General features: G+C 40.3%; 5 protein-coding genes across 10 annotated transcripts in view; 3 read left to right on the forward strand and 2 right to left on the reverse strand.

The window, feature by feature from the left end:
• The window catches only part of magl (MAX dimerization protein MGA-like), a 16,284-nt gene extending 6,763 nt beyond the window's left edge, over positions 1-9,521 (forward strand). The window contains exons 8-22 of one of the 2 annotated variants that reach the window (XM_040124847.1): positions 83-506; positions 1,139-1,346; positions 1,583-1,820; positions 2,071-2,246; positions 2,488-2,707; positions 2,937-3,166; positions 3,506-3,748; positions 3,928-4,162; positions 4,722-5,377; positions 5,577-5,674; positions 5,803-5,848; positions 6,052-6,216; positions 7,451-7,562; positions 7,719-8,309; positions 8,422-9,521. In XM_040124847.1, the coding sequence (XP_039980781.1) occupies positions 83-506; positions 1,139-1,346; positions 1,583-1,820; positions 2,071-2,246; positions 2,488-2,707; positions 2,937-3,166; positions 3,506-3,748; positions 3,928-4,162; positions 4,722-5,377; positions 5,577-5,674; positions 5,803-5,848; positions 6,052-6,216; positions 7,451-7,562; positions 7,719-8,309; positions 8,422-9,362 (4,583 nt within the window). In that variant the 3' untranslated portion in view covers positions 9,363-9,521. The remainder of the gene's footprint in view (positions 1-82; positions 507-1,138; positions 1,347-1,582; positions 1,821-2,070; positions 2,247-2,487; positions 2,708-2,936; positions 3,167-3,505; positions 3,749-3,927; positions 4,163-4,721; positions 5,378-5,576; positions 5,675-5,802; positions 5,849-6,051; positions 6,217-7,450; positions 7,563-7,718; positions 8,310-8,421) is intronic. The other variant, XM_040124848.1, reaches the window with a different exon arrangement.
• A 2,723-nt stretch (positions 9,522-12,244) lies between these two features.
• On the forward strand, positions 12,245-32,908 carry LOC120789068 (mitogen-activated protein kinase-binding protein 1-like). The gene is made up of 33 exons (XM_040125534.1): positions 12,245-12,346; positions 13,763-13,854; positions 15,764-15,826; positions 15,936-15,993; positions 17,225-17,395; positions 17,487-17,624; positions 18,375-18,557; positions 19,589-19,749; positions 19,953-20,142; positions 20,576-20,719; positions 20,838-21,025; positions 21,204-21,295; positions 21,409-21,534; positions 22,018-22,088; positions 23,125-23,246; positions 23,355-23,430; positions 23,520-23,631; positions 23,788-23,851; positions 24,198-24,308; positions 24,472-24,629; positions 24,864-24,901; positions 25,149-25,349; positions 25,465-25,604; positions 25,730-25,869; positions 26,727-26,918; positions 27,108-27,174; positions 28,325-28,453; positions 28,970-29,139; positions 29,335-29,961; positions 30,067-30,154; positions 30,447-30,535; positions 31,708-31,793; positions 32,597-32,908. Exons 1-33 carry the CDS (start codon positions 12,245-12,247, stop codon positions 32,834-32,836), a joined length of 4,629 nt encoding a protein of 1,542 aa, XP_039981468.1. The 3' UTR covers positions 32,837-32,908.
• Positions 32,909-34,535: 1,627 nt separating this feature from the next.
• Positions 34,536-36,746, reverse strand: LOC120789142 (galectin-3-like). The gene is made up of 4 exons (XM_040125672.1): positions 36,042-36,746; positions 35,854-35,942; positions 35,461-35,632; positions 34,536-34,694 (listed from the first exon to the last, which is right to left on the reverse strand). The coding sequence occupies exons 1-4, from the start codon at positions 36,744-36,746 to the stop codon at positions 34,536-34,538; spliced, it is 1,125 nt and encodes a 374-aa protein (XP_039981606.1).
• Positions 36,747-46,395: 9,649 nt separating this feature from the next.
• On the forward strand, positions 46,396-114,079 carry pak5 (p21 protein (Cdc42/Rac)-activated kinase 5). 5 transcript variants are annotated; one of them, XM_040125666.1, is made up of 11 exons: positions 46,396-46,557; positions 78,315-78,538; positions 98,722-99,561; positions 103,528-103,746; positions 104,408-104,549; positions 104,649-104,803; positions 106,606-106,739; positions 110,896-111,022; positions 111,596-111,721; positions 111,916-112,050; positions 112,198-114,079. In XM_040125666.1, the coding sequence occupies exons 2-11, from the start codon at positions 78,335-78,337 to the stop codon at positions 112,351-112,353; spliced, it is 2,238 nt and encodes a 745-aa protein (XP_039981600.1). In that variant the 5' UTR covers positions 46,396-46,557; positions 78,315-78,334; the 3' UTR covers positions 112,354-114,079. The 5 variants fall into 5 exon arrangements, with proteins under 5 accessions (XP_039981600.1, XP_039981601.1, XP_039981603.1 ...); XM_040125667.1 differs by lacking the exons at positions 46,396-46,557; positions 78,315-78,538 and adding an exon at positions 85,810-86,030; XM_040125669.1 differs by lacking the exons at positions 46,396-46,557; positions 78,315-78,538 and adding an exon at positions 85,846-86,037.
• Positions 114,080-117,191: 3,112 nt separating this feature from the next.
• Positions 117,192-121,564, reverse strand: lamp5 (lysosomal associated membrane protein family member 5). Its single transcript, XM_040125899.1, has 6 exons — positions 121,504-121,564; positions 120,687-120,865; positions 119,980-120,111; positions 119,630-119,726; positions 118,788-118,976; positions 117,192-117,367 (listed from the first exon to the last, which is right to left on the reverse strand). Exons 1-6 carry the CDS (start codon positions 121,562-121,564, stop codon positions 117,192-117,194), a joined length of 834 nt encoding a protein of 277 aa, XP_039981833.1.
• Positions 121,565-121,896: the final 332 nt, after the last annotated feature.

Below are 121,896 nucleotides of genomic sequence, written 5' to 3' on the forward strand. Positions count from 1 at the left end.
TGAAACCATTTGAATATATTTGTGTCTGATTCCATATTCCCCACCGATACATTAAAGTCTCTTTATTCTTCCTCTCCAAAAGGATTACAAAAGAACCTATCTGCCTTCTGCAGCAACATGTTGGATGAGTACTTGGAAAGTGAAGCTCAGCAAATCAGTGAGCGGGCAGCTGCCTTCTCCACAAACCCAGAGGGCTCAGTGGCCTATCAGCTGCCTGTTAAAAGCTCCAGCTACGTAAAGACCCTGGACAGCGTACTCAAGCATCGAAACGGTGCTTCCAGATTCCCAGTGGGGGCCAACAGACCCTGTCCCCTTTCCCACAAACCCCTCCTCTACTCGGCCCTGACGTCACCAGCTCCTCCTCTGGCCAGCCCTGCAACCCGTATTCAAGCAGAAGCACAGGCCATACAGCACTCAACATCTTCAAATACGCAGCCAGGAGCTTTGCTGACAGTTGGTGCAAATGCTGCTTCTGGGTCCAGTTACACTAGTGCTGTTTCACAGAGGTAAACAAGGACATGTTTGTAATTTGTATTAATTTTTAGATTCTTCACTTTTTTTTTTTTTTTACCTCAGAGTTACCTTTGTTCTTGTAATGATCATTTACAGTTTCACAGCTTTTACCAGATGTGGTTGCCTTTTGTCGTTTTTAGAGGCCCAATCTGTAATTCTGGGAAATGGTGACACTTGAGCTAATGTCTTGCCTTGATCACTTGTGTCTTCATTTTATGTGGACTTTTTTTAAGGACAATTTTGAACATGCTAACTTTGAGGAGATTTACACAGCACAGATGTTAAGAGCCCTACTTCTCTCAAGTAGCATGTCTTTATATACTATGAAATCTTTCGATGTAAACTTCCCTTCTTCATTCTTCCAAAGTCTTATAACCGTTGTTTTCCCACTAAACTCCAACCCACACTTCTCAACAAAACACAAAATTGATTTGGCATGTTTGGGCATAGATTGCTTTGTGTTAAGTATATGCTTCGGACATTAACTTTGGTTCTTTAATAAAAGCAGCTATAATATAGCAGAGTAACATGAGCTTTTTGGTTGAAGAAGTACATGATACAAACAGTTTTTTTGGTAAATAGAAATGAACAACACTAATCTGGTCATTTCTTCCTCTCTCTTCAGATCATCTACATACCACCCAGGGGTCAGCCAGAGATCAGCGATGAGCTTTGGGCAGAACCAAGGGTTGGCACACAGATCTTCAGGCCTCACTAAGGTCCAGCTCAAACTGTTGCAGATGGAGATTGGAGCCCTGAACGAGGGTCTGAGCAGAACAGAGCTGACTCCAGACAGGGTGTCAGTGGCTCTGTCTGCAATCCTGACGAAACAGGTATGCAACATACTGTGCAAGTGAACTCTGTCTGGCAGGGTGTGTGTGTGTATGATGTACAGTGTCATTTGATATTAGTGATGGGCTGTGTCCGTTATAATATCTTTTCTTTTTTTTCCCCCCACATTTTTCCATTTGAAAAAAACTTTTAAAAAAAGTCATTCTTGCTTTTATAATTTAAAATTTAAATTGGTAAGTTAGAGTTGTTGTCTGTCCTCTCCCTTCCTTTTAATCAGATGCTACCCAGTCAGGTCTTGAAAGTGGCTAGGTATCCAAAGTATAAAGCTGGGGGACCTGAATGTGGTCAGGACTTCTGCAGACTGGGCTGTGTGTGTTCCAGTCTCCAGCATCTGAACAGAGGTCCTCTTCACTGCCGGCGGCCTGAATGCATGTTCGGCTGTGCCTGCTTCAAACGAAAGATCACCAAGCAGATTTCTGCGGGGGAGGGTGAACAACAGGTCCAACCTGTTTACTGTAAGATCAAGTTATTTTTTATCATTTATGTATGTTTTTCCTTTTATTCTGACTGCTATATCTCTACATGGTGGTTTCAAAATGTATGGCTGTGGATTGATTACGTCTTTGACAGGGACTAAATTTTCAATACAATTTTAAGCATTTGGATATCAGCTTTGTTTTCTGTTTTCAGCTTCTGTTGCCTGCTCAGTTTCATCACAACCTTCAGTAACTCAAGTGTTAATGAGATGTGTCTATCCCTCCCCAGCTATGACTAATATGGAACATGCGGTCCAACCTCACCCGGGCTCCCACGCTAATAAACTGTGGAACCGCAAACTTCATGATGTGGATCCAGAGCCGCTCTTCGCCCCCACAAGTCCTCCCCATTTGGTCCCCTCAAAGGCGATAAAACGTAGCAGTGTACCTCGTCCAACGCAACCGGTAAAATAAACTCTTTCTCTTACTGGATTTTTCCAAATCTTAGTACTAAATATTTTTGATTGTCATTACACTCTTATAAATATTGCTTATTATTTACTAGAGTGTAAGATATGAGAGCGTTAACTTTTATTTGTATTCTTTAATATTTTTTTAAGGGTAAAATTCTTTGCTTATCTTTTTTTCACTACCTTTTGCTCCTTTTTATTTTAAATGTAAAACTTAATTAAATTGATCATTTCAGATACGAGAGGAGGACAAGGATCCAGTGTATAAATACTTGGAGAGCATGATGACATGTGCACGTGTTAGAGAGTTCAACAGCAAGCCTCCTCCTGAAGTTACCATAGAGCCGAAGATCCCTGATACTTGTACAGCAAACACTATAACCAAACTGCAGAAGACGGCAACGGGCAACCGGCCAAGACACTACTACAGACCTATAAAGACTCTTAAAAAAGCAGGTAAACAAATGAACAAGATACAATTAATACATAATGTAATCTTGTTTGTGCTTTTGAAGTTTCACAAGCCACTGAAAATTAGGCAACGGTTTGTTAAATCCTTGTAGTTGTTTTTGTGGTTTCTTCCTATTTGAAAAGGTTTTGCCCTTTGTGTTGGCTTTATATACTTGACTATATGATATTGATGGTATCTGTTGCTATACATACCATATTTGCTCATGTCCCTCAGCAGAGAAGACCTGTCAGGAATCCACAGCCAGTGAAACAGAAGCAAGGAAGCAAATACAGATTCAGTCAGCGTGTCAATGGGACAAGGACCACAAAATGGTCCTGGAAGCTTTATGTCGACGCATGAATCAGAATAGGTTGTCTAAGCGTTTCTGCATAGGACCTTATCGCATCTGCCCAGTTGCCAAGATCTTCATGCGGAAGCCCAGCGGCTCCATTGTCACCTACAGGGTAGGTATCTGAAGAGTAGTACATATGTGTAGCATTGACGTGATCTACTGTATGCTGTGATAGTTGAACAGTTATAGTTGTTCCAGAAAATGCTGTGTATTGTCAGTATTAACAGTTGTCCTGACCTTCTTAATAGTTAAGGAATGTTTCACTTTAACTTACTGGCTTATTGCCTTGCCTTCTTAGCTATTTACGTGACCAGTTAAAAAGAACAACTGGTCCAAAATAGACCAGCTTGTGAATATTATAAGCTCTCAGTGATTGTTCTTAAGTAGTGTTTGCCCTTGTTTCATAACTTGAATTTTAAAAAATCTCCTGCTGTACTCCACGTTCTTCTAGGTACACATCAGTAAACCTTCAAAAGCCAGTGATAATGAAAAGGATGAATTTGATGACTGTGATGAGGAAAAGCTTGCCAATAAAAGCTTCGATGGGGACATCAATGCAGATGAGGAAGATGGCCAAACCGAAGAGTCAGAGATGCGGCTTGGAGTCATGCCCTTCCTGGGTGGAGTCTTGCGTGCCGGCAGACTGAGAGCCAGGACCAAACCTGTTGGCTGCCAAGCATATGGACTTATACAGGTCAGGCTCACAGAAATGCCATTTTTCTTTAACACTTTTAATATGGTTTTACATGGGGTGGAACCATACCGGGTAATACATGACTGAAGGCTTTAATAATGTTTGGGGAAAAGGTATGTAGTTGGAAATGTAAACTTAAACATAATCGAGCAATACCTACATTTTTCTTCCATTTACAGGTAAATGGCAAATCCTACAATCAAGCCAGACTGTTGTTGGGGAGCATGGGATCTCTACATCCAGCTAACCGCCTCGCAGCATATGTCACAGGCCGACTGCATGCTCCCGGCAATGTTTTTCATAAAAAAAACAATACTACAGATACTCTGCACATAAAAGCTGCAGGCACGGTAGTGCCTCCAATTATCACTGCAAGGAGAACCACTGATCTCAAGACACCAACACAACCACCAGGTAAGATTGTCTCTTTTCCTGGACCATATCACAAGCACTTAGTTTTAAACTGATTGCCTCCTAAAGGAGCGAAAAGTAATCAGCTAGAGAACACGGACCTGTGGCTACTGCAGAATATTAAAATCATCCAAGGAAATAAAACCACCTAAATGTACTGCTTATAAATCTAGTTTCGGGCATCAAGCAGATGTCTCGGATAAAACTAAGTCGGTTTTGGCAAGACTCCTGTTAGGTGTAAGGATGAGATAAATGAGCACAAACTTGTGTCTTTGTTTTGTTTTTTTTGTTTTTTTCATTTTATACTTAATATATCAGTTACTGGTATAAACAGAAAGACTGAGGAAAAATCAGCAGTGCAGTTGTATCAACACTAAGTTAAATATTGCTAATAGCCCTAATTCACAATATTACAGATTCAAAGGAAACACATTCATGGTTTTCATTCTCTAGGATTTGGCTTTAAAGATTGACATTCTTTTGAGTCGAACTTTGTAATAATCAAGCAGGACAATTATTTATTTGTGTCACCATCCTGCCCTGCATTGTTTTGTTGCTTCAGTTCAGTTCCAGCCCGACTCAGGGAGAAAAAGATCCATCACCTTACCACAGCATTCACAGAACTCCTCCACCATTAACTCTGTCCAGAAGTTCGTCTCGAGCCAGCGCAGCTCGATCAGTACCTTCCAGAACAGCTCCACGTCCTCGCCTGTCTCTCTCACCGTCTCCCCCTCACTGAAAACCCCCAGCTTCCTGGGACAGAGTGGGACCTATTCATTCAGGATCTGCCCTCCAGCCAACCAGAGCACCAGAGGCCAGAACCCAACAGGAGTTTCCTTGCCTGGAGGCTTTACTCTCATTCAGCTCCCAAAGCCTGAAGCTGATGGAGATGCACAACTATCAGAAACTGTAAACACTGCAAACATGGCTGGTATGGATAAACCTCTGTCACAAAGAGATGCTTTGTTTAACTTTGGCCACTTAGCAGCTGGTTTGGATGCAGATTGGCTTGGTTTGGACACTCTTAAAGAAGGTAAAGACCTGTCAAGCAGCAGATCAGTAGAGCCTGGCTCCTCACCTGAGCTGATATGTGATGAGAAGATGCCTTCAGATGAGAGTGACGAAGCCAACAGCAGGCAGGTGGAATCAAACCTGGATATCGCTTCAGAAGGCTTAAGCTCTGACTCTTCAGACTACTGTGGAGAGGGTGACAAAGATGTAAGTTTAAGGAATAAAACGTTTTTGTTTTTGTTTTTTCAATTGAACATTTATATTGCTGAAATATAGTTTTAAATATACATTCTGAATAATATCGCATAAACAAAAAATCAACATCTGATCTTGTGAGTGTTGTAACTCCAGTCATTGTTAAATCTTTAAGAAAAAAAAACTGCACCCTGAATTTTGTTTTCTTCAGGAGGAGCCTGTGGACATAGAGACTGTAGAGGAAGTAAGACAAGGAATTGCCATCGCAAAAATGAAGGAAGCTGTTATCAAGGCATTACAGGAGTCACGGTAATACATGTGTTAATGTGTGTGCTTGTGAATCAAAGGATTTATAAGAATGTTATATGGTATGAAAGCATTAAAGTTTGAATTTGGCTCTAAAGTTTTGTATATGTTGTATTCTTCTCTACCTTTAGAGATTCCAGTGACGATTTTGGATCAGCGAGGGAACTCAACATGCAGGTACGACTTTTTTGTACTCACATCCATCCATTTTTAAAATAACTTTAACATAGCCAGTATTGACCTCATATTTAATTACTTTATCTCAATAAACTTGGAAAGGTTAATTGGTATTATGTTATTATACAGTATGTGTTTTTAAATAAAGGACAGTGTCGGTGTTGAATGCGTTGCTTATCATCTCCACTGTCTCTCCATACCAGGATCAAATGGACGATGAACATGATGTACCTAAGGACAAAAAGAGGCGAAAGAACCACACAGTGCTAGAAAGGCAAAGACGCTCTGAGCAGCGGAACCTGTTCGACAAACTTCAGACTGTCCTTCAGAGTGACCCCAGGGCCCCCAGGCTCCGCCTCCTCTCACTGGTCAGTTCTACATCATACTCTGGCAGTTTTATATTTTTTTTACGCCACAGACTTCTGGAAAACCTTTTCCTACTACGAAATACATGATGAGAAAAAAAAACATTTTATCTAAGCTGTATATCCCTACAAGTACCCAAATTTAAATATTTGCAGTGCTGTAAGTGGCTTTGGATCCAAAACCAGGACACCAAAAAGCCATAAATTGGCCACTGCAGATATTGTAATAGCAGGTGTAGGTACATTAAAGCCCTGAAAACATGGTTTCAAATGTTAAATATTTCTCTGTAAAATTAAATATTCAGGACTAAAGAAGGAAAAATCTAATTTTAAGTTTAGAAAAACACTGTTGGGTATTATTTATTAGGTTTAACAAATCTCAGGTAATCTGCTTCATCAGGGCTGTGTGGGTGTGATCTGATCAGATGTGATTGGCAGTGGTCTAGCAACACGAGCAAACAACCCCACAACTCATTATATTTTGAGTCAAATACTGCAAAATCATGATTGGTTCACTGACATTCATGACAACACCTGTTCCCAATGAGTCCCTCACACTTCAAACCAGTAAGAAAAGCACAGGAAAAACACAGAAAATCCCTCATCTGAAATCACCAAAAGTGTTAGGTGGAAAATGTATTTAATTATGACTGTAGTGAACAGTGCCAGAGAATTGAATTTGTGCTGCCGCAAGTTCATTTAATTTTTACATGCAAACAATTGCAAAGTAATTTTTCGGTAAATCTCAGAGATTGTTTGAGCCACATTTTATTTACCACTCGTAGTTTGACCTTCACATGCAAACTAGCTTACACGCATAAATATCTCTTGGTCTATTTTTTTTCAAAGGTGGAAATTTTTACAAATTTAAATCAGCTTTTAAAGACAGTTATTTAGGAGTGATTTACAGTCACATGTTTAACTCTCAAATTCAAGTTAGTTGTTGTGATTAGCCGTAGAAACAGGTTTATCAAAAGCCCTTCAACATATACGATTTTTTTAGAAACCAGTTACCTTAGAACAAGAATGAAGGATAATTGTTCACCACAAAGTTGATGCATTCCAAATATCTGTATGCATGCTGTACATCTGTGCATGGTTGCACCCACAAACTGTCTTGCCAATAAACTGTTTACCCACGTCAGTATTTATACCTGATCAAGATTGACAAGATAATCCATTCACAGGTGTGTCACCATCTTCACTCTGTCTTTTATGGGTTTTTCTGTGTTTGCAGGCTCTAAAGGAAATCCAAAACCTGGTTGAGACCTCCAAATGTCTGGAGGAGAAGAAGAAGAGGCTGACTCAGATGCAGTCTGCCTATGTCAAGGAGCTTTCCCTTTTGTCTGGTATGTACAGTTTCAGTTGCTGCATGTTGAGATGTTGAATTGAATAGATAAAATGCAGCTGCTCGTGTCTTGATGAACAGAATAAGTGATGTGAGTGCACAGGGTATGTAGCTTCCTTCACTGAAACTTGTTTCATGTGAAATGTCACTTTCTTAGGGAAATCAGAGAAGCTGATTAAGCACAAGCTGAGGGATATCTGCAAGAGGCAGAAAATGAGAGAGAAGACAATGAAATGGAGGCCTTTATTTTCCCATCTACTCCAGGCCAGAGCTGCTCTCCTGCAAGCCACCACTCCCCAGTCCAAGTTCAATCACACACCCCTGTTACAGCCTGACTTCTCCATGGCTCCATCTCAGGCTAGCCCACACGCAACTCTAGCCGAAAACAATGTACACGAGATGATGCCCCTGCTTCAGCCTAACCTACACAGCGCCCAATCCAGTGTACACACACCCATGCCCCTGCCCACACCACAGTCTCTTCCTCAGGCAGTGTCCTCTCTGACCCAGGCCGAGGTCATTGCAGCCCCATCGCGGGTAGAGAATCAGCCAGGTGAACCTGTGACCTCAGTCCAAGTGAGTCAACATCAGTCAAAGTTTGAGGACCAGCTGGAAGCACCTGGAGCCTCACCTGTATCCTCAACACCCAATTCCCAAAACCCCTCTGTTTGCCCTCCACAACCCTTTGCTCTTCCTCTGATTCGCTCTAAGACTGGCAGAATCATACTTCCCTCATCTCTGAAACCAAGTTAGTTGTTACATTATTTAAGACATCCTGTTCATACCCTGGGTCAAATTGTGTAATTTAAATGTCTTATTTTAATATTATTAAATACATTTCTTTTTTTATCTTCTCACAGCTGGTCAAGGCTTCTATACACTCATGGTAATGAAAGCCAAGCAGAATGGAGAAGAGGGTGAGGATAGCGTTTCAGCTAATATGCAGCCTGATGTGGACTCCAAGAATCAGGAGAAGAGCTTTTCTGCATCTGACCACCCTCCAGGCTCAGAAAGCAGCTGTATTTTGGAGGAGGACAAAACTACATCCTCAAATTCTGATCCAAAGCATTCAGGTATAACAACCCACCTGGCTGAGCTTGCTTTCCTTAACAAATCAATCTATGTGCCTTCGGAGGCTGTGCAAGCTGGGGAGAACAGCCCGGAGGGGGGCACAGTGGCGGGTTTAAACAAAACACTGGCATCTGCCTGCTTGAGTTTTAACCGTGTCCATCAGATTCCTACTTCGGTCGAGGCTGAGCTTGATCCTGACCCTGCTGTAGTCCGCCGTCCCAGGGGCAGGCCTCGAAAGAACCATGTTCCCCCTGTTAGTGGAAGTGAAAAATGTACCATGGTAAAAGAGACCAGGAAACGTGTCAGTGAAAGTGTAACACCTATTCTGGTTAAAAAAAGACCTAGTAAAAGAAAATCTTTCAAAGTGACCAAGAGACGAGCTGAGGACACCCAAGGAATGGTCAGTGACATAGCAAATAACCCTGAACAATCGAAACGAGGCAGAGGAAGGCCTCCGAAGAAGAAGTCAGCACGCCTGTGGAGTCCAGTTTCACAAGAAGGAAGAAGTCCGTCTAAATCCAACGAGGACAGCCCTGTCAGAGTTTCTTCCCGTTTTAAAAGCCCTGATACAAAACCCAAGGCAAGCCCTGCAGGAACCACCTTGCTTGGAGATGTAAACACAACACGGCCACTAACGCGGGGTGCTTTAGGAAAGGACTTCCCCAGTGCCAAGAAACGATCCTGGATAGATATAGAAAAGGAACTGGAACCAGAGCTTGAATATGAATAGTTCTCATATCTTCTTGTTCACTACAGAAGCCCATTCAAAGAGTCATTTAACCTCAGTTAGTCTCACACTGAAACCTCACACCTCTCTGAGGCAGCTGCATCTGTCCTAGCATTATCCTCCCATTGTTACTTATTTAGCGGAGTTTATCTCTCCTGCTCTTTTTTTTTTTTTTTTAAGTGTGAACAAGTTACATTGGTCATTGAAAGCCTCACCAAATGTGCCTGTGAGTTAATCCGAAGGACCAGAGACAACACTTGATGCTGCTCTTTTCTGTATATGTTAGCACACTACTCAGAGGACTTCTTTCATATTATAGAAACACAGGCTGTTTTATGGTATAAAGAATATAAGAGGAAGTATTAAGTGACCCGCTGAATGTATGAAATGTATGGTAACTCCAACAATGCATTTTGATGTTTTCTACGGTACATTTCTAATATAAATGTCACCTACATTTATGTTTATTTCTTGTCAGAAACGGGATATTAAGATTTATTCAAAATATGTTTTTGTTTGTCATTTATTATTAGACTGTCTTATGCAAATGAAAATAAAACTGTACAGATTACATAAATTGAATGTTAGTCCTTACAGTGTAAGTTAAATATCTGTATCCTGTAAAGGATCAGACAATTCACTGCTTCATTAACTCTTTAAAATGTAAATGTCAACATATGTCTTTTGCCATTTATTAAGAGCATGTTGATTAATATTTCCTCTTTAGAATTCTTTTTTGTCACTAACTCAGTGAACATTATCTGTAGTAGCACTTTATATATATATTTTTTTAGTATGTGGTTTGTATAGTAACAGTAATAATGTAGTTTGGGGAGTTAGTTCAATAATATGCATTAGCCTGATGTGTCACAAGCAATCAAGATAAAAGCTATTAGCCATTCATTGTATCTATAAAAAAGAACTTGTAAATATTGTATTTCTCTATTAATTGCAATATATTTTTCTCATGGATGGTTTTTGAAACTGGTTGTCCTTTTACTTCAATTAAGTTGAGAAGGTGAAAAATCATGTGGCCTTTAAAATCAGTTAAATCTACATGCATTTATTTAGTCAGTCAAAAACTCAGGCATTTCAGGTTTTTGGGACAGAATTGAGCCTTTTTATGTAAATGGAATCAAATGCCATTCCTCTAGAATGAACAATGCTGGTACCACTAAGAAAATTTAAAAATTGTTTTAAAAGATCTTTTTTTTTAAAATAACTGTATTTGACTTGTTTTGACACAATTGGTTTCTGTTCATTTCAATTAACTCTTCATACACACTTTACACTAGTTTCATCTTCAGTAATTGCTGTCTAAAGCGAACAAAGCCTTTTGTGTGGACAGAACGCACTGTTACGCTCAATAGACCATATCGGTACAGTCCATCGTGGCTTGGTTATCTTTCCCCCAAACCGACAGCAGTTGAATCCACTGTGATGAACTACTTAACTTTAACAAGTTTAAGGTATGTCGCTACATATGGAAATGTCTGTAAATTCTTGCCTGCCCGTAAGGTGGGAAAAGTCGAGGGGGAAAATGTGGATTCCAAGCACATTGGTACACCATGAAAAAATTTTGCAATAATGCACTATTTACCTTTGTATTACAGGTGCTAAAACACTGAGTTTGGAATGTGCTATTTCATTTGAGAAAAAACTCAGAATGGAACCTAAAATGTCGACCTCATTTAGTCTCACTCCATCGGTGCTGCAATTTTACATTCAAATGATAGACTTTTTTAAGTAGGCAATTTTAAGTCACAGTATGGCACACTGCTACTTTGTAACACATCATTTTGCCACCTGCAACCTTTGGCCATCCCATTTAACTGGTGGCATGAAAAAGTTGGACATACAGGCAGGGAGACACTTGATGAAGGGCCTGATGTCAGAGCCTCCGAAGCTAATACGGGCCTGTGTACAAAAAGCTGCAATATGCGTGCATCAGATCCCATGCGGTCTTGGTGACCAGCACCACAGAAATGTGATGAACATCAACCACAATGATGTATGTTACAGTAATTGGAGTTATTGCAGGGCTGGATTCAATAAAATTAGATTTAGCCCGCTGAAAATTGTCAACTCAGTATATGTTAAAATGAACAGCTAAGCACCCCAACCCTTTGATATGGGTTTAATGGCACTGTCTGGCTTGATTGCATGCGAATTAGAGGAAGTGCCTTGTTTACAGAGAACTTGAATTGTGTTGGGTTATTTTAAAGTTGATGCAAATATGCATCAACATAGCTCTACATCACAGCCACCAGTTTGCATTGTAGACTAAATGGGTATGTTACCTGAAAGAAAAAAGAGTAAAGAAAACAGAGAATTATTCACTTAAGCAAATATGCATAGAAAAGATAAGTTAACCGTTATCGCTCGATCAGCAGAGAAACAAAAAGCCGTGGTGCCCCACATCCGCCATTCAGTGCTGAGACTGCCCACGGTCTCTCTGTTTAATCCTATTAAATCAATTAGGTGCAACGGCAACAAAAGCAGTCATTGATGTAATCACGGGACCGGTGCAGGTGGAGATTAAACTAGTGATGTCATGCAGGCCAGCGGCCGAGCAGCGGCTTTTCTCTCCTCGTCACTGCAAGACGCAGCGCTGAGACAGAGACGGCGCCGGTCCCACACAAGTGGCGAGAAGCCGCGGAGGAGACGTGCGCGGCGTAAAGCGACAGGCGGCCACCCCCGCGGGTAGAAGAGGCCAGTTAAACCCCCTCAGAGGATTAGCGTCTACATGTCCAGGCGGCGGCGGCGGCGGAACTGTCCGGCTCAGTAAAGCTCCACGGTTGGTCTCGCGTGGTGGTGCGTTGCAGGCGCTCGTCCAGTCCCTCTCCAGCCTGCGTGCGCACGGGCAGCGGGGCGCTGCGAGCAAAATGCCAGGCGATGGATTCACGATTAAAAGTCGCATCAGGAATTTGCTGCGTTCGCCCTCGACCAAGCAAAGGAAGAACAGGAGAGAGAACCTCACCGGCAAGGTATGTATCCATCTGTCTCCCTTTAAAAGTGTAAGAGACTTAGTTTCTGGGGGAAATAGAGTATTAGGTATAGAAAATTCTGGGTGTAACAGTATACCTAAACAGCTGCACTGTAAATTGCTACTGTGGAGGAAAAGGTACCACTTTCTAATAAGGCCTCCGTAATAAAATTTCTAAGTTATAACTAATGGCCTTATTAATGGTTAAAAAATCCTCTAGTAATGCTTTATGCTATATAGTTATAAGCCATTAAACAGAACCACCTTTGTGTGGCCAGTTTGTGAAACATTTCTTTGTGTGATTGAACAGTTTGGACCAAAAATCTATTTATTTACAACTTTATCAAGCAATTATTAATGATTACTAACATTTCGAACTGCATTATTGCCAAACAGAATGTATAAACAGTAGCAAAAGGGATTTTTCACAAACCTGGCAACCCAAAATTTGCTCTTAGTAATGGCTTATAACTGATCTGTTATGACTGGTAAATGATTTATTATCCACTAAGAAATCCATCAGTTATGACTAATAAATCTTAATAAAAGGTGTCTTATTAGAAAGTGGTGCCCAGGAAAAAAAATGTAGCTTTATTAGATGAGACTACTGAGAAACTTTAAACTTACAATAGTTTGACTGTGGCTCTGATTGCTTGTCTGACATTGTCTGATTGTGCTTTTTATTGTTGGCTATTATTATCACATATGTGTTAGTAGGACACATTAGACTCGGGTACATTCATATGTTCCTCCAGACTCATCGGTGATCTTAACAGCTGCTTTATAAATCCCAAGACAGACAGCATTACTTGCCAAGCCAGCTATCATATCTTCTGTCTAATTGCATAGTTAAGCCTTTTACATCCTTTTTTTTGTTTGTTTTTACATCTCTTAACTACCCCAAAGAGAAATGAGAAAAAACATTTTTATATATTTTAGTTTCAAGCTGCAATCTGGAATCAAGGAGTTGCCCCCTGCTGCATGTGAATCTTGTCAGGGCAAGATATCTATTTGTTTATCATGGAGAAAAAAAAGTAGGTATTGAACAAATCCAAAGTTTTTAACAAATCAATGTTATTTTAGATCTGGCCACTATCACAAGTCAGAATCATCACATTCCAGGGAGATAATCAAGTGACAGGAAAGTCAGCGTTTCAGGGATAAAACCACTTTATGCTATTTGACTTAAAGAGGACACATTTAGCCTGTCGGCTTCACATGTTGTAACCACACAACAAAAATCTATTTCTGTCTTTGATTCACTGATGAGGGAGCTTAGTTACATCACTGCTGGTCTGAGTTCTGCATTTATCCCTCCGTCGACCAGCTCTACTTTTACTTGTAACTTGGATGAAATCCTCCAAAAAAAAAAGGAAATGGTTGAGCCAAGTGGCATCCCCGCTTTGTGTCTCTACAGGTGACTCTGGAGAAGGTTCTGGGCATCACAGCTTCAGGAAACAGTGGTCTGACCTGTGACCCCCGATCTGGACTCGTGGCCTACCCTGCTGGGTAAGAACAGAGAGAGAGAGACTATTTATGTATTGTTATCTAAACATCTGACCTTTGACTTATCAACGCTCCATGCATGCACAGCTTCCTTATCATATCTACCTCACACAGACATTTAGTGTGCAAATTTCTGTGTGTGTGTTATCTCTGTGCTATCTCAGAGGAACTGAGGAGGAGAGATCTGCGGGCTTTCTCGTCAGAGAAACTCCACAGCTTTTTACTATCCTATCCTCAGGGAGGCTTCCTTTGACTCTCGGTGATAAACTGATGTAGATAGCTCCGTGTAGTATTAATGTTTCTGTGCAAACAGTGAGATGGCTATGTTAAGTTGCTCAGTGCAGAATGAAAAGAGAGAGACGTGAGCTGCAGGTTGGATGATTTTCTGTAGATCTACAGTGGCCATGCTCGGGGCCCCCAGAGCTGCTGCACCCCCAGGTGCAAAAGCAGGGCCGAAGAAGTGCACTGAGCCCCTTTTTTGTTGCTCTCAAATCTTCCGAAAAAGTTGTATTAATACTAAGAAGGTCAATGGCTGAAAAAAGAGAAGAATTATAGTTGTTTACATTATTGTTGTGTCATGGAGAGTATGTTTGTGACTGTGCATCTGAGAGAGAGAAAGCATCATCTATGTGTGCAGACATGGCACTTATGGACATATGTGTGTTTTTCTGTGTGTTTGTGTGTGTGTGTGTGAGTGTGTGTGTGAGTCTGGTTCTGATTGTGATTTTGGCAAGCCTGATACTTCCCAGATTGCAGTCTGGCAATCCAACTGCCGTCTCAGTTTAAATCTGTACAAGCTGTGTTACCAGGAATGCACTTTCCCGGAGCTAAAGAACTAGTTTAGTGACAGGTGCTTGAGCAGCATGCAAAGAGGAAGTTTTGTTAACAGGAAAAAATTTAGTTATTTGAATACGGAAAAGAAAAAGTACATAAGAAGTGGAGGAATTACACAGGGTTGGCAAAATAATAAGAGCACTACTTGAAGCAGGACAGGACTTTCACTTTGAAGCATTCAAATCACGAGCGCAAACACTGATACAAAGGTGCGTAATGTCACATTTAGTGCAAATGAGAGATTTTTTCTCTTTGCCATGTTTTGTCACGATTTTTTTAGAATGTTAGTTTGACATTTTGGGAACGTGACTTGGACTTGGACTCCACTCTCATGCCTCTCTGTAAATTTGAAGCTACCGCCAGTGGCGAAATTGTATTTCATTGATTTCTAATGATGTGCCTGATGTTTGAGGCTAAGTTATCTCATGAGAATTTGCTTTAAAGTTCAGAAATGCTTGTAGGTGACATTTAACCTTGTATGGGCCACCTTTGTAGCAGTGTTGGTAATACTGGTTAACCTCAGCACACTTTATATGTAAGAAATATATCTTAAAATCTATCCCCAGAGGAGTAAATTCATGCATGCGTGCAGTGTTGTTGTATATCAAACCTTAATCCTCTGAAAAAAACTTAAACAGGTCACAGAATAAAGTGTAATTACAGAGGAACAGAGATTAGTAAAGTTAGGCGGATGTAAGATTAATGCTATATGGATTCCTGTGTTACATCAGAGTTTAAATGTTTTTAAGGTCATAGTGTATAATCAGTAAGCATTGGTGCTATAAACTATGCCACAAGTACGCACTGTGAAATTAGATTATTTGTTCATTATTTATTTGTTAACTTGAAAAACATGTTATTTTCCCACTCAGCTGTGGAAAGTGTTTGCATTTCTTGCAAACACCTTGACTAAATAAATATAAAAAAACTTGAACATTGGCAAATTAAAAATTTCCACTTAAACTAAACTCTTACCTCAGTACAAGGAATATATACATAGAGTCACATAGAGTTTTCGAGACCTGTTCCAATTCAAATATCAATGTGGATTATTATATTTTTGCCCTTCCTTATGTAGATGTGTGGTAGTCTTGCTGAACCCCAAAAAGAACAGACAGCACCACATCATCAACACTTCAAGGTGAGTGGTACACAAATACAGTCTGCATTTAAACAGGACAACATTAAACTGTTAAAACTCCCAGTCAACCAGAACATGAGTCATACTGAGCTGTCTGTCTCTGTCACAGAAAGACCATCACGGCTCTGTCTTTCTCCCCTGACGGCAAGTACTTGGTCACAGGAGAGGTGAGTCTTATTACTTGTCAATCAGCCTTGTTCTTTGGCTCTGTGGTTATTTTGCGCTCAGAGAAATTGAACATTTTGCCTCATTTCTCTTTGCATTTGGTCATAGCACTGTTCAAACTCTCACTTACTTCCATTCTTTTATTTTCCTTCATCAGGTTAATATTACTGTAGGATTAATGTTTACGATAGATTCGTACCACTTTACCACGCTATTTTAACTAATTAGATCCTTCCAAGCTGCAGTCATCCAACGTATAAGCAGGATGAAGGCCTTTTGCAATGTGGCAATTAGTTAATGGTGATAATGTAGTCTCCTGTGTTTACAGGCTATAATACCCTCACTGTTTTTCTCAAGTTGTCTCATGTCACAGAGTAATGTGTCTTGTCAGTCAAGCATCTTGACTTGCTGTGTTGTACTTACAGCATGTGTGGCAACACGAAACACTGTTTTAATCCCCTCCCAGCCAATCAAAGCTGATGAAAGACATCTCTGCATAAGTACATGAGCACGCAGTAGTTGCAATGACGGCAGAGAGCAAAGTTCAAAAGAACAAATACAACGAGGACAGGCTGCCTCCATTTAAAAGAAACCAAATGCCAAATTTTGTGGACTCACACCATAAGTATTCGAAGTCATGAAAATACACATTTACCAGTTAATTTCCAACGCAAATGTTCATATTATATTCATCTACCAGAATTATTGTGGTTCTCTTTCTAACTGCTTTGTTTGTGTGATCAAAGCTGCTAGCATCACAGCACTGTAAGAAGATTTCCTGTAAGCCTTGAAAGAGGAGCAAAGTTTCTGACAGCAGACATGTACTGTATATCTTCTTTCTGTCCGCCTCTTTTGGATGCTGCTCTGTCTTTAAGTGAATGTATTCCATTTTCACTTCTCACCTTTTAACCCTGACCTTTGAGAGGTCATGCCACTGTATTAAAAAAAAAAAGACACTACACAAATAGCCTGCTGACCTTTTGATCCCTGACGGGAGAATAATGTGAGCAGGTCGAGGGACAAGTAACTGTACACAGCGAGCAGAGGTCATAAGACTTAAGCGGATAATCTCTTAGAGAGCTGGGTAGACCGGAGTGACAGGTGACTACTGTTTGTAGCCTGCTCCAGTGGATTTAAAGAATAGATACCAAAAAATGAGCCCCTTCTTTAATGATAATCAACTATTAACTCTCACTTTCTCCTCCTCCACATCCCTCCTTCCTTTTTCACCAGAGCGGTCACCTACCAGCGGTGAGACTGTGGAACGTGGCAGAGCGAAGACAGGTGGCGGAGCTCCAGCAGCACAAATATGGCGTCTCATGTGTGGCTTTCTCCCCCAACAGCAAATACATTGTCAGCGTGGGAAACCAACATGACATGTTGGTCAACGTCTGGGCGTGGAAGGTACTTGTCCCTCTGGAGTTTTAGCCCACAGCCAGCTCCTCTTACCATGGCTATAATTTTTACATTTATAGTTGATTTTGTTCTCTTGCAGAAAGATGTTGTTGTAGCAGCCAACAAGGTATCCAGTAAGGTGACGGGTGTGTCTTTCTCCGAGGACAGCTCCTACTTTGTAACTGTGGGAAACAGACATGTCAAGTTCTGGTATCTGGATCACTGCAAGGCCAGCAAGGTATTGAAATAACATATCCATGTGGTCTTTTATAACCACTGTATTGGAGAAATGTCTCCCTTTGGGCTATATAATGCTGGTCTGGTTTTCTCCGTCCATAAAGCATCACGTTGGTGTTTTATGTGTGTGTTTATGCCTGTCGTGTGGTGTAGGTTGCAGCCTTTCCTTTGCTTTAGTACTGCTTCCAGTTGGAGTTGTTCTACTGCCTTCCGAAGAATCCTTTTTCTGCCAAATACTTTTTCACAGTGTGGAAACATTTCATTGCGTGGAAAATTAACCAAGCTAGAAAAATCATCACAGTAAACTGAGAGTTTGTTTTTGTCACAGTTCCTGTTTCATTGCTGCTTCATTGTTCCCGAGCTGAGTGTCTTCACAACTGTGACCTTCACACAGTTGTCTTCACAATTTCACAAATGCTGAGGGCGTAATCGCTGACATTCAAATAAAGAAATGGAAAATAATTTAATAATATAAATCACAAATTTAAATGTGAAAATGATGGCTTGTCATATGGCCTTTCTTTTTAAGTTTTAGACCTAATTTTCAAACCAAGAAATTGTAATTTTAAAAGTAACATAGAAAAAGGAAAATCTGACAGTTACACATGTGCACACATTTCAAAAAGATAGGGATGCAATGAGAACAGACAGAGAAATAACTGAGTTCTAAGTGTGAATATAACCAGTGTTCTGTTTTAACCACTACGGTGTGAGCTTTATCAGCTAACCCTCATCCCTCTGTGGTATTCAGGCCAGTGCTCCTGTCCCTCTGCTGGGCCGCTCGGGCCTGCTGGGAGAGCTGAGGAACAACTTTTTCTGTGATGTGGCCTGTGGGCGGGGTTCTAAGTCTGACTCCACTTTCTGCATAACCTCCTCTGGTCTGCTGTGTGAGTTTAACAGCAAGAGGATGCTGGACAAGTGGGTGGACCTACGGGTGAGTGACAGGGGATGTGTCCAACAGCAACAATGGGGTCATTTGTGCGGTTTGGCTATTACTGCTTTAAAGACCACGGCTTTGTCACTCATATTAAAGTTATGGAATGATATTGATTGTCCCTGCATCCATTAACTAAACTATTTTAGCTGATACACAACACTGGCCTGGTTGCGATGAATCGATGTGTTTCAGCATTTAAAAAATCACTATTTGGTATAATCCTCTGATGTAACTCTCTGCAACAAAAGAAAATAAGCGCACTTCCCAAATGTTGTTGATGTTTTTTTAAAAGAAAGTATGTAAAAATCATGTAGGATGCAACTTTCTCTTTGCTTTAGTACTACTTGTAGTTGGTTAAGTTTTTATCTTCAAAAAAACAAACAAAAAAACCAGTTGGCATTGAGGCTGCTGGTTTTCATGAAACATTGTGAAAGCATTGTGTTCTTTATTGTTTCAGTAGGTGTCTACATCATTAATTTCTCTCGTCTAATATACCTTTACCCGTATTAAATCTACAGTATAGTTATGTATCCACACTTTGGTTCTGAGCACTGTACAATCATTAATGCTTATAGTCGGTGTCCAGCTGTGGCGTTTAATCAAGAGGTGAAGATGAAGGTGTGTGGCTCCGGCTCCTGCCTTCTGTCCGAGGATCAAAGAGAGATTAGCAACAAGGACAAGTATGGGATGTGCTCCCCTGTAACCTTTATTATTGCCGCGGGCAGGACTCCCATGGAGTCACCTAAACTAAATTGTAATATGTTTTTTGTAGGGATCAAATTTGTCTTTTTGTTTGGGCTTAAATGAATATGAGTAGGATTTCTTGTGATATACATGGACATTTTTCCTGAAACTGCAATTTATTATTCCACACACTGCTTATTGTTACTGTAGGTCTCAGTTTACCCATGTTTGTGTTTACCATTTCATTATTATGGGCAGATTTCCCTGCTCCACAAGGGTTATCTTTAACTTACAGAGCTGTGGAATGAGCTGATGTGCCTGTTGTATATCGTACTGTATTGTAGACGAGCGTGGCCCAGTCTCTGTCTCTGTCGGAGGATATGATCTTCTGTGGCTGCGCTGATGGAATGGTGCGAGCCTTCAGTCCCGTCGACCTGCACTTTGTCTGCAGGCTGCCACGACCTCACCCCCTTGGCACTGACGTCTCGGACATTACTGAGGCCAGGTGAGGAATAGCTCAGGAGTAACACAGCCTTTCCCTGGCAGTGATCCACTGCCGGATCAAATGCTCTCTATTTATAGTGCTTCCTGTCTCTTTTTTTATTTGTCAGGAATCTAGAGTTAAAACGTATTACTATTTTTAAGAAAACATCTGTTGCTGTTATACCATGATCTTTTAAACATGTATTCCATCCTTTGTCCCATCAGCCACCTATTTTCCACCAAAGCAGATGACCGTTACCCAGCTGCCATTGCTGTTACCTATGACCCCATCAGCCACTGCCTCACCTGTGTGTATAATGACCACAGTCTGTATGTGTGGGATGTGAGAGATGTCAGCAGAGTGGGGAAGGTGCACTCTGCCCTATTCCATGCGGCTTGTGTCTGGGACCTGGAGGTAAACACACAGGAGGAAGTGAAAGACACAGCTCTTTCGGAACTGTGACACATGCGGTGTGTTTCAAACAGCCCCTGGCTCACTAGTTTGGATGTTGGCCAGTGATTAGATTACTGATTCAGGGGACACTGGGGGATTGATCATTACCCCACTGAACTCCCGACCAGTTTGGGACACAACAATGGATATTTTTAGTATATTTTGTTGTTTTGAATTTATTTGACAGTTTTAACTTGCTAATAATAGGCAATAAAAGGCAATGCATACTTTTTAGTAAAATTGCATTATTACAGTTCATGATAATGCTCCATTGTGAATGTAAATGTATATAACAGCACTGGAATTTTACAAGTCCTGTTAACTGTTTAGCCTCCTGTAATTTTTTTATTCTATGAATCCCCACCTATCCATCTTCTCTCTCGTACTTCCTCAGGTGTTCCCAGATGTTCCTGGGGAAATGGGCACGGGTTTGTCATCGGGCGCATTTCTCAGTTGCTCAGCTGATAATACCATCAGAGTGTGGCACATGGAGGACCGGTCTCAAACTCATGTTCATTTTCAGAATATCCTCAGCAGTGTAAGTTTGGCATCCACATATGTATGTCCTCATGTTGTACAAAAGAAAATGCTGACATTTTGTAATTAAAGTATTCTCCCTATGGTGAGTTACTTCTGTATCCATCATTGCTTTGCAGGACCTCTTGAATATAATCTACATAGACGGAAACACTGGTGCATTAGTGGATCCAGAATGTATGACAAATGTGAATGCTGATAAATCAGGGGATGGACAGACAACAGAAAGCAGGACAGGCATCAGGACCATCTGTGTCAGTCCAGACGGCAAACACCTGGCATCTGGAGATCGCAACGGGATGCTGAGGTAGGACATGAAGTCTCAAATTTAGACAGTGGACTATTCAGAGAGTTAGATTCATAGGACTGCCTGATAGTGACTGACAATTAACTTTCAAAATGATCTCAACTGTCAGTCATCTCAAAGCAAAAGTGCTTTAGCTGGCCTCCATCCCCAAAAAAATGTCTGTATGTGTCTTCTCCAGGGTTCATGACATCAGCAGCATGGAGGAGATCCTGAAAGTGGAGGCCCATGATGCTGAGATACTCTGCCTTGAGTACAGTAACCCAGAAACAGGTCAGTGTGTGCATATGTGACTGTGCTACTGAACATAGTTATGGCATGCTTGTAGAGTATTCTTGCATTGGCTGTGTATACGATATATGCTTGAATAATATTATTATTGTCAGGTCTGAAGCTGCTGGCCACAGCTAGCAGGGACCGTCTGATCCATGTGTTGGATGCTGAGGATGACTACGGTCTGGTACAGACACTCGACGAGCACTCTTCAGCCATAACAGCTGTCCGCTTTGCTGGTGAGCCACTTGAGACACTGTCAACATCTGACAGCTAATCATTTGTTAATCCTTGCTTTCATCTCCACTCAGTCCCACACAAAGTCCCTCTTTTATTTCACTTGCAGCTCTGCTTGTTTATATAATAGATGACAGCTGTACATGTGTAGCCAGGTGGAGCTTTGTTTGCTATGAGGAAAGCCCTTTTTGTTATGTACTTTTTTATTTTTTGCACTTTGTTTTGTCTCTCACAGGTAACATATGTCCATCAATTACTGCCTCTGATTTTCAATTTGGATCAATTTAGTCGATGATTTTTGAAGCCAATCTCCTATGTCGCTGGATTTTTCCTTGGATTGCACATTTTTAGTGATAGGGGTAGTGATAGGGGTCCGATGGAGGATAGCAGGATTTCTGTGATGCCTGGAGGCATAATGCAAGAATTTTAAAAAGAAAAACACGTTCAAAAAAGTAATCTGCAATAAATGTTTTTTTGTTTCTCAGCCAATGACAACAAGGTGAGGATGATCAGCTGTGGGGCAGACAAGAGCATATATTTCCGCACTGCACACAAGGTGAGACACATCTGAGCAAGATTCAGTCCGTCAGATCCCACCTTTTATCGGACATGTACCTTGTCACAGGTGGAATCTGTTGTAGAATCTGTTGTAGAATATCTGTGTAGGTGAGAATAAAAACATCAATGCACTAACTAAAAATCATCTCTCACATATCTAAACAAGAAATACTATATATACTGTATATACTAAATATTATGCTAAAATTTAAATACAAACACACACACACACACACACACACACACACACACACACACACACACACACACAAACATATATATATATATATATATATATATATAGCTTCTCTTGCACAGTGAGGAGCTAATCTTGGTTCAGCAATTTGCTGCTTCCTTGCTTTCGACTAAAAAGTCTACATTAACTCCTCCCACCGAGGACTCACTGTGCAGCAAAGTAGTACCTCAACCTACTTAGCTTCTGTTTGTGAATGCAACTCTACAGCATGTACCACAAAGGGAACATTTGGAGTACAAGTTGTATAACTAAAGCAATTAAGGAGACATCATTCTGCATTCTTTCCTCTAGATTTACTTCTGGGTTACTGGGGCAGTTTTCTGTTTGGCCCGACTTGCATAAGCTACAACGTTCTTCTTAAACTTAAGACACAATTCAGGCCACTACAGTGACTCAGAATATTAGGTTTTGTTGAGCACAATAAGGAGTTGCTTGTTAGTCTTGAGCACAGCTTCTCCTCAGCATCCAGACATTTATGGAGTATTCATTTTAGAAACTTGTTGTGACAGGTCTGTGCTCTCTGCAAAACGTAAATGAGCATCTTCTATGCTATTTTTTCACGCTTTCTCGTCATTTCAATTCAATTCCAATTCCTAATGAACCATAATAGTATAATAGTATTTTTATGTATTATGTCTGTATGATTGGATGCATAAACAATGATTATCTGGCTTAAACTTTAAAAAAAATATGACTTATTTTAACTCACACTGGGTCTTTGCCAAGCATTTTCATTCCACGAAGCACAGACCTGACAGTTCTTCTTTTTGTTCTGCAGACTGACAGAGGAACAGAGTTCAGGCGTTCTCACCACATGGTGAGGAAGACCACACTGTATGACATGGGTGTAGACCCCACTTGCAAGTATGCTGCTGTCGGCTGCCAAGACCGCTGCATCAGGTGCAGATGCCTCTAGATGCATTTACCATATATGTATTTTTGTAGGACAAGGAGATTAGCACCTGGATATGAATCTTTTTTTGAGGTTTTCTTTCCTTCTTACTGCAGGATTTTTAACATCAGCAGTGGCAAACAGAAGAAACTTTACAAAGGATCACTGAGTGAAGATGGAAGTCTGCTCAAGGTAAAGTTTTTTCATTTTTCAGACATTCTCTTCTTACTGTATGTATACAGTTCATAAAGAATAGAATGCTTTTGTATGTTCTCTGGCAGGTACAAATCGATCCTTCGGGTCAATATGTCGCCACAAGCTGTTCCGATAAAAACATCAGCATCTTTGACTTTTACACTGGGGAGTGTGTCGCCACAATGTTTGGACATTCTGGTAACAGAACACACAACTACACCTCACCTACACATACTTCATGTAGTCAACCTGAGCAGTGAGCACATGACACTTTTATAGCAGTAGGGAATATGATCTACCTCCTAACATTGTCAGGGATAATAATGTAACTAAGCAACCTTTTTTGGTTTACAGAGATTGTCACTGGGATGAAGTTTACCAACGACTGCAAGCATTTGATTTCTGTGTCAGGCGACAGGTGAGAGACATTTTTGTGTGTGTAGGTGTCCTAGAAAATCCAGCATTTAAATTATCATTATAATGTCATATTTCTGAAAAGAATAACAAGTATTTGTTTTATATCTAAAATTAAAGCTCTAAGAACAAATAGATATCCAAATATGAATAATTTCAGCGCTACGCCCCCAGCACTAAAATAGCATTTGTATCAAAACCAGGATGGGACTAGCACCCAAACTGAAATCATCTTCAGCCTCTGCTGCAAGAGGAAATGAGTGGGGAAATGTGTTTGCAGACAGTTTCCTCAATAGTAAAGCTGAAATGAAATGCTGAATTTTTAATGCCTGAATGCTTTCATCTCCTAGCTGTATCTTTGTCTGGCGACTGGCTCCAGAGCTGACAATTAGCATGAGAGAGAGGCTCTGCCAACTCCGACAAAACCCAAACACACCACCATGCAGGACCTCCAGTCTCAGGTGAGGAAACTTATCACCTTCAAGAGCTTTCATTGGTTACATTCATTCCATAAATTTAGTGCTGATCATAAATTAGCCGCCTGGAGAAAATGTCCCCACTTCACACTTAATGATTGCCAGAGCACTCAGTATTTTGTCTGACTCTCTGATTGTGTTACTTCAGACGGGAGGTGTACAGCGCCCCCACTCTGGGTGGTTTGTCCTCAGACAGTGACCACGAGCAGGAGGGAGAGGATGGAGCAGAGAACGCCGACCCCCACGACCTAGAAGACAGCAGAACCAATACTTCCTCTGACAGCAGCCATGGAGAGGAGGACACAGGTACTGTCTGATTTGAACCGAATGAGAGTACAAACACAGTGCTGACTCTAATCAGAGCAGAGGAATGTCCTCTAGCAACCATGTTTGTGAGCATCTGCCCTGCTGCAGTGACTTCGACTTTACCCTCTTTGTGGAGTGTAGCAGAATTTGAAAAATCCAATCCAGGAATAAATTGGTATCTGTATCTGTAATTCTTTTTATAACTTCTAATTATTGTGCTGTTTCATACAACAGGAGGCTCAGATGAAGGACAGGACTGGGAACTATCAAAGGTATGTGGTTATATTCAATGTAAAAAAGAGTGTTATCAGTTTAAATGAATTTCATTCTGAAATACACAGGAAAAGTTAGGGGACTAAAAAGTACATCACACAACCTCATTGGGAAATTGACACTTTTAATATTTGTCAATTGTAAATTCTAGAACTGCTGTATATTTTTCAGTCATATCTTTTAAAATAAAAAATCATGGTTTAGTGTTTCAATTTACAATTTACAATCTCCAACCCTCATTTACAGCACGGAGTCATCAGCCTGGTCACCCCTGACTCTGCTAAGCGTCCTCGGAGGCGCTGGTCTCATCGTATGGGCTCTCTGGAGCTGATGGTTAAATCCATGCTGGACCTGAGGCAGCTGGAGACGTTTGCTCACAAGAAAAACCAAAACTGCCCCCCTCATGATAGTAAGAGACAGAGCACGTCCAGCCTCCAGGAGCCCATGGTATGCATAGATGTACAGGATGTCTAAGAGAGAGAAAGAGGCAGAGATCCATATGGATCCATGTGTGTTTAATTGCAATGCTAGACCTAGTCACCTATGCTCATTTCCGCAGCAGTTGGAGGAGAGAGCCAAGAGGCATCGGCCCTGGCCACACACTGACTGGCTGTCCTCAAACCCATCCAAGGGCATCAAAGGGACTGATGGAGCTGTGCTATACCCCGAGGAGAATGAGGACGACACAAGTCTACAGGACAGGTAAATCCCTGTCTACTCCACACAGTTTTCATCACAGTGACTGCGAAAGAGAACAAAAGTGCCTTTCTATTCTTGGTTTAATGTTTCCCTCTCTGCCGCGCCCCTCATTGTTTTTCATACGTCAGTGATTACATGGTGAAGGAGCAGCACTGCAGGACGCAAGGACAAGGTATCCGCAGTGAGAGTCAGGACAGCCGCAGCCCAGACAGTGCTTGCTCCCTGGGCTACCACAGCAGGGAGTCCAGCCTTGATCATGTTCTGGATGGTGAGGGCAACAACAATAAGAGTCAAAATGGCAGGAAGACAGTTAAGGCAATGTACAGTTTAGACATATTCACTTTAATAATTTACCTTCGCTAGAATGAAAAACACAAAAAAAATACTTTAAAAAAATGAGGATTGGTAGTTAAAGCCACTTCTATATGCATACAGTTTGAAAATTTATGAGTTTAGCATCCCCCAGTGGCAGTATCAGAAAAGACACTGGCAGACAGCAGTGCATGCTGCTCCCCCTACCTGGATTGGACAAATTTCACTAGGACGCCACCATTTTTCTACAAACAGAAAAAAATCCCTCAAAATAACTTAAGGAATTTTGTACATGTATTCATTTAATATACCAAAATCATACAAGATTTCAACACATTGTGGCTTTCAGTGATGGATTTTCTTGCTACAGCTTGCAGGCAGAGCAATAGTAGAGTGAGCTTGATTAAAAAGACTAAGGAATTTTAAATAGATATCAAAGTCACATTTGTATGCTGTATTTCTTTATTTTTATGTGTCAACATTTCTGTCTCATCTTATACATGTCTTCTCAAAGTGTGTCAAGTGCAAGATTTAAAATGAAAGACTGAAAAGCACATGAAAGCCATGGTATCTCTACAACATACAGTAAAGCTTATACCTGCCGAGAGGGATTTGAGCAGAGAGAGGCCTGGACTTTTTTCCATTTCAGACCGGACAGAAATATGTCAGATAATACTACCACATAAGCTCCAGTGTTCTGACTGGTCATTTGTTAAGGATTATCTGGAACCTGTTCTATGCAGTAGATGTATCAAGGTCAAGAAGGTTTTTGAAGGTTTTTTTCCTCTCAGTTGTTCTTCCTTTTGCTTTCAGATTCTGCAGATGTGGAGTCCCTGAGCCAAGACAGCTCTGATGAGGAGAATGAAGAGAGGGAGGAAGAGGAGCAAAAGGCAGAAGTGACAAGTATGGATGAGGCTTTGAGGACAGTGACTGATACTGCTGACGGCAGTCAAGAAGATTTCCTCAAGCAGAACTTTGAGACGCTGGCAGAGAGCTGCAGCACAGGTACGACAGGGTAAACACACACATTCAAATACAGACACACACACAATATCGATTAGTTTAGTGGCTTCTCTTGTGCTTTCATTTTCTATTCTTTTTCTCTCCGCCACAGGGTGGTTTTCTTCTCTCTTTACTGCTGTCTCCATTTTCCTTTTTGTTTTTTTCTTTCTAATGCCTGATGTCTGTCCACAGCTGAGCAGAGCAGAGTCCCAAGGCTCAGTATGTCTTCACGCTTCCTGGCCAGAGGACATAATAACAGGTACTGCTGACCACTTCAGACCAGTGTGGAGTCAAAGCTATAATTACAAACCCATGTGGACTCACGCACACTTCTCTGCTAAACCATCTGTGTACCCTCTTGATCTAGCCAAGCTGTCAGTTTAAAATGACATTTTTAAGTTTCTTTGAGTAATATTTTTATGCGAGAACATTATTTTTTATCCTTGGATGCCCTGGAAACGTTTTACCTTTTTTTTTGTATTTCCAGTGCATGGTGAAAGACCACAGGGGTGACAACGAGTATGGAATTTGCAGCTAGACATTTAACTGTAAAATGCTGTTTAACTTAAGGCATAGTTCCACATTTTTTTGAAATTTTCTTATTCATATTCCTGCCGAGAGTTAGATGAGAAAACCACTCTCATGTCTGTGCAGTACTGTAAATGTGAAGTAACAGCCAGCAGCCAGTTTGCTTAGCTTGGCATAAAGACTGGAAACATGGACAAACAGCTAGCCTGGCTCTGTTCAAAGCTATCAAAATCCGCCTACTAGCCCTGAATGTCTGGCAACTGCTCCTGGCCAAAAAATTGTCCAATACATAAAACCCCGTAAAAAAGCCAATTTTTATTTTTACATTTTGGTTTTTGTACAATGTGGATCCAACTACATATTTAGCATACAGACGCAAGAATGGTATCAATCTCTTCATCTAACTCCTGGCCTGCTTCCTAACAGTCCAAGTATTCCTTCAATATGATTTATTTTCAGTAAATATAATATAATGCCACTCCTATGTCTGTACAGTAAACATGTAGTGCTTAGCTAAGCTTAGCACGAGGACTGGGAACAGCTAGCATGGCTCTGTCCAAAAGCTCACTTTAACATGTTATATTTTGCTTGTCTAAAAGACAACATGCTGTGGTTCACGGAGGTTAATGCGCTGGACTATTTCTTGGTCGAGCGCAGCAAGTAGCCAGACTAGCTATTTCCTGTTCCCAGTCTTTGTGCTACATTAAGCTGCTGGATGTAGCTTCATATTTAGCATACAGACATTAGGGGGGTATCGATCTTCTTATCACACTCACTGCTAGAAAGCAAATATGCGAATTTCCCAAACTGTCAAACTATTCCTTTAACATACTTTAGGGGATTACATTGTGTATTTTACTCATCTGCTTCTCTCTGTCTAGGGGTGTGCCTATATTTGCCGAAGTGCAAGGAAAAGAACAAGGCAGCCACTCTACTAAGCCCCCAGTGTCAAAAGTGAGGCCCTTGATGGAAGATGGCCGGAGCAGAAACATGAAAGACAAGACCCCCGTGTCCCCTGGCAGGATCGAAGGGCCAAAGTAAGAAGGAAATACAGAATAGGAGCTGCAATAGGTTTATTTTTAGACAAGTGCCTCTTTGGCAGACATGGATTAATGGATCATAAATGCAAAAGTTCAAAAAGCACAAAAGGTACTCTGTTTGTATAAATAAATGATTTTAAAACATTGGTAAGTTCACAGAGCAAGAATGCAGTGGACATTCCTGAGGTCACACAAGGCTATAATGTTTAAAAACTGTTTCCCACCAGTCCATTTTTCACAATCATGGTGTTACTTACAGACTGGATAGGGGTAAACAAAAGCAGGGAGAAACTGAACTCTCAACTACAACATTTATGCACATGCAAAAAAATTAGACTAAATGACTAAAATAAAGCACAGACACAAAAGAAAATGAAAGCATGAATTAACACAACATATATTTACTTTGACTTGTTTTTGCCATTTTGTGACTACTGGTAATTGAGTGTGAAGTGATCCTAAAGTTGAGGTGTTGCATCTCCGCAGGGCAGATGCTCCAGAGAGGGACTGTACTCCTACCCTTGGACCCCAAAAGAAGAAGACTTCAGGGTCCCAGCTGTGGAGGATGTCCAACCCTCCGTCCAAAGCTCCGCTGCTGTTGGACGGAACGACATGTTTAAAGAAATCACACTCTACCCAGAACCTGGCCTCGGACTGTACGTTTCATCATCATTTAGTTCATTTATTACTATATTTGCTATTGTTCCTGTAATAATGGGGTCAGTTTTTTTAAAGAAGTACATTAGATCCATTAGGAGCATGAGCATCTACTGTGAAATATGCAAAATAATTAATGTGCTTTTCTTTTTTCAAAACAAGTCACATTAATCTCCACTTCCTCCTCTCTTCAGCTCTTCGCTCCCCTGTGCCGTCTAGTGACCGAAAGGAGTTAAGTAAGAGACCACAGCAGCTTTTCTTGGATTGTGACATACCAAGGCTGTCCTTCCACTTTTCTTCACCATCCTCTGGCTCGCCACAGTCTCCCCAGTCCCCCCTGCCTTGGGAGAGCCCCAAACTCAAGCCCCAGTACTCCTACATGAACCCCACAGCCAGCTCCATGGCCAAAAGCAGCCGGTCCTCTTCTCTTGGGGACGGTATCCAGATGGGTACTCCAGATAGCTCCCCCTCCTTCTCCAAGGACAGGAGGTCATCTGGGGAGATGGAAGTCGAGCCCCCACTGCTCACCTCATCTCCAGTCACTGCGTTCCCATCTTCTGTCTCAACATCATCATCATCATCCATCTTATCGTGTTCTCTATCAAACAGTCCCTCCCCTGCTTCTCCCTATCTTACAGCTACAGTTTCACCCACTTCTTTTATCCAGAACATCCCACCCTCTCGCATACCGCTTCCGAAGCAACCTCTCAGCCCTCGACGCAGCCTCTGCCTGGAGGTAAAACCAAGCTCAAGTTGGTCTGGTGGCCTGGCGAGGGGTTCTACAGTAGACCCTGGATGTTATGTTCCAGGAAACAAACAAGGTTAGACAGCCAACCTTACACCGTAGATGTGCCATATACACACATACTTAAGAAACTAAATCCCTAATTATGTGTGTTGCTTTGTGTTTATCTTGTTATTTTTAGCACTAGGTAGACATCTGTCTTTAAGTTTGGATCTTTCTTTGCCAAGTTCATTACCAGTGAAGCAGAGGAGAGGCTCATTTTCTGAGAGGTACATTTTTACATCATTTTAACTAAACACTTAAATCCATGTTTTGGCAAGTTTTTAACAGTTACAAGCAGCTATAAAGATTTCTTGGCAACAGTTGTACTAAAATCACCTCCAAGAACAAGAAGTAGTAAGGTCAGCTAAGCTTTATTTAACTGCCTTATACATGAGAGTTTTGCAGATTTAAGCAAATTTCGTGGATTTTGCTTGTTGTTTCAATTCTACTTTTTTAATTTAACTTGTCAGATTTAGCATAATACAGTAACTGACACACTTTTCTGACATTCCTTCCCAGTGCCAAGGAGCCAGGAGAGGTGGTTATTGCTAAAGAGTGCCCTCTGGTGCCCGAACAGGCCCACACATCGAGTGCTGACCCCCAGCCAGGTCTGACTCCCAAGAACTCTTTTATTAACCTGTCCATCACAGACGCTCCTCCTCATCATCACTGCATCTCTTCACACTGCTCATCTTCTGCCTTCCGGCCTGTCTGTCAGTCTGCTTGTGTGTCTCATGTCCCTCCGTCTGTCTTGGTGCCCTCCTGCTGTCAGTACTGTGATTACAAGGGTGAGTCCACAGATGAGGGGAGACAATGATTTTTTTAATTATCCTCTCTTTCCGTTTGTTTTAATGTCATCTTGTTGTTCAGTCCAACTCTTTGGTCTTAAAGCATGTCATATTTTGCTTTAAGATTATATAGACATTATTGAGCAAGCATCGTGGTATGCTGCTCAAAACGTAACTTACTATTGAACAAAACACCAAGATTTCTTGCAACAGGCGTGAAACTTGATACTTTGAATATCAAAAAACTAAATGGCTGATTGCCATAAAATTTGATCAGTAAATTCATGCTTCCTAAAAGGATAGAACTTTGGAAAGGTTTGTAATCTTTGTGCACAGCATATTGTACCTCATAATCTAACAGAGAGAATGCAGAGGAATTTGCTCACATTAATGCTCCCCTTTGATGATAATACAGTAATTACCTATTATTTAACATTATGCTATGATATATAGAGCCTCAGTTAACTGGATATTTGCCCCACATTGCTCACTCAGTAAATAGAGGTATGTAGTAGAATTACAATGCTGAGGTGAATGATTAAAATAACTTCTTCATCCTGTTTTTCAGGCTTCTCTGCCTGCTGTTTTGCGAATAACTGCCTCACAAAGGCAACAGATTCCATTTAAACTTGAAAACACAGTAACCATAAAAGCCATTAAGTGACGCCCAATCTACATTTTTTCCTACAACTGTGTTTTACTGGAGGATATAAACTGTGAAATAATTTTTTCTCATTTTCACAGCTCACACTGCTGCTACTGTTCTCTGGCTTTGTAGAGCAGCCTCCTCGTGTGTTTTTTCTGCAGTTTCTTTTCTGCTGCAAAGATTTTCTTGTTTTTTTTTCTTTTAAAGCTCTTTAATCTTTTGCTCAGCATTTACTGTGCACCTGCTGCACTTTATCTATACTGTACTGTATGTGTGCACACTCTGATTTGCCACATATGGTGCTATACTTGAAAGAGTCATTCTCTCTCTCTCTTACTCTGTGCAGATCACTCTATCACCTTGGAAACTTGTAAGCAGGCTGTTACTGAGCTTCATAACACTCTGAGGAAAACCATCATGCTCTACACTACGGTCAGTGAGCGTGTGTCTATATGTCTATGTGGGTGTGAAAATTAGAACAAGAGGAGATGGGGAGGATAGGGAAAAGGGAATGCTTTTACTTCTGTGAATGCCGCTTTGCACATTTAGTCTCTGCAGACGCCTTTCGGTCCTGTGATGGACATCTTTAGGGCTGCATCTGACAGACATTTTCATGATCAATTTACTCATCCATTATTTCCTTGATTCATCAATGACCTTAGGAACTTTTTTTCCTAAGGTCCATTGTTTGTTACCTTAGGACAAAGTTCCTAAGTCCAAGGTAACGCCTTCAAATCACTCGTTTTGTCCCACCAACAATCCAAAACCCAAAGATATTCAAATTACAGTGATAGAAGACAGAGAAAAGCAGAAAATCCTCACAATTGAGAAACTACAGCCAGAAAATATTTAGAATTTTTTTGCTTGAAAAATTACCTTAATGATTATCAAAATAGTTTGAATTAATTTCTCTTGATCAATTAATCTACTAATCAGCTCAGCTTCAGAAATGTTTCACTATTTTATAGACAAAAAAATAATTTGATAAATCTAAAAAATAACTGGCAGATTAATTGATGTTAAAATAGTCATTAGTTGCAACCCTATCTGAGTGCTTTTACATTCTGTTTTTTCATAAACCTGCTTCAGTGGAACACATGGAGTTTTATCTACAATCTGATGAACAGATGAAAAAGACAAACACAATGGTAAACAGCCTGTATATCTGTCTACCTGTCTGTCTCACTCACTGCTTGGCTGACTGGTTTATACGTGTATGGGCTCATTTAAACCAGGTTCTACAGTGGGGCCAACAGCCCAGTGAAGATCAACAGCAGATGAGCAGGATCCTGTCCGAGGCCCTGTTCACAGTTAAGACTGAGCTGGACTCTCTGCCTCACCCCACCTCACAGTGTGAAGGGCCCCAATTGGACCATGGGGTCAAAGGTGAGGGAGAGAAGGCCCTTGCTCTGCTGGAGCAGTACGCTGAGCTGCTCCTGAAGTCTGTGGAGAGGAGACTAGATACCAAGCCCTGAGGAGATAGACTGATGTTTTCTGTGCACATATGCTAACAGGAGCCAGACACACGGACACATGAACACCCAGTAGCACTGTGAATTGCACACTTGTTATTTGCACAGAGATCTTTTGAAATTCTATTTACTGAACTTTATTGAATGGAAGCAGATGAGATGTCATTATATTTAGAGAAACTGAAAAAGTATTATGCACTGAAATAAGAATGACTAAAAAAGGTTGCCTTATTGTTCAAGATGCCATAGTTTGTCTTTATCTGTTTTCCACTTTTTTAAAATCGTAATGAATCACAAAATGTCATGAAAGGAGACACTAGAGGGACAACAATTATTAAGTCACATGAAGAGCACAGGTTCCATCTTAAAACTAGTGAAAAGCCATAGTTGAGTGATCACTGTATTTAGGCTACAAAAGTCATCCTGTGGTATTGGGCACTATTTAAGTGATTGCCTTATAGTGGCCGAGCCCCCACTATAACGTCATTGCATAGTGATTGCAGAACATTTTGGTAAAATAGCATCCGATATAGGCTGCAGGTTTCATTACTCCATTATCCTTACCAGTAGTAGGGCTCCTAGAATGAAAATCAAAAATGTCTCTTAAGGGTGGCATCACAGCACGTAACACTGGCATTAATATCCATACTAATTTTCAGTCTGATCATTTGCCTAGACATGTTGATCCAGACCAAAGTACTAACTTCAGGACAGGACAGTGCCATCCCCAGGCCCACTGCTAGTGGGACAGAAATGGTTGTGTTTACGTTTTAAAAAGAGAGGGTTTCAATGGAGAGAGCATGTGTAATTGGGAACTTGTAAGAAGTGAACTTAGGGTGTGAGGATAGAAATGGTTATATTGAGGTATGAGGTTAGAGGTAAGTATCAGACGAAGGACCTGGAAAGATGTTAACCACTGAGATTTAAGCTACCCCTGTAAGCCATGTAATTCATATTTTACTGCCATTAGTGTCTCCCTTGTCACAAAAGTAGCTATAACTTGCAGTTATTATTGCATAATGTATATTAGACAGTAATACCTTTTTGTTTTCGTAGTGCTGGTTTTAATGTTCTCCTGGGATTTGAGATTTCTGCGAAAGAGATTTTTCTTCTGTTACTGTCATACAGTTTCAAAGTACTGCACTGTCTTTTAATTTCTCTTACAAAAATAAACAGTGGAGATGTTGGTTTTGATTATTTATTTCTGACTGACAATTTTATCTAAGAATCATAACAGTTAACAGAAACCAAGAGAACTGAGCTATAGTAGATCCTCATTGTTTTCAGACTATATTGATACATGTATTATTCTCTGTTAGTAGCAATTTAATAATATAGGAAATATTGTACACAATAAATAGCAGAAGCATCTTTATAGAGAAAAGTTTTATGTATATTAAATGGTTAGCATATTTAGCAACTTGTTGCGGCACATTATAGAATGAGCTCAGCTCATGTGATTATTAATATTACATGACATACCAAAACCCTTATTCAATCTTTAAGCACCATGATATAAAAATGGAAATGCTTTAGTGCTTCTAAAACATAGTGTATAAATTGCCTGGGCATATGTATGTGTGTGGGCAAATTTCTATATGTGTCTTTTTATACATCTCTACTGCATTTACAACACACTCATGCATCACGCCTCTGTCCTTGATGTGTTGGTGCATGTACTGTATGAGTAACAATGTGTTTCCTATGGAAGTGTCTCCACATTGACATAGGTGAGGACGACATCATGCAGGATGTTGATTCTGTCAATCTGGTTGATCTCTCTGACACGGTGTCGGAACTCAAACAGCGGGATGTTGTTCACTGCCACCCTGAATGCCTCATGAGTGCACAGAATCTTCATCTGGAACAGAGCAGATCACCAACAATGTAGTACTCCCATCAAGACTGCGAGCTATGATACATGCAGTGCCAAATCTTTTAACTGGCATTCCACAAAGGGATAACAATGTACAATTAATCTGATTTCTATTTCTATGATGCAAAATCCAGGAAAACTTGAACTAAAAGTTAAGGTGCAATAGCAGAGAAACATATTGTAGTAGTTATGGTTGTCAGTAAACATGGACGCGAGGACTGTTGGACACAAAGACAGAATTAGCTCTTTGGATTAGTCACCTCTTGGTGTTGCCTGTAAAGCATAATTGTTATTGATGTTATTGAGCAACACGAGACCCCCACTGACCTCCAGGAGCCTCCCTGCAGTACAGTAGTTCCCTTATCTAGGACTCGCTTGCACAAACGACTTTCCAACCCTTTCCATCTTTTCCAAACGTTATCCTGACGTTAACCATGAGAAAGTGACCTGGAGTCAGTTAAAGGCACCATGTGTAGAATTTTGAAACATCAACATATTATAAAATTCTTACCACAAACAAATGGGACAATGGTTAAAGTTATTAGTAGCTTCTGTTTATGAAAATTAAATTGTTTATGAAAATTAAAATATCATTATGTGGAAAAGCAATAGCGGATTAGTAGCAGCAGACGCTGACACTTCCAGCAAATTAATGTGGTAATGCTTTATGATGTTCGAATGCTACACATAGTATCTTTAAGCCCAGTTCCTTAAGCCACCAAGTGATTAGATTCCTCTTTCTCAAACTCACCTCGAATGGGCTCCCAAGAGCGAAGGGGAAGGGTCCCTTCAAGTCCCTCTCTTCTGCACCCCAGCGCTCGCCCAATTTGTGGTTACGGACCACCACCTGTTTGCCCCCCTCACTGAAGCGAGGGTTGATGTGAAAGGCAATGTCATTGCCTCTCAGAAAGTTCACTGTGAACCTGTGAGAGACCAGAGCTGGTTGGACTTTCATTGACACTGTATTGTCTCTGTTGCATACAATTTGTCTGTCCTTCTCCTAAGATTTTGATATTTTGTATATATGTTGAATTTAACTGAAATGTAACAACATAAGGTAAGAGATCATGGAGAAAAATTAATATATTGGAAAGAGAATGGCATAGGAAGACACTGTAAGTACATATACAGTAAATAAGCTTACATTTTAGCATTGGGTTTCACATGGCCCAAGATGGTCATCATCATCTTGTCATACACCCCGCGGGCTAGGTTCAAGTTGTATGGCACACTCTAAATGGCACAACAGTGAGAGTGGGACCATTAAAACAACCTGACAACCGCCCAGCATTGTAAGATGCATGCAAGTGAGATTCTTTGCATATGACTTACTAGAGGTCCAGATGTGGGTGGAAGCCAGTGTGGAGGCATGATAGATGGATTCTGTCCAGGCCATCCTGACTGCCCTGGGTTATAAGGCCAGCCAGGGTGGGCAGGCCACCCTGGTACATTTGGACGGATGGTGGTAGCAGGAGAAGGAGCAGGCGCTGCGACTGGGACTGGAGTTAAAGCTGGGACTTGAGCAGGGACCTGAACTTGAATTGGAGCTGGTGGCTGTGGAAGCTGGTACTGGGTACCTGGCCAGCAAGGCTGGCAGGGCTGCCCTGGAGCTGGAGCTGGGACTATGGTTGTGGTTGGTGCAGGAGCTGGTGTTATGGCTTGTGCCGGGGCTGGAATTGCAATTGGTGCAGGGACAGAGACCTGAGCTGGCTGTGTCCCGGGCCAGCAAGGCGTGTTTGGCTGGCCAGTCCAGCATGGTGCAGGCTGGGTGGGCTGTCCTGGCCATGCAGGGAACCCAGCTCCAGATGGCTGCAGGCTGGGCCAAAGGCTGTTAGCCTGTGGGGCAGAGCCAGAGGACGGGCAGCTGCCACAGAGAGCATCAGAATGCTGAGAGGGAGGAGGAGAGGGGGAGGAAGGAGAGAGAGAAGGGTCAGGGGCAAGGATGGAGATACGTGGAAGAGAGAGGGTGGAAAGGATGGAGGACACCAACTTGCAGTTGCAAACATGGACATTTGAGATAAGCAAACATTTAAGCATTTATATTTAGATGGAAAAATGGGGAGAAAAGTAGTTGCAATGATTTATGTCATTCTTACCAGTGTAGAGAGCTGGGAATTTGATGAGGTACTTACTTCCATGCTGCCTGTCAAAACAACATCAAGGGCACTTTTATTTATTTTACAGCTTTTTTATCATAAGTAAGTCTCAGAGGATTTTACAGAGACAAAAAGATGATCTTAGTCAGAAATCACAAAGGAAAATGGAAATGCCATGGCGTACCAAACTAAGACGAAACTATAGTATTGAAACTTTAAAAAAATGTATTCACTTATTTTCTTTATTTTAATTTTATTTTTTTTACATCTTACAGAGCATGCTCTACATACATACTGTGCTTCTATGAGTTGTGGAGAGAAGAAATTGTTCTCCAGGTGACCACCAGAGGACTCTATAGCTTTTCAAGATGTCAAAGTGTCAGCAAACACATGCTGCACTGAGTGATTGTGTGTCTCCATACAGATATACATTGTTAACTAAAGCTTATTGGATGCCACGGAATGTACTAATAGAATGAATCAGCAGAAAACATCCAGAGTCACGCAGACACATAAGGGCGCATTGATTCTGGGTTATATGTGCAGTTAGAGAGGAATTTGAAATATCAATGATTCTTTGGTTTCCAGTCCATACCACTAATTTATAATTGTTCTTGTGACTGCAGATTCAATTACTGTTTCTAAGTTATTTAAGTAACTACCTAGACATGCCATTTCATGCTGCTTAATCTTTGCTATTAATAATAAATACAACCCAATGCAGATAATTATGGTTATTAATTATTTATTATAGGTGCTTTACTTGCAAAATAATATTTTGCCGTAAATGCATGTTAAGGAAAAAGTTCTAATGACATTTTAGAATTACTTATAGTGTATATTGATCAATTAATGTAGTTTAGGACTTATCAATAGCTTTGTTTTTGACCATGCCACCAACATCACCAACATCACCAACTAATGCACAGCAATCAAAATGATAAAATACATATGCACACATGAAAATGAACTGTATTATTATATTAGGATAACATTTTATCACCCATTTTTTTGGTGCACCACTGTTATGTACACTACAGCAGGACATAAGCTTAGGACCAAGGAATACAATCTTTTCCTGATACCACGAAAACCTTTAGCGTTAGATGTGAGGAACTTTTTTGGTTCAGATGCATAGAAATATAAACCATATTGCATAAACCCCCACAGATAAAATTAAGACTAGAAGTTACCTTTTCTTGTCTTTAGTCCTCAGATGCACACTGGAGCAGGCTGCAGGTTGTGGTAAAGTTTAGGTAAATCAGTCGGCCTGTAGCCAAACACAAAGCCACTCTCTTTTATAGCCCCAAACCCTCTCACCACTTGGTCACTCCTCACTTCATCACTCCACCATCAGAAAGAAATGCCACACCCTCACATGTCGCAACATATGTGTAAAAGTGGTATGGTGAGTATTATGCTAACTTTAAAATTTTAAATATGCAACTGATTTTTTTTTTGTAAATGTTATCTTTATTGCTTTTCCATCAGGAGACTGACTATCCAGACTTGTGTTGACAGTTAAACTTATTAGGGTCTTTGATAAATTAAAACTAAAGGTCAGGAAACATGAAGAGTTTAATAGTCAAATGCTAGGCTGGAAATAAAATCAAACCACTGAAATGTACAGACTAAATAAAATTATGTGTAATCTCCACCAGATGATATTCCCTTTATTTATTTATTTATTTTTATCTTAACTAGATCCACTGACAGCACAAAGACCTGATTTTGTGTTAATGTGGTTCATTTCACTGTTGAGCAGTCATGGGACTGTGTAACACTCATGCCATTTCTGTCTAGGCTACACATAGTAACATAATTACAGCAGATAGACAAAGAAGTCAGGACTCACTGCTGTTTTCTGTACGTGCCAGTGACTCAGCCATTGATAGCTGAAAGGTCAGACATTACTGCTTGGTTCATTCCCAGGTTAATTCACTGCATTGGGCTCGATCATCGATGTCATACTTCAGATTTCATATTTTTCTTCGGGTGTTTGATGAATGAGTTTACCTCTTCTAACATGTTAAAATATTGATTCTGATTTTTCTGATAAAGAGGAGAGATGTCAGGGTCAATCTCGAAATCTCCAGGACAACAACTTCATAATAAATAACACCGACATATGTGGACTCACACAATTGCACTGGTTGTCCACACTATTATTAGATTATCCATCAAGTGAGCTGAAAAATGTCAGAAATTGCAGAGGCGTCTTAGAATGCTGAGACTTAATCCTCAAAGAATCCAGCAGACATTTATCCAGCTGGGTCTTAAATTTTAAACTCTATCTGGAGACAGTGAATGAAGAGCATCTTTTATATAGTACATAGTGTATACAGTTTACTGTAACTCTTGCTGTCAAAGTTGACCTTTTCCTTTCAGGTACGTAGCCTGTTAGGGTTACGGTTAACTATTTTACCTACAAGTACAGCTTTGATTGCCAGTATTAAGTCAGTCCATAGAAAAAATGTTGAGAAAACCATTACATAGGAGTTTTTTTTTTTTTTTTGTACTCAAGTAAAAGTTGACTTTCATGCAAATGAATCCAAGCCACAATCCATTTTATTTATAACAAAGTGCTTTTTCGGTCGACTGCATGCAGGGCTAGTATACCATGTTAGAAATTTGCATATAATCTTTTTCCCTTTTGGTGTTGCTGTGTTCATAAACGTAACAGACAAAGTATAGATGCTCTGACATGTTCAATCTACAGTAAATCATGTGGCAAATATTCTGCTTAAGTGTGAAATCCTTGCTGTAGAGAGAGGTAAGATAAATCATAATTAGATATAAAACTAGAATATGACCCTACATTTCTGCCACCAGTAAACAAACACACTACACTAACAAGCTAGCTCCATATTATACTGTGTTATACCTTCATATACTATACAAAGTCACATGTGCACACACACTTCCACACACACACATACACACTTACACTTATTAATTCTTCATGAGTGTATGAGAACACGCTCTAGCCTCACCTCAGGAGCCCAGCTGTGGCTCTCAGTACCATACATTAGGCAAGAGGAGGGTGTGGCCACGTTGGACAGTTTGGGAAGTTGGAGCCTCTGGCTTTGTGTGTGTGCTTGTGTATTCGAATCTGTCTAATTGGGCACCTGGGATGATTAGATCATAATGTCTAATCATCTCCTACAAGTCGTTACAAGGGAAATTGTGTCGTTCTTTTGTTTTTAAAAAATGATTCTTGGGTGTTTCCAGAATTAAATGAAAATTGATTGTTATTTTCCTGTGCACAAAAGGGACTGTTGTGTATTAAAGCAAACTGTGAAATGTGTGGAAAATGTAACAGCAGTAATTATATCGTTGCCAGTATATTGACTGAATGATATACTGTATCTACTTTATATTTAGAGCAGTGTGGCCTTTTTCTCTGACTAAAACTTAAAACTGCACTAATCAATAATTTTATATAAACAATGGATTAAATGAATATGTGTAATGTGAAAGGGGTCACTTGTAGAGAGAAACCCACAGAGAATTATCTCTCTGCACCCTGCAGTTCTCCTCAGCTCTGCAGAGAGTAGAGAGAGCAACATTCGGGTCATTGTTTTGATTGCAGGGCTCAAAGCTTTTGATTCACTCTCACTGCTCTCATCAACCTCTTTCCAGCAGTAGCAGGCAGCAAAAAAACCCTGATAAACCCACTGTACACTACCTGCCTGGCACCAAATGGCAGACGAACAAAATTAGGGATTAGCTAGTGAACATAGTGGAGCATTTAGCATCAAAGAGTCAGCTATTTCTCTCATGAGTTGGCGGAGACCAAAACAGAGCTAAAATGGGACTGAATATTGGACTTACATTCATTAGGTGGACAGAAATACAACTCCAAACAAATGATAAGAATGTGCTTTGTCTGCTGAATGTGTAACTAGGCATGATTGCTAACATGTTCTTCATATCAACTTGATAAGTTGATAGATAATGTGTCATTGTTTTGCTGCCCCCAAGTGGCAAAAAAAATCTACTGCTTTAAAGGTAGACCTCACGGTTGATGTGCGCTGTCCCATACAGGGTCTGATATTGCCTGTTTGCATTCATATTGTAATTTACTGCCCTCTTCTGGCTGCAGTAGGTATTGTATCTGAAAGTTAGGTTGACTACCAGCCGTTAGATCCATCATTTCAAGGATTTTCCTTAGCGTGGCTGTGTCCTATTTACAACAGCTGGGGCTAGTCAAGCAGAGGGGGGAGCGCATGCGCATTGTGGATAATCCTGGGATTTTTGACGGGTTACTAGCTGTAGCCAGCTACAGACACGTGTGATTGCCAAGCTGCCATTGACTCAGCTTTCACTGTTCTGAGATCAGTTATGATATTGCACACAATATTATACACATGTGGAGATGCATGTGGAACCCTTACTAATGCATTAGACTTCAACAGTCTTTTTTCCCTAAACATTAAGAGGTAGCAGCAGCAAGTAAACAAGCAAATTACAGTGATTTATCATCTCAAATCAAAGTTATCTTACTAATCACCTTGGTTAGGATGTATTGTGGAGCTTTTAATTACTCTTTTTGCAAGGAAAGCTTTTACAGACATGCAGACATATTTAGTTGGGGATAGCTGGTTCTTCAGCTCTCTTTGCCTATCTGTAAAAGTCACCGCATGCCACTAACACTTTCCTGGAGAAATTTATATTTCTGCTTGCAAGGCACTTGATCAACCACAACAACCTTGGACGTCATAACGAAACAGTGTCTCAAGGACACTTTAGCAGTTTGAACATTCGTTATTAAAAGGAACTGAGCTGAAGCTCAAACTCAGGCCATGTGGTTGAAAGGCATGTCTAAAATTTACTCGCTACCTGCTGCTCTGTTGCACTAATGCAATACTTTCCCCCCCTATGTAACATTGTAAAAATCAGGCACAACCTGTCTCAAAAACATGAAGAAAAACTAGCATTTGTCATTTCTAGGCTACTGCAATTCCTTATTATCAGGATGCCCCAACAAGTCTCTAAAGACTCTTCACCTGATCCAGCATGCTGCTGCACGTGTCCTGACAAAAACTAGGAAAGGAGTTCATAAATCTCCCATATTAGCTTCTCTGCACTGGTTCCCTGTAAAATCCAGAATAGAATTTAAAATCCTTCTCACCTACAACGCCCTTAATGGTCAAACACCATCAAATCTGAAAGAGCTCATAGTACCCTATTACCCCACTCGAACACTGAGCTTCCAGAATGTCTCCAAAAGTAGAATGGGAGGCAGAGCCTTCAGCTATCAGGCTTCTCTCCTGTGGAACCGTCTTCCAGTTTGGGTCAGGGAGGCAGACACCCTCTCCACGTTTAAGAGGAGGTTTAAAACCTTGGTTTTTGATAAAGGTTATAGTTAGGGCTGGCTCGGGCTTGTCTTGAACCATCCCCTAGTTATGCTGCTATAGGCCTAGACTGCAGGCCTATTGTAGCCCCTCCCTCCCCATCTTTATGCATTCATTAATGCATGTTACTAATGAGGCATCTTCTCTCTCCCATAGTTTTGCACTTTCTCATCTTTGTCCTCTCTCCTCCTGTTGCTTTCTGCAGGTATTTCTGCCTCTGGAGCTGCAGAGTCTGTGATTGCAAACCAACTAATGCCCCATGATCCTGCTCAACACCCACTGCTACAACTATTATTATTATTATTATTATTAATAAACATTTCCATGTGGGACTTGCATTGTGCTATGTTCTCTTTCCTCCTACTCTCTCTCTCTCTAACTCTCTGTCTCTCAACCCAACTAGTCAAGGCAGATGGCCACCCACACAGAGCCCAATTCTGCTCAAGGTTTCTTCCCATTAAAAGGAAGTTTTTCCTTGCCACTGTCACCACGTGTCTGCTTGTGGGGGAATGCTGGGTCTCTCTAAATATAACTATAAAGAGTCTAGACCTGCTCCATATGAAAAGTGCCCTGAGATAACTTCTGTTCTTCTTCTCTGTGCTACATTGGAGAGTCAAGGCCTCACCTCTAATGGGACAGGCATGTATACTTGCACATTGCCACTGAATCCTTAAATCAACTTACTGTATTTACAAAATGACTCATTTATGGAGAGTCTAGAGGGGACAATCTGCCCACATTGTCATTTTCTCCAACACAGTGACCAGGCTTTGGAAGATGACAAAATTAAGCTTCCTGTGAGGATCGTGGGGAATTGTTTTGCTTAGGCTGCATATTGTCAGAGGGGATGTCTCGCCAAGAAACAATCCAGAACATTTGGTTCAAGGTTAGTCTCCTAGTTGGCCTGTCAGCCTGTCAAGAGCTGGAACTGGCAACACTTGTTTACACAACCCTGCTATGCACTCAACCCAATCTGTTCCTATTAAATAATGTCTTAAAGAGTTTCAATTCAATAGTCATGCATGTGTAACAAATACAGCTCAATTTGAATTTGAGAGCAAATGGAGGGCCTCATTTGAGTGAATGTTTACCATGTGGTCAAGACATATGCTGTCAGATGGGAGAGGGAGTAATGATGTCACTTGCAGGAGATCTCCTTTTTTAGTTTCAACCAATGAGAGAGCTGAGGAAAAAGGAGACAACCATGAGGCACGCTGCTGTTAGGCAGAAGAGAGCATTCTGGCAGGAGCAGGGTTTTCCAAAGCGACAACGGTGGCATTAGCCTCTGATAAGCTCTGGGCCATCTTCCAACACTCGTAAGCTGCAACCTCCTTATCTCCCTTCCTTCCCATTTTCCCTCCTCTTCACCACTTTTCCCTTATTAAAGTCAAAATATCTGGATGATTGAAATATAAAGAAACAGATCAACTAGGTAATCCCCACAATGGGTAACATTTCTGTGTTTACCTATAATCAAACAAGTTTTTTTTCTATAAGATAGTGTTTTTCAATAACCTGTGGCTGTGTGGCAGCTCTTACCAAGAAAAAAAGAGCTAAATATGCTTTTGTGCTTTAAAAAGAATGAGTGGAGGGATAAAATAAAAGAGAGTGTGTAAGAGTAAGGTTGATGGTTTCAAAGAAAACAGTATTTCTACAGTTGCCATGGGGATAGCAGCACGTTTTAGCAGGGGCCTAAGTGTCTTTATGTGTGTATTTCTGTGTGTGTGTGTGTGTGTGTGTGTGTGTGTGTGCGCGCGCGCGTGTGTGTGTATATGTGTGTGTGTGTGTGTGTGTCTGTCCGTGTGTCATCATCAAATCTGGACCACTATCAGATCATTTTACTGTCACAAAGGATTACAGAGATGCTTTGACTTTTGTTTCAGACATAACCAACAGCCACTAATACAACTTACTGTTGGATGCACTGCTGTAACCTGTATGCTCCCACAATCCACCACTAGATGGGGATGAACATTCTGTCAGGGGGGTTTGTAGTCATTTGGTAAATATTCCTTGTTTCAATAGGATTTTATGAGTCTGCAATCTATGCATGTATCTAATCAGCTCTACTCCTTCACAGACATCATATCAAAACATATTACACGACATGACCATGCCAAAAAGCAGCATATAGAATCTGATAAATCACTGTAACCAATAAAAGTGATATCACTCCCCAAATCTACCCTTTGAGTTCCTTAAAGATGTGGTCAAAGAATTCAAATAGTAATTCAAACAGTATTTCAAATAGTTCATATAGTTTTATGATCTTAAAACCACCCCTGAAGCATAACTCACTTCAACAGTCATTGCTGTATTCCAGACATGGCCAATTTCACAGGTTAAGTGTAAACTTTATCTTACCAAGAACTGCACTTTATTTGGCTCTCTATTTGGCATTGGTCTAATCTTCCAATTTTTTATTTAACATGCACAGGATGATTTGTTTATATTTTTTGGCTTAAGATGCTGCTATTTTTATTTATCATTTTTTATGTATACTGTACATTGTATGCTACTTTTTTTGTCCAGGACTATTGATTTTTGTGGCTGATTGTCATCAGTGTATTCCTGTGACCTGTGTGTTAATGCCTACCTGCAAACCAAAATTTCCTTTGGGATAATAATAAAGTTGAAGTTGAAGCTATCACTCTCCACAAAGCTTTGAAGAAACCATAAACTGTTACAACCACCTTCTGAGAATGCGACTAATTGATAACCAAGAGATTAATTTGGGTTAAAGTGTCACTTCTAAGCTCTTACTTGTGTGTATCTAGTGCCAGTGTTTCCCACAAAATTTGTAACATTCTTCCTTCTCTGAAGAGTAAAGAGGTACAAGGTGACAATAAAGTAAAGTTTTTTTTATGCAACACACGCTTAGTTATCTTGGGCCTTCCTTGTTCCATCCTAAACCCCATCGAGACACCACCTCTAACTCATGTGTTATGATTGAAAGGAGTATATTTACTAAACTGCATCACTAGGCTCCCCCACCTTTCCCCGATGTGGCGATATAAGAAGGATAGATTTGGCTGTCCATAAAGCCCATAAGTGTCGCTCAGCCTGGAATAGTCCTGAGCTCAAGGGGTATTCCCACGGCTTACAGTCTGGGCTTCCATTTCCCATGGGGCTTCATGTGTGGTAGGGAGGCCGCATTGGAGACAGAGGGGGTGAGGACAGTATCATCACAAGGGGACTAATCACAGCAGTAAGGAAGGAAGATCTAGCAGTGAGGAGGAGTGTGTCTATTTGCGCAGTGCATGCCCACTTTTGTGAGCATCTATCTATGGTGGTTATTCTACTGTAGTACATAGCGCATATGTTGAGAGCAGATATGCACTTCTTATTTATTCTGTAGGTAGGATGTGGTGAGCTTTCAAGTCTCCACCTGTAGGACCAGCTGCTAAAATAGAGAAGGGAAGATGTTTCCTGGTGAGATTTATCAGGCTGATGAGCCTAAGGGAGGAAGGGGGAAAAAAAAAAGAAGGACGTGGTAGCAGCTCCCTCATTCATCCCAGTGTTTAACAGCAACACAAAGAGTTAGACAATGGCATAATAATGGATTCTCTCTTCCTCCTCTCTCACTCTCTCCTTCAGTTAGCCAGTCAAACGTAAGGACTTTCCCGTCACAGCGGGAGAAACTGACTCGTGAGTAGCTAGTCTATCTCTTTAGACCACCTATCCATCAATTTGTTTACGAAACACTTTTAGGTAACTATTTAAACCATTTCTTACGTGTAGCTATGCATATTAGCTATTTATTTCAACCATTTTTCTGTCACTGTTATATCAGTTTCGACCGTTTCTGCTGCAATTTAGCTGTTTCCCCTTCTCTGCTCGCTTGCTAAGTAGTTTTCCCTCCCAATCGCAACACTTGTGTTCAGGTGTCGGTTACACAATAGACGTATATATATTTTAATTAAACTAGTTTTTTTTTTTTTTTTTAATTTGTTGAACTACTCCAAAATCTCTTCGCGTATCCTTTGGCAACAGCGACTCTGAGACGGAGACAGGGGGGGAAACACTCTCGGTTGGGAGCTCCCTGTGAAAACGTCTTTTTTTTCCTGTTTTTTTTTTTTTTTTTTTTTTGCAGGTGTAGGCGTGGATCTACCTAAGGCACAGTACGTCGATGTGACTGGAAGTTGTCCCTGCTCTGCTGCACAGGTGAACTACATATCCAGAGCGCTCTCCGCCCTCTCCGCCGCCACGAGCTGCGCTCATTCGCTCTCCTCAACAGCCCGGATGTAGCGCACAGGACCGCACAGTCCTCCACTCCGTGATAATAACATGGCGCTGGCAGACACATAACAGTGCCCACCGTAATAATAATATCCACGATAACAGACCAAAATAAGCGACGGGACATGTGAGCTCCTCGACCCCCAGCACAAGCAGGTAGGTCCGGAGCATTTTGTTCGAGAAATGTGCTTTGACGCCGCGATATAAATATTTGGCTACTGCTGCTTCTTGCAGGGGGCAAAAAAAAAAAAAAAACGCCGCTCTGGAAAGGCGAAATGCTTGTTTAAGGGTTTAGTTTTTACCTCTGTCTCTCTGTCTGCAGGTCTAATGCCTTCACACTGAAACAGCACTGTCATTCAGGACAGGTTTGTGTCGCTGCTTACGATGCATCCGCGCAGAAAGAAATCATCATTTTGTAGTGCAAGTGTTGTCATGGCTGTCAGGCTCTCCGTGCGTCGACCGCTGTCCTTGGTATTGAACTGGGTGGGCATCACACCTATGCATTTTGCAAATAGATTCTGAAGGCCTGTTCGTGCCAGGTTTCTCTGAATGCTGTATTTGTTGCCTAAACGAGGAGGAATTGATATCGATGGCTGGAGGTCGAGGGAAAAATCACTGTAATGCACTTAAAGGCTTATAATCTAGTAGGGGCTCACAGTGTTTGCATGGTGCTCAGTGCTGAGTTTATAGCCTTAATGGACTTGAAGCTCTGATGTTGCTTTTTATTTCTACTGTGAAAGCACCCCTTTTACTATAACACCGCTCCATATACCGCTCTACTGCATGGCAGTGATGATGACAGTGCAAGACAGTTATTTGCACTGCCTATGTTTTCTTTGCAGCCAGTTTTCTTTGCAGAGTTTGAGTGTGCTCAGGCTAATGTAGGCCAGGTAAGGGCAGGAACAGATGGTTTGTTTTCAAGTTAAATGTGGCTTGCAGATTAGAATGTGTAGACGAAAATTAAAAGTGGTGGCTAGGCCCTCTGAGCTGGGGTTCCCCTCCTAAGCTCATAATCGCCCTAACAGCATCGCCCTATTAATAGGGGTAATAATAACACGTAGCACAAAACCTCTAAAACCTCCTGTCAGGAGGCCTATGTTTTGTCCTAGAACATGGAACATAGACCAATAGTGCTCACTGGTGTTAGATCTAGGCTATGTGCCTAGGTGATAGTGGATGCAGTTCGCAGTACTATTCTGTTTAGAAGGGAAGTCAATATAAAGGGAGCCAACTATGACCTCAGGTCAGCAATCACCCTAATACAAACAAATAGGGCTGAAACAGTTAATGAAATTATTGATCCACAGAAAATTAATCAGCAACAATTTAGATAATGGATTAAGTATTTCAAGCCATTGTTTAAAAGAAAAAAGGCAAACATTTGCTAGTTTTTGCTCCTCAAGTGTGATGGTTCGCTGCTTTTCTTTGCCTTATGTGGTAGTAACTGAACATTCTTGGGGTTTGGGACTGTTAGTTAGACAAAACAAGACATTTGAGGATATCATCAATGTTTTTTTTGGATATTGTGATGGGAATTTTTCTTTTCCCACATTTTATAAGCAAACAATTAATTGATTATAGACTGGATAATGTGTCTGGGTTTTTTTTTTTTCAAAATTTGGCATTTATTTTGAATCAGTTAAAGGAGCAGTTGGCCATTTTGTTCTTTATGGCTAGCCCAGCCAAAACATATTTGGTATTTTATCTTCAGATTAATTAATTATGAAAATAATCATTAATTGCAGCCCTGACAACAACCAAAAAATGCCAATAACATAGTATATACTATGTTCATAGAAACAGTAATGCATTACTTTTTTCAAGACTCTATTGTCATACTATAACTTAAATCAGTTAACATTCAATAAATGTGTATCATAAAATCTTAAAATGTTATTAAACTCTATTCTGCGAAAAACTATGGTGGCTAAACTGACTTTAGGAGGTATTATCTTCCACAAAACCACTGCACTTTGGCATCTGTTCTTATAATAATGGTGCTGTGGTGATAGCTATAGTAAAAATAAAGCCCTTTGCAATCAATCACAAATTAAAGGGGCACTCCAGCAATTTAGGATTACAGAAGGGTACTTGTGAGAGACTGATTAAAAAATGAAGGGTAAAAATTGATGCCACGAGATGCCAAGACATTCTGACTTGTGTGGGTCAAGCTCCAAAAACATTGGATCCTACAAATCCCATATTGCATCTCAGTAGCAGCTTTCTTTATACTCTACCTGCCTTGTAATATCCACGTCTTTTAAACTTCATCCCTCCAGTGTTTATTGCAGGCTTTTTATAAATTTGTCCACAAAACCCTAGCTGAGATAACCATGATGTAATCATTATTTTCTTAAACTTGACACGGCTCCTCTAGAACCAACGTAGCTATTATATAACTGTTTTCACAGGATGACGAGTAGTCCCTGTGCCTAGTACACTGATCTTTATGTGTCTGATGCTGGCGTGCCCCTTTAAGTGCCATTGTTGCTTGCCAAATCTGCGTCCCCTTGTCCAGATCATGTGTCAAGGTGAGATTATAGGTGCTCTTTATTTGTTCTTTAGAGATGAAGGGATGTGTGTTATTGTAAAATTGGAAAAAACTTAGAAGCTGAGTCAATGTGTTGGTCTGTGTATGCTTGCTTGCACACTCCCTGGTTATCCACTCAGTAATGTATTCAGTGCCAGCACAGAGCACAACAGCTTTACATAATGATCAAAGCTTGAGGGATGCCATAGCATGGCTTCAGCCTGCAGTAATAATAATAATAACCTTTGAAGTTATCACAATCCCACAACCTCATTCCCTTCACACACCCCCCCACCTCTGTTTCTCATTCTCTCTCTCTCACATACAGACACACACACACACACACGCACAGACCCACTCGAAGGTCCACTTCTGTTTAATGGTTCTGAATATGGGGGGAGCAAAAATGAACACATGACTAACTATTTTAGTCCCTATGGCTCTGAACTATAGACTGCTCTCAGTGTCTATGAGGAGGCAGCCATCCTTGCTCACACAAATTATGTAAGAGTCCGAGGGAGTCATACATTGAATAATTTGACCAGAAGAAGAAAATCTAGCTCTCCTTTGCTATGCAACTCTTCTCTGTTGGTGCCACTTCCTCAGCCTTCAAGACTGACCTCGTGCCACTGGCCAACATATCTCTTTCGCTCACTTTGTGGTTAAATAGCGCTTGAAATGCAAGGGTGGGGATGTGTTATCTGTAACTGAAGCATCTGATCCAGCCTTCTATTTATACGGGAACGTCTCGAAAGACTCTTCGGTCATTTTAACCAAGTGTCTGGCAGACTTGCGCTGGTCAAGCTCGCTGATCAAGGAGCAGAGTTAGAGAGCATGCAGACAAGGTTCAGATAGAGGCGAGGAGAGGAGAGAGGAGAGATGAAGAGACAAGTACAGAGGGGGAGGAAGATGGCAGAATGAATGAGACATTAGAAGAAAGGATATGAAAGGAGGGTAGACAAGAGGAAGAGTGGGACAGGTGACCATAGGAGATGCGGATGAGGATTTAGAGATAAGCTGCCGCCTATATTTGGTGGTGGTTTAACAGGAGGTGAGGATGAAGGGAAAATACAGATGGGTAAAGTATTGGGATGAAAAAAAGGGGGGTTAAATGGTGGCGTGAAGAATGGTGATGAGGGGAGAAGAAGGGGGAGAATAAGAGGATCAGAAGGCCAGAAACTAGAAGAAAGAGAACAGCCAATGGAAGAGTTGATCTTATTAAAGGAGTGTCTGTCTATATGTCTGTCTGTTTAGGGGGGTTGCTTTCTCTCAGTCTGTTGCTTCCGTTCATTTCAGCTGCAATTGAGCAGTCTGTCTCAATGCCAGACTCATCTTCAGATGTCAGCACTTTTGTCACAGGTTATTGCATTTTGCTGTTTTGTCCCTGGATTAAAAAAAGCTTCCCTTGTGTTTTCTGGATGACTTGGTGTGTCAGTAACAAAACGAGGCGTGTGTACATTGTGTGGGTTTTTTGTCTATGTGTTTCTGTGTGAGAGCTAGGGGAAGACAGAGGGAGAGATTGAGCATATGAAAGACATATTATGACAGAGGAGGAGAATGAACATAAGCACTTTAGAAAGATATAGGAAGAAACAAAGTTTGTGTACATATAGGCTAGTGTCTTTCTAGGCTCTAGAGTGGATAAATTCCATTAAATGCTACCATTATTTGCATTGTTACATATACAGTAAATATAAATGGTACAGGAGTTACATCGTGTCTTTATAAGGTGATTTTTAAATCCACTTTGTGGTGAAATGACACCTAAACTTTACAAATTAGTAGATCTGCACAACATCTGGTGTCATCTGACATTCAGCAACCCATTCAAAATGCTGTTTGTCATGGATCTAAAATGTTGTGCTGACCATATTTGACCTGTGTCATAGCTCTGTCCTTTCCTAGCCTGAGAACACACACATAAACTCACACAGACACACAGACACACACACACACACACACACACACACACACACACACACACACACACACACACACACACACACACACACACACACACACAGAAAGAGTTAACATAGATACTATACTTCCCCAGAATCAGAATTAGTAGAAGAGAGACAGTCCACCATAGCTTACATACTCTTCAGTTTTCTCAGTCTGGCTTTGCTCAATGGGGCTTCTCTACTTCTTTCCTAATTCCCCTATTGTCCAAAGCTTGAAAGGTCTGACTGGCTTTGTACTGGAAGTGTGTGTGAGTGTGTGTGTGTGTGTGTGTGTGTGTTTGTGCTGCTGGTCATGAGGCTAAGGCATCAGAGGGCACTGATGAAAAGGCCCAGTGAAGCTTGAATACCCAGTGATGCCCTCCGGCTACTGAGTACTGCATCTGCCTCTGCTGCTGCCCAACACAGTGCTGGCCCTTACAGCTCTGTCACTCACCCTCCAGGCTGAGGGAGTTCTGCTATTTCTGTGAAAATGTGTGTGTGTGTGTGTGTGCGCATGGTAGTCAACGGCTTCCCTGTATGTTGGCAAAAAGGCAAGTGACTCTTACTGCATGGTTCTTTCTACAACAGGTGTGCAATATAGGCCTGAATCTGTTGCAAACCTGTGTAAGTACAAACATTTCCTGTGTCTCTGTGTGTGTGTTTACTAGTAAACTTCTGTAGTAACCAGTTGGAGCCTAATTCCAGTTTAATCCAGTTTAAAGCTATACCTGTTTAGAATGGGCAGCCGTAGAAAGCCAATTGCTGTGTCTGCACCCTTCCCCGAATGAGTTTGACAGTGAGTGTAGTAAAAGATACACATGTTATACAATCTGTAATATATATTAAAAAATAAACCTAAATTTAATATAGACCACAATGCCTCTGTTCATTTTCATTTATATATATTTATTTTTATTGAGATATATCTGTACATATTATAAACCACATAGGGCCACTGGTGTTTATTGATGATGTCACCGCGGATAGAAGTAGCAGGATGAATTTTGAAGTGTACAGGGCTACACTATCTGCTCAGATTCAGCCAAATGCTGCAAAACTAACAGGACAGGGCTTCATAGTACAGATGATAATGACCCAAAACATACTGCGAAAGCAAGGCTAGAACTTCTCACGGCAAAGAAATGTAACATTCCTCAATGGCCAAGTCAGTCACCTGACCTCAACCCAATTGAGCAGGATTTTCATTTACTGAAGACAAAACTGAGAGCAGAAAGACCCACAAACGAGCAGCAACTGAAGGAAGCTGCAGTAAAGGCGTTACAAAGCATCTCAAATGAGGAAACTCAGCATTTGGTGATGTCCAGACATGAGGCAGTCATTGACTGCAAAGGATTTTCATCCAAGTATAAAAATAATTGGTTATATTCATAATTATTTTGGTTTGTCTAATTACTTTTGAGCCTCTGAAGATGAGGGACTAGGTATAAAAATGGCTATAATTCCTAAACAATTAATGTGATACTTTTGCTAAACCCCTTTAATTAAAGCTGAAAGTCTACACTTATATCACATCTTGATGGCTCCATTTCAAATCCATTGTTGTGGTGTACAGGGGCAAAATTCCGAAAAATGTGTCACTGTCAAATACTTATGGACATATCTGTATATTTCAAAAAGCTACAGACAACGGATCCAGCAGTAAATTACCAAGGGGCTTGAGATACAACTTTTCTCCCCAGGACAATCACGTACATTGCCCAGCCGGTTATCTCAGGACTGCAAACTGGCCACATATGAAAAAAATATCAAACCTTAATAAAGGGTTAGGTTAGGTGCATTAAGTCTGATGGGCACGTGAAAGTGTCTGTGACGCCACTTCCCCTAGCATGCTGGAGCACTCCCGGTGTAGCCATTCTTGTTCAAGTTGGTGTTAAAGATTACTGTTACTAAAATGAGATTGAGAATTAATCTAAAATTAAGTTTTAAAGGTAATGTATGAATAAGGGCTGACACAAAAGCATCAATCTGGCACCTACCTAGTTTGTATACCTAATTTTCATCTTTGTATTTACTTAATCGACTCTTCTTTTGTTTGAACTCTGAGTGTAATCCTCACACAGACCTGGTTTTTACTGCAGCTTAAAAGGCAGTTTTACCGCAGTGTTACAAGTCCAGTTAAAAACCAAAAGTTGCTTACCAAACCATCATAAACACAACTCATAACCTGAAGCAGCAGCAGCAGCAGTTGGTCTTATGCACAGCTAAATGCCGTTGGCAGTCTATTGCAAACATTGTCTATGAGATCCTTCTCTATAATTACTTTCTTCTTTTGTTACACCTGGCAGTCTTTTCTACCTATCTTGAAAACTGCAGGCTTCCACATGGGCCCCAGACTTCAACAAAGCATTTACGTAGATAGTGCGACTGCACCTCATCTCAAATGAAGTGTAAAAAAGCCATTTTGCTCAACTCTATATCCTCATACAGCACATTGACAGTGATTTTGCAATGAATTTGAGATAAGTGAAACTGCAGCTAGTAATGTATTTAGTATTTTGGCTTTGTTAACAGGGTTATTTTTCTACAGTAAGCAGTTCAGTGCTTTTTATGATGTTTTAATGTGGTTGATGTATTTACAAAATGCACTGGTGAATGGACCAAGGCTAACATTGGGTAAATCACTTTTAAGAGCTCATAAATATTTTAATTTCTGCACATGTGCATATTTGTAACCAGGTCCCAGTACAGGAAAACAACAGTAAATTGTGTCTCATTTGTTTAAATTCTCCTCTCTGTGTATTCTACTATTGTAGATGCAAAAAGCTGTATTGTAGAGGCAATACAACTATCCAGGAGTGACATCAATGTGATAACTGAGGAAGTAGGAAGGAAGGGAAGGAGAAGCAAAGGGGAGAAGCAGTAAAGTATCCTGAAAGGATCCTTGAAGTCGATTAACGGTCTCCATCATATTGCCAGCCAGTATAGTTTTCATATCAGTTGTCAGCACGCTGTTGCTGTTTTGTTCTTTGATTTGAGATCAGTCAGGTGGAATTTCATCAAAGCAGACTTGAATAAGGACATTCATTATGGCTCATCTTGATTCATTACCAACCCACAGCTCCCACACCCACATGGGGAGACTTCAAAGAAAACAGAGAGGTTGAAAATGCAGGCTGCTATTGCACTGAATCTTACATTACAGTTTCCTCCATGTTAGAGGTAATTAGGAGATGACGCGCAACAGTGGCCCAAACCTGATTACTGTATATTTGAGCCGACTTAATCTGACCTTTGAACTTTATCACTCATACAGTACAAACATACAGTAGTTTCATATGAGTATAATTGATCATTCAATCATCAATAAAAAACCCCAACCCCTTGGTTACACTTGCACGCCTGTCAAGCTTTACATGTTTGGTCAGCACATATGCCATTGAATGATAATAGTGGCAGATTAACCACTCGAAATTCTTAGTCATTTTTGAAGCAAATTGCTCTTTATTTCAGACAGAGATAGAAGAAAGCAGCATTTTCTATTCTAGCCAGTCAGTGTCAAATTTGCGGGCTGTCACTATCAGATTTTATCCACTGTATCTACTTAGGTAGCTAGCTAATTAATCTAACATTAGCTCCATTAGTAGGTTGAAAATGCTATCTGTGGCTGACCTAATTTTAAAAAGATAATCTTGTAAAAGAGGTCTTAAATATAAAATTCATGGCTACATACATGATGTGCTAAAAGACTTAAACTAAAGCCAGTTGAATACATCTAAGCAACACATTAATTTAATGGAATAGACAGATGTGATTATTGTCAGATCTACATGTGCCCTAATGATGGGGCAGTGATATCATAAGCCTATTAACTTACACATTCACACAGTCAGTAATTTTTTGCCAGCTGTCCTCCCTGCACTTGGTAGCTGCAACTGTTGCTTCGAGCCAGGATTATGTGTTTAATTTATTCATATTTGTCTAATATTATAGTTTGCTCTTCCTTTGTAAAATGTGCTGCTTTGCTGCCAGTAGACTTGTCCATGTTTGAGACTGGTCATATGCTGCAAACACCACCCCTTTCATGTTAACGCACTCGGGGAAAAACCTGGGTGGACTCAGCAAGTTCATAACCCCTGTCGTGTGACCGCTTAGCGTGATTACGGTTGTTAGGCTTAGTGAAGCCAGATAATGAAAAGATATCCTGGTGATGTTGAACTTGCTTTGTAGTACAGGCCCCTGCTGTGCCTAGTTAACATTGCTAAACCATGACTGGACAACTGCTGTTCGGAGGAGGGATTTAACAAAAGATCAAAAGGACTAAAGCTCACAAATGTTAAATTCTGAATTAAATAAACATCACACAATAATTAGTCAAAGCCATTGAGCTAAAACTGGACAATTGTGTTCTTCCATTGACCAGCAAGTGCTTGGAATCCCATTTGTTCAGACCAAATGAGTGAAATTCATTCAATCAGCATTACAGAAGACAAATACCATCCTGTTGTTAAGCCAATTATACGGACTAGATGACTGTCTGATTGGACGCAGTCAGTTGACAATGATTAATATGAGCCAAGAGAATCTAATCCATCCTAACGTTTTGTTTGTGGAGCTATAGAAATTGACTCCTTTCAGTTCCCAGAGTTAGTTTGGCAATCAAGATTCCTGCCATGCTTTCAGGATGTGTTCACATGTCAGTTGTAAACACAGACAGACATGTTTACTGGACAACTGTGTCGAAAGAATATTAATACTGTTGTTCTGGGTAGAGGATGTTGTGGCTTTTGCAGAGCTCCACTCCTCTTCTCACCATCTCTCCTTCCTCCCTACTCTTTTGACTATGAAAAAATGTTGTTTCTCATCCCTCGTCAGTCAAAACCAGTGATACGACCTAAATTTAGCACTGCTTGGAAACTTGACCATCACATAGATTAGCGTCTGTGATGTGATGTCTTGAGGTGGCCTTCAGCTGAAAACCCAACACAACTTTAGGCATCAAAAAAGTCCCTCATTATCCTCTCATGTCATCTTATGTGTGTGTGTTTGTCTTTGCGTTTATTTAATTTTTAGCCTGAGTCCATGAGAGCACATACAGACATGTGAGGGCACATATGCACCCAGACTCATACATACTGTATGTGTGCATGACTGAATGCATATGCACTCATATGAATACTCAAATAACCCTAGCCAGCCACACATACACACACACACATTAAGGTGGACGGCTAATGACGTAGTGTAAGACAGAGCATAAAGATGCACTGGCTGAATATGAATAGATTAAAGCATTCATCCAATGACACAGCTGTGTTCTCTTTGATGCCTGGGCATGAAACTGCAGGAAATTACAACAAAATAGGGATGCAGAGACTTAGCTGATTTATAAGAGATCCACTCTGATGTTTATGGCATGTTAACGCTTTGTAACTTGTTAGAGCTGCAGCTGCAGGCTAATGCTCGTCTAGTGTGCCTATTAAATTGATTGATATACCTCTCTATTTGTAGAGTACTTCCAATGTTGTAAGACCAATATAAAATCTTTGTTATTACGTAATTGCTGACCAGCTCTTCACAATTTAACACTGCATTATGCACCTATAAAGTCACTGTTTGCGGTCAAATAGCATTTCAAAGCAAAATTGTGGAGATGAACTGATGTTCAAGAAGCAGCAGTCCACAGTCTCATTCTTTTAGATTTACTTGCTAATTCATAGTTGGGTTAAATGTAGCTATCTGTTAGTGTAAAGAGAGGCTAAATGCGCTGCATATAGGCTTGTTAACTGTCTGTACTCCATAGGGGTTTGCTGTGTGCCTGCTTGCTGGGTGTTTTTTTTTTGTTCTTTTTCCAGAGAGGCTCCAGCAGTCTTGCAGGATTCTGGTTGTGCAGCACTCACAGCACTGCCAATGTAGCGCTAATTAAGCTGGGCGCAGGTTTAAAAAAAAACAAAAAACGCCTCCCCCCATGTGTTTAAGGGAAAAAACCTCAGAGTCTGCCGTGAGATTCAGGAGGAAGAGGAAGAGCAGGAAGCCGCATGCTGCTGAAATATAAATGGGCTGCACATCTTTGTTTGTTGTGAGTTTTACTGCAACAGAGCAAACAAAATGGTGGACCCCTCTAATGCCAACCCCTATGCCAAGATTTCTAACTGGTTAACACAGTAATTCTAAATGATTATCTTTTAATTTATTTGGTTAGATTAGGCAATTGGCTTGTCACCCATGCATTCACATTTCTCATGTAACAACACATTCAGTAGTCAGTTGCTTCCATTTACATTATCTGGTTAAAAATAGCATGACCTCCTTCACCTAAACAGCCAACAGTAGAAACTAGGTCCTTCACCTCTTTCAGCCCTGTAAGCATCTGTCTCGTCTCTTTTGTAATGCTGCAGGAAAAAGGCAGTTCTCCTGATTGTGCAGTTATGCAGCATGCTACAATGCATTATGAATTATTTGGCTTTGTTTTCCCCCTGTCATTCTATTATCCTTCTAGCTAAGCCTCTTCATTTCCTCTGCCTGGGATGGCTGTGCCACTGTGCATTTCCCTCTCTGAAATTTATCCATCTGCAGAAAAGGACCATGCACACCGTGTGTGTGTGTGTGTGTGTGTGTGTGTGTGTGTGTGTGTGTGTGTGTGTGTGTGTGTGTGTGTGTGTGTGTGTGTGTGTGTGTGTGTGTGCTTGTGTGTGTGCGCTTGTGTTTGTGCACTGAGTAATAGGAAACGTTGTGTTTAAGAGTGATGATTGCTCTGGCCCTCGTGGTTTACAAGCAGACAAGGTAATGATGGCTGCTACTTTCTCAGCTACCTCTAGTGAGTTAGTGTGTGTGTGTGTGTGTGTGTGTGTGTGTGTGTTTATGTGTTGAGCAACAGGAAATGGATCTAAGAGCTGTCATGGCTTACAAATAGTGGCTCGGGGTAATGGTGGACATATTCATGAGCAAAATTGTTTTCACATTTCTTTTAAAATATATTATTTTTTTGACACAACAATCTCACCACAAGGCCCATTTAGTTGCCATTTAGAGCTTTCAACACATTTGCAGTTTACAGTGATAAAGATGGCAGCTTTATCAAAATTCATAGTAATATTATGTAACAATTGGTCCGTGATTTAAGACAAAGATACACAAAAAGCAGGCCTCTCATTTCTAGCTGATGACCATGGATTTTATCAGCTTGAAGACGCTGTTTTCAGCTGACTTTTTAATGTTTATGGGGACTTAAGCATGTTAATGTAACTTATAACCCACATAAAATAATTAGTTGTAACTAATGCTCAGTTACTGCTGTAGGTAGTAAGCTAGTTAGCTGAACATGCCAACAATTGCAGCTTCTTTTAGAGCAGATACTGTTTATCCATTCTTTACACTTTTCCTCTTGTGCTTTGTTTTTTATTTTTTTTTATTTCACTACTGTCCACGCTCTTCAAATGTGGAGTGATGCTCCTACAACAGCCTTATGCACACTTCTTCAGAATGTGGAGAAATCCGAAGCTTGACTGACCTGCTGTGCCCGGTTATCGCTAAGATTTTTTTTATTATCAGGGATTTTAAGAATCTTTTTTTAGTAGTGGGCATCAGTTAAGCAGGAAGATTTCCTATTTTGAGCAATTTCAGTCATTTGTGTTGATGGTTTGATATTGACATGAAAAATCAGTACATTGCTATCAGCTATCTTTTCTGACAGACTGTCCTTGAAAAAACGGACAAGACTGTGATGGCTGCTACATCTCATCTTGCTCATGCCAATCATTGTCTTTGTCAGTATATCTGTGTGATGTGTGTGGGGATGTGCTACTATCTATTTTTAGCCTTTATATTGAAATATGTGATGAGCATATTCATTTGTTATCTAGACACCTGTTTATGGAAAGCATGGATTTGTATTTACTGGTTGTAGTCAGATATTATAGAAAGACTCCAGAGCAGAACTTTTTCATCAAATTATACTTAAAATGCTATGAATGATTTGAACAGATAAGATATGGGAGAGTGAGACAATGAGATGATAGAGAGTGAAAGAAACACTAATGAAGAAAAGCTGATCAGGAAAAAATAAGTCTAATATAACTGTGTGATATCTGAGACTGAGAACACGCCCATTTTCACTCTGTATGGGCTGCACATCTGATCGTCACAGGCTCTGACAGTACTATCTGCTCTTACTACTTCTTCCTGGACACGATTAGTAAGGCAGGAGTAGGTAGAGAAAAATAGAGCCAAAGCAACCAGGGAAATACAGAAATACACTTCAGTGCCATTAAGAGAAGACACCATTTCTACACTTTGTAACAGAATTGGTGCATTAGAGAATTTGAAATATGTATTTCTGACCTACATCATTTTGCGTTTATCATGTGTTAGCACTAAGTTGTGATATAAATATACTTTTCATTTAGTTATTCATTTTTAGTTACTTTCCTTTATGATTTAAAACTTTAATTTAAAAAATATCTACTTGCAAACAATACCAAACAAAGCAAAAAGCTTTGAATTTAGGTCATTCTTTTTTTGGCCACTGGTAATCATCTTGTCACCCCTTTATCAGGTCCTGTCCCCCACATTGGGAACACTCACTGGAATCTGGTTGCATAGCTGCTGGTGGGTGCTACTGGTGGGAATCAGTGGCAATGAGGGGTGTGTATATCTGGCTTTTTTACGGATCTTAGACCTGAGCACTAAAACACACACACACACACACACACACACACACACACACACACACACACACACACACACACACACACACATACACATTCATGCACACACTCACATATGGACACACAGTGGCCCTAATCCCAGAACGTTATCGGTGAGCATCAGTGTGTGAAGTCATGTGGACTGGTATGAGTCTGTGACTGAGCCTCAAACGCCGTGCAACTGAGATCTGCTGATGAGAGCATCTCCACTGGATGTATGTCATCCTTTCACACCCCGACCCACCACTGCCTGGCAGCCCACATTAGCTCAAAAGCTGTTTGGTGTAGAGAGAAGACAGACTATATTTAGCATTTCATGTAGTCAGAAGACTCTGTAGTCAGGAGACCAGTCATAAGTCATATGTAGTCAAAATTCTCAGCTTTTACAGCACTACCCACTATAGTTTCTGAGGAAAAAAAAATCACATATGCTATTTCTTTTATTTCCCAGAATACAAAGAGACACTTTGTTTAGTGCTCTAGAGACTCTGGATAGTGAACAGATTTTGTTAATCCTCAAATGTTTGTTTCAGCTACTATTCAACTTCATTTCACTGAAGTAAACCAGAAAAAAGGCCTGTGTGTCTCTGTATTTATTCATCATTATCCCATCTATAGAGGGGTCGAGGATTTGTTCCACACTGTATTCAACTGCATCAGCTTACATGCTCAACATGGGACACAATGGATCAATCGGAAAACATTGTCTTTGTCATGTCAGTCTGTATTTGTTTAGTTTTCTGGAACATGAATCACTCTGTGTGGTCTACAAACTCTGTTGTTTTAGTACAGTTACCCTGTACATGCAGGGCTGTGGATAGCTTGCAGTTTGAGATGATTTTTTTGACCAGTGACCTCTCTATTTTGGTATTCTATAATGTGGATTTATATAACAAAATAGTGTGTCAAGTGCCTACACAAACTGAAACTGTGTTAACATAAAATTAAAGAGACAAGGAGCTGAAGCTCTTTTAGAGAAAAGCAAGGCTGCTGAAATGAAAGGGAATATTACAAAGACAAAAGTAAAGCATTACCTTTCCAAGAAGAAAGGGGGCTGAGGAGTGATGCAGATGTCTCTTATTGAGTGCTGCTGAATCAAGGGCTCATTTTTGGACTGGCTGAGTTTTGTACCAGTTGTTAATTGCAGCTTATATTGAGCAACTACTGTATATTGTTTTTGGGCCAGTGCCTAAATTGAATTATCGCTTGGTAGTTCAATAGAGCTGATACTTTTTAAGCACTGATTTTTTTCTCAGTGTCAATGTCAATGAATTTTTCTATGTTTATTTATACCATATCCCTGAAATATATTATATAGTACTTTATGTTTAATACACAGTATCTACTATTTATAATATAGATATTAAAGTCTCTGTAGACATAGTTTTATATTCCCTTACCTGCATTCTGAATCTTCACACTGTTTGCACTGTGCCAGCACTGGGGAAGTGTCTTGCCGAACCCAATATCATTCTGATATGGTTATGTCGGACAGCTGATAGAGCCTGTGGGGAACATTGGGGAACAAACTGAAACCAATAAGCATTGACTCTCTGGAAATAAATGGCAGTGGACCTTATTTTAACATAGTTCAGGGAGATAGTTTCCTCCCATCTGAAAGTCAGAGATGTAGTTCAACATTTTAAGGGTGCTGAGCAATACTCACAGCCTTAAAATGCTATTGTGGTGGAAAATATGTGAGGGAGCATGTGGATAACTTGTCTGACTAACTGTCTATTAACCCTCTATCAGGTCAGATGTAAACATCAGATCTGTAATAGCTACTCTTGACACTTTTTGTTGGCTGAATCTTGGATTCTTGTCTGTGAAAAAAATCTTGCAATTTGACATCTGCTGCGTAGTACTCGCACCTTGCTCCCCCTAAATTAATTCACTTCTTGTAGAAATAATCCTACCTAATAGTAAACCCACTGCTACTAGTATTTTAGCAATTTATAATACGGCTTTTCCTCTTTGCTTCATCATATTATTTGCTGGGGGGCATTTAATAGAGGTGCATGTAGCTAGTCAGCAAACATGCAGCATGTCATTTAAGATCGACATTTTTTAGAAAGTTTAATATCTTAAAAAAACACTCACACAGTTTTTCGCGGTGTTTTCTATGACAAACATCTCACTTCTTAGCTTGAAGAAGTGAGATGCTGTTTTATCTGACAGACATGTGGGACTTTGGAAACAGCACAGAAAAAAAGAAAGAACCAGAAAGCAGTAAGTGGCCAATTGGAGGCTTATCCCAATGGTCTTATTCTGTCTAGTCTGACTACCATAGACACATTACTTATGGGTAGCGCCTGCAGTTGTGCTCTTCCTTCATTTGTAGTTGCTTCTTGCCTCGAAGAAAAAAAAATCTTTTTATTTGTAGGGAAATTCTATTTTGTTGTCTCTTTCTTGTTGTCACCTGAGCAGGACTGTCTGCTTATTATCATACAGTATTTGCTTGATTAAACCCAGGTTAGTCCAGTCTAAAGAAGGAGAAAAGATGGCCCATCTCCTATTATATTACTGAGCTTTTAGTAGGATAGAAGCAGCTTCTTCTGTTCAGGCCTGGCAAGACAGTGGTAATGTAGGTCAACAGGTACAAGCTTCCATTTACCATCTGCAGCTAAAGACAAGCGGAGTGGAAGAGGAGGCCGCGGGATGCAAAAACCAAACAGAGTGAATGGATTGTAGACGGGGAGGAGACAAAGAGGAAATGATTGGTCCACAGACTGTAGTGGTGGTCTGATCAATGTTTTATAAGTATCACTACTCTGTTTGTAGTTTAGACTTATCTTTCCTCTCCCATGTGTGGGCTAATGGTAGAGCTGTCTGTCATACTCCCTGTATTGTGAGTATGTGTGTTTTTTGTCTGGTACAATTAACCAGCAATACAATTAAGCCACATTACTTTTAATTTAGAGAGCATGAATCCATTTAATTTGTGAAATTTGAGGCTGAGCAGCAATCTTGCCAGATTTCTTTACGTTGCTATGGTTGCAACTCTACTATTATGTAGAACAGATACAGATGTATTTACAGATGCCCTCCTGCTAAAATATTTTTTTATTACTTTAGCATCAGGTTGCAAAAGACTTAAGCTTATTTGTAAATTATTTTATAGTAACATTACACATCAATAGTTGTGTGATATTAGAGTAAGTGCAAGTAAGATACAGCACATGGAGTTGGTCACTGTTGCAAAATCAAGATCAAGATGTTCTGATTTACCCGCTTGCTTGCTGGACACTATCTCCTCATTATTACTTCCATTTACTCATATTCTTTATCTTTTCCTTTCTGTCTAAAGTGCGTGATCACATGACCTTTTGCTCTGTAAAAGGTCAGAACTGGTGCCTGCATGTGTGTGGCTTTCTGACAGTCATACTAGAAGTGGGTCGATAGTCCTCTGCTGTTATGGTGAAAATCCCAGGCTCCATCATCTGTCAAAGGTGACGTTTTGCTTGGTGACCTTGGCTGAAATATGAGGGATTGATATGCTGTCATATAAGTTATACAGCTCATAAACAGCAGGCCTTGGCACAGCTTTTGCAGAGGCATGACCCCTGGTATACCAGTCTCACACATAGAACCTGTCCTGCTGTTTCATAGGTTGCAGTTAGACAGAGACACCGTCAAATGACTGTTGAATGAAGAGAAGTCTTGCTTGTCAGTTGACCAAACCCCTCCCCCAAACAGTAATTATCCAATCCTAGCTTAGCAACCGTAACAATGCATGGCAGGTCGTTTAAGCTTTGGATTTCCCCATGCTGAAATAGTGTGCATGGGGTAGTAAGAACGATACTCAGCATCTAAGGTATCTTTTTTTTGCCTGTCAAAAAACAAAAACACATTTAGCACATTAGTTTAAGGAAGAATTTAAGGATTAAACTTTGTTTGTCAGCTCTAGATGAAGCTGCAAATGTTTGCATGTCTGGCTAACTAGCTTACCACCTACAGCAGTAACCTAGCATTGCTTCCGAAGACTGGAAAATTTCATTAGCTAACTACATTTTGTGGGGTTACAGGTTACATTAAAAAAAGCCCTGTTCAATAGCACATCTACTGTGTAGTATTTCCTCATTGTGAGGACGCTGATCCTGGACCCTACTTTAGCAGAGTGTAATGTCAATGGCTTTGTCATTTACGTACAACAGCCCCAGACCCAGACCAGATATTATACATTTTCAAACCACAAGCTTTTTCTCTTTTAATGTTAAAAGTGAAAACATACTGTTAGAAAAAAAAAACCCATAAATCATAAATCCAACAGGGCTATGTTAGAATGATCTTTTTTTTTTCTTTTTGTACTTCAGACTAACTAATCCTTTACAGGGTTCCTGTTTAAAGACAAGTAAGCTTGAAACATTAAAAAGTCGCCCTGAATAGGCATTTTCAACCCATGAAGCTAACATTAGCTTAATTAGTTTGCTAGCTACAGTTTATAAAGTATGATAGTGAAGGTTGTAATCCCAACAGACGAAACTGAGCGTTACTGGCTAGAAATGAGAAGTCTATTTTTGTCTACCTCTATCTGAAATCAAGCACCCATTGTTTCAAAAATGAAGAATTTTGAGTGGTCAATCTGCCACTGTTATCACAGTAAACTGCATATGTGCCGTTCGGAAACAGGAAGCTTGACAGATGTAGCAACATTTGCCGAATTTCCATCCACATTTAGTGCAAATTTTAACCAGATTTTGAGAAAATCGGCAAAACAAAATGTGAATTAATGTGCGTTTCCATCCACTACCATTATGTGAATATTATGAGTTGGTTCATCAAGGTAAATATCTGGTGCTGCTAATTCCAGTTGGTTGCCAATAAACTATTGCAGAAGAAGAGGGTACAACAAGATGATGTCAATAAAGAGCACCCGTCAAACATCATGTTTCATGTATTAATGTGAGGAAGGGCACAGTCTCCACATTGCTCCAAAGAAATCAGATTTATTTTGTTGCAACTTTTCATCTCTCCAGTGGACCATAAGCTTCCATGGCTTCCATTTATTTGCTGCGTCTGTTTGCACTTTATCACATTTTCTTTTTATCAATGCACCAACTTTATACACCTCAGCCAAGCATGAAAACTTATTTACCATATTCAAAGGTTGTTTTGTTTTGTTTTTTGACGCTTCTTCTCGGGGTTTTTAATGTGCAAAATGAAAATTTGCGTTAAAACAGGGGTATGGAAACCTACCTATTAACTGCACAGGGAGGGGATTAGCAAACAGTCTGTTCATATGAAAAAGACTCAAGTTCTTTTGGTTTCATTCTAGTTGCCTCCTGCTCTGAAAGCACATTAGCAACTGTTACACCACAGTAAAACGCACTTTCTTATCTGAACACTTACATACAGGAAACATGCTGGGTCATCCACTTAAATTCACACCTTGCCCCAGCAATTTTCTTGCTGGAGAACATTCATACATAACAATATGTCCCATACATAAACACAGCTCACGTCTCCTCCCAGCCAAAGGCTGCCATGATGTGCTGGCTCCACAAATCCTTAACCTACATCTTTTACATCTCAGCCTTAACCATTTTCCCATAACACTAGGAGGGAAGGCTCTTTGCCGAGCTATCAATAATAAACGATTAAGTTGAGGGCTTAACATCCTTGTGTAGATAATGGGGTGGAAAGGAGGAAGCTTTCAAAGAGCAGAGTGCTTTTAGCCAAGAAAACCACCAGCAGGAAGTACACACTTTTTAATGGTCAGAGGCTGTATGGGGCTGGGTTACTTTTCAAGTATAATTTGTTGCAGGTTGTTAATGATTGATTTCAAATTGTAATCATTAATGTTGATGGACAGTATTAATTTAATATAGTTAAATAAATGTGTTCCAATTAACATGTAATTAACATATAATAACCATTATTAATCATTAGTCAAAATGTTTTTTAACATGGCTAAAAGGATTGAATGTAAAGTGAGTCCAAATAATGATTATAATTTACAAATGATACACATTGATATCATTTACATAATACAAAATTAAGTAGCATTAATTGATTGTTTTTTTCCACTTGGGGGCAGCAGAACAAACTGTAAACACAACACTGACATATTATCACCTAAAGGGGCTGTGGCAAACTTGGCAAACAGTTGCCTATTTACAAAGCCAGCTGACATTGAGCAAAATTAGCACTGATTTGGGAATATGCCTCTGGTCCAATATTCACTCTTCTTTTGGCTTTTTCGGGTCTTCAACAGCTCCTGAGGAAAATATCTGGCTAGCATATCTAGCAGTTAATGTTCCACTACATTCACCTGCTAGTTGCTAACACTGTCTGCAGTTTGGAACTGGGTAGATAATGAATAGTAGGTTTATCAGCGTTTTTGCCGAAAACAGCTGCCTGCTGTGGCTGAAATGATGCTACGAGAGCTGCGAGAATAGTGGCCTTTAAAACCAAAACAGTGAGCTGAAAGACAATAAAAAGCTCAATAAAGCTGAGGTGAACTGCAGAGTTGAGGATAACTTCTCTCGAACTAATGTGTGATACACACCCAGCAAGTAAGATTTGATAATTACCTGGTGAAAAGACTTCAAAGTATCAAGGTTGAAACCAGGGTAAGACAAAGACTAAATTTAATTAAAAATTAGTTTTATCATAATTTTAGGTGGCATATAAGCATTGTTTCAGCATTATTTTAATGACATAATTTCAATGTGTCATTAGAAACCGGCTACACATTTAAGTGAAACAACAATTGTAGGTAACCTTAACATCTAAAAAAATCCCTTTGTATTTCAAACAAATTTATCCCAGTTTTACCCCAGACATCTTGACCTTCACATCGTCAAATCCTAAGTAACTGGTGACTGGAGGGTCTGGGTTAAATTTGTCAAATAGATGTAGCTGTCAGACAGTGAGTTAAGCAAAGTACTTAATCAGCAGTTCCAATGAAATGACCAAGAGATTGAGATTTACAGGTCATTCTGCAGGTATGAGTGCTTTAGAAGGTTTTTGAATCTTTTTCCCTGGAAGATGTTAGCCCATGCAATCAGCCTGACGGTTGAACTCAGGATTACTGTATCTCTAACTGTAGTTTATAGTTCTAAACATCATTTGAATACTTGATAACAATGTGCACTGGAGCAAATCAGCAATATTCATAAAACCTACCAAAGAGTGCTAGATACAGTACTTTGGCACTGTGAGTAAATATGTTCAATGCCAGCGGGTAATAAAAAGAAACGGTTCTATCATCATTAATACATATTGATAGAAAAAAAAAATTAAGATCTTATGGAAAAGAGGATAAAGTTGCTTTGCTTCACCAAATGCCATTATAATCACAGTCTATAATCACATATTTTCTGCCATAAGTTCATGTACACCGTCTTAAATGGTTGGACATTATAGAGATTCATCCACCAAGGCTGTTTCTCATTGGGCATCAGTAGTTGTCCATCACACAAATCCACATAGACATGCACTCACATAATACAGTACACACACATGCGCTCACCCAGATGCTAAAGTAAACAAATAGTCACAGAGTTCCCTGCAGCGTTGCCAGTCATTCTCTTTATGTCTGACTGCGTCTCATTGAAATGGCAAGTCCATGAGAAGACTCTTCTCAGTTTTGAAAAAGAAACATTTGTCTCTTCAGTCTGGATGTGGATGCTGTCTGCATACAGATGTTAGCCCTGGGGCACTGAAACTAATACCATATGGCCCTCTTCTTTTCACGTGCTCCATAGTGTTGATAGCAGGACTGAAAAACGGTTATTTCATCATTCTTTATCAGTGTATAGGTTCTGTTGTGCTGATAAGGAACATGTCTTTATCTACTTTCGCTTGTTGGGGCATACAGTATAGTGGACTTCTAGTGTAATATTTTATATATTGTATGTGAACATTTACCACTAAAAACAGTAACTCTCACGACAGGTGTCAAAGCAAGCAATACTACTCTACACACTGTGTACATATAGTTGCATAGATTTTTATTAGTCCTATTTTTCTTTCTCGTTTTATGTTTTCCTCTTCCTTTTTCTACGTACTGGATTCATTGTGGAGCCTATTGTTTCTCTTGCGTTGTTGTGTTATTATTCCACATCAAATTCTTTCTGAATGAATATGCTGGAAAGCTGCATTTTACAAAAGTCTGGACTCAAACTAGGAGGTGGGTTGCAGGGAAAAAATGCACCACGAGAGAATTGAAAAACGTTTCTCACTAACGGATGCCTTTACTTGTGTTATGTTTCAGTGTTGTGGCGACGGTAGAGATCACTGTCGGCAATAGGTAAATCACCAATTTGTTTTAAAGTATTAAAAACCTCAAAAAATCAATACTCCCCAGGTCTTCTGGAGTGTATGTAAAAGACACGCAGGACTGGATCTTAAGGGTCAGTTTCAGTCAGCAATTACTGAAACAATGTCAACACAAATCTATCTTTCCACAGGTTATGACTAATAAAGTAAATATTTCATTTTAGTTACAAAGCACAATAAGTGTCTATTCTGTAAACAGGCTCTCTTAACCAACTCTGGGGGCGGGGGAGAGTCAAAGGGAGGGGTGGAGGGAGGGACATGAGGCAAAGATACTGTGTCAGGTGAAAGAGATATGTACCTGCCAGTGTTCTAAAAACAACAGGAAGTAAGTAATTGCAGTCTGACCCAATGATTTAGTCTGCTTATCAACACGGTCAACAGTTGGAGCAGCAGCAGAGGCTGTGAAACACACACAAACTTACACTTTCGAAGGATACCGTTATCTCTGATGTCCATTGCAAATAAACATGAATCCACTTAGAAATCATAGAAAACAATGCTTCTTTTAACTCAATATCTTGTCTTAAAATCATCACATTTTTAAGTTTCCTTCAGTATCAAAGTAATCCAGTGATAGTGGTCTGTACATTCATTGTGACACTTCACACAGGAATTGGTAATAGCTAATTTGACATACAAAATGTAAATAAATGTAGGCTAAAAAAATACAAATATAAGACGCCGTTGTCTCGATTTTGTACAAGGGAGATCCGCAGGTTCTAACTTTGAAACCCTTACTCTCAACTGATCTGTTCTTTCCAGAATCCAAAATCATTTGTATGATCACTGACATTGAAGGAGGGTTTCAAAACCTAATGTTTATATAGTGCTGCTCCTTCATTTTAAAAGGAGACAGGGAGGCCTGTGATGGTAATTGACGCTCTACTAACTGGAAGCAGACCCAGAATATGTTGGATAATATATCCCATCTAGCTTGGGGAACGCCTCAGGAGGAGAGGGAGGATGTGGCTAGTTATAAGGGTGTTTGGGCTAATCTACTATGGGCCCAGGAGAAGACCTAGACCAGGATGAGTGGAAAATGGATGGATAACACTGATCAGTCAGTCCCAGTTTAATGAAATCTTGGTCTCTCAAATGGCATGTAAAAGCACTAGCCTCCCCCTTTGTAACTAGTTGACTCCATGGTTATTCATAAGGCAGAAATACTAAAATACTGAATTTTCCAGTGAGATTTCATCTTAGATCCACATAAAACTCATGAATAGAAGTGACACTAGGTCACCCTTTGTCTTGCCAAGACATACAGCTGCAAACATGCACACGGTCACGTATGTGCACACACTCTTTCTCAGACACTTACATACCCTCCTCTGTCCTCGGGACTGCAAAGATCTCATTTAGATAACTCTCCTGATCTCTCAGTAACTCCCAGAATCACCCTTTCCCTGCTATATTCATCCATTATGTTACCACATGAGGAGACCACAACTTTGCTGATCCTTTCCCTTGATAGTGAAAGATCAGTATGAGACTTGAGGACCCATCTGAACCAGATATCTCCCTTTCACAAATTCTGTGACTGTCTTTTGCAGTGATTTTGATGTTGCTAAACATTGAAACACCAAAGAAGCCTGCACTTTGCACTAAAATACTTTGCAGGAATTATCGTTTATCTCACTATCAAGGATTTGTCTCTTGACAGCTATGTAGCCACCGATTACCCGTGAGGAGGGTGCTGTATTGATGCTTTTAAAGTGTGGGGTACTTAACATAACCAAATCAGCCTTAGCTGCCATAATTCTAGTTAGCTCTTTCTCTATTTAGTCTGCATCCCCCCACCTCTAGAGCACTTATGTTACTCCTCTGCATGTGTGTTTGTGTTTGGCGGAGAGAGAGAGAGAGGGAGTGAGAGAGAGAGAGAGAGAGAGAGAGAGCCATTAGAGGGTGGCATTTGTATTTATATATAGTAGTACTTGTAGAGGGGTGTGTCTGCTGCACAAGGCTTTTAACCATCAAACACATTCTCTCTTCCCATAATGTTAAAGCAATGGGCTGATATCAAAACTCCGTAAGATGCCATATATCCAAAGTAGGCAACCTGTAGATGTAGATTTAAATTTGACATAATTTTTTGTTTTGTTCTCATAGCAAAGGCTGGCTCATTATTTGCTCTATAGAGTTGTTTTTTGTGTTAATCATATCACATGCAACATAAACATGGCTTGTATTATCAATGCCTTTTACTTCATGTTTGGAAACTGTTGTCTAATATGGCGACCCCTTAAGATTGCATTTATATACAACTAGTCTTTTTGTAAGATAAAGCAACATAACAAGGAAATGTTCATGTTGAACATATCTAACTGCTCACTGCCAACAAAATAATATTTTGAACATATCTTCCATATCAATGCTGAATTGAAGGAATATTTATCTAAAAAACATCTCTTTTCCCCTAAAACATCCTCTCTTTCTGTTTTTAGTAGCCTAAACATGTGGGACACACGACGTGAAACTCAGATGCTAAAGCCCTGCTTTGTACACCAACACATCCACCCCGATCTGCTCCCTTTGACTTCTGTGTATAAATATGTCACACTTGGTGGACTGGAAAACACGTTCTCAATGAATGCAATCTCTACTAAATCTTTACTTTTGAATCAAAACAAAGATGAAAAGGAAGAGGGAAGACTATCTCCCATCTGCACCTTCCAGGTGTTTAATTTTAAAATATATATCAGCCAAAACCTCTCAAAAAAAACTAAAATTCTGTTTACTGGAAGTCCATCAAATTTTCCTGTGTGGGTTTTAGTTTTCCATTGAATGTTTCATATGATATGATGAATAATACAGTGTAAGAGCTGCATAAACTCTATGATGCTAGGGAACTTGGTTACTGTACAAAAAAAAAACGCTCTTAACTTCAAAAAAAAAAAAAACTTGCTTCATAGTCAGCTTTCACTCAGAAAAACAGATAAAGACAGTTAAGTTAGCTCTTTGCTTTTATCCGTAGTTACCCAATTACCTTTTTTGGGCAGGCCATTGACTGTTCAATCAGAGTAGTCACACTGATTGGCTAGAAAGGTCAGAAGTTTTACTTCTTGTCAAAACATAGACAATGTCAGTGACTTAATTGGCAGACAACACTGTAAAGAGTATTAATTTCTTTAGTCTCTCAGAATATTCATGTTCAGTTAATTTACTATATTGTAATTTGGCCCACAGCCTTGCAGAAGTGCATTGTGTAATTTCCCATACCATGCCCATACCTACCTTACTCAAAAAATCTTTTTCTGTGAGGAAAATTACTGTACAATGTGATCCTGACAGCCTTGCACTTTTTGTGTGAGTGTGTGTTTTCCTCAGCACGGGCCCGTCCGTGGCTGCCACCGCTAAATTTCCCCTTAGTATGGCAAATGGCCAGACTCTGTCACAGCCGCTGACTGCAACAGCTGTTTCTTTCTCCTTCTTCCATCTTATCTCCTCTGCCACACTATCTGTCTTCCTCTGTGTGATTTGCCTTGTGAAAGAGGTAGTGATAGGGCGCCTGGTGGTGCAGCTCTTGACACCAAAGTTGATTTCCACACATCCTGGCATCAGTGGGAGACATTTTTGTGTGTGTGGGTTTGACAGGGAAAGCAGGGCACCAACACCATCCTGTGGATTGTGGGAACACAGAGGAGACTTGCGCTGTCTGTTGTTTTTGTAGTTCTGTCGACAGACCGGCAAGTGGGAGGAGGACAGTGAAGGTCAGAGGGTGCTCAGTTTTGGACACGGCCGGCCAGACCCAGTTAGACAAACAATGAGAGTGAAATGGGATGGGTCTGGGCTTAAGCTGTCTGGCCATGCCTTGGCCTGGGCTGCTGGCGTAGGCACTTTTTCGTGCCCTGTGCATCTCACATTGGGAGTTATCAGAGCGTGCAGGCAGGGAGAGTCATAGCAGCAGCAGGCTAACAGTAGTAGCAGTAGCTCACTGGGGGCTGCAGAGGGTCCTGGATCTGACCTGATTTGTCAATTCGATGACTTCACTGAAGTGTTGCTCCTCTAGGGAATCATTGGTTTATAATTCAGCAATAATGGCTCATGCAGGGAATTTGCTGTTTCAAGTTTTTGTTAATAGAAAATTGAGGTGCATAATGGATTAATCAGGAGTGCAATTTGACATCAAAGCATATCTGAAGAGGCTCTAAATATCCTGGACTGACTTGTCATGGCTTATCCAGAGCATTTTGATTGGTTGAAAGAAACCGTCAGTTTGTTTCCAGGTAAGAACAATGATTTAATGAGTTTGGGTTGAAATAAAAATTTTAAGAAGACTAGGATGAGGAATATTTATCGTCAGAGCTATACTTTAACATGCTGCAGCCTCCTGATCATCCCAAGTCTTCAAACATGATTTGAATGAGAGATGTTGCAAACTTCTCAGCATGTTGTAAGTAGTGTGCAAATGATAAAAAGCTTCTTCTTCAGCTGAAGTTGTTTACTGCTCTACAAATACATCTACAGGGAATGGAAGGTGAAATGCATGTCTGTGTTAACAGTTTTTGAGCCAATTAAATCATCTGAAGGAGCAAGGTCTGGAGAGAACATTTGAATGCAAATGGGACATAACTGAACAGCAGAAAACAGCAGGGCAGGAGAAAAGAGGCGAGCGATAACAAAACGTAGACACTTATGTTGAGAATGCAGAAACAAATTTGGTCTCACTTTGTGCCATTTCTGTCATTCAAACCAAGTGAAGCTGCACGGGGAGAAGGATAATAACTTTAACAAAATTGTACCATCAGGATTTGTTCTTTGGCTCTGAAACATTTGACCTTTTAATTAAATTAGGACTACCTCCTCTTCCCTCTAGTGGCAAGTGAAGAAGAGAACATTGCCCCTCCTTCGACTTGTTTATCAGAAGGAATTTGTGTCCTTTTCATGTTGCATTTTAAATTATGTATGAAATATATTTGCATACTTGTGCATGAGTGAATGCTTTGCATCTCAATACCAAATTATACTTCTAAATTACAATTGAAAGGATACAAAATTAATATGGTGTTTAAAAATAAAACACACCATCCTGCCACAGAGCGCTAATATGCGCTTAGGAAACAAAAAATAGACACAGTATACATACAAGACATAGTCAACACAAACATCAACACACACACATGCGCAGAGTCCCTGTTTTGCTGTAGCATGGGGCAGGTTTCAGTGAAAGTGTGAGGTGTTGGTGTACAAAAGGGGAAATGCCTGTGGAGGCTCAGATGGTGACAGATGGTTTTGAGACAAATCAGCCTGGGAGTCAGGATCTTTACCCTGGGACAAGTCACCTCTTTAAGTATGTTTGTGTGTATGTGTTGATATGCCTGTGTGTGTGTGGAGTGTGTGTGTTCTTGTGAACTGCTGTGTGCACATGTGAAGGTTAGTCTTCCAATATGTACGAATGTATTTGCGTATATCTATGCATGGTTGAGCATCCGTCTTTTTTTGCGTGTGCCGGATGTTAAATTCATGGTTTGTGTGTATGCACATGCGGTTATGTAATACTTCTAATAACATCACACTGAATGTGACAGGAACATGAAAAGATATTGCTTTCACATATTTAAAGGGCACATATTCATGTGGCATGTCATGTGACAATCTACATTTTTAGTCATTCCCTTAGAGCTGTGGTTTATGAGTGAAAAGTACAATACACTCACAGATAGACACACACACAGACATAGCTCACCCCAGTGTTACACACGTACTGTAGAATAATGAGTTACATAATCTCTGCCATATATTACCAGGTGCAATTTCTCATCAGAGTGACATTGTTACTCTTTGGCAGAATAACCTTGCAGGCATTAGTATGAAACTTCACAAAGTGCTTTACAATCTGCCCATAAATTACAGCTCAAGAGGTGCTTATGTGGCAGCCGGGAGAAATTGTGCAGTAAGTAGTTCCTCTGGCCTATGCATGGAGGCATTTCCCAGAGGCCTCTACACTTAAAGTACATCACAGTCCAAACCTGTTTCATATGTTGTGAGAGGGAAGCTGTTAAAAGCTTTAAAGGAGTAAGTTTAGACCTTGTGAGTGCATAAACATGCACCTCCATCTGCTGTCTTAGATGCATTCAGTGGTGCGTACGTGTGTGCAAATGTGTTGTTGTGTTTCTTAGCAGTTGAGCTTGGCCTAGACAACTTAAGCCCTACTAGCCTTTAATAATCTCATTCCCAAGATGTACCATCTAGGTCAGGGGCTTCCATCTTCTCTGTGGCTGCTTACAGACCTCAGAGAGGGTTAAAGATAGTGTTCCAAAGAAATTTTGTTGGTCATGAAATTAAAGTTTAATACAAAAATAGCCCTTATGTTGAGCCAACTGACTGTTCAGTAGACCTGCTTCCATTAGTTACTGTCAAGCTTTTCATGTTTTTTTTTTTTTTTTTGGAAAGACGTAAACAAGAGCAGGCTTCTCATTTCTACAAGAAAATGTCATTCTAACATAGCCCTTGGATTGTTTGGATGCCTATTATAGAAAATGATACTTGGCTAAGCTACACAGAGGTTAGATATATGCTTTAATGCATGCTTCACTTACGAGAGAAAAGGTTTGTCGAGTTGCTTGAATGTTAACGTCCCCAAACTAAATAAAGAGAAGGACAGAGCTGTTAACATTACTCTAAATTCTGACTTAGCTCCTGTAGATGTTCCAGTCCTGAGCAGGTATTTCTCTAACTTAATCTGTAACCTCACAAGCAGTTAGCTAATGACATACCCCCTGCCTTTGGAAATCGCACTAAGATTGCTACTGAACAATAAGATAGCTAGTTGGATACGCTAATGTTTGTAGCTTACATTACAGTAGACAAACACATGAATCAGTTTTTACACTTTACTCTTGTGTTTTTGTATTTGTAAAGGCTGCACGTACAGTACACACTGCTCCAATCATATACTGGCCTTACCACACACAGAATTTTAGACCCAGTCTGATTATCACTTCCACTATACTTCACATCTGGTTCATAGCTGGATCCAGCGTTGTGGGATGTGTCTTTGTTTTTGTTTGTATATTGCTCTAAGGTAACAAGGGTTCAGCTACTGCATGTGTCAGCTGATGATTCAGTGCAAGGCTGCGATCAAGCCCTATTTAGTCACTCTGTGTTCCACTTCGGTGACTGCAGAAAGCAACTTTACAGCTGATATTTATATAAACTGTAAAGATGATATAAATATCAATATGAACATTGAGCATTACCTTCTGTCCCTTTTCGTCTCCCAGGAGCTGTTTTTCAGCCTTATCCTTGATGTTGAATGAAAATTTAATTTCTAATGAACATAATATCTACATGTTAGTATTTCATTTTGTGTACGTTCTCAAAAAATACTGACAAGGTCAGTAACCTTGGGTCAATATTTGGAGGTTTAAGTGGACATCTGCCAAAAGTGGAGAGGGTTGCTGACATGTACGCATAGCATAAGAGATTTTAAGCTCAGCACAAAATGGAAAAGATGAGGGCTGTGGATTGCTAGGTGTTCCTTTGTGTTGGTTATCTAAAGGGATACCTGTGGAGATTATTTATGTCATGTTTTTTTGTGATGTGATGGACCAGGAGAAAGACAAGAGCAATCATACTTCTTCTCCAACCTTTTTTATTTCCCAAAATTGATGCAATACATTGAATCATTGCAGTGTAAACGTATAAGGTAGAGTTGTGTGAACATGTCTGTGGGACAAGGTTTCTATCGATGACTTAACACCTTTTTGATCCGGTATTGAGCTTTCTAAAGGCAGCAGTGTCCTGCATAATAATTTGTTGTGCTATGATTGGGCTGCACTGTATGGATCACAAAAGCCTTTAGCCTCCTCAGCTTCCTTCGTCACTCCATCACCCTTTTCATTTTTGTCTGTTTCTCTTTTTCTTCTTTCCTCTATCTGTTCCTTTCTAGATCTCTTCTTAATCTCCCCACCATGCTCCCTTTCTGCTCTCATTCCCCCCCAGCCTTTCTCCCATCAATCTATCTCTCCATCTTTCCTGTTTGAGGCCACTAATTTGGTCTGTCTGGCTCTCCTGCAGGGCAGCAAAGGAAATGATTGAGAACGATTTCCATAATTACATTCTTTTGCCTTGTCCGTTTTCTAAGTTACATTTAGAAATAAAGTCCTCAGTGACTTCTGCCATTGCATTTGTTCAGGCAGTACTGCCATGTCAAAAGAGTTAGTCATTTCACAACTAAAACTGATTTAGTGCACTGCTATGCAGACTTAATTGACACTTTTTAGCAACTAACCTGTATTTTTGTCATATCATAATCAGCAACTATCTGTTTCTAAATCTTGCATAAATTCTCCACATGTTGAAGTGGTGTGCATGGGGCTTAGGTTGATACTGTAGAATTTTGAGGGTGGTGTCTTGTGCAATCCCAAAAACACAGGAGTAAAAGTGTAAGGACTGGATTAAACAGTGTACTTACCTGCTTTTATGTGTGCTGTAAAGCTGGAACATGGGGCTAATTGTCATTCTCTGATGATATCATATATATGTAGCCCTCGTGCATATTAAAGATGTTTTTATTAGGTTCTCATTTAAAAAAAAAATCAGATGGAGACAGTCAGGAGGAGATACGGCCTTCGTCCAAATCAGCTTAATCGTTGGCATCCATTTACACTAGCTAGCTGCTGATAAAGCTGATAAAATTTGCTGACACAGTTTTCGTTTCAGGTGGAAATTAGAATTTTGTTTTCTTCCGTGTGAAATCGAAGACCCATTGTTTCAAAAATTATTAAGAATTTTGAGTGGTGAATTTTCCAGCATTATTATAAACTGCATATGTGACATGCAAGAATGGAAAGCTTGACAGCAGCAGTAAATAAGGGTGGTGGGGCGTACCAAAGACTCAGTTGCAAAGAGTTACATGGTGTGCTCTAAAGCACAATAACAGCCAGTGCAAATTGTGTATATATTTTCATATTAACATGGGCACCACCATATGCTTTGTTTCATGAAGATGATCCAGACATTGAATCCTCAAGTGGTTTGCCTAAGTAGAGGTTTCTGGCTTGTTTTGTGCATTATGCACAGGTACAATATACATATGTAAATGTAGGAATGATTGGTAATGGACTGACACAGCAAACATTATCCGTGCAAAAGCCATAACAGAGGGGGAGAGAGAAAATAAGAAATGTGTGGGGGGGGTCACTTTGTATTGTCTCTGAGGACAATGCCTCCTAGAAAGGAGCAACACAATAGACTCCATTCACAGCCACACCAACAACAGCATGACATTTTGTTCCTATGACTGGACATCATGCACCCACCCAAACCACCAATACCACAATGGGATTTCCAAATGGTTCCTCTTGTTAGTGGAGTTAAAGCACAGTTAGGATTAGTGCAGCTTCCATGCATGATGAGCTTCTGACAGTAGCTGCATACTGCATACCATATCTGCATACCATATAAACCACCATCAAACCTTACACAAATAACCCACAATCTTAATTTTGCATAATTTTTCCTCTTTTTCTCTTCGGTTCAGTGCATCAGCTAGTTTTTGTTTGCTGTTTATGTTATATAACCAAAGTGGACACTTGGTTTTTCTAGCATGTTTGGACTTTTTTTGCTTGTTCTTTGCTTGTTTGTATCCTGCAGCATTAGAGGGCTTAGCATGCTACAGAGCAGCAGAGTAAATAACAGCACAGCACGATATACCAAACATTCAGTACAAAACTGGCACTTACAGCCACTAAGTATGACTGATCTGGGATGCTTCAACCATGCAGCTTGCAGGCATGGTTAGCAAAGCTTAACTGACTGCTGACTTTTTAATAACCAGAATGACTATTAGCTCAGTTATCTTTTTATTATTACCTGACTTTATATTTTGTGTTGTATAAAAGTGTTAAAACCTTTGTAGATATTCCTCACCATATGGTGCACCACAGTCTGCTTGCTATCTGTGAGGCTCAGTATTAGACTGAAAGATAAGTGAGAGATTGTTGGTGAAATATTTAAAGATCCTGAGGCATGAACTATTTAATGCTGCACACCAAATCTCTACAAATGATTTTTTTTACCTTCATGAGATAAGTTTTATGGAGCTTTTTAAGGTTTGCTCGTTAAGTTGAGCAGGATGGAACAGCCTCTTTTTAATGGCATTTTAACCAACTCAATCAGCTGCACCATTAAAAACTCTTTACATGGAAGGATAATTAATTCAAAGTCTGAACACCATATTCGGTGCACATTTGATAATGCTGTGATGCAAACTAGATTAATAACACATTGGTCTGTGTCCACTCAACCTGATGTTGTGTCACTGTTCCCATATACAGTTAAATATAAATGAATGCATTTAAGGTCATGGTTCTAAACAGGCGGAAGGGAAGCACAGATTGAGGAAGACAGATTGGGGGAAAAAATGCCAAATGAGAGGCAAGAACTTGGACTGCCCTTCAAATTAAGAGTAGAAGTGCAGTATCGGGTTTCATCTCTGTATTCAATTCAGAAGTCAGTGTTAATCTACAGCTCTCTTCTTTGGTTTGCCAGGTTTGCCAGGGTTTTCCAGCATGTTTGGGAAGAAGAAGAAACGGCTGGAGATCTCAGCTCCGTCTAACTTTGAGCACCGGGTCCACACGGGCTTTGACCCGCGAGAGCAGAAGTTCACCGGGCTGCCGCAGCAATGGCAGAGCCTCCTGGCGGACACTGCCAACCGCCCCAAGCCCATGGTGGACCCCTCCTACATCACACCCATCCAACTGGCACCAATGAAGGTAGAGTGTGAATGATGGACAGAGGGCATCAGGCCTGAGCACTGGAGACAAATCAGTAACATTTTCTGTCTTATCGCTTGCCTCACTTTTTTTTTTTTTTTTTCCTTTTTGTGACACATCATCGTTCTCTTTCTCCCCCACTCTCACCCACATCCTTCCTCTCTCTGTCTATATGTATGAATTTATATTTGATCAGTTCTTGTTTCTTCCCTCCACTGTCCTAAACTTATTCCTTTTACTTTTCTATCTTTGCATTCCTACTCTGTATATCTGTTGTTCACTTCACTGCTGCTGACTCTTACCAGTCTGTCCTCCACTTGTTACACTCTGTTGTCTTTCCTCAGAGGCAAAATAGATAATTCTCCAGTGCCATCTGGCCACTTCACACTATTCAAATTTCCATTTCATATATGGAATTATAGCTATATCATTGTAAATGATATTACTTTAAACATGCATTAAGCAATTTTTTGACATTAAAGTGACATTGAATGACTCCCTTGAAGTGCCCAACTTACTGCAAGGTTAAGCAAGTTTAGTACATTTAAAAAAAGAAATAACAGTCTTCCTTTGACAAATGAAAAGTCTAATTCATAATTCATCAGCCCCTGCTCACTCAGGGGTTCATGACTCCTCTCTAATTGTGCTACTTTTACATTACAGTTTAGCAAGCCATATTTCAGTGGTTTTATAACAAAAGTAAAACAAGAAATAACACCTAACTTATCTGATCAGGAGCTGTTGTTGTAGTTGTTGTTTTTGATTCCAGCTTATGGTCCCATTCTACTCACTCTTTGTCAAGCTTGCTAATGATGATGTCTTTAATGGACTGACTCTCTGATCTTTGGACCATTGGCCACTTCTCAGCAAAAGTTACAGTGTCTCACTTAAACAGCCATCTCACTTCTCTGTTGCCTCTAGCTGCTTGTAGCACACTATTTTGGCTCTTTGGCTGCACATAGACTGTATGGTCAGAGTCTCACTACTCAAAAGATCCCAACGTATAAAAACTCAAAACAAAACAATCTCTGCACTGATTGCCAAGCTCAAGGTGGCAGAGAGCTGAGGTAACCAAAAGGATCAAAAAGTGGAAATTTGAGCTTCTAAAGACCGAGATATTTGTGTCACTTGGACTGGTTGTTACAGAAGAATACCATTTACTGCAACATGCTTGGTCAGCCTTTATTGCATTTTGTACCCTATCCTATTAACTATCAAAGAAAGACAAAAGATGCAAAAAACTCAAAAAAAAAAAAAAAACCTTCTGAAAAATACAGCGTTCAAATCAAAATATGGGCCAGTGAATATGAATTGGAAAATTTACTCCAGACTTATGATGCATTACGTTTGCCAGGTGGCTAGAAACACAACTCCAATGGGCAGCTGGGCTGCTCATTTTCTCACTGTGTCTGTATATTTTAGTAGGCAAATGTTTGCTAACACGTTTACTATAAGCACTTGATAAACCCATAGACCTTCTGCCCCCTGCTGGTTAAGAATTGCTTAATGCAGCTTTAAAGACAGTACCTTATTAAAGTTTTCCATTGAATAATGACACAGTCATCAGACACCCTAATGCAAACTGGTGTTCCTTTTTGCTTTGTGATTTCTCTTCCTTATCTCCCCTGTGACTGTGATTGTGTTTCCTCTTGTGTCCGAACCTTCTGAGTGTCTCCTCTGATGTGTTGTTGTTCATTGGTTCTTCAAAACATATCACATTGCCTTATTTGATCAACTGAAGCTAACTAGCTAACTATAGTCATTTATACACCCGAAGATTAATATTTCTGTGCACCTTTCTCTGGGTTGTAGCAGAACATATGATTGTTTTGTATTGTGGGGGCCTTTTCTTGCATCCTGGAGGTTGTATTAGGCCTCATGGGTCTTCACAGAGTCACTGCTTTAACTGTGGCATTTTTTTCTCTTTCATTGTACTGTCTGTGGTCCCATCTTACTGCTTGTGTGACCCATATTCAAACCTTTCAGTGGGCCAGTGCCCCTCAGTTTTGAATCTAGGACCCTTTGTCTTGTGTGTGTTACAACACCTGTTTACACCATTTTTTTTTACCTTGATAATATGTTAAGAAAACACTCGCCCCGTAAACATCTCACTTTTAATCTTTTTCATCTCTGATGCTGAAAGTTGATATATAACACTGCAGCACTTGGATGCATTTGAATACATCTAAAACAATGACACTAAATGCACTATAATGAGCATTAATCATCAAGCTAACTTATATATTCATCTTTGAGGAACCACTTACAGGTCTTGCTGACAGGAAAATACATGCTCAGACATCCACAAAAGTCCTGTAACAGAGAACAGCAATATGCCACAGGAGATATCTCTGAAGAGGGGGAAACAAGAAAATAATTCTCTTGCTCTCTTCACAGATATCTCCCAAGAAAGTCCGGTCATCTGAAACGCCGTTGCCCAAAGTATGACATCCTCTTCCCTTCTTTTTTTAACCCCCTTTTTTTAAATTTCTTTTTTGTTGGCCAGTCTCACACAGTCACAACCCCGCCGTTTTGTTTCCATATTTCTCCTCCACGGCCTGCTGCCATGCATTCAGGTGGAGGTGGTGTGTCAGCAGGAACAGGGAGAAACTATTGAGAATGACTCCACACATGACATAACTACATCGCTCTGCCAAGTCTTTCCTTAGACCTCATCTCCACTTTCCTTTTGTTTCATTCGCATGAGCCTCCCCAAAAAGGACAAGATTAACTGTAGCAGCATGTTCCCTTGTTTCTCCCCTTTGCTATGGAGTGCCACTGATAATGATGATGATGATGATAATCATAATGATGATAATGATGATGGTGATGATGATGATGGATGCTGAGATGTGAAGTGCATGTTGCCATAACAACTGATTCTGTTCTGCTGTAGGCCACCAGAAAATAGGTCATGAAGGGTTTGCATGTTTTAGAAGAACCCTTTCTACAATCCATCTCTTGAGCCAGACCAGCCTATAACCTGGCTGAGGCAAACTGCCTCCTATCCTCTCCTGTCCTCTCTATTGTCATCTCCCCTCATCCAACCTAATCAGATGTTATTAGTCAAGGAAATTAATCAAACATGAATGAGTTGAAAGGATTTGGTAAAGTATTTCGTGGATGGATTGCAAGCAAGTTTTTGCAAATGTTTTATAAAGCATCGGTGAGATTTACACCTCTGTTTATGGCACAAAGTATGTTTACTGATGACAGAACTACAGAGAAGGTACAAAGCAAGCATCTAGAGCCTGTTCATCTTGAAGTCTGCGCTCAGTTTTCTCCAGCTGTTAAGGACATTTCTGAGCACAAACAGGACATTCCATATCAGTCATACCTTTGTTTAGCTCAATATTAAAAGAACTAATAATCAAGGAGGTGGACAATAAGATGCTCTTCAAGACAATTAAATGTTCTTCTTCCGAGGATATTTCAAAGGGATGAATAATATTACCATTGTCACACAGAAGTGATGACGCTCGATAAAAGACACAAAAGTCATCATTTGTAAAAATTTAGAGATACTCTTTAAAACTCAAGGAGGACCAACAAGTTTGAGGAAAAAGGATGAAAAAGGTAGGTATTTTATAACTGTACTTACTACTGGGATCGGGTAAGTGGATTTCACAGACCTGATATCTGGACTGAAATAACATAACTGATCAGCAAATGCAATATTAAAATCAACCCGTCTTCCTTGGAGGAAAATTATCCCATCTGAATTGGGCTCTTGTCTAAATCTTTTAAGAGAAATAAAAAAGCTGAGAAACCACTTTGGAAAGTAGTTTGATGTTACTTAGAAGTCAGGGTCACAACACTCCCACAACAAATCCAAACGGTCCTGCACTGCTCTCACTGGCATTTTGGAAGTCTAATGAAGCTTTGTGTATATTCACATGCATTTGTGTTTATGCGTGTGTGTATGTGTGTGTGTGTCTGTGTGTGTGTGTGTGTGTGTGTGTGTGTGTGTGTGTGTGAGACCCTGACTCCCAAGGTGGGCTGGGTTATTTATAGTGTCTCACCCATGGCCTGATATCCTTCTCCCCTGGTTGCCCTGACACTTGATTGACAAGCCTTCCTCTGCTTGGCAGACTCCCCCAGCTCTGTCTAATAACGGTGTGTGTTTATGTGTGTGTGTGTGTGTGTGTGTGTGTGTGTGTGTGTGTGTGTGTGTGTGTGTGTGTGTGTGTGTGTGTGTGTGTGTGTGTGTGTTTACGAACACACCAGGTAGGTATGGATGATGTGGTTCCCAGTCTGGCAGACCTTCAGTGCTGTCCTCACCAAACAGTACGGAGGGACAGAGTACAGTAAAAGGTCAATATGGTGTGTATGTGTGTGTGCATTTGCCTGTCTCTTGTGTGTATGTTTGTATATGTATTTTCGTGTGTGTGTGTGTGCATGTAGAGCAGATAGAGAGGTGCTGAAATAACTACTACCTCTATCCTCTGGCTTGTGCAGTCATCGTTTATTCACAAGGCTTGTAGCATTGTTGTCAGACTGCTCATCTCAGCTGAGCATTAGTATTGCTTAAAGCTTTGGCTCTCATCTCTATTCTCCACCCTCCCCCTCCACCAGCCCTCAGCACACATGCTAATCCAAAAGTTTAGGCTAACGCCATGCCCTAACAGCATTTCCATGTTTTAAAAATTGTGCTCTTAAAGCTTCTCCATTCTGACAATTTGAAGTATGTGGTGCGTGTGTTGGTGCATAAGTACACTGGAACTAGATGCAAAACATCTTAATTTTTATGTTGCATTTTTTGGGTTGATGTTGACATTCATGGCTTAAATGTGTGTGGATGGGTGTGGGTGAGTGGGTGTGTGACACACGGTTACATGTGTGTTAATGTGTTGCATTCATTAAGACTAGCAGGGCATTGCTGTGGCTATTATAAATGGCAGTGGCATGTTGCACCTTGACTTTGACACCCTCAAATTGCCGACTCCTGTGGAGTTGTGGAGGTAATTTACCATGATGGTGTGTGTGTGTGTGTGTGTGTGTGTGTGTGTGTGTGTGTGTGTGTGTGTGTGTGTGTGTGTGTGTGTGTGTGTGTGTGTGTGTGTGTGTGTGTGTGCTTATAGATGCGTATGTGTATGCACAGTACGTGTTAGCCTGCATTTGTTTGTTGTGAGTTGTTGGACCTACTAATTCTATCTGCTTGTTCCTATTTGCTCAAGTTTCTTCAACCGTGGGCCAATATTAGATGTCTGGGTGACATGTAAATGCAAAGAAGTTTAGTGTGAGCAGATTCTTCTTGCACTACTTGTATTACTTGAATTTCTGCCTAGTTGAAGATTTTGCTAACTCAGTTTACAGGATACCGCTTTCCTCTGCATTACTTTGCATTTGGGCTTTTAGAAGGTACAGAGACACTTACAATGTGTTAAACAAAAGAACAAGATTTATTTCCTACATAAACAATACTGCAATCAATTATTAGTGTTTAAAGAATGGGTCAAAGTCATAATAACCTGACAACATAACTGTGACAAAATAACGTGCTCAACAAAGAAGCAGGAAGATGCGCCTGGAGTGAAGTAATAACAGAGCTGTTATAATGGGATACTATTTAGCAGCAACGGCAAAGTTTATATTCTTTACACAACGTCAGGACAATGGTAGACAAAAGCAGATTTTGCCAACTTAGACAGAAAGAAAGCAATATACTGAGTAAAGATGCATGTTCTGTATGTTGGTGTCATTGTGCTGCTCCTCTCGATGCTACACTAGCTGTAGTAAAGAAATGATAATAAGTGAACCTGGATGGTTCACACATATGTGCATATGTGCATATGGTGGATATTTAGCCTTAATGCTCCCTCTCTTCTTCAAATAAGATACCCCCCTCCTGAATCAAGATCAAATCCACCCTTATATCTCCTGATATCTAAATTCCTCTTATTATTCTCGCTGTCTTTGACAGCAAATACAACTGAACACTGACTGCTTATTTTCTAAAAATGAAACCTCAGGTAGTCCATCTTCAGTTTGAATTATGTGTACTCTGACACTAAGACTTGCTGCAAGTGTGGTTATGAATATAGATTAATTAATTAGATTATACATTCAAAGTTACATTTTACACACTTTTTGGGTGCACCAGTAGCACATTTGGATAAGTGGCAGGTTAAGCACCATATACTAAGGCTGAGTCCTTACCGCAGCAGATGGGGTTCAAATCCAGCCAGGGCCCATTGCTGCACGTCATCCCCCCTTCCTCTCCCCTTCCTTTCCTGTCAAAATAAGGAAAAAATTCAAAAAGAACCAAACATGTTTTCTCACTCTTAAGTAAAGGTCATAGAAGATGAGAAGGCAGGAGGATCATGTTGGGACCAATGAATAAATTGGTATTTGAGAGAGGGTGTTATTTAGTGTGACTGCTGTTGAGGCTGCAGGAAGGGAACCATGTAGCAAGTGAGAGTATGACGTGTAGAGTGTGAACATCACTGGTTTGAATTAGAACAAACATTTACATATGTACTGTGATTCTGTGTTGAAGGAAGCCCATATGAATCAGATGTTTTCATAATGATGTTTTCTGTAATAAATACTTAGAGGTGAAATCCAACCTTGCATAGACTCATTTTCAGATATAGCAGTCCTTGATGAGCAATGTTTTCCAGGAGTCATTGTGCTATGAAGATACATTTACATTTTGATGTGCCCTCGTTCTTTGAGCCTGCCCTCTCTTCCTCTTCTCCTGTTTGTGATTTCTAACATTTCCAAAAATGACTGCTGAAAACCTCCAGAGTCCGTGCCTAAACTTCTTGCATTGAGCTGTGGGTTACATGTGCTCTAGGTAGTGTAGGTGGAGAGAGCGCTGGTGATATTTTAGGTAGCTGAACCTCTCTCTGCTGTCAAACCCGTTATAGCTGCACTGAATTTATCTCAACTTTACATCACATTGAAAAAAGGAATAATGCAACTAAATGCAAATCCCTTGATAGTAGAAGTTATTTAACAGTGTGAAGTGTTTTGGTTGATTTGTTTACATCTGTAATGTAATTCATACATTAAAAAAAATCCTATTTCAGCAATTTAAATGACACTGAATCTTTATATTTCCACATGGGTAAAAATAGTACAGGTCAGACAAGGTTGTCACAGTGTGCCTTATACTGAGACAAAGGAATTGCCTGGCACAGAAAGAATAACCACTTGTGATAATGGGCATGACAGGCAGGGTGATAACTGGTACAGCACCACAGTAAATGTCAGTGGGTCAGTGAAAGCACAGTCACCACAACCCCCCACCAGCTTATTGGCAGGTGACGAGGAGGAAACTTGATCATTGGGTCTCTCAGACATTTTGTTGCCGTGGGTGTAGAGCGCCTGACTTGCAGTCAATCCAGCCTGGATGCAGCTGCGGCCGGGCAGAGTTACTTCCTATGGCCGGGGGGCGAGGAGCGGCAGGCATCGGGGCCGGCGCGAGCAGGAGGACCAAGGGGCTGAGAGAGCCAGGGAAGCTGAGGCAACTGAGGCCGGAGCTGAGGCAGGTGGTGAGAGTGGTGAAGACTGAGGAGGCGGCAGCATTTAAACCCCAGGCACAGACGATTCATAAACAGCTACAGGCAGGGTGTTTGACTGTTTCTGTTTCTTGTGAGCCAAGACTGCAGGCTTGTATGCTGGCTATGCAGATTTTGGCTGTGTAACAGGTATCAGCTCTCACTGCCAGCAGTTCCCAGCACTTAGTGAAAACATATTACACCAAACACTGATGGTGCAGGTAAGATTATAACTGCTCCATTCAGCATTTATTCTGTTGTTTTGTGCTGCTGACTCTACAGAGATCAGGTGTTCAAAGGGACACATATTTGACTCTGTCTATTTTTGTTGCACTTTTAACAGTAAACTGTGACATTCCATGAATTATAGCTGTACAGGGAGCAGGTTGTTTTCTCATGTTTCGGGAGAGGGGCCAGTTTTGTGCACTAAGCTATGCATGAGTTATTTTTGTAGCTTTGCTGGGTTTGCTGTATGTATAGATATGGAAACGGGGCTTAGAGAGATAGTGTTTCTGATTTAACAGGGTCGCCCAATCCTTGTTTCAGGGGCAGAAATGCAAATTTGTGTCTTCATTGAATAGAGAAGTGCGCTATCATGGTTCTGACATGTGCACGCATAGTTTGCTCATTTGAGGAGGAATTCAATGTGTATTAATGATATTGAGTGAGCTCCAAGGCAGTGGACTGCATGCCAGAATCCCCAACATGTCCTGTCGTTAAAAGTTTTTTGTAGCCTTAAAGAATATCAGATTGTCTTTTTCTTTTTTCTTTTTTTACTTTGAGGAAAGTTTTGTGAGAACAAAATTTGACAGTTTTCTCTGATAATCTTTATGCGACAAGTGCCTCCTCCATCAGCGTATAGATACAGATATACACACACACTACAGCATTTCTTTGCTCAAATTCTACCAAACTGCATTTGTGCTCTAGCTTCTCATGCACAATGACTGTGGCATTCATTCAATTTCTTAATGGACAGAAAAGAAAATTAGACTCTGTGATCAATATGCGTTTCATTTGAATTCAACTCAGTATGTATTACATTCCGTCTTACATTGATCTAGGATGAAATTGGTCAAAGCTGAAATAGACTTGAAGAGAAATAACTTCTGATAAATTTGTGTCTGTGCAGGCATGCACACACATACACACATGCACAAGCAGATAAAGAAAGCATCTGTCTTTTTTGGCACTGAGCTGAAGTGGATGGCATTGATTTAGACCTCTATCATTCCTTCCTCCAGTCTGCGTCTCCTCCTCCTGGTTTCTCACTTTGTCTTCTCTTGCAGCTGCCATTCACAGTCACACTGTGCAAATCACCTCTCACGGAGGCTTCAGAGCCACAGTCGGTGGGGGAATTTTGGCTTTCAGTAACGTGCACTGTTCTTTGCCAGGGCAGCTCAAAATGTCCTGGGTAACAACCATCCTTCAGTGTCTGAATGTGGGTTTTTTGGAAAGACATTTAAGCCATGAATTTTAAATAGGATTGTTGCAGGAAAAAATATATGAGATAATTGGTAAATCATATTTTAAAAGCTGCAAGTTTGCAATGGATTGGCAGTGCTTTCCAGTTTCTTGATGAGAAACTGTGGGGTGACCCTTCAAAATCTTAATCTTCCTGAACATGTTAATACTATGTGCCCTGTGGAGTGAGTGTAAATGTGCTTTAATAACTCTAATATGAATCTTTTTCATCCTTCTGAAGTGAAGCACTGCATTCGAAAAGCAGTATCATCAGGCTAGGGTCCCGAAATATGAAATAACATGGGTCTGTAGAAAATATTTGCGTTCTTTGTTTCTCAATCAGCGCATGCTACTTTACACTTAGTGGAGTAATTTAATGACTGGTCTGGAGTATCCTCGTGTGGCCAAAGAGACTAACTACAACTCACAGTTCAAATCCTACACTTCCTTTTTCTTGTTGAAGAATATTGGATGAAAAACACTTTTTGATCCATTTGTCATCATTTCAGAGGCAGATTAGAGTGAGCACCATTTTTATTATTTGATAAACTGGGTCTGCACAATTATTTGATCTGTTTTGATGGGCTGTACAGACCTGGCAACTCATAACAAAATCATTTTCATACACTCATAAATGTGCAGGGTTAATATTTTCCTCACAAAAATACAATTCAGTCAAACAGATAACAGTTTTTTCTCTCTTATTTTTAAAATAATAATTTACTATTCGTTTGGTTAAACCTCTACATGACTTTGACTTTATGTTTTTATTTCAAAATGAATGTGGAACATAAATATACTCTTTACTGTTTTTATGACTTTTTTAACAGTCAAGAGTCTATTGCTCTGCTTGGAGCTTTGTGGCTCAACTTAACTTACTCTACTGTTAATTTGAACTAAATGCTAATGTTAGCTAGCTAACATGCTCACAATAACAAAGCTAACATGAAGATTTTTAGCAGGTGTAATGTTTACCATGTTCACTATTTTGCTTTAATGTGCTGGCATGCCAAATTTTTATAATTAGCACAAAGTACAGTTTATCATTAAAGTAATGAACTCATTTGCATTAAAAATATGCATTCAGTCTATTTTTTGATAGTGACCTTGATGATTGCAAATGCAAGATATAAGATGAAAGCGTGTGTGTGTGTGTGTGTGTGTGTGTGTGTGTGTGTGTGTGTGTGTGTGTGTGTCATGGGTAAATAAAAAATTCCATGGGTGGAATAAAATGAGAGGAGCAAAGGCAAGAAGAGAGCAGTCTAATGAGTGGTAGATGAAGTAGAAAGTAAGTGTTGGATGAGGATGGTAGGGCCAGCGATGTGTTGTAGGAGCCTATAACTGGCTGACAGGGCTTAGATTAACGAGCGTTGGTGTGTAATGAATTTATATTGGGCAGCTGTCTATTTATCTGTCTCTGAGTTGACAAGAAGATAACCGAGGGACATCTAATTGATCCCCTCCTCTTTTTCTTGCTCTCTGTTTCCTCTCCATTCTCCTCCTTTAGAACGGAAAAGTTTCCCTGACAGTGACATACTCACTTGGAAACTCATCGGGAAGGAAAGACCATGCCAAAAATCATTAAGATCACATAACTGATTACACTGTGAAAGACAAAGTACTGCAGTTTATTGGTTCTACTTATCATTACATTTTCTAGAAAAAAAATCTCTGAATCAGCCTAAATCTGTCAGTACTTAGAGGGGTGGAAAAAAAGAAGAGTATCCAGGCCTTGCTGCACTAATATGCTTAAGGTCGCGGGATTTGGTCTGACTTTATGTTTGTATTTCATTATGCCTCCACAACTAATCCATTTTGCTTGAAATCATCCCTCATTCCTTGCGTTTGCACCCTGTGTTACTCATGGATCCTGATGCTTGTAATTGAGGCTCCTACCAGCTGACATCAAAGGTGACTGGGTCACACTGTTCTGAGCTGCTGGGACCTTGGGGGGTAGGAGGTATCATGTCACTGGAGGAAAACGTAGCCGCAAATACTCACCAAAGTCTGCTGACAGCAGCATGATATACATGCACAATGCACATACACACGATAAATTAATCAGTGATATGCAAACTGATACATGTGCAAACACATTAAGCCCATTGAACATAACCAGAGTCACAGGTTTCCTCTAGTTCTAGTTGGGCAAAAGTATACACAAATACACATGTGACCAAAAAGGGAATCCCTACCCTGGAAAAATATGTCTACATGTGACCATTCATGTCTATGAGTTATTTGAGCAGTTCAGTCGTGGACTGATGTTCCATTTTCAGACTGTTTTATCTAAATAATTTTCAATTTACCTAAAGACGTTTAACTGAACAGTATTTCGAAAGAAAAAAGTTGAAGTTAGAAAAAAGCCTGTAAAATTAACTTAATTTTGTAATTTTCAGCAGAATTTTGTTTTTTCTTTTGTTTCCAGCCCTGATAATTGTTTTGCAACTCCTTAGGTTCATCTTGTGACCAGGGCCATTATGTATAAAGTGCTTAGAGTAAAATTTTGGTCATAAATGTATCAAAAAATATGTAAAAGAGCTCCAGAGATCTCCTTAATCAGTTAGAAGTGACCAGCAGAGGCAGCAGCTACGGTACTCTCTTTCCATATTATGGAAATGTATGATGATAAGTTGATGAAGGACACAAGGTCTATTCCAGTAACCACACTCCTAAACATGAAGAAACAATCACATGTTTGAGCCTTTGTGTGATTCTTTCTCACACGCCACCATATCTGTATCAATTGTAGAAAGTGCAATAATTGTTACATTATTTATTATCAATTTAACTGTAAAATACAATAATTCCGGTGAAAGAGAATGAGTGATAAAACATAGAAACAGAAACGAAACTGATTCAAAATATATAAACTTGCCAATAAACCTTTTAAGGTAAATTCCTTTTAATGTTGACCATTATGTTCTCCTTTTTGGCAAAACAGAAACTATTAAAAATGTAGATGAATATCATGAAATGAATCATAAAGCCTTCTTTAACTCTTTTTAACTGGATTTTTGTGAGTAATGTATCCATAAAATACATGTGTGGATATGATAGGATGCTGCGCTAACATGTCACCTACTGTATGGAGTTCTGCTATTGGCTGTGCTGGAGGGTTTGAATTCTGGGTAGATGTAATTGTAGTCCTTATCTTACAACACACAGGAGTCACTGCAGTCAGGACACCTAGACTTTATTTATATAAGGATTATCAGTCACTTTATACTATAAATTTTTTACTCACAGGTCAAAGTTTGGGACCATTCCTGGGACAAATGCTTTTTTTTAACGTCTTTTTATGTTGCCATCCCCCAGGTTGGAATCCACTATATAATGTAATAACAGTGAACCCTCTTGATTTTCCTTTATGGTCCTTGTTTTAAATGTTTTGTGTGAAGCAAATGCTTCTAAACTTCCTTATCTCTTATTCTTTAATGCATACAGACATGCCCATATGCATATTTATATACAAAGGCATACAAACATTTGCTGTAAGACATTGTAATCGACTGTAGCGGAATCATTTTCATGTCATATTTGATTGTTGTGCATTACATGATGGTATCCACCTATTCAGTGAAACCGTCAGTGTACAGCCTCTCCTCAGCATGTTGAGATAATGGTTATTAGCTTCTGTAACTAACAGGCAGCAGGAGTGCCTTAGGAAACAGGTCAGCTCACAGCCTATTAATCATGGAAATACTCCAAAATCCGCTCCTTGAATAATCCTGTTTGCTAAGACCTCATCTGTAGTTTGACTAATAACATGTCAAGAACTCAGTGAAACAGTTCCGTGAAATCTTCAGCTAAATAATACAGGTGGGTCAACCTGTCAGCCTACATGCTGATCCTTTGGTCATATTCGACTGGGTTTTGAGGTCAGGATTAGTTATTCTAATTAATAACTGAGATCTGAGATATGTGCCTCAGGGAATCTTATTACCAGAAGCCTCACTGTACTTTGTCTCTTTATCAGGGAAATTAACATCCACATCATTTCATTGCACGGTTATTTAATTCACAATAAATCCTCTGGTTCAGATTTGAAATACTGTATCAGACCAGCAGAGAGCAGCAGAGTACAAGCCACTTCCTGCTTCTCCCAGATTACTATACAACAGTGATGTAACACTGCAGCCATGGGAAAGTCTTTCTGTCTTATTTTTAGATGTTTCACATTATGAAAATGTTTATATCTGACTAGACACATGAAAATACAATTGCATGGTGAATTAGCTTTGGGATTATCTTCAGGATCTTTAGAACATTCCAAGACTATTCTTACCAATTGTTCTGATTGGTAAACACTTTGTACTACAAGTCCCAAACTTTTATATTATTTCCTGGAAAGGAACTGATGTGTAAGTGAAAAATCACGGGAAGCTTCTTGAAAAGAACTATGAAATATATGAGACCCTTTTACTTGAAAAAATGTCATATTTGTTTTCAGGCAACCATACAGTTCAGCATAATGTGGATTATAAAATATGATGCATAAAAGTGTGCAGTATAATGCATAGTGAATACATATTTACTGAGGTTTAATGGACCAATTCTTTTCAAGGATTTTTATTTTTGGAAATCCAAAACTCTAAACTGAACAAAACTAGCTAAACTCAACTCTCAGAGCTTTGTTTCTATTGTCCCTGTACTTATCTCCAAACTATGTAGCTCTTTCCAGGATCTTTCCAATGAAAATTCTTAGGAAAGTATTGCCCTGTAAAATAAATTTACTTTTTAATTAATCACAAAATTATTATTATTTTTATTTGTTTTATATAATTTTAATGTCCTACCACCAAGTTGCATGGTGTATGGGAACCAGAGTTAAGGGTTAGAGTCACTGCAGAGGTGTCTGTGTGTGTGTTTGTGTAGAAATATTCTTGAAAATAGTTGCATATTTCCACCTTAAGTGTCCAGTTCAGTAGCCTTATAAAACCTAATTGTGACTAAATTTAGGTTTTTCACGATCAGTGAAGTAATGCCTTGCAGTCAAATAGAGTGGATAGCCTAATGACCTGTATAACTTTATGAATTATTGTGCTGATCATCAGCAAATCATAGTGAGTTTGGAAGAAGGCAAATTATTTGAGCAGCCTCTTTGCCTTTAGCACCCAGTGAATCCAGCCTCTCTGGATTTGAACCTAGGACCTCTCAAATTTGAGGGCTATGAAAACTTTTGGACATAATTCAAAACAGCGGAAAATCACATGATCGGAGATGGCTCAGTTTCTTTTTCCCAAATGATGCGAAATCATCCAGAGATTCCAGGGAAAAAATAATTTTATTTCTAGCTTGTAAAAACTGTTGTTGTAGCACCACCATGAGGTCAGTTGGAATGAATTTGTTGCCTGAGTAGTGGGTAACTTTTTGAACATACTGTATCTGCAAAGTGTGATGCCTGTAGGTCATAAGGTTTCTGAGATACAGAGATCCTTTTATAATAATAATAATAATAATAACGATTATAATAATAACAATAATAACATCAATGATAATGAAAATCATGATCATAATAATAATAATGATAATACTAATAACAATTCCAAGAGGGTTCCACCCCCTGCGGTGCTAAATAGCATTTTAGCTTTTGCAGCTTGTTGGTATTACCACTTCCATCCAGCAGAGAGAGCTAGAGGATAAAGACATCATGTGAGATTTTCTATTTAAATCCATGTTATTATTACTATTAATTCATACATTGTTGATGAAGATAGGAGCCTTTGTCTTATACAGCATCACCTACAACAAAGAGGAGCTTGAAACAGAGCGGTGATAACACACTGAGCTATTTTTTATCACTCTGTGAATGATGTATGCATCATTTTAAACAAATAACATCTATAATCTTTGTTTATGCATCAGCTGTGGTAGTTGCTTTATTTGATCATTCATTAGTCAGTATTTTAGGTCATGTTTGGTCCTTATCGAGACACTCAAAGGAGAGTCGTGAGTCTGCCATCTCATGGGCTCGCTGATATTATCTTTCTCAGATGGCAGTGAATAAGCTTCTGTTCACAAATTGGTCACTGATGCAGGAGGATATTGCACTTCAGGAGCAGCAGCGGCGGTGAAAGTAGTAGTAGAAGTGTGTGCTGATCATGTTTTTGTGTGTGTGTGTGTGTGTGTGTGTGTGTGTGTGTGTGTGTGTGTGTGTGTGTGCGTGTGTGTGTGTGCGTGTATAAATACCCATGTGTGCTTGCTCTCTGCAGTGTGAGTCGTGACAGAAATTCACAGAGTAGAGATGGTGTCTAGGATTTACAGTAATACAGAAAGAGGGAGAGAGGTAGAATGTTGAGATTTGGAGGAGTAGATGGAAGAAAAGAAGTATTTCTGCTGTACTAATACATGTTTCGTCATGAATAACTGTATTGCACAGCATGTCTGCAAACATATCCTGGTAGAAAAATATAATTTGTATGTATTTGAGTTCTGACAGGACTGAGATTTGAGAGTGGGTGTGTTGAGTAGGCGATGTTCTGCAGTGTGTATGTGTGTGTGTTTGTGAGGCAGAGAGAGTTAGTGGGGGTGTGGTAGGTGATGATCTTTCATGTGTGACTAAAGGCACATGAAAGGGAGGAGTTACACATCTGCCTCTGTTGTTGTGCATGTGTGTGTGGGGCAATGTTTATATCTGGGTATGTGTTTGATAATGTGTGTGCATATATAGAAGCTGTTTGCCCTTCCCATCATGCATTTTGTGCAGGTGCAGTATAGAAAATTGAGTGAGGGAAAAAGGATTCACACACTGGAATATAGCTTCTGACATTTAACAGACTAAACCATGCAACATTTCAACTAGGGTTATAATCGATCAGTTGTTCAAGTCATTGCACATTAAACAAGAAAAAAAAAAATTGAAAATCTTTGAGTTTTGGACTGTTGGTTGGAAGAAGATGCCACCTTAGGCTGTAGGGATTTGGGATTGGCATGTTCACTATATTCTGGCATTTTATAGATGAATTAATTGAACAATAGAAACAAAATAATCATGAAAAAGGGCAAAGTATGTCAGCACAAAAGTGATTACAACATACTTGCCATGATGATCTTACTAACCAACTAGCTGTTCTCCTAATGAAGACCCAGTAATCCGGAGTACAGATACTTGTGTGTCTGGTGCATACATGGCTTTATAGTGATGAAGAACCCAAGTTATGTAAACAAATAATATTTTCACAGTAAATCAAGCTTTGTCAGAGCATATTGCTGTCAAAATGTTATCTCAAAAATGTCAAGGAGAGAAGCAGTACTTAGCTTGACAGTTTTTAAATGTTTTCATGAGCCTGAGAGTTGCTAACTTTCTCAAACAAAATTCACCTGTGAATGCTTTTTTGATTTTAATGTGCCTTAAAATGCCTCTTCTTTAAAGTTTGCAGAAGTTTTGTTTTGTTTTGTATGCAGATGCCTGCAAAAAGCAGAACCAAAATCAAATGAAACAGAAATGCATAGGATCCAGGCAGCAGAGGAGCAGGGCTGCTCCTCTTCCTCTTCCTCCAGCCCTTCAGTTGTCCCGGGACCCTGCTAGCCAGTGAAGCAAAGCCTCCAAACCAGGGTTCTAGCTAGGAGTCACAGGAAGGGCAAGCTCATTAATTATCTCTCCCACTTTTCCTCCCTCCATCCTCCCATCACACCCTCCCTTCATTACCAGCAAGGTTAATCCCCCTTTATCTCCCAGCGAGACTCATTTTTCATGGCTCCCTTTCTACGACACTCCCTCCCTCACCTTTTCACCATCCTTTCCTTTCCTTGATTCTTTCTCTCTCTTCAACGCTGCTTCTCATTTTCTTTGTCAGTTTTTCTAATGCTAGTTTTGCATCATCCCACCTAGTTTGTTTTTTGATCACTCCTTCCACACATACTTTCCTCTGGTCGTCTCCCATCTGTCATCTTCCCATTCTTTCCTTTCCTCTGCTTTCTTTTTCTTTTCTTTCCTCTCCTTCCTCTCTTTTCTCTCCTCTCCTCTCCTCTCCTGTTCTTACCTTGAACTGGCCATGGTGAGTGGAGAGAGTAGATCTATTACAGCTTATCACTAAAGGACAGGCCAGCACCGCACGCCGGTGAAATATGGCTGCTGTCACAGCCGTAGCTGAACACGACCCATGCACAAGGCTCACAGAGCTGTAAGGACGAGGGGAAAGGGGGAGAGGAGAACGGGGAAGGGAGGCACGGAAGCCAGTATCAGCCCCCTAATTCAAATTAATGGAAAGATTTTCAGGCTTGATGCCAACTGTTTGACAGTGATTTAGCATACAATTAACCTTGTCACCCTCTCTCCTCAGCACCCCCGTCACCTCATCGGTTTAATTCGCCGCCTTGTTCTCTCTGACTCTCTCCAGCCGCCGACCTGTCATGCTCCTTGACACAGTCTTATTGATTATGAACCAAATGGAGATGATGATGTTTTATTAGATAACTGAGTCTCTCTACTGTTTTATGCCAATTGAAATAGCCCTGAATCACCAACATTCCATGTAGCATAACACAATGTGACTCATTCACACAAAGCACACCATTCACAAATAGCACAGTTTAGAGGAAGGGTGGGAATAATTCATACAAATAAATCACAATAACAGCAGCATTAATTATTTGTAGCAGTTTTTTTTGCATTGGATAACAACATAAATGAGTATGTCATGAGTATTATTTTGAAGAAAATGCAGCTTAACAACATGAAAAACAGAGGCATATGACGTTCTTTTATAAGTATATGACTTGTGATTATTTTTGTCAGGTCAAGCCTGGTCTATGTTCCGCAACATCTGTCCAGAGCACGATAGATTTCTACTCACCGACCTGTTTAAAAGAACATCCGTCCTGCAGCCTCAGCCTCTCAGCTAGACTTTACTGACTGCTTTTATAGGCCATTTCACCTTGGGTTCCAGTTCATGGCACCAAACAGCCTATGGCTCTCAAACAGAGGAGAGCAACTGGAGTGTTAAAGAGGGAGAGAGGAGGTGTACCATGTTACAAAATAGAAGAGAGAGATTATGTATGAAAGAACTTGCCTTAGTAATATCAAAGGCCACGTTTTTTTGTTTTTTTGTTTGCTTTTTCAAAAAAAAGCAAGAAAAAATAGTAGGTTCAAGTTACAAATAAAAACTGTCATTGTAGAAGTAAGAATAAAAGGGAAAGGGCAGTTACCATGGTAACCTGCACAATTTTGTATGTATTTATTTCAGTGATGACATTGAGTTAGATAGAATGCCTTTATGAGAACGATTAAGTATTAATAAGGGATACTACTAATTTTATTAACTGTGGTAGCCTGGTTGAGCCACAGTCTCATAGATGAATGAGATGAGAGCAAGGCAATTGCAGGCAGTGAAGGAGTCTAGATGTAGCCCTATGTCAGCACAATGTTTGCTCAGTGTTGATTATCCAAGCTTTTCTGAGACTCTGCCTCAGCACATGTGACAAGGACACAGCAGAGACCAGTATGACAGGTATGTGATGGACAATGAGGCGTGAGCGCTGTCAAAGGGTTCTAAGAACTTGCTGATGTGACATTATCTGGCCTAAGTATGGTTCAGCAAACACCTTCAGATGGGGAAAGGCTAACAAGTAGAGTACAGTATACAGGCAAACAACACAACAGGTTTGTTGTAATAAGCCTTCGCAAAAGGCTTGTAAAGGCTGCCCCAGTGGGAATCAAACAGCGGCCCCTGTGGAACAGGCATGCTGGGTTACAGTTATCTAATTTAGCTACTAGAATTGTGTTCAGCTTTAAATTACTCCATGATGGTTACATCTTTAACAAACTCATTCATTTGATGATATTCTAGGTTATATGACTTTCAGAATTTGTAGGGAATAGCATATCTGCAGTCTTTTGAAAGCTACACGAGTTTGCTTTGACAGTTGGGCGGTAATTGTTGCAGATAGGGAGCTGAAAACTGACTGAGACCATAAAAACATCAAGGCGCAAATGCACTAAATGCCTAAAGTACGAGGGGCACTTTCATGAAGTACACCAGGGATATTAATCCAGGTAAAGCAAGAGAAGGAAAAGAACGTTTGGATGTAGAAGCACACAAGGATTTGTAAGAGAACTGAGATTGTGGATTGTTCAAAATATAACAACTGACAAGACACTGACTGGAAGGATTTAATACTTGGAGGTACTTGGAGCCTTTAACACAAGGAAAACACCACTGAAAAAAATTGGAGATACAAACATACAATTTTGCAGTGTTGTTTGATACAACAAGCTCTCAAATAGATTACGTAAGAGTTTGAAATTCAAATAATCCCCACAGCTCGGCCTCCGCTCAGTGCTCAGCAGTCACGCAACATGTTTCCATTGTTCTAACACAGTCTTTCCTGTTATGTCCAAGTGGTAGAGTAGATAAAGGCTGTGTGTCAGGCTTTTGCCATAACTCTCATGATTTTCACTGTATGGGGGTGGTGAGCCTCACAGTCCACATCAAAAATACAGCATACGTGCACTTACACCATGCACACGCACAGTGTAGGTTAATGAGTATTGCTGTAGCTCCAGTTCCCCATGACTCACGACGCAGTCGTATAAAGGGCTTAACACAAGGTAGGAGGGGATAAGCAGCACCCCTGATGTTTAAGCTGCGTTTGCTTTGAAGCAGATGTGAGCATGTGTGTTCAGTCTCTCTCTCCTCCTCTCCTCACTCTTTCTTCGTTTGTGTGTGTAAGCGTATGCTGGTGTGCTCATGCTCCTCAAGAGTGCTAAACCAAACGTCACAACTATTAATGTGTCCTGATCATCCCACTGAAAATGAAGCTAATCTGTTGTGAGGGAAATGGGGTAGGAATTAGTTCCTTCAGTCTGCCAATGGTTTCCTTTTAGCATCTGAGGTATCCTGTCATTTATCTCCATGCATTTTATAGCTGCATCACATCTCACAGCAACTACTGGTTGTGTAGACCGATGCCTGCCGTTCTTTCAGATGACAAACCTCAACATTCATTTATTGCAAGTGATGATTAATTTCATACTTGTCACAAAGCCCTGATACACATGAATTGAAATTCCAGCCTGGAAATTGACTTGTTTTTGGTTAACTGAAGTTGATTAAACAGGAATTTCAATTCATCTTATTCAGTTTTCAGCCAGGAATGATTCAACTGAAATTGAATGTACTGCAACCCAAAGTATCAGGGCTATCTCCATCAAGCTATCAAGCAGCAGACTCTCTTGGATGTTAAGTGTAAATGTGTTTGTTCTTCTCGTAGACCATTGTTCGAGGGAACCGGCCCCCTAAAGATGCGTCCATCAATGGCCTGCTGGAGGAATTTGACAACATCTCAGTAACGCGCTCCAACTCCCTGCGTAAAGAGAGCCCACCAGGTCCCCACCAAGCTGGAAGCAGCTCCAAACCCTTGGGCAGTGGTCATCCCAACGCCCTGGAGGAGAATGGATTCAACCACTACTACTCCCGCTACTCCTGTGACCTAGACACCTCCAGCAGGGACTTCTCTTTGGATCCCTGCAGGCCAGGTTTCTCCATTGATGGGGACTGGGCTGTGGGGAGACACTATCGATTCACCAAACAGAATGGCCACTCGCATCCCATACGCAGTCCCTTCTACCCAGATGCCATGCCCCAAAAATCGGACTACAGCAAGCTGCCCCCAGACTACCATACATACCTGGAGAGCAAAGGGCGCTCAGCCGATGAGGTGGCCTCCACTATTGGCAGTGGGGTGGGTTCCAGTGGCTACTATCGGGCGTCTGTAGGTGGCTCATCAAGCCAGGACTACAGAGACACTTCAGTAGGCACACCATCTCGTGCCTCACTACACAGTGAGCAGATCAACTACCCAGACAGTGAGTGGAGCTATGGTGGCCTGCGGGACGAATATGAAAAGCGACCCAAGAGTTCCTATGTGACGCAGACCAGCCCCACACCGGCTATCAGGCAGCGATCTCGGTCAGGCTCTGGGCTGCAGGAGCCAAATGTCCCCTACGCAGCCAGCGGGGCTTTCAAGAACACTCCACAGGCCCATCCATACAGCTCCTACACATACCCTCGCCTCTCGGAGAGTCTCGCTAACTCACAGACCATAGCTAAGGTAACTACCCCACAACAAAACACAAAAACTATGCACTCTACTATTAATTTTTTGGTAAAAAAAACCTATTCATCTATGAAAATAAATGTGACAGGGACTTTGGCAGTGTTTACTCTAAACTGCAGAGCATATTGTATAAGCTAACAAATTATAGTGGCTGTCCAGGAAACATGTTTCAACACCACACTCCACACGACCCTGACAAGCCTGTAGAAACATTTCAGAGAAAATTACACAGATGTATCCCCACATTTAGTTCCACCTCCTTACCACCTACAGTCTCTTTCAAATATTCAGTCCTTTTCTTTCTTCTCTCTCTCCCCCTATGTTTGTAGTCATCTCACTTTTTCTCTTTATACATATTTTTTCTGGCCCTCCCATCAGATAGACAGTGTCAGCTGCTAATCTACTCCAAAGGAGGCATGCGCTGCCACATACAGAATTACCCCTCTTCATTAGCCACTGTCGCTGCAAACAGATCAATTAATGCTTACGTTGACCATTGACCAGAGAGCTCTGAATTACACAGACCAGACACGTAGAAGCAGTGACATGACAGGAAGAAAATGAAAATGTAGTCAAAATAGACATGACTAAATCAGAGCAGAACTGGCAAAATACAAAAAATAATCTGCAGTGTTTTGATATTATTTTTGTGTGGTTTTACTACGATCAAATGAGGTGTACATCAACATACAAAAACAACCAAAGATATTAAAAAGTGCAAATAAAAACAGCATTATACAAAATTTTGGTCACAAAAGTACAATTTTACTTAATTCTGAGTAACATGTATTGATTTTCAGATTTGTGCAGAAGCACTACCTGCAGACAACAAAATGATTTCTGACTAAGGCCACAGTGAAAAGAATTACAGTAGTAATGACAAGATGAGCCATTGAGAATCTTAGCAAGGCTTGCAAAATAATAAGTTTAACTTTATCCATTTTATACAGTGAGCATCCTTGAAATATTACTGTAGTTTTTAAGATTGCCACAATCACTAGTATGATTACAGTTATACTATGATTAGAATTCCATCCACAACAGACAGTTACATTAGCAGTTATGTATGATATTAGCTTTTAGGGTCAATAAAAAAAAAAGAAAAATGTTGCTGTTACTCAATGTTAATTAAATATCTAATTGACAAGCTTTAGGCAAATGATGCTCACAGTCTGCGTACAGCGTTCTGTATGTAGATATCCAAACTAGACACAGATATGAAACCTAAACAGTTCCATGCATGACTGTATTACAGGTGCTGCTAACCACAGATGTCACCAAAAAATAAACAAACAGGCAGCTTTCACAGATTAGCGCTTCAAGGTGATGAAAGTGATGTGCAAATTTGGAAGTAAAATTATATTCAGCAGTTAGCCAAAGGTACAAGAAATGTATATTTAATATATATAAGATATAGTAGAGTGCGATACAACCATATGTTTCCAGTTAGTTAATCGTGATTCTTTATACCAATATTATTATTCAGAACTGCATTTGCAACTGTAGAATATACTACAATAGGTTAGTAGAAGATATTAACAAGGGGCAAAAGATGCTCCCAGTCGATGCTACAGCTGAGGTAAGTCACAGAAAGAATGGTCATTCTATAAGGTGCCCTGATCATTACTTTATATATTCTTTATATCATTGTCCAAAGCTTTCAGTGTACTGCTATCACAGCTCTCCAATATCCCTCCTTCACACACGGTAAATCCAGTAGCTGAGAGGAAAACTGGGTTTGCTGATGAATGATCCCAGGGTGCCTTGATGAAAAACCATTTAACCTGCATGCTTCAGTAAATAGCCACTCATAGAAAAAAGAACTACGGAGAATGAAAGAGGAGCAGGATTGTTAGGGATGCAGGAGAAAGTCATTTTTCTTACATATTGTGTATTAACTGAAAATGTACAGTGTGTGTAGGCAATGTTTGAACTTAACAGGATGCAGTCTAATCCACAACTTGTACATTGATCCAAGAAGCTAAAAATGCTATATTTTATGTGTGTGTGTATATATATGTGTGTGTGTATATATATATTACACATATACATATATAGAGTATTTTAGTGTATTGCGTATTTTTTATATCTTATTTTATTTGATGTTCATGTGTTCTTTATCCAAATCTAAAATCAAATGAAATATAGGCTATAATGAAGTGCTGGCATTGGAATCAATGGATCCTAATTGGCCTTGTTTTGTTTGTAGATTTTTCAGCAGAGATAAGAAAAAAAACAAGGAGTAATCTGGCATCTTAAGAATCACTGTTTTTCTCGGTTTATGGACCTTGTAAAAAACCCACCCCTCTCTATCCTCTCTCATTCTCTGCCCTTTCTTCCTTTTCCCTCAACCAGCCCACTCACAACACTGAAGTAAATCCTTCTTTTTCCCTGCTGTTCTTGGGAGCCGGTGGGGATGTAACAGTAGACAGCACAGAGACTTGGCCACACACAGACGCACACACACACAAAGATACAAACACACTCACTCTCTCCCTTCCTTTTTCTGCCTCTCTGTGTCTCTCTGTTTTGTGGCGAGTATGAGCTCAGTGCCGCAGCTCTCGGTGACAAATTGATGTTGCGGCACTTTCCCACTTTCTGCAACCTTAGCATAAAACTGGCCCAACGATGTTCCTCCGCAGAATTCAATTTCACAGTTGAGTTAGGTTGTTGATTACCCTGCCAAACTCAGATTAATGCACGTTTAACCAACATGGATCAGGAGACCCTTTGCTGACAGCCAGCCAGCGGTGCCGGCCGATGATAGGGAGGTTTAAAACTGGGCCGTCCCAGCAGCAACAGCAGCAGCACCCCCCCCTACACACACACACACACACACACACACACACACACACACACACACACACACAAACACAAACCTGCCTTGAGTGATTGATTAAAAGAGTTCACACCATGTAATTATACACCATCCCAACACATCAGGGCTCCTGCTCCCGTTCTGTCTTTGCACGTGTGTGTGTGTGTGTGTGTGTTTGGGGGGGGGGCTGCTGCTGGAAAAAAAAAAGAGCGATAGGTACAGAGAGAGAAACAAATAAAACGGAAGAGAAAGGGAGGGAGTTTTTCTATTATCCTCTCATTCTCTTGAGAATTGATGAATAAAAAAACATGCTGGTTGAAGATCATTTTTGGGAGGTGTGGCAAATGTAATTTAGTTTAATCTCTGCATTGTGGAGTCAGCTTGATCCACTACTGTCAGTACATTAGTTTCCATTGCACTTTTTTACTTTAGCAGATACATTTAAACAAAATAAACTACTTTCTTTACATACACGGTTTCATTCCTAGCCTACTGCTAGTGTGGCTGGTTATATAATAGCTGAATATGCGAAATTGATTTAATCACTTTAGCCAAGTCGGGCACATTTCTGTTTTTTACATCACTTTTCTTGGGCCATCTACTACACTGTGTATTAGACATGCTAATGAGGATTGAAAAACACCAGCATTTTCGATGATAATAACTATAAAGCCACTAAGTTATGAATCACTACTGGTGTGTTCATTTGTGGTTTGAGATGCATGCCTTTGTATGTGTACAGCAAACATACATACGTGTCACTAAATTATGTACTACATACATGTGTGCATGTGTGGGTATGTACGTGCGTGCGTTCGTGTGTGCGTGTGTGTGCGTTGTGTGTGTGCATGTGTATACCTGTACTAGTACGGGGTACTAATGATAAAGTATGGTCCCTGTCCTGTGGACTAAACGATCTCCATTGAGTCTGTCGAGGGCTAATGTACCTGCAGACATACCTGGGATTAGAGCTGGGATTTTACTTTAGACAGAGTGTGTGGTCAGGCATGTACACTGATGCATTTAACACAGAAAGAACACTCTGCTAATGCATACAGTATACACTCAAGTCCCAGAGCCTCTGTAACTGGACAGTGTTTTTTTTTTTTTTAATAACTTTGTCACTGTGTTGTTTCCTCCAGGCTGACTATGAGCGTCCATCACGTGATGACAGTCATGGCAGCCTCCAGGTTACAGGTGGTGACACCTACCCCCGAGGGCCTCTTAAGCTACCTCAGAGCCACACCAAGCCACCTGGCTACCCCCCAGCACACCTGCCCTACCCCCCTGTCTTTCACCATTACAAACCCTCACCCTACCATCATCCCCCCTCCCAGCCGAGCCCACCATACACCCCTCAGGTACAGTATGTTCACTGTTTTCAGATATAAAAATGATGACAAACATTATAGAGATGCTTCAGTCAGGCTTTTTAGGGCTCATACAGATCAAATTTTAATCATTGTCATGTAATTTGAATGGGATTAATCCACTTTAACCTCTGGTTGTCTTCTGTCTGTGAACACTTTTTTGCAGAAAGATCACATGAAACATTTGAAAGTTTGTTTTTGTCCAGTGAAAACCATGTATCTCCTTTCAAACTTGACAAAGGATTGAGTATTCCTGAACATGCGGAACGGTTGTATGCTTCTAAAAGCCATATAAAACATACAAAACCCATTGAATTATCTAAAAAATTGCATTGTCAAAGAGTTGAAGATAGGCCTTATAAGTTGACATTTTGGAGATATGTGATTTTCACAGGACAACAATGATTGTACAATAGATTGCAATTGGAAACATGTTTTTTATGATGTTTTTCAAGTCACTGTAGTTTAGTTGAATCGGGGTAAACCATATAAGATTAAGACAAGTCAAGACTAATTCCAGTTTTTAGTCAAAAGTCAGCTCAAAATTCCTTTTAATTTTCCTAAATACAAAAACTGTAGAAAAATTGTATTATTATTTTATTGCCCGACAAATTTTCTTTCTTACTTAGTATGTTTGTACTTTTCAATCCAGGGGGCCTACTCGCAGCCTTCATCACCTTACATCCCCCCAGGGGCCTATCCCCCTCCTTCTTGGGGGTCAAGCTCAGACACCCAACCCTCCAGAGTCTCCCATGAGCAGTTCAGAGCTGCACTTCAACTGGTCGTCAACCCAGGTAAGAAATGGACAAAGGAAATGAAATTGATACTAAAATGCCTTTTTTTTGTTGTCTGGTTTTTCATCAAAATTGAGCTATGTTTGCGTTTGCCTACAGGTGACCCTCGGGAATACCTGGACAGCTTTATCAAGATTGGTGAGGGCTCCACGGGTATTGTGTGCATTGCCAGTGAGAAACACAGCGGCAAGCAGGTGGCTGTGAAGAAGATGGACCTCAGGAAACAGCAGAGGAGAGAGCTGCTCTTTAATGAGGTGTGAAAGAATGACAGAGAAACTGCAGTTCACTTATCTAAAAAGTAGTCACACCTAAAGCAGAACATTTCAACACAGAATAACATCACTGGTTATTCCCACTTCATACAACACATATAGTTGGATGTGTTGCAACTGCTACTTTGGGTCAGTTTGACTCACAAAAATAAAGAGCATGATGCCCACTACTCACATGTGAGACCAGAGCGAACATTTGTCACTGACTGTAGTCTCAAACAAGCAACAGCAGAGACTAAACTCATTTAAATAGCATCATTAAAGATGGCTCATTCTGTGCAAGATAGATAGAAATAAATCTCCCCATCCCACAGCATTACAGTAGCTTGCTTATTAACAAAAAAACAAGTTCAGTTTTCCTTTATTTTCCTGACATAAATTCATGGCTATCAAACCACTAACACATTTTTACATCCATAATTGCATTTATATTCTAAAAATTAAGTAATGTTCTCAGTGAAAACCCTAGGAAACAAATTTATTCATGCTGTTTCTATTTATGGTATTGAAAAATGATCGGTTGTTTTACAGATAAATGTGAATTGAGTAAAACCTCGGATTTCCTCATTCATCGAGCAATATTGCACTGATTCTATTTTGGGTCTGTGTATGTGTGTGTGTGTGTGTGCGTGTACTTGTACTTCTATCTGTGTGAGGACCAGTCATTTGTTGAGTTATATACCTTACGGAGTGAGGACATTTTGGACAGCGAAGGCATTTTGGCTGGTCCTCTCTTTCTGACACACCCAAAAGGGCTATTTGAGGGTTAAGACTTGATTTTAGGGTAGATGTTAGAATTAGGTTTAGGGTTAGGTATGGTTAAGGTTAGGTTAAAGGGCTAGGGAACGCAGTATCTCAATGAGTGTCCTCACAGCTAACAAAGGGCAATTGTATGTGTGTATGTGTGTGTGTGAGTTTTTGTCACTTTTTCCAGTATAAACACGGACCTTGTTGGGACCAGTAGTGTTCATGGGAAAAGCCTAGTACCAATTAGGCAAAACATCATTTCTGAGGTCCTGGTTAAGGTTACGGATAAGGTGTGAATTAAGGTTAGGGTAAGGTTAGGTTTAGGCATGAATTCGTTGAGGTTGAAGGTTAAGGTCAGGAGGAGGGTTTGGATTTATCTTACAACAATGAATGAAAGTCAATGCAATATCCTAATAAGGACAACTCTGCAAACCATTTCATTGTTTGTGTTCATTTCAGTGTGTGTGTGTGTGTGTGTGTGTGTGTGTGTGTGTTTGTGTGCGTGTGTCGAGAAGAGAGAGTGATAGAATGCATGCATGCATATGTGTACAATGAACACAGATCAGAAGCTGTGGTTGTTCAGTTGGGAACTAATTTGCTTTATGTAATCCTATTAATTGCTGAATGTAATCCTTTTATAGTTATGCCTCCAGAATATGTTAATATTAGACAAAGGAAAGTTAAATTAATAAATAATTGAAATTATATGAATAAATTTAATAAAGTAATGAAATAGTAGATAATATCCTTGTAACATATTTAACGTGCATTCACTCTGATACGATAATTGTATTACATATACATGTGTGTGTGTGCGTGTGTGTGTGTGTGTATACACATACACTCACACACAATTTTTTTCATATCAGATTATAAAATTTATAGGCCAAGGTTTGTGCTGGCTCTATATCATGTGACAATCCAGTAAAAGTACATCATGATAATAGAAATTGAATAGTAAATAGACGTTAAAAGCCATTTCATCTCTCCATCTTTCTCTCTCTCTCTCTCTTTCTCTCTCACTCTCTGTGGTTTAGGTGGTGATTATGAGGGACTACCATCATGAGAACGTAGTAGATATGTACAACAGCTACCTGGTGGGAGACGAGTTGTGGGTCGTCATGGAGTTCCTGGAGGGTGGGGCACTCACTGATATTGTGACTCACACCAGGTAAGCTAGAATATAGAAATACGATATAAGATACTGAGGTGTAAAATACCAAAAAATCCCTGAAGTGGGTGTGGAAGTAGTCAAAGAGTAACAATAACAAGTAAAAGAGTTACCAGGAGTTATAAGGTGTAGTCCTGCAAACAGTTATACTGGAGTCCAACCACTGCAACACAATTAGGAACCAGTGCGTTTTTAAATAAAGATACTTTATGTCACATACTGTGTGGACTTAAAAGTTCTGAAATACTACTGGGAGACAGGAGAAGACCTTCTTTAAATGTGAAGAGTAAAATCTTAAAGTCACTTCTAAAATGAAACACCAAATAAGTGATGCCAGCATAGGAGTACCAGTGAAAGGAACAGTTTGACATTTTGGGAAATGCACTTCTTTGCTTACTTGCTGAGTGTTAGATGAGAAGATCGATACCACTCTCATATCTGTCTATTAAATATGAAGCTACAGCCAGGGGATGGCTAGCTTAGCATAAAGGAAACAGAGGTGACCAGCTAGCTGGGCTCTGTCCAAAGGCAGTCTGCCTTCTAACATGCCTGAAAGTCACTGATTAAAATGTTATATCTCATTCGGTTGATGTACAAAAACTGTAAAAAGTGTAAAATCAACAACTTGTGGCTTTACCTGAAGTTGTCAGGCAACCAGCAGTATTTACAAATGCAATATAACATATTAGTTATTGAGCTTTAGAGTTGGTGGAAGGAAGATTTTGTTAGTTTTGGACCGTGCCAGTCTAACTCTTTCCCTCTGCTTCCAGTCTTTATGCTAAGCTAGGTTAATCGACCGCTAGCTGTAGCTTCATTTTTAACAGACAGATATGATAGTGGTATCAATCTTCTCATTTAGCTCTAGGCAAGAAAGCCAAAGACCTAATTTCCAAAAATGACCAACTATTACTTTAAAACCCTGTCATCTCCAATTTGGACAGACTGTATGCAGAAGGATTGAAAAAAGGTGATAAAAGCTACAATAAAAAAAAAAAAAAAAAGAAACTAATATGATATATTTCTAAGTCCAAGAAATTAGACCACAGCTTTGTGCTTGTTGTTTGTGTGTTTCAGTTGTGCTGAATAAATTGGCCTTGAGTGGGCGCTGAGAGAGAGCGGCCATATGGGAGAAGGTTCAAATCCTCCATTTTTACTTGAAATGTCTGAATGACTGGATACATGTGTTGTTCAGGTGATGGTAACAGCATTAAAAAGGGCTTAGCTGCTAATTAACAAGCAAAGATGTGTTGATAAAAATCATATAGTTGTTTGATTTGCTCTACACATCAGAAACTTCACAAAGATGGATGATTTCACAAGACGAACAGGAGAAACAAGCAGATGGGCTGTAATCCAATCCTGGCTTTGATAGTTCCAGGGGTTATCTTTCTCCAGCTTCACCTAATTGCTTCTCTGTTGTTGAGTCATGTTTTGAAGCTGCCGCCTTATTGTTTTAAGCTTACTTTGTGCTTGGTGTTTAATTGTAGTCATTTGCATGGAGTGTCAGCATTAGCACTGTGCGGTGTCGGATGCTAATAACACGCTTTGGTGAGGCTGAGCAGCACTGCTGTCGTGAAGTATTTTCAACAGTCTCCCACACAGATGTTTGCCTGTTTGTCTGTGTTTGTTCAGTGTGTGTGTGAGTGTGTGTGTGTGTGTGTGTGTGTGTGTGTGTGTGTGTGTGTGTGTGTGTGTGTGTGTGTGTGTGTGTGTGTGTGTGTTGGTGTGTTGGTGTGTGTGTGTGTTGGTGTGTGTGTGTGAGAGAGAGAGAGAGTTTTAGTATGCACGATTGCATTTAGAAGCATTAATGGAAATCTCAGTAAACAGGATATAATTTGGGACACATTTCTCTTTAACTCACCCTTTTTTTTTCTTTTTCATCATCTCTCACTCACAGTCACTCAACATGATTTTGATGAATATTGAAATACATGTGTAAGTTCAGAACAAAATTTTCTCAATATTCAAATTGATGATCTAAGAAACATCAAGAGTCGGAACAAAGACACAAAGAAGTAGGTGTTTTTTTAAATGGAACTTACTAGCTAGATGTCATTAAAATCACATTATTAGATTTTGATTGGATAGTAGCCATAGAAAATAAACACTTGATGTAATTATCTTGCATTATATACAAGTCATAATCTAAGGAATACAGGAGTTTATTTTTTCCCTGGTAATTTCAGCCATATTTGTCTAGGTGAAAGCTCTGTGCTATTTCTGTTAAGCCTTTTGTTGTGGAAATAACTGCTGCCTGCCTCACGTTGTGCAAGGTTCATCAGCTCGCTAGGTTGTTGGCAGCAAACACGCACACTGGGATTCGTGAACACACACACATCTAACACACACAGGCGAGTCAGCAGTGGCAGAATGGCCATCCCTGCTCCCTGAACTATTTCAGTCACGTTCAAATTTCAATTATACTTTTAGAGTTGGTTAATGTGCTGCACTTCACAGGGATTTTATCCAGTGTAATTGCAATAGCATATGTATTTGTGCTTGCTGGCGTGTATGTGTTTGTGTGGATGAGTGCCTGCATGTTTGTGTGTGCTTGTTTGTGTGTGCGTAGGTGCATCTGCAATTCTCCCCTTGACAACTTTTACGGGCTCATTAAAATTGTTTTTTACTTTGTGTTTGAAACAATTTTCTATTTCAGCGAGTCTGCTTCCCATTTGATTGTCTTTATTCATTTCTGTATGCGTGTGTGTGTTTGTCTGAGAGAGAGAGGGATGGGGGGGGGCAGTAATAATGGAATTGTTTTTGCGTACACGTCTCCATCCCATTCACGTTGAGTTAGCCAGTTGTTTTTCCATTAGCAGAAGGCTCATTTATCTCTTGTGATTGTAAATGCATACATGTGTGACAATAAAATCTGCTGCAGTCTGCAGTGTGAAGTGTGTGTCTCTATATGTGCGTGTGTGAGCGTGTGTGTGCACGTGCTTGTGTGAGGCCTGGGGGTTGTTTCACATTATTCAGGTTTCTAAGTGACTACTCCAACAGTGAGATCTTATAGACTGAGAGACAAGATGAAAAGAGAGATGACTGTAAGAGTTAAAGAGAGCGAGCATGACCGTACTGTACATGCATGAATATGTACATGTATTACACAGAGTCTGTGTATGTCTGTTTCCAAGGTCTATGCTTGCAAATGAGGGTGTCTCTGTTTCCGTACGTATCGTATGTGATGGCAGCTCAGACTGCACACACACTCATAAACATACAGCATGGCCTGGCCAGCTGGGTCTAGATGTTAATGTTCAGTGGAGCTGTGAGTTTTGTGTGAGCTTAGTCAGACACACTGCATCGCCCTGTCTCTCCATATGGGACCCTCCTGCCTGCCCTGCACATCACAGCTACAGCCGCTGCAGGCTACAGGGGGATATTTTCAAACTTGATTTCTGCTCCAGATAAATTGTGTTGGACTGTAATCTCTTTAGGATGACAGCCTGAATCTTCTATGTTTTAATAAACAATTTTAAGTTCTACCTCCAAAAATGTGTGTTATTACTTGAAATATGGGAATATACTTTGCCATATTATTGGCTAAATTGTTTTCTTGATGTACTTTGTAAATAAATTTAAGACATTCACATTTTTCTTTACTTTTTCACTTAGTCACCTTACTGTACCATTCCCTTTACCTCAATGCACCACGGAAAAACAAAGTATAGAAAACTACAGATAACACATGGATTCATACTTACTACTAAACTGTATAAATTTATAAAAGAAAGAAAAGAAAAATACAAGCAAGATAAAATATCGATACAATAAACTACATTCTCTAAGTAGCTATGAAATTAAATGTAACTTGATAAATGCAACCAATTAAACTTAGAATAAAAGTTCATAATGTTAAAAACTAAAATGGCCTGATGTGGTCTAATAACATTACTTTTAACTATCTAACTAACTATACTATAAAATCCAAGCTAAGAAAAATTAAATATTAATAAATTGATTTATCTGATTTATCTGAGTCATATCCTCTCCCAATTATATTTCTATTTATTTCCGTGCAGATTCAATGTTGCACAACAATCAGCTTTAAAGTAATCTGTTGTATTGCATGTATTGTTAGGTTAATGACAAAACAAATTTTTACTTTCTTAGTTGTTGCTGACACATTTGTGTGTGTGTGTGTGTCTCCTCACAGGATGAATGAGGAGCAGATTGCTACAGTATGTTTGTCGGTGCTGAGGGCTCTGTCCTACCTGCACACACAGGGCGTCATCCACCGCGACATTAAGAGCGACTCCATTCTACTGACCAGCGATGGCAGGGTAAGTGCATATGATGAGTGTGTGTGTCTGTGTCCTGTGTTTCTTTATGTGTGTTTGGATACACCGATCAGCCACAACATTAACACCAGTTACTGGTTTTCATGTTGTGGGTGATTGGTGTATATTATCCGTTCCCACTCCTCCCTTACTATGTTATTAAACCAGAAGATCAATTTTTCACACAGGGATATTACTAATACCCTAGGTATTAGTAACCAATACTACTACCCTTGTTCCTGTCACTGGTGATTTCAACACACACTCTCACACACTCACTGACCTTCTTGTCAACAGCCAGTGCTAGAAACTCATCATCATCAATTACAACCCAGTAATTAAATCCTCCCTAATGCCTCCGAACGAGCTGATAAGACATGATTAATTGAAGGATAATTAACCACTAATACAGGAGATTAGTGTATTCTATGAAAGCTCTTAATCACAGTGGGTCAGTGCACTTCTTGACATCAAACACAGAGGTTCTGAACTAATACAGTCGCTGCTGCATGTCAAGACACGTACATGATAGAAAGTGGAAGCTGACAGCAGCATGGTGTTTGTGTGTGTTTGCAGATCAAGCTGTCAGACTTCGGCTTTTGTGCTCAAGTTTCCAAAGAGGTGCCCAAGAGGAAGTCCCTTGTAGGCACGCCGTACTGGATGGCACCAGAGGTCATCTCTAGACTACCTTATGGGACTGAGGTGAGAACTTAAACACACGCACACACACACACACACACACACACACACACACAGAAACACCAGACACACACAAGGGTTAAGCTTGCTCTGCATTGGAGACAAAAGCTAAAGAAAGAGACACAGACAGTATACTGAATATTTGTACATGCTCATTTACTGCACTGACGAGAATGAGCATTCTGCTGTGTGTCCAGGTGGATATCTGGTCTTTAGGCATCATGGTGATTGAGATGGTGGATGGAGAGCCCCCTTACTTTAATGAGCCCCCTCTGCAGGCCATGAGGAGGATACGAGACAACCTGCCTCCACGGCTAAAAGAGTCACACAAGGTAGATCTGAAATGATAAGTAACCCAAGTTCCTTTATCTTTCAAGATCTTTCTGGCATATATTTGTGCTAGCAGTAGCTTCCCTTTACAATCCATGATAAAGATTAAATAAAGGACCAGAGTTCAAGTGTTTCTTTACAACCTCCAGGTGTCTTCAGTGCTTCGATCCTTCCTGGACCTGATGCTAGTGAGGGAGCCATCTCAGAGAGCTACAGCCCAGGAACTCCTCCAGCACCCCTTCCTCAAGCTTTCGGGACCGCCTTCCTGCATCGTCCCCCTCATGAGACACTATCGCCACCGCTGACCTGCTGGCCCAAACCCACCGTCTTCTACACTAAAAACACATACATACTGTACACACAGTACCAGGGTGGCACTGCCCTAACCCAGCCAAAACACTCCACCGCTTGGTGGTGCGCCACTAACACTCACACCTGTAACCGTGACGTAGATTAGGTAGATGAATATCTAAGAAATATATTTAAAAAACACACCACACAGAAAAGAAGAAAAAAATCGTCTACTATTTTGAAATTATCAACTGGAGTAGAGGAGTGCTCTGTGCCAGAGGAACTCTCTAGACATCCAGTAGAAACATGTGGCCTGGCTCGCCCTGCTGCAGTCTTCTCTCTTCCTCGACTGTGAGTCTTCAGCTCCATGTAGAGTTGTAGTAGCCATCAGCAAGAGCTTCAGAGGGTTGCGTCGAACTGGAGGGACCCTGAGGACCGGCAGTCTGCTCCAGACCAAAGCAGCGGAGGGCAGAACAATCAGCTGCGTGCAGAAAGAGCGGTTTCTGACTGGTACTGACTCTCAGACGGCTGCTGCGTCATCAGTCCATCTGAAGGACAGGCTGCTGCTCAGCTGGTCAAACAGAGACGAGCTCTCTTGTATCGCTCTTCTCAAACACTAACAGTGAAAATGTATTTTAGAGAAACTTGTAAGTTTTTCTGTACAGTTTTGATAATTTGCAGTATTTTATCGTGTCGTAACCATTGTGATATGAGCAGTATTAAACAGAGTTTCTGCAGAGATCTTTCCTACTGTTTATAATCCAGTTTTTGCTTAAAGATATAGGAGATATCCCAAATAAACCCATCTAAACCTAACTGTTACTAAAATACGAAATATATTTATTATCTTACATTTGTAGACAGAACTTCAATTAAATGTTGGAAAAAGGGTAATGTCAGAATTTTGTATGACGTTTTAAAGTATTTATTTATTTATTGGAATTGAAGCTTTATTTTTTGGTAGTGTGGCCTTTTTTTTGCTTATTTTGTTTTGTTTTTTTGTTGGGTTTTGATTTACATTTCTAACAACGCATCGGCAGACAGTGATATCAGTTGTTTTATCATCCAAGCAATACCCCAAACCTGTTTATGAAACCATGAAGCCCTGTATTTATGATACTGTAATTACACCATGCATTTAAATGTAGCACAGATTGAGTGGATTTGACCAAAAAAAGATTTACTCTACGCAGACCTGTTTTCTTTTATATTAGGAATGTCATCCTGTTTCTCTAAATGCTAAGAGGCGCCCATCCAAGACGCCTGCATACCGCACAGATTTTAGGATGCTGATAAAAGGTCTCGTTTTTTATTCACATACTCACTGTCATCATCTCACTCCTTATCCCGCCTCAGTCAGAGACACACTCGCTATCACTGGAACTGTGCTGCCATTCTCATCTCTGGTCAGACCAGGAGAACAGTGTAATCCTCCTCCCTGCATCGTTTTTACCAATCATTCACTGTGATATGTAAATATGACTGTGCGTAGGTGAGCGTGTGTGTGTTTGTTTGCGTGCGAGTGTGTGTCCATGTGTGTCAAAGAGCAAAAGAGGTAGAGCGTGTTTATCTCTGTACAACATCTGAAAGTGTGTGTGCGAGCGTGTGTTTGTTTGTGTGCTGCTGGTTAATCCTTGACAATGTGTCAGGACTTGAATGAGTAACACTTATCTGTGGTGTTGGCTTGTACAGTGATATTGCATGTTTGTTATCAGTGAAGCTGGTTTCAATTAAAAAAACGCCCATAAAAACATTGAGATGTGTTGCATGGATTTTTCCTTCATTACCCTCTACAGTCTCTTCCTCTTCTCTCTAAGTGTCTCATATCAAGCAGAGATTTTTATTAAAAAGTCAGATTCTTCAAGGGACTTTCTTTAAGCCATCAACAGTTTATTTTCTCTTTGTTTTTTTGGTCTTCCATTTTCTCTAAATTCAACAGTTCTCATTTCCAACTATTTCACCCTAACTTCACCTCTGAACAGAGAAGCAGAAAGACACATCCATGGATTGGTGTTGCCATAATATATGAGGTTATTTCTCTTTCTTTCCTCTAAGCCATTTCCCTCTGAAACACTATAATGGGATATTGATCTAGCTCGGACAGAGAATGGAGCTTCTTTCTCAAAGAGAGATACCTCTGCCAAAGGCCCAATAAATAAAAGCACAAGTACTGGTGCCAACCGGACTGCAGGGCATCAATTTGGATCAAACTGAAGACTGTAGAGTCGCTGAGTTACTATTAAAGTGAATAATATTATACATCCACTTATTCACAAAACACCGCACTCAACTGTTCCACTCACAGGGACTAAGCATCATGTTAAAGGTATGGGTAAATCAAAAATCTGACAATGTGAGTGTTGGTGGTCTTAGCAGCTCTGAGAAATGATATAAAAAGCTTAATTTTTACTGTTTTATAAAAAAACTATTAAATTAGAACATTTGACAGTGGACTATTTGACACTTTACAGCAGGAAACGCACATAATTAATATCATTAATTAATTAGCACATTTAGGTCTGTGTGCATTCTACAGTAACATACAAATTACACATGGTAGGCTTTTTAAGGCTGATTTTGGTATTGTTGAGTCAGTATCTTTAAATTTTACTGCTTCTGGGCAAAACTTAATTCAGTTAAATTAAAATAATTGAGCTTTTCTCCAACATTATATTCCTGGTTAGTGTGGACAATTGTGAAGCAGCGTTTAGAAAATTAAAACATAATTAGGCAGTTAAATGGATAAATCTTACGTGAAAAAAAAAAAAAAAAGCCCTTACGTTCCCTATACATATAGCATATTTTCTGGCCATGACATTCTTCATTTTTTGAGACATGTTGGTTAACAAATGTGGAGGACAATCACTTGCCTGACAGTTGTTCAAATACTTTATTCCAGTTAGGTGAAACTTGGCAGGATTTTCACATCTTCTGTTTCTACAGAAGCTACCACAACACTCAAATAAACACTACGACATTATGTGAACGACTGTTCACGGGCGGCGAGCTGCAAGGCCAGCTGAAATATCGCTCAAAAGGAAATTTATTCGACTCTTTTGATGAAGAATTGAATAAATAGATCAACTGATTTTTTTCAAACAAAATAAATAAACCCATAAACCCTATATATGTATATATGTAATGTGTGTGTATGTGTGTGTGTATGTGTGTGTGTATGTATGTGTATCATTTCAGCTCTATACATGATACAGTGCTGAAGACACCAGCAGAGCTCATTCCTGACTGTTCACACTGACAGTGTTAAAACCATCCCTTGCATCCCATGATGTTGTGGCTGTTACAGATGTAGTGCGATTAATCTGCGCTTGGCCTGGTTTTAAAATGGCAGTTACAGTCAGATAGGTGATCAGGGAAAGTTAGAATGGGCCTCTCAGGTCCTGAGTTGACCTTACGTAAAGATCATTTCCAACGGTGAAGTGGCCTGGTCGAGTGAAAAACCGGATTAAGGGGACTGTGACTCTGATCTGTTGGGACCGAGGATGATGTATGACATCCACGCTGCTGAAACAAATGGGTGTCGCTGACACAAATGCTCAGGTTATTTTCAATTAGATTTGCTCCTATTGGGTTTCCTTTCGAAGGCCCAGATTTAGACAACAAAATCAATACCTCATCCCTGCAGCTTCTATACTGACAGGTGCATCAGTCACCTTTTTCTCGTCCTCTATTTCATTTGAACACCGTAGTCTTGTTTAATTTGTTTTAAACCAATATAGGAAAGAAACTGTTACATTTATTTAGTTTGAAAGATTGAAGAGATTGTAATGTACTAATGTGATAGACAATAGAAATAACTTGACAGGGGTGTAGAGATGATTCCAGCAATTTATTTCAATGAACTGAAGAATACTGCACAAGATTGCATCAGCAGAGGTTTATGCATAGACTTTGTTTCTGAAAATATTATACACATATTATTTTTTAATTTAATAACCTCTGTACTTTCATAACCACTCATGTGGCATTCTGATAAATTCTTCACTATTTAGTACAGAATCTTTGTCAAATATTTATGTATTTCTTTCTTCCGTTTTTGATATGTTCCATACATCAGAAGAGAGAAAAGATTTGTTGAAGTCAAAGCAAAAACATCGCAACTCAATGACTCTGAATGCCACTGCACTGCACACACTACAAGACTTGTCCACTGTCAACACTATGGCTGCATTCAAAAAAGAAATAAAAGGGATTCTTGAACAAAAATACATTAAGGTTAGCAAATACAGAACCAACAATAGGTATTGAAATTATGTAGCAGCAATTTCAGAGAGAGGAGAGGAAGAGAGGGTGACAGACTGTTAGAGAATGACAGCAGAAGCTCAGGCAATACCGGAAATTTCTTTCAAAGATAAGTTGGATAAAAATGGCTGAAGTGATAAAGTAGGCCCCAGTAATGTCAGGGAAAAAACAGGTGAACTGTAACCTCATGTTGGTGATTTTCATATGTTAAACAACCACCAATCTGAACAGTTATATTTTCATAAAAGCATAAATTAATGTTTTTATTTTCATTAAAATTCTTCTCACTGTAATGCAGACTATGAATTCATGGTTTAAAGATTCAAATTCAGCAGTCAGGTAAATAAGATTTTGGTGGGTTGACCCTCCAACTACATCCATGCTAGGCCCCAAGCCGTCCCATTAACTTGTGTTTTAGCTGTTCAAAAGTTCCAGTGGGCCTACATTATAGGCTACACACATTTCTCTTTCAGGGAAACAGCCCATGGCAGGGCCCTTTCCTCTGTGGTGTTAGGCCTGGGACATCGATGAGACAAGTCTTTTATCAGGTTAGCTTTGGAGAGAGCTGAGGGAGCCGCCGCTGTGCTGCTGACTACATGTTCTTGTACATGGAGCGATCTCTGGGGAGCTGGGGCTGGTTCGCTGTCAGCTTCAGGTGGAAGTGGTAGACGGTGAGCGTGATGATGATTATGAGGCCCAAAATGAGGCCCAGAATGAGGGGGAGGGTCTCCTCCAGGCGCTCCCGCTGGTCGGTGATACACTTGTAGGCTGCAGAAAGTGGAATGATGAGCACGGTCAGCATGATGAACATGACTGACAGGGGTCCTTAAAGGCCTGCGATAATGTGTAGATTCATGCAGAATATCTGTGTACTGTCTTTTAAGGCTGAGTGATAATTTGATATTCTTTTGCCATGTCTTTGGTCATTTTACAAAATTCAGTTTAACCTTTGGCTTCAACTAACAATAATTTTCATTACTGATTAATTTTAAGTTTTTAACTTTACATATAACATAATTGCTATAATGCACATCAATAAATCCACTGACATTATAGATAAAGTATTTCAGATATAAGTGTTTCTTTTTCTACCATTCATACATGCTTTGGACAATTCTAAAGATTTTTTTTAATTTTAAGATATTTATCTATATTGGAAAAGTATTATTACTATTGATATATTAATGTAAGAAATTTCACTCAGCCCTACTGTCTTTGTTATCTTCAGTAGAAATCAGTAATGAACCACATGCTCATCATGTGGCATCTTACAGACTCTTAGTCGGGCATCAGCATAGGCTGTTAGAGGTATGCGTACTGTATGTGCAGCATATATAAGTGCGTTTGTGTGTAGTGTGTTGCACGTCTGTGTGTGAGCGGATCATGGAGGTCGCATCTACGTGTGCTTGTTCCTGGGGTTTTTATGTGCCAAATGACACAAATTTCAAATAGATGCCTTCTCTCTCTTTGTTATATGATTACCTTTTCTTTCCATCTTTTGTGCTCAGCTAAATGCATGTTAGCTTGCACACATCTATCTTTTCATACATGTGTGTTAGTTAGGAGGAAGGAGGACACCAAAACAACAACTGGCTGTACTATTTGTACAGTATGTGTATGTGGTGTAAAGGTGAAGGTGTCCCTCCTTGTGGACAACAGTATTTTTACACTAGGAGGAAGGCAGTGAAGCATAGCACAGCCTAGTTTACGGCAGCTCAGAGCAAACGATTCTTCCAAGGAGACTGGCTTCAGAGGACGGCCAGGTTCATTGAGTAGGTCTATAAAAGCTGCATTGAGGGCAAGGATATGACTGCACTCATAAAGTCCTAATGACCCCCACCCCTTCTTTCCTCCTCTCTCTTGCTCTCTCTTTGTGTCTCTTTTGTCTCTCTTGCATCCCCAACCCCTTTTTTTTCTCTTGTTACCCTGTTTCCCTCTCTGCAGCCTGATGTACTCCTCATACTGCAGCAATAACCCCCTAGAGAGCTGCGACTGGGTGTGTGTGTGTGTGTCTGTGTGTGTGTTTGTGTGCCAGCGAGAGATGTAAGTCTTCACCGCAGGATTTCTCATCATCATCATCATCATCATCATCTCTGTAGTGTGACTAGAGAACAGTGGTATTGTGTGGCAAAAGCTGACTTGCTCTTAGTGGCAGTGTTTCTCAGAAAGGTACTTAGGTTGTTCTTACGTTCACTGAACATGAAGTCTGAGGCGATGTCAAAGGGCTGGATCTGGGTGTCGTACATGGAGATGGTGATGCCCTTCTGGTGGTCACTAGAGATGAGGGTGAGAGTCTGCTGTGCCGTGCACACATAGGAGCGCCCGGCGGGGGTCACCAGAGCCGACAGACGGTGGGTGCTGGCCGTGTGCTTCCCAGCTGGAAAGAAAGGAAGAGTCGTTATGAATACAAAGTAAGCAGGAAGGCGTCATGATGTAACTAAGTTTAGGATATGTGTGTGTGTGTGTGTGTGTGTGTGTGTGTGTGTGTGTGTGTGTGTGTGTTTGGCCTCCATTCATTTTATGTAAGCTTATGTGAAAAAGAGATTTAATTTAACAATTTCTAGTGATTTTTAGTGTATAATGGGGGTGGATCCAGTGCAACTAAACGCAACAGGAACAACAAAAAGACTGTAAAAATCCCCCAAAACAAAATGAAATTACAGTAAATAATGAAACAAAAGCATTTTAAAAACACTTAAAATTGTTGCCAGTTGACAATAAAATTATAGAAAACTTTAGGATTTTGGTACCCGTCTTATTATAAAAGGTCTACAACTACTACTACTAATAATAATATGCGTATTTTCAGCTGAAAAGCGCAGGATAAAACACTGAAATCAATAATAATTTCGCGTAAGAGTCAAAACTGGATAGTCTGCGTGGGCGAAAGTCGTGAAATCCCTGCATGAATCAGCGCTCCAATTCCAGTTGAACGCTAATTTATGATGAACGAGAGCTAGTTGCGATCACAGCAGGCGGGATGGAAAGGCGCTGAGTTGCTACTGTACACAGGCTCGGCGGGAGACTCACGGTTGTACGCGTTGATGAAATGCGATGTCTCCGAGGTGTCGTAGACGAACTGGACCTTGCTAATCTTCCACACCTCGATGCCCTTGTCACGGAACTCCTGCAACACGCAGAGGAACGCGCACAAAGACAGAATTCAACATAAATTTGAAACAGCAGACACTGTACTTGCTTATTTTCAAATTCCTCAGCGAAAATAAGATCCAAAGTGACAGGACATTTGTGAAAATGTACACCTATGTGACGATTGGCGATGTCCAGATTATTTATTTTTTATTATTATTTTCTCTTCTGTTGCGTCTGATGATACAGTACATATATCATAGCGGTTTCCTCTGCCTTTTCTCGCCCACCTTAGAGAAGAAGATGCGGAGGGTGTACGCGTTGTTCTTCCAGGTTATGTGGATCTCTGATTCCGTGCTCCCACATTTCCCCTCGATTTCTGCACCACGGGGCAGAGTGAACGACGCCTGCTCGGTGATCAGCTGCAAAAGGACAGAAGAAGCACGCGGACAGACAGGGACAGATTACGGACTGAAATGTCACTGAACGGAGTTTTTTTTTTTTTTTGACTTCCATTTTTACGCACGGATTTACAGGGCAACCAAATATCCAGAAAGCACATCGGATTACTCGAATGAGTTGTTCTTACTAACAGAAACAAGTGAAAGTCCTTTTAATGATTCTAAAGTTTGATATCGAAATATATTCCTTCTCTTGATGATGGATCTAATGCGTCGTCAGCGTTTTACGCACGACTTCACACTACAAAAGCAGTTTCCAAAATCCAGTTCTAATGTAATCAAAATACATTTCACTTATTAATATGAGCAAAAACAATCCATTTAAATAAATATCATATTTTGCATGTAAAACATTTTTTCCCAGCGCTGCAACCACCGTTAGGCACAACGGATAACCCCTTTAATGTCTGCGACGCAAAGCAACACTTTATTCAGCTTCCAAGATTGAATCCGCCTCTGCCTTCCATTTTTTTTTTTTTTTTTTTTTTTTTTTTTAAGCATCCACATGTATTAAAATGCACGGGGGCATTCCTTACGTCTATCCCGTTGAGCGCGAGTACGTCATATGGCACGAGGAATTTCACGGCGAACTCCACCATCAGGCATGTCGTGCCGTTCTCCCGGACCGCGAAGATGGCTCTGTCCGGGTTGTTGGAGAGACCGGACAGGTTCTCCCCTTCCTGCTCCGCCAGGACCACGGACAGCACCAGCACACCTGGTAACCAAATGGAACAGAATAGAATGCTGAGAAGTTGGAGGTGGGGGCGCTCATGTCAAAGGGGGTAACAGATGGAGCACACACGCTCACGCGCACACACCAAGACATGCGGAATCAGCAGAAACAGCGGCGAAATGGGCTAATCCGAGTTTAGCTGAAGGTCCCCCCACGTCTTCAGATCCCTGGTAAATCACCTCTGTTTCCTCACGGCAAAGTCAAAATCAGGTTGAAACAGTGGAGACTGAAATCTGCAGTATCAGGGGAGCAACAGCACGCCACTGGCTGCAGTCTAAACAACGTCAGAAAGTGATGTGCTGCAACTCTGATCAGAGACTTCTATATTTATGAGTAGGGAAGAAGAGGTGAAACACGCCAACTCATAGGAACACACACATACACTGTCATGCTGAAACACGCGCCGTAGGTGAACGCGCACACACGCACACACACACACACACACACACACACACACACACACACACACACACACATACACTGCAGTGAGGAGTCACGACAGCCGCACAAACACGCGCACACACACACGCACGCACGAACACACAAACAGACACACACACACACACACACACACACACACACACACACACACACACACACACACACACACACACTCTTACCAAACACACTGAGCAGCAGAAGTCGGGCGCTCTCCGTGGTGCTGAAACCGAGTCGTCCCATCTCTATCAGCTTCCCCAGCGCTGAAAAAAAGGGGGCTAACTGACTGGATAGCCTGTGCTCGATCCACGACAAGAAGAGAGAGAGAGAGACGGAGAGGGGAGGCGGGAGGAAAAGAAAGGGAAAAAAGAGAGAGAGACGAGGGATGCCTCTACTCCGCGCCCAGAAGTCACGCTCGGATCATCGTGAATGCAGTAAAAAAAAATGTCTCCAGGTTGGACGTGAAATCCGGTTTGCGCTGCAGAAGCAGCCGGCACCGGGGAGCTCTGGCTGTCCAGACCGACCTCCCTTTCCAAGGTTGACAGGTTTTAACCCGATGACAGCTGCTAGGCTGA

This window comes from Xiphias gladius, chromosome 4, assembly GCF_016859285.1.
Source record: "Xiphias gladius isolate SHS-SW01 ecotype Sanya breed wild chromosome 4, ASM1685928v1, whole genome shotgun sequence".
Classification (NCBI taxonomy): domain Eukaryota; kingdom Metazoa; phylum Chordata; class Actinopteri; order Istiophoriformes; family Xiphiidae; genus Xiphias; species Xiphias gladius.

Bases quoted from the DNA above. Each gene is read 5' to 3' on its own strand.
- LOC120789068 (XM_040125534.1), top strand. From the start codon at position 12,245: ATGCCAGGCGATGGATTCACGATTAAAAGTCGCATCAGGAATTTGCTG. The intron at 15,827-15,935 runs GTGAGTGGTACA...TCTCTGTCACAG, and splicing joins CACATCATCAACACTTCAAG to AAAGACCATCACGGCTCTGT. The intron at 30,155-30,446 runs GTACATTTTTAC...ATTCCTTCCCAG, and splicing joins AGAGGCTCATTTTCTGAGAG to TGCCAAGGAGCCAGGAGAGG.
- LOC120789142 (XM_040125672.1), bottom strand. From the start codon at position 36,746: ATGCTTAAATGTTTGCTTATCTCAAATGTCCATGTTTGCAACTGCAAG. The intron at 35,943-36,041 runs GTAAGTCATATG...TGTGCCATTTAG, and splicing joins CACCCACATCTGGACCTCTA to AGTGTGCCATACAACTTGAA. The intron at 34,695-35,460 runs GTGAGTTTGAGA...GCTCTGTTCCAG, and splicing joins CTCTTGGGAGCCCATTCGAG to ATGAAGATTCTGTGCACTCA.
- lamp5 (XM_040125899.1), bottom strand. From the start codon at position 121,564: ATGGGACGACTCGGTTTCAGCACCACGGAGAGCGCCCGACTTCTGCTG. The intron at 120,112-120,686 runs GTAAGGAATGCC...GTCCTTTTGCAG, and splicing joins TCGCGCTCAACGGGATAGAC to CTGATCACCGAGCAGGCGTC. The intron at 118,977-119,629 runs GTGAGTCTCCCG...CTTTCTTTCCAG, and splicing joins TTTCATCAACGCGTACAACC to CTGGGAAGCACACGGCCAGC.
- pak5 (XM_040125666.1), top strand. From the start codon at position 78,335: ATGTTTGGGAAGAAGAAGAAACGGCTGGAGATCTCAGCTCCGTCTAAC. The intron at 103,747-104,407 runs GTACAGTATGTT...TTTTCAATCCAG, and splicing joins GCCCACCATACACCCCTCAG to GGGGCCTACTCGCAGCCTTC. The intron at 104,804-106,605 runs GTGTGAAAGAAT...TCTGTGGTTTAG, and splicing joins GAGAGCTGCTCTTTAATGAG to GTGGTGATTATGAGGGACTA.